Genomic DNA, 107632 nt, shown 5'->3' on the forward strand with positions numbered 1-107632 from the left:
AACATAAGACTGATTGGGCTCAATGAAGAAACAGGAGAGAGTGGAGATGACATAAAAAATCTCTTCACAGAAATAATGGCAGAAAACTTCCCAAGCAGGGGAAAAGAGCTTGACATACAGATAAGTGAGGCATATAGGACTCCAAATAGCCTTGATCAAATAAAATCTACACACAGGCATATAATTGCTAAGATTCCAGAAACACAAAAGAAGAACAAAGTTCTCCAAGCAGTCAGAGAAAAGAAACAAATCACATACAAAGGAAAGCCCATCAGAATCACAGCAGACTTCTCAACACAAACCATCAAGGTAAGAAGAGATTGGAGTGACATATTCCAAGCCCTAAAAGAAAACAGCCTCCAACCCAGACTGATGTACCCTGCAAAACTATCTTTCAAAATGGATGGAGAAATAAGATACTTTCATGACAAAGAGCACCTTAGGAACTTCGTGAATACCAAACCAGCACTCCAAAGAATTTTACACAATATCCTAGGAACAGATATCGAGGATCACAACCCCAGGAAGCAAAGCAGAATGAACCCATCTGGCATGACAAGAAATTAAATGTAAAGGGGGAGAATCCAACAAAAAGAAAAAGTCATGGCAATGACAAGTCAATACGTTTCAGTTATAACCATCAATGTTAATGGTCTCAATTCCCCAATCAAAAGAAATAGACTGGCAGAATGGGTCAAGAAGCAAAATCCAACAATATGCTGCATACAAGAAACACATTTAATTCAAAAGGAAACTCATAGACTGAAAGTTAAAGGGTGGAAAACAATGCTCCATGCGACAGGAACCCATAAAAAAGCAGGAGTAGCTATCCTCTTTGCAGATCAAGTAGATTTCAAACCAACACTGATTAAGAGAGATGAAGAAGGACACTACATCCTTGTAAAGGGAAGAATCCAAGAGGAAGAGATGACAATCATAAATATCTATGCACCAAACACTAGTGCACCCAACTATATCAAACAAATACTAACGGACATGAAAAGTCACATACGCACTAATACAATTGTAGTGGGGGACCTCAAGACCCCATGGTCACAAATAGATAGATCAACTAGACTAAAAATAAGTAATGAAATACTAGAACTCAATTGAACTCTTGAACAAATGAACTTAATAGATGTTTACAGAGTCTTCCACCCCACAAAATCAGAATACACATTCTTCTCAGCTGCACATGGGTCATTCTACAAAATAGACTACATACTCACACACAGAACATGTTTAAGTAAGTGCAAAGGAATTGAAGTTATCCCCTGTACATTATCAGACCATAGTGTGATGAAGTTGGAGATCCATAGCAAAAGAAACTCAAAAAATTTCATAAACACATGGAAATTGAACAACACACTTCTGAATAACCAATGGGTCACAGAGGAAATTAAAGAAGAAATCAGAGAGTTCCTTCAATTAAATGACAATGACAATACAACATATCAGAATCTATGGGACACAATGAAAGCAGTCTTACGAGGAAAATTCATAGCAGTGAATACGCATATTAGGAAAACAGAATGAGCCCAATTAAACAACCTGATGCTGAACCTCAAGCTTCTAGAAAAAGAAGAGCAGGACAACCCCAAAGCTCATACAAGGGAGGAAATTATAAAGATCAGAGGAGAAATCAATGCAATGGAGACTAAGAGAACGATACAAAAACTCAATGAAGCCGAGAGTTGGTTCTTCGAAAGAATCAACAAAATTGACAAACCTTTAGCCAACCTTGTCAGAAAAAGGAAAGAAAAGGCCCAAATCCATGCAATTAGGAATGAAAAGGGTGAAATGACAACAGACCCAGCAGAAATCCAGAGGATCATCAATATCTACTTCCAGAACCTATACGCCAATAAGATGGACAACACAGAAGAAATGGACAGATTCCTAGATACACAGGAATTACCAAAGTTGAATGAAGAAGACCTAAAAATTCTGAACAACCCAATATCAACCAATGAAATTGAAAATGTAATTAAAAACTTATCAACTAAGAAAAGCCTGGGCCCTGATGGCTTCACTGCTGAATTCTACAAGACATTTAGAGAGGAACTGCTGCCACTACTGTTTAAACTCTTCAGTGAAATTAAAAGGGAAGCAATCCTCCCAAATTCATTCCTGGAAGCAAGCATCACCTTGATCCCCAAAGCAGAGAAAGACCCAACTGAAAAAGAGAACTATAGGCCAATCTCACTAATGAACACAGATGCAAAAATCCTTAATCAGATAATGGCAAACAGGATGTAGAAGATCATCAAGAAGATCATACACCCTGATCAAATGGGATTCATCCCAGGGATGCAGGGATGGTTCAATATATGAAAATCAATCAATGTAATACACTATATCAATAGAGCCAAAGATAAAAACCATGTGATTATCTCCATAGACACAGAAAAAGCATTTGACCAAATCCAACATGCATTTATGATAAAAACCCTACAAAAGGTTGGAATAGATGGTCTCTGCTTCAAACTGATAGGAGCCATCTACGAAAAACCAACAGCCAATATCATACTAAATGGTCAAAAACTGAAATCCTTCACACTAAAATCAGGAACAAGACAAGGATGTCCACTATCACCACTCTTGTTCAATATAGTTCTGGAAACATTAGCCATGGCAATTAGACAAGAGAAAGAAATAAAAGGAATAAAGATAGGTAATGAAGAAGTTAAATTGTCGTTATTTGCAGATGACATGATACTCTATATAGAAGACCCCAAGAACTCCACCAAAAGTCTTCTAGACTTAATAACCAAATTCACTCAAGTAGCTGGTTACAAGGTCAACACACAAAAATCGATAGCTTTCCTCTACACCAATGACAGACTCACTGAGAGAGAAATAGGGCAAATAATTCCTTTCACAATAGCATCCAAATACCTGAAATACCTAGGAATCATCCTAAAGAAAGAAATCAAAGACCTCTTCTCTGAAAACTATGACACTCTGAAAAGAGAGATTGAAGATGATATCAGAAAATGGACAGACATCCCCTGCTTCTGGGTAGGAAGGATTAATAGAGTGAAAATGGCCATACTTCCAAAACTGCTATATAGATTTAATGCAATTCCAACTGAGATCCCAGCAGCATACTTCATGGACCTTGAGAAAACAATCCACAAATTCATTTGGAACAAGAAGAGACCCAGAATAGCCAAAGCAATTCTAGGTAACAGAGACATGGCAGGGGGTATCACAATCCCCAACCTGCAACTCTAGTACAAAGCTACTGTGATAAAAACAGCATGGTACTGGCAAAGAAACAGACCTCAGGACCAGTGGAACAGATTAGAAGATGCAGAAACAACGCCAGACACACTCAGCCCTCTCATCTTCAACAAAGGAGCCAAACACCCTCACTGGAGGAAAGATAGCCTCTTTAATAAATGGTGCTGGAAAAATTGTGCTTCAACTTGCCAAAGATTAAAACTAGACCTGTATCTCTCACCATGCACTAAACTAAAACCAAAGTGGATTAAAGATCTAAATGTTAAAGTAGAAACTCTGAACCAGTTGGAACAGAGGTTAAGTAGAACCCTTGAAGACATCGGTGTAGGAAAAGATTTTATGAACAAAACCTCAGTTGCCCATGAAGTAGGACAAACAATCAACAAGTGGGATCTCTTCTTATTAAAAGGCTTCTGCACAGCAAGAGAAACCACCAGCAGTGTGAAGAGACAACCCACAATGTGGGAAAAAACTTCACCTGCTCTTCCTCAGACAAAGGTCTACTATCTCGAATCTATAAAGAACTTAAAAAGATCAGACCTCTCAAATTTAAAGACTCAATCTGAAAATGGGCATCTGAAATGAACAGACATTTCTCAGACAAGGAAGTATAAATAGCAATAAATACATGAAAAAATGTTCAACATCACTGGTCATTCGAGAGATGTAAATGAAAACAATGCTGAGATTCCACCTCAGTCTCAAAAGAATGGCTACTATCATGAAATCAACCAATAACAAATGCTGGCGGGGCTGTGGGGAAAGAGGAACCCTGCTCCACTGCTGGTGGGAGTGTAGACTGGTGCAAGCACTGTGGAAATCAGTGTGGAGATACCTCAAAGAACGAGGACTGGAAGTCTCATTTGTCCCCACTATTCCACTGCTGGGGATCTTCCCCAAAGAATTAAAAGAATCATACCACAGTGATATATGTGCACCCATGTTCATAGCAGCACAGTTTGTAATAGCTAAAACTTGGAAACAGCCCAAATGACCATCAACTGGAGACCAGATAAAGAAAATGTGTTTTTTTTTATAAAATGGAGTACTACTCAGCCATAACAAATGAGAAATTAGAGACATTTATAGCTAAGTGGATGCACATTGAGGCAATACTCTTAAGTGAAATAAATAGGACACACATGTGTAAGTACCGAATAGTTTCTCTGCTGTGAGGAACTGAAAGTATAAATAAGGACTAAATGTATAATAGGTAATGTGAAATAGGAAGAAAAGGGGCAAAGGGAAATGAAGTGGGAGGGCTAGGGGAAAGGATAAAAGGGAATGGGGTTAATACGAGAAAATGGAAAAATAGGAACAAAATCTTTGTAAATAGGGAGGACTGGAGTGGTTGAAGGGAGGGCTGGGCAAGGGTGAAAAATAAGATCCAAGAGAGACTATGTAAAGGTGCAAATTTCCAATGATGAATGTCATTCTATTGTATACCTAAAATGTACCAATGATTAGAATGAATAATCGATAATGTAAAATAGGAAGAAAAGGTCCCAAGTGGTAGGAGTAATGGGAGGGGCAGGGGAAAGGAAAGAAGGGAAAGGAAAAATGATGAGAAATGGAATAAATGGAAATAAAGTCTTTGTAAATAGGGAAGGGTGGAGGGGGTGAAGGGAGGGCTAGGAATGGGGAAAAATTAAGAACCAAGATGCATTATGTAAAGGTACAATTCCCAATGAGAAATGTAATTGTGTTGTATACCTACAATGTACCAATAAAAGAATTTCATACAAAAAAATATATATATATTATTATCTATTAGGCAGTTTTGTTTATAGGAAAAATATTTAAGGTTGATTATTTTAAGTATATTATGAATATAACTAAGAATATTGTTTTTCCATAGGTCTTTGGACTTAACTTGCAAATCTATTTAAATATAGACTGTATTTTAACCATTACCTCAAAGCACTCTCCTGTTCAACACTGCAATAAACCTAAGTATCTTTAAACAATCAGGCCAAGTGACAGATGCTTTAAATCTCCTCCCATGTTTAAACTAATACAATAAGCAAAAAGTACTCAAAGCATTAAGCAACAAGTAAACTTACAAGCAGAATGATTTTCAGGTTGTTTTAAACAGTCAAATACAGTAAGTTTTGTAGCACTTTCTGTAACTTTTCTTAACAGAAAATTCAGTCTAAATTAACTACTCAGGTGTATTTAAATTATAATTATAAGACTAATCTATCCTTAATACTTCAAAAGATTTTTGATTATACAGTACTCAGATACCAAACATTGGCTGATTTTCACCCACAGTATCATTTCTGTGATTTACACTGCTGCCTCTGTAAATAATTCTATAATTTTTCAGAGTGGAAAGGGGCTTGGTGCTACATAAGCACGTAGAATTTGATAACACGGGAAGTTTCATCCTAAACATATAACAGCCTAAGACTTCCATCCAAAGCCCAGGAAGGATAGTTTTTTCTTCATCACAAATGGGCATATTGCACCTTTTATTCTACTTACTATGACAACAGGAAACTATAGGTCCAGGTTTTATAGCTGGGACTAGTGTTTGCATACCTGGCCCTGATCTAGCTTGAGAGCTCTAACTTGTGTACCTGGAGCCACAAACCACTAATCCTTCTCAAATACCCATTCCCCAAAGCACCCTTGTTCCCAGAATAAAGATTACATTTATCAGCATCCCTTTAAGCCAGGTGATTAGGAGTGGCCTGAGAAAGAGAAGTAAGAAGTGCTGTGCTGTGGGAAATCTGTAGGAAACATCCTTAAAGACAAAGAGCACACTCTCTGGTTTTTCTGAACACCTGTCCTGAACCTGATGGCTGGAGCTGTAGCAACCAGCTTGGACTATGAGGTTAGCGTGGGAAGGGATGCAGTTTTATTCTTCACTGTCGTGAAACAGGCGGAGCAAACTTGTGACCCTGACATCGTAGAATGCCACCCCAGCCTTGCTTGCAGGCCTTGTGAAAGAGAGCTGAACTTCTACCGGATGAAGTCCTTATTCTGTATATTCTGCAAGGAAACCTAATTTTAACTCCGGCAGATATCATTACCTGATTCACATAAATAAAATTCTGAACATTTGACTACCACCAGCATCACTTTTCACCGTCAGCCGTTTTACTGCTTGAGAGAAGTTGGCCTTCTCCTCATATCTGGTATACAAATGGCTTTACTAAATGACACCCCAAATTTGTGGCAGGATGTCATGGCCTTCTTTAAGCTGAGGCCACAGCTCCCAAAGCAAGATAGATTTAGTCGCCTCCAGAATCTTCAAATGCAAGAAACTAAAAATTAACGTTCCGTGAGTCTGAAGTTCAAAGCACGTAAGTCAGCAACACTAACGTGTCTGGTAAGTTGATACGTGTAAAAGCAGCAATGCGTAATTTAGTGGCACAAAACTGGATTTAACCTCCGAAGCAGGGCTGAAGGTTCATCCTCTCATCATTTTCATTGTAGAGGCAAGAAAATTGAGGCCAAACATCTTGCCTAAGTTTATCCACCACTTCCACCCCACAAACCACAAAGCAACAGAGCTGTTCCCTCAATGATGGATTTTGTGTATTGATTTAATTATCAAAACAGAGAAAAAAGAGTTCGCAGAGTTAGCCTCAGGGAAAGTTAACCTATTAAGATGCAAGAAAATACAGATAAATCATTTCAGGACCGCTTTTTTATTTTTTCAACAACTTATATGGACATCATTTTTATTTTTTTAAACGCGGAAACCTTACACGCCAAATTTGGATATTTATGTATAGTTTCAACTGGGAAAAGTAACTCTTTTTGGGAAACCAACAAAACAATACAACAAAGCAAGGGTGGGAATGCAAACTCTACCCTCCCACTCCAGGGTTAGGTCATCCCATGGGCACATATGGTCAAAAACAATACCAGAACTTCCTCAGAGAGAGGCAGTCGGCCTGGCAGAGCCCTGATATTTGGCAACTCCTAAACTGTGTAATTTTCCACTCTCATTTATAAAACATTTGCAGATATGTTGACAAGTATAATACGTGTAGAAAAGACACTTAAATTAGTAATGGCCATCATTTACTGAATGCTCGCTAAGTATCTGGCACTGAAGTAGTAAGTGTTTTATATATAAGCTTTCTTCTTGAGACAGCTTGAAGAGGAGAGTACCATGCTGCCCACTTTGCAATGAAACGCGGTAAGACTAGGGGATGCAAAGAGCTGATTTCCTGAATAGAGCAGGGCTGGGGGCCAGCCTTCCCCATCTGACCGCTTGCTCAGTCTCCAAGTAAAATGTGCATGTTTTTAAAAGGTGTTTTTTAAAAATATCCTCAAACCACAACACAAAACATTTTTAATGCTCAGAGTGACAGTGGTAACCTTGGGAACTCAGTCCTATTTTAAACCCAGTAACTGCATTTTGGCTCTTTTGACTTTATTCACAGGTAGATTCATATACTAAAAAGTTTGTGGCTGCAAAACTCTTACAGATCACCCCAGCCAGCAGTTTCAATTCAGGAAGAGTCTGTCCTCAATGCAGCTCAAGAAGAATCTCAAAGCAAATTAAATTGGTGCTGTCTTTCCTCCCTGGGCCCACCGTGTGTGCTACCCTCTGAAGCACCCTTCCACCATGAGCACCTCCAGGCAGCAGTCATGGAGCCCACCTTGAATACCATGTACCCCCATTATTCACTGGGTGCCAGGTATGGAGCAGACATTCAGTGACCATTTGCTAACTCAGTTGCTGCTGATGGGGATACCGTGTGGGGTTCCTCAAGTCCCATAGAACAGGTCTCATTTGAAAATCCTGCTTGAACTTCACCTTCTAATTATACCGCCAAGAAAACCAACATCTCTAAATATGGTCAGTCCAGCTCTGCAGCCAGATAACAACTGGAACTTGTTTTTAAGATAGACTCCAGAGCCCAGTGGGGGTCCACTGACTCAAACTCTTCAGGAGAGGGCCCAGGGGAATAAACCTCCTGGAGTCACTCCCATGCACATTAAAATGTGAGAACCAGGACTCTCAGAGTTCCTTGCCTGATACCAAGAGGTAGTTAGAGGTTCAGAGAGCTGAGCTCTTTCTCCTGCTTGAGCCAGATCAAAGAACCACTGCCCGCAGGTACCTACAGAGAGAGTGTGTGCTCCAGTAAATGGTTCATTCTGTAAGCCTTTGCTGACAATAGCCTTTTCTTTAGGCTCCCTCCGGGGCTCTTTATATCTCCCACAATATCCCCAGACCATTTCACTCACTCCTGCCTGCCACCACCACCTGTTGGCTGTGAATTTACTCTGCTACCCAATCCTGAAAATGCCTGAAAGCCTGTGGCTTTCTTTAAACACCACCACAAACTCTTTGCCACTCCTTCTGTGGATATCCACATATTCAACCAGCTGTGGTTCAGAAATGCTTGAAAAAAATTGCTTCTATTCTGAAGAAGTATGGAGTCTTTTGTCACCAGCCCCTAAACAATGCAGTGCAACAACGATTCACACAGCATTTACATTGCATTAGGTATTACGAGTTATCTAGAGATGATTTAAAGTATATGAGAGGATGTGTGTATAGCGTATGCAAATATTATGCCATTTCATATGAGGGCTTTGAGCTTTGGCAGTTTTTGATATCTCAGGGGGTTTCCTGGTATCAACTGTTGTGGATATGAGGAATAACTCCAGGATGAAGTGATGCTATGGTACTTCTGAAGTTAGCTTTGAAAAGGCATGCAGCTTCTACCTGGCTCTGTTGGGTCTGCCTCTGTCTCTGTCTCTGTCTCTCTCTCTCTCTCTCCCTCAGAATCTAGCTGCCAGGCCGAAAGAGAAGCAGAGGTCACACAGATGTGCTCTGGTGGACAGAACCTACTGTGCCCAGGCTTCGCTTCAGCCCAGCCCAGAGCTTAGAGCCATGAGTGAAGGCCCCTCAGCCATCTCAGTAACCTTCAGCGTCATCTTCTCCCAATAGTGGACCTGAGATAAAGCACCTTGCTGAGTTCTGTCCAAATCCCTGACCCACAGAACCCATGACCATAATAAAATACTTGTCTTATGTGTCTAATTTGGGGGTGGTTGGTATTTGAGACTGGTAACTGGAACTGAGCTCCAATTGAATGTTCCACAAAAAGTTGAAATGTAACACACAGAAATAGTGCTCATCTCTTCGTCTTCTTCCTGGGAGTGCCATATTTTGGAGACTGTCACTGTCCACCTAGCATCAGGATTCTACTTGGGTTGCAGTAACAGAAAGCCTCAATAAGGAAAAGGACTAAGCATTGTTACATTTTTCTCTCACAAGAGATCCCAAGATAAAACGCTGCTGGCATTGATTCCACTGCTCAAAGATGCCCCCGGGGATCAAGATCTCTCTAGCTTTTAACCTTGCCATCAAAGACGCTGCTTCCTCTCTAGATGTCAAATGTGTTTAAAACAAAATGAAACACAACAAAAAAAAGTGATTCTATTGCAGAAAAACACAGGAGATGGACCTTGAAGACGATGTTACTAGCAATGCCTCTATCTGCTCTGCCGGAAAACAGAAGTATCAGCTCGAACCCTTCCCCAGCCCATGGCCAGTCTTGCATGTTCTACCTACCTCACCACTCTGGAAGCATGCCTACCCACTAGGCTTCTCCTAGGCCAGTTCCTTTGGCCATATCCCCGTATCTCCTAGATGACTGCAATCATCTGAAAACGTTTCCACTGCCAAGGCCTACTGTGGAAAACTTTCCAGAGCTTCCATCTGCTGTCAGACAAAGGCCACACTCTTTCCCCTGACTTCATGGGTTCTGGGGATTAGAGGCCACTCAACACTCAGCCTAGTCACACACCCAGTTCACAGGGAGAGCCTGGGGGACCTGACCCTCAGATGATGTCAATATACCCTATCTGCCATATCATAGAACTACCCTAAGATGGGGACACGACTGGCACCCCAACAAACTGGGGACTCTCTGAGGATGGGAGCTATGTTATGTTCACCTCTGTGTCCCTAGCACTTAGCACAGAATCTGGCGCTTAGTAGATGCCATCCAATTTTTATTGGATGGATGAAAGAAGGATTGAAACTCTCCTTCAGGATCTTTCCATACTGATGAGAAATATTACTTCATAAGCAATCAGCTACAAAGGTATAAGGCAGTTGCAGATCTGAAAAGATGGTAGGGTTTTATACATGGGAAAGAGGAGGGCTGCACAGGGATACTGGTAAAGGCTGCTCACAGGAACAAACCTCACGCTCTATCTTGAAAAGAGGGGGTCGCATTGGACAGGAGGGGTTCACATGCTGGACAGCCTTCCAGAGAGCCAATGGTTTATATGCAAAATCCAGTGGTGGGTTTTCTAGAAAGAATGCTCAATATCCTAGTGGTCAATGTGAACAGAACCTAGGTATACAAGGAAGGGCAGGACCCTTGATTTGAATATTAATTAGTAGGCTTTGTCTCCTATATATTTCCACTTCAAGGCTAAAGTCTGGCCCTTGATGTTTGCTTGCCTCAGGATAAACTGCTGCCTGAAGGAAAATCGGGAGTTGCTGAAGGTCTGGGTTCTTGGAAATCAAACTACGTAGAAAAACCGGAAGGGGTGTCCACTTCTGAGAACATGAGGACGAAAGGAAGGATAAGAGGTCCAAAGCTGATGCTTCTCTATGGCTGGTGCCATAGAGAGTGGATAGTGCCACCCCAGGGCAGCAGCTTACAGACAGCTGAGGAGGAAGAGCCAGCTGTCTGTGATATAGGGAGTTTGATAATGTTCCCCTCAAATACTGGATATGAAGGTGCCTCGGGATGTCACTTACTGGGAAAGAGGGTCTTGTGTATGGAATTAGTTAAACAAGCTAAGATGAAGTCATACTGGATTAGGATAGGTCCTGAATTCAATGACAGGTGGTCTTACAAGAGGACACACACACACACACACACACTCGCACATACTCACAAGCCTACACACCTATGGAAGGTAGAGGTAGATATAGGGATGATAGGGCAACAAGCCAAAGAAGTCCAGGGATTGCCAGAAGCTAGGGAAGACTCAAGACTCCAAGAGAAGCTAACCTCACTCACACCTTCATGTCAAACTCCTGGCTGCTTGAACTGAGAGAATAAATCTCTCCTGTCTTTGGCCACTGTCATAGTTACTTTTCTCTCATTGCTGAGACAAAACACTCAACACCCAGAGTTAGAGGGGAAGGGGTTTATTTGGCTCACAGTCCGTAGAGGTTTCCATCTATAGTCGGCTGTCCCCAAGGCACCGTGGCAGAGGGGCAACAGTGCATGGTGGCAGAAGCAGCAAAAAGCAACAAGGGGCCTTAACAGCCTCTTTCTGCCCCTTGTATCTTATTCAGACTGCCTAGGGCAGGTAGCACTTTCGTCCTTAATCCTGGTGGCCTCTGGTCTAATCTCACCAGGAATCAATGCACACTCTAGATTCAGCCACCTCCAAAATAGCCCCACCTCATTTGCCTGGGGCTTTGGGGGGACGGCTGAACACAAGCCATGAAGGCCACCCAGTCTGTGATAAGCTGGGATGGCAACTTAGGAGATTCTCCTACATCCAGGAAGGCTGGAGCAGGTGATAAGAATGCCAAGGAGTCCTGGATGGAGCTAGGGCCCTGCCTCCCAGGACAATGGGAGGCCCTGAAGAGGCAGCGGGATTATTGGACATTCATTCTCCCTCCAGACTGTGCTACAGCTTGTTGGCTGGGAGCCCTGTAACAGTTACGTGTTTTGTCTTCTACAGCCAGCAACATGGAAACCTATGTTGTTTTTAAGAACATAACAACACGTAATTTAACCAGAGCTTCTGGCCGAGTCATGCCTGCTGACACGGGGTTTGTAAAGAGAAGTGTTAGAAGATAACACGTGAGAAGCACACACCAGGCCTTAAACGGGGTGTGGTTGCACGTGCCTGTTGTCCCAGAACTCTGGGAGGCTGAGGCTGGAGCATTGCAAATTCAAGCCCAGCCTCAGCAACTCATTGACTTAGTGAGACTCTGTGTCAAAATAAAAACTAAAAAGGGCTGGAGATGTAGCTCAGCATAAGGCCTTGTGGGTTCAATCCCCGGTACCGAGAAGAAAAAATAAAAGAACCTTTACTGCTAGCCTCAGAAATTTGGACTTATTTTCCTAGGGAGTGGAAAACCATTGAGATGTGTTAAGGATTTTAAGCTGGGGAATGTCCTAGGGAAAGAAGTTGGAGGAAATGAATCTTCTTGTAATTCTCAGGTGCTTGGCTGCAAGCAGTAGACTCATGACCTAAAGTGGCTTAAACAAAGTGTTTCCACTGACTCACTCAACAGAAAGTCTGGAGGTAAGGTTAGGAACAGTGTGACCAGACCGTGGATCTATTTATGTAGTAGTCCGCTTCCCATTACTACAACAAAATGCCTGACACAGACTACCTGTGAGGCAAAGCAAGGTTGGCTTGGCTCCAGGATCCGGCAGCTCTGGTGCTTTAGCCTTTGGTGAGGACAGTGGATGGCGACACTCACGCTGGGATCCTGGGGGGAACACACACGTCCCCACACACAGCAGCAAGAGAACGGCAGGGTCCCACAGTCCCCTTCAAGGGCAGCCCCGGAGCTCAGAACCACTCACAGGGATCACTTTTGAAAGATCCACAGCACCTCCCAGAACTTCCACCCTGGTGGCCACAGCTCTGACAGAGGAAGCCCTGGGGGACATGCATAACCACAAACCCCACTCTCTAGGAACTTGTCTTCCACTCGACTTCCTTCAGGAGACCAAGATGTCTCCTAGAAAGAAAAACATTGAGGGCCCTTTCTTTCCCTTTTTGCAGAGCTAGGGATTGAACCTAGGACATTCCACCTCCTAGGCAAGTGTTCCACAGCTGGGCACATTCCCAGGACCCCCCCCCCCCATTAGTGTCTGTCTCTCTCTCTCTCTCTCTACCGGGTAATGAAACCAGGGCCTTCTCACTGAGCTGTAAACTCAGACTTCATTTATTTTTATTTAGTTTGAGATAGGGCCTGGACACGTTGCTGTGTGGCACAGAGGGGCCTCAAACTTGTGATCCTTCTGCCTCAGCCTCCTCATGTGCTGGGATCATGGGTGTGGACCACCATGTCTGGCTCAGGGCTTACTCTTAAGAACATTTGTTTGCTAGAAAACTTGAGCATATTCATCTCATCTTGGTGGTCCAAACAGGGATTAAATCTCACTCCTGAGCCAATTTCTAGTGAAGAGATTAGGGTGGCCGTGAGTGCCTGCCTGAGACTAATGAGCAAGCTTAGCGTGGATCCTGGGTCTAATATATGCGAGGAATGTACATTGTATGACTTCTGCCAACTAGCTCTGCTAACCAGTGCCTGCCAAGATCCTCGGGGATCAAGAGCAGGGGATACTGGAGGCTCTAAGCACAAGATCTCCCAGGGTCACCCAGGGAGTGGACACAAGCTGCCTGGGGAGCCCAAGCAGGTTGGCTGGGTGACCCATGACCCTGAGGATGAGGCCTGTCAATCAGATTCCTCTCCTCACAAACCTAAAATACAGCATGGATCCACAGGGAAGAGTGGAGTTAAAAGGATTATTTCAACAGCTGCCACAGTGGAGAGGCGCAGAGAATTTCAGGGGCTGTCCCAGGACTCCCTCCGCAGAGAAAGCCTGTGGACAAGGGGAGAACAGGCACACACAGGACCCTCACAGGAACATGGAGAGACAGCCACATGGAGACAGCAGCCTGTCCTTCGGTTTCCCAGGTATAGCTTCAGTCTGCACACCCTCTTCTTCCTAAGGCCACTGGAGTTGTACACAACCCCGAGAACTGATAGCACTGTCCATGTGCCTCCCCCTCTGCACACTTCCCCACCAGCCAGGAAGCCCCACCCTTCGCTGTGCAGTCGCTCAAAGGGGATCAGCAACCATTAGGGTCTTGCCAAGGAAGAGGGGTAGAAGGCAATCAATTTCCGTAACCATCATTACTGAGAGCCCTGCTGGAGCTCTGAACACGTGGGAGGTGGCGGTGAGCACTGCATCAATGTCAGGGCTCGAGATGCTCTGCAGGCACTCCCCACAAGGACCATTATGGCTGTTCTCCTCCAGGGTGTGCTGGGAGGCACACCCAGGGTGACAGAAAGGAAGGCAGGCACACACCTTTGGCACACAGCTCCATGTTTCCAGCTCTCTCCTGGAAATGGCCCCAGGTGTCAGAAATGCTGCTTGCAGGGAATATCACCACAACAAAGAAAATAGAAAGGAAGGATGGAAGAACAAAGGAAGGAAGGAGGGAAGGGAGAGGAGGGAGGGAGGAAGGGAGGGAGGGGAAAGAAAGATGAAAGAGGACTGGGGAGAGAAGCGCTCTCTGCTTCCTGGGAGAAATATGTTCTAGTGGAGAGGAAGTGGGTCAGAGAAAAGGCCTCGCCTGGGTTAACCCACCAGACTGGGAAGAGATGCATCTGACATTCATCCTTGATAGACAAGATATTTGCTGTGTTTCAGCACAGCCTCACTTGACAGGGAACTTTCATCTCACCTTGGAGTCTGCCAGGGGACCTGCCAAGAACCCAGGGATGCAATGAAGTGGGTGCAGACTGCAACAGCTGGATGAGCAGGGGATACTCATTTGCCCAGCGAATACCTCTCTCCACAGAATGCACTAGGATACAGTAGTACAGTCTTAACATTAGTACAGTATTTTTCCACTCTCCTTGCAAGCAACACTTCGTTTGCTAATTCATCCAGTATCTGACTCTTTACTGAGGATCTACCACATACCCAGCCAAGAACTGCGCTCAGCAGGGAGTAATGCACAGCACCTTCCCATGCACAGCAAGCCTGGCCACACAGCTAGGGACACAGTGGTCCCTGTGAGGCCAGGAGGGTAGCCACCCAAGTTGTGATCTGAGTGATGTCTGAGCTGTAGCTCTGTGTGCTAATAAACCCGATGATCCATGCTAGAAGATGCTGCTGGAAGATGCCGGAGAGAGCTGGTGTCCTCGAAGTCTGCTTTCTCTCTCCCCCACAAAGCATGCTGGGGAGTATTAGGGGGCAGCAAAATTTCACCAGAGTTTCAGAAAGAGCAAAGCTCTTTCCAGGAAGGTCCGATCCCCCCCCCCCCCCTTTTAGCATCAAAACCAAAACCGACTGCTCAGGCAAGAGGGCTCTGGGCAGGTCATGAAACACCCAACCTTTTCTCTCAAACTCCTGGGAGCAAGAAAAAGACCCCCAGGGTGGCTGGGAGGAGGTTTGTTGTCTTAGTTACTTTTCTCCTTGCTGAGACAAATTACCAGCCTCCAAAGTTAAAGGAGGAAAGGTTTATTTAGCTCAGTTTGTAGAGGTTTCAGTCCACAGGCAGCTGACTCCAAGACAGAATGGCAACAACAGTTCATGGTGGGCAGAAGGGAGCAAAGCAACAAGGGACCTAACAGTCTTTCAGCCCCTTTTATCCAGGTACTTAGGATGGGCAGCACTCACACCCTTAGTCCTAGTGCCCTTGAGTCTAGCACTGCACCATGAGTCAATCCCAGCATCACACACTCTAGATCGAGCCACCTCTGAAAAGCCCACCTCTGACCACGAGGCTTTAGAGACATTTAAGCACAAGTCGTAAGACTTGCATACCTGTGTACTTTTTGCTTTGTTCTCTCACTTTCTGTCTGTGTGTCTCTAGTCCTCTTTTCCTTCCCTTTCTAATGGTTAATATTCCTTCTCCCCTAAAATCGATTTCTCTGCGTTCAGTATCTTCTCTCCTGGAGCCTTTCCTAGGGCCTCCACCTGACCCTCTAGGGCACGGACCTTCTCTGCAGAATCCCAGTCAATTGGGACTGACCATGCAGCAGATTCAAAGTCCAGTGCCAGTATTCAACTTGCTGCAATCCACTTCATTATTCTAACGCCCTCATCAGGAAAGCAACGTACAAAGACTCAGAACTAGCTCAGGTCCATGCACCACTGGCTGCCTGGCAGCGTCTGCACTGGGCTGCGTCTCTGCCCAACCGCAGCCCTCAGGTGGGTGAGAGGCTGGCAGGGTTGTCCTCTTCCACCGGAGCAGCGGGAGCTGCAGGATGAGCGAAGGCCTGGGCACCCTCTTCCTCTTAACATTCCACGGAAAAGTTGCCAAAGAGGTAGTCCCATAGAGAGGATAAAAGCTGCAAAACCAGGTTTTTTAGAAATGCCTCTAAAATCTTGTTTACAGCACTGAGCCAGCATTCTGCCCTTAGGCAAAATAAATCCCCGCAGCCCTCAGGTTCCTCAAAGACGGGGAGGGCAAACCTAATTTCCAAACCGTGGAGCCAGAGCCCCAGCCGCTCTCCCGCGGACCAGCCTACGCCAGGCTCCCAGGCTTGGTTCTGGCTGCAGCCTCTGACCTAGGGCGAAGCCCCTCGGGGCGGAGAGCCCGGCCTCCCCAGTCCCAGGGCCCCGCCGCGCCTCCCTAAGTCCCACCTCGAGTCCCACTCTCTCAGGGGAAGTCAGTGGCTTTGCCGGTCGCCAGTCCGGGGAGGGTCCCCCTTTGGCCCCGGCACCTTCTTTCGGTGCGCGCCCATCGCCTCCTCCCCTGGGCCGAGCCCACGGGCCCCGGGCCCCCGGCGCTCTTCCCGGGCCTCGCCGGTGGCGGCGGAGCTGTCCCCGAGCTCCTCCTCGGCCGGCGATCCGTCCCCGCACCGCCACCGCGGCCGCCAGGGTCTCCCCGCCGGCCTCAGCCCGGCCCCGCGGCGTCCACGTGGCCCGCAGAGCTACCTTCGGCGGCAGAAAGCCCCGCCGGGCCGGACCAGCCGAGGCCCGAGAGGGCGCGAGGACGCGGCGCGGGGCGGGCCGAGCGGAGGAAGGGGAGGGCCGTGCGCCCGGCGGCCGGGAGGCGGCCCCGCCCGTGGCCCCGCCCCGCTCCCGTTACTCTCGGGAAGGTTTCCGAGGCCGCTCCCATCCTCACCCCACCTCCCGGCCCGGCACTGGCCTCGCCGCCGGAGCCCCACTATGCCAGACGGTTTCGACACTTCGCAAAGACAAAGAGCCCCCGAGCAGAGCGAGGAGAGAGAGCAGGAAGGCGAGGACACAGAGGCGCCGGGGGCGATGTGAGCCGCGGGGTGAGTGTTCCGCGCCCTCCGGGACTCCTCGGAGAGCGTCCCGCCCCCGGGAACTCCTGGAGTCTCCGCAGGCTGAGCACGGGGTCCCTCGCTGCCCGGTGCGCGGGGGCTGTGTCTGCGCGCCTCGGGGCGCTGGCAGTTCCGCTTGTGTTCTCCGAGTGCAGGGTGACTGTCCGGCCCGGACCAGGAGAGAGTGACAGTGGAGGTGGAACTGAGGACCCCGCCCCGGGAGGAAGTGAGACCGCAGGGAGACCCTCCCGGCCGTGGTGACCTCCGGGTCTGCGGGGAGGAATGACGCGCGGTCCTGGGGGCTCACCAGAGGAGCTGCGGGGAACCTAACCGCGGCCGGGGCAGTGGTCCCCGAGCGGCCCCAGCGACACTGCGTCCCGGACCCGGGTGGTCTCACCGGCCTGGGCCGCCGCGGGTCGCGATCCCGGGGAAGCAGGTCCCGGGCCTTTGGAGTGGACAAGGGACTCGGGTGGGACTCCGCCGGGGCGCGTGGAGGCCGCCGGTGGTCGGACCAGAGGCCTGGGATGTATCTGGATGGGGTCCCCCCGGCCGTGAGCGGGCGCAGACCCGGGAGGGAAGAGGCTGTGGGCGCCGGGACGCCTGCAGCCTGCGCCCCTCCGCATCCGGGGAGAAGTTGGCGTCTGGGACGGGGCAGCTGGACGCGGAGTGAGGGAAGAAGGGAAGAGGAGGGCTTGGGTGGGCGAAGGGAGCCCGGCGGGGGTGGTGGGGTGGTGGCAAGTCAAACCCCCAAGCCCGCCCCAGCCGTCAGGCGCCGCAGCTGCCGAGAAATAATGTGACAAAAGTTAGCAACTTGCGCGCGCCTCCCGCGTGCGCAACCCGCGGGCAGGGTCTGCCCTCTTCCGAGCGCACGATCTCCGCGGCGGCGACCCGGGGTGAGGCGCCTAGAAGTGGGTCCAGCCCGCTCAGAACCGGGACGGCGGCGCAGCTTTCCGCTCGGACTTTCTCCAGGCTTGACTATTTGAGCGTGACCTTGCAGGAGGAAGAGCCCTGAACTTGCGCCGGGGGCTCAGCGCGCCTCCTCGGCCGTCCCAACCGCTGCGGCCCGACTCTCTGCTTCCTCCTCGTGAAGGTCCCCGCCGCTCCACGCCCACCCCGCGCGGGGCTCGGGGACGCCCAGTGAGGGGTCACGTGAGGGCCCAGAAGCGCGCGAGTGGGGGGACCGGGCCGGCCACAGCTTCCGCCGGCCCAGCCGGCCCCGCGGGACACAACTTGACCCTGAAGGCAGGGACGAACTCGCGGTGTCGCCTTCGCTGGGATCCCACGCGTGTTTCTGGGGACCCCTCGCCTCTCCCTCGCACGTCCCCTCAGGTCCCCACGCCTAGCCAGTTTGCGCCCAGATGGTTTCCCCGGAGACAGCGAGCGCTCACCCCCGCCCCGCGGTTGTCTGTGTTGGGAAGAAGAGGGGGACGGAAGGAGGCGCGGAGGAGGACAACGGCAGTGCCCTGTCGCCGCCGGCGCCCTGGCAGGTACTAGGTGCTAACGCTGCTGTGTTCAGGGTAAATCCCGCGGCGTGGTGGACGCCGGCGGAGGGCGTGAGGCCCCTAATCCCCTTCCACTTCCTATTTCCACTACTGAATTAAAATTCGTGTACCCGGTCCAGCCTTTGTGGCTTCTGGCTGTGCCTTGAGCACCTACTACGTGCGCGCTCTGTCTGCTCCGGACCTGTTCCTAGAAGCTGCGGTCGGTCCCCTCTGGTTTTCTTTACTCATTGCTGGTGGAGCGAGGCCGAGAAAGAAGCTCGAAAAGGCGAGGTGCACTGCCCCCTGCTGGCTTCTATGGGAACCGCCGCGTGGCTCAGTGGTGGACCTCAGGGACCGAGGCCTCTGACTGTAGTCCTTCACACTGCCTTTCACACGCTCCTCCCCTTCCTGCGGGGCACCAGGCACCGGCCAGTGTCTGGGATCTCCAGATTGATGATGAGGGGGAAGAGATCACCTGTGCCCCTGCTTCTGCCCACATCCAAGTGCTGAGTGAGGAGGTCGTCTGCTAGTCTCCCATCGCGTGCCTGTCTCTGAAGTTGAGCAGGAGACAACCCCTCTGCCTCAGTTTTCCTATCTGTAAACTAGGGTCATTAGCACTCTCTCCAAAAGCTTCCCTATAGAACAGAGATTACATGGAATTGTGAGTGAGTGTGTGTGCAGATGTGTCCTGTGTTCTCATGTGTTCACACTCCGTGCGCGCGTGTGTGCGTGTGTGTGTGTGCGCGCGCGCGCGCGCCTCTCCAGGGGACAGTTCTGTCATGCAGTTTCTGCTGAATAAAGAAAAGAAAGCATGAATGGAAGGCCCCTGTTCCTGACTTTCCCATGTCCCACAAACTGGGAAATGCTTTCCCTCGGTTTGGTGTGTGTGCTGCTGTCTCAGCCAAGGCTGGCAGGGTTGAACAGGGGCTCCCTCCTCCCCCCTCCCATGACCGGAAGCCAGGCGCTGGGGAGACCGGGAAGTGCTGCTGGAGGTGATGTCTGAGGGACTCTTGAGGGTGTGGACCCACTTGTGCCTCTGAGCTGCTGGTTTTTTTGTCTGTTTTTTGTTTTTGCTTTTGGTGGTAACAGGGATTGGGCTGTGGCACTGAACTACATTCCCCGCCGTTTTTAAAAAAACTTTTGGTACAAAGTCTCCCTCTGTTATCTAGCCTGGGCTTGAATTTATGATTCTCCTGCTTCAGCTTCCCAGAGTACAAAGCAGGATGCAGAGTGGCCACCTTGTAAAACTAAAGCCTAAGGCTGTATTTCTGTTTCCTTTTCCTCCTTTCTTCCTCCCTTTCTTGGAATTTTAGGCCTGTGCACCAGACCTGGCTGCATGTTGTCATGCTGATTGCAGCTAGGACAATATTCCCACCCCCAGCTGCCTTCACCAGCATTCCTGAAGTCCTGGAACCCCCACAGTTTCCAGCCACCCATATCAGAAGCCTTTGGTCCCCAAGTAGGGGGAATGGATCCCTGTGTGAGAGCATCCAGTCCCAGATGCTCAGGGCCCTGCTGGGCCCTGGCCCCAATGGGCCTCTGTCTGCCCCTCCCACCAATGTCTCCCCAGGCCAGGGCACTGCACCCCCTCCAGCAGGTGGCCAGCAGGCCCCCAGGAAGGAGCCTCTCGGGAAGTGAGCTTAATGACCCTCCTCAGCTTACCTTGCTGTTAGGACAATGTTGACTCAAAGGATTAACACCCAGACAGGACTTTGCTCTATGGGATCTAAACCTTAACTCTCACCCCACACCACTCCCACGCCACAGAAAGCATCCAAGAAAAAAGAAAAATACAACCCACCAGTCATCTTGTCCTTCTGCAGTAGCCCCTCATCCTCACATAGGTCCCAAGACCCCAGTGAATGTCTGAGATTTTGGATAGGACCAGCCCTAATCCAAAGGTGCCGTGTTTTCTCCTACATGTATGTAGCTATGATAACGTTTAATTATAAACTAGATACAGGAAGAGATTAGCAATAGCTAATAATGAAATACAACAATTATAGCAATAACTGTAATACAGGTTATCTAAAACGTGGGAATTACTTAATTCTGGAATTCTCCATGTAGTCTTTTTGGACTGTGATTGGTTACAAGTAACTGAATGTGCAAGGTGGGGCCAGATAAAGGGCACTGGTGTCGCACTTTCTGGTGAGTCTCGTGTGCGCGCGTACTCTGCAGGCGTGCTCTGGAAGAATTTTAGAAGTCTCCCACATGGCTTTTGGTCAGCTGGGTCACTCGAGTGGGAATGTCACCCTGACCCTCTTCTGTAGACATGAGACTGAGAGCCCCCACCTGCTCTCATTTGGTCAGGAGCTCAGACGTGGGCCTCATGAAAGCCTGCATTCGAGTCTCAGTGCCAATGCTCCACTGCTTTGCAGCCGGGCACCCAAAACTATTTTGGATTCTGGGGCTCAGTTTCACTCTGCCATCCCAGAGGCTGTGTAACTGCCGACGGTCACCCTTGGCCCACTGAAGGCTATTTTGGGCACACAGTCCCTCTTCCTTTACATTTGTTCCAGGTTCCTCAGAACCAGCCTGGCACCCCAGCCCTGCTTGGGAGGACTGGACCACCCTCTACCCCTGCTGGGGCACCTCCCTTCTTACTCACTGGGTAGCTCTGGGCCTCTCAGGTCCCACACTCACTTGGGGAAGTTATTTTCCAGCAGTTCTGGACACTGGGTTTTGCACAATGTCCCAGATATTTCTGACATCATCACAGAGAGAAGTCTGTGCGAACTCCCAGTATTGCAAATAGGAACCAGGGTAACCATGCCAGGGCCTCCCATCTGTGAGTTGAAATTGACCTTAGGAGTCAGTTTGTTAACCCTTTCACTTTAATACAAAACTTAGAGGCCCAGAGGGGATGGGTATCACCAGGACTGTGGATGACAGAGCTGACAGGCTAAGTTTTGTGCTCCCTCTTCTGCAAACCCACCCTTTTCATACATTTAAGTTGTGGTGACCTGATTGGAAATTGGCATATCCTAGGAAAGTCTCAGGTTTTGAAGTTGATTTGTTTTGTTGGTGGTGATGGTTGGATCATTTTGGTTCAGCTGAGCCAACAGTGCAAGAAGCAGGAGATACAAGGTCTGATGATCTTGTTTCCTTGCCTCCACAGAGGTGGCGGTGTTCTGGGAGGTGTGTGGAGGCATAGAGTTACTGCCCCACGTGGTTTGCACTAGAATGAAAACATGCATTGCCGAGACCGGGCAAAGGCTGGAAAGCTCGCTCTGGCTTGGGCCCACAGAAGGATTTTGAGGATACAAACCTTCAGGAACTGGAGGTGTCTTCCAGAGTTGGGTGGCTCTGTAGCAGAGGAAGGCCTTTTCCTTGAATGCATATGACCAGTATCAGACTATCTTGCAGTCTGCGTGTATGCAAGAAAAATGAGTAAGAGATCGGCCATAGTTGTTCTGCGTGGTTCTGAAGAGTTTGGGACCCAGGAGTTTTTAGTCCTCTGCTCTGGCCCTGTTTCTTTCAGTGTGTCTTGATGTCTGGCTTGTTTTCCCTGGGAAGAATGGACACAGCCCAGGCAGCAGCAGGGCCCTAACTTGTATGAGACTCAGAAATACGGCCTGGGAATGAGCTTGTACAAAGCAGGACACAGAGTGGCCACCCTGTGGCATCTTTAAAACTAAAGCTTAAGACTGCGCTGCTGTTTTCTTTTCTTTCCTTCCTTTTCTTTTTTCTTTCTTCTTTCCTTTCTTTCTCTTCCTTCCTTTCATTCTCTCTCTTCCTTCCCTCCTTCCCTTATTTCTTCCTTCCTTTACTTACTGCCTACCTTCCTTTTTCCCTTTCTTTCTCCCTCCCTCCTCTCCTCTTCTTCCTCCTTTCCTTGTACTGAGGATTAATCCCAGGGCCTTTGCACTTAGCTACATACCCAGTGCTTTTTTATTTCTTTGAGACAGTGTCTCTCTAAGTCTCTAAATTGCTCAGGCTGGAACTGGAATTTGTGATCCTCCTGCCTCACCCTCCCTCGGTGCTGGGATTATAGATGTGTGCCATCATGCCTGGCCTAATGCTGTATTTTAGGTACCTGTCTCTACACTGTCTTTGGTTTGAATAGCTGACCTGGGAGGCTGGAGTCTAAGAGCCTGGAAGGTAGAATGAGGGAGCAGGTGCCAGGTGTTAGACATATGCTGCCACAGGCCAGCTGTGTCACCCCTTGTCCCAGGTCTGCAGGGCGTGTGGGGCCTCCCCCGGGGTGTAGGAGCCTGGGAGGGCAAAAGGGTGCTTGAGAGAGTTGTGCATGGGTGTCCCAGAGCCTCCAGATTCCAGCTGAATTAAAGGGTTCATGGAGGCAGGGCATTGGCGTGGAGGAATACACTGAGTCAGAAGCTCTGGAAAGCTCACAGAACAACACTGGAAACAAACTGGTTAAGGTAAGACCTTATGGAGCAAGGTCTAAGGGCTGGTTGGAGCAACTGCACTTCTCATAGGAGTTGTGCACTTGTGAAATTATAAAGTTTATTTCTAGGGCAAGATGTAGCCAGAACAGGGCCTAAGGAGCCTGCCAGAGTGCTGTTACCAGGGCCAGAGTGTGCGTGCGTGCGTGTGTGTGTGTGTGTGTGTGTGTGTGTTGGGGAGGTTGGTGCTGTACCGTAAGAGTTTGGGCCACCAGACTGAGACTCTGTGGCCTGGCTGGTCAGCAGGGATATGACTTGAGTCAAGTGGAAGATGCTTGGAGTGGACTCTGTCTGTCCCAGTAACCGCTGGACTAATGCGAACAGCTGAGGTATCAGGGTGTGTCCCTGGAAGCAAACCCTTGGCCTAGAACTCGGAACTCCTGGGTGCTAGGCCTGTCCTGTCCATCTGCTCCCGGCAGGGGCCCTTGGGCGTGTCTCTTAAATCTGACCCTCCTTGTCCTAACTAGGGGAAGGCAGAGTAAAGTCTCACCCTGCCTCTATCTCAGAGGCTCACAAGGCAAGGCACATGGACACACCGTACTGAGGACAATTTCCATAGCATTTGCTTTTTACTAAGTGTTTAGTGTGTGCCTAGCAGTGTTAAGTGTTTTAAACACCTTAGCAGTCTCGCATCAGTGGAAACGTGTGCAGAGCTGAATGAGGAGCATTTTCTGAGAGCACTTAGGAACCTCACCAAGGGATGTGCAGTACCTGGGCCTGATTCCCACCCCAGAGAAGAGGCAAAGAGACCAAGGGGCTGGGAACTGGGGATGAAGGGAGATGCTCCCAAACCCACAGAGTCCTGCCTGCCCTCCAGTCCCCAGCTCCTAGGAACTGAGCCCAAGCTGAGGCAGGGAGCTCTTCCATGGAGCCTCCTGAGGCCGGGGCCAGTGGAGGCAGATCGGGACCAGGCCTGTGGGTGGAGGGAAGAGGTCATGCACATACCTGCTGTCACACTGATTCTGCAACAGCACTGGGCAGGGATAGGTTATCGGTCATTGGATTCCCAGCAGACATGTGACAAGCCCAGAAACAGGAGGGTAAGTCTCTCACTGAAGGCCTCCCAACTGGTGAAAGACCAGGCTTTAACCCACTGTGCCTGATAGCACCTAGCAAAATAAACGCATGCAATGTAAAGTGTTAGCAACACCTTTATTAGTCAGTTTTCTGTTGCTATGAGTGTAATCACTATGTACTACAAACATGTACTAATACAAATGTTTTAAAAAATATACTTGAGGCTGGGTGATTAGTAGAGAAAAGAGGTTTTTTAGATCAGTTTTGGATCTTGAAAGTCCAAAAGCATGGCACAGTCTCTGGTGAGGCCCACCGGTTGCGTCCCCTCATGGTGGACAGCACCGGGGCTGGGATATGTGCGGCCCAGAGGCCAGGGAGTGGAAGGAACAGGCTTGTGACTTCCTGCTGAGCCCCATGTCTTCAAGACCCCACTACCTCTTAGTTTCATCCACTGAGGACCAGGTGAGCCATGTGAACACATGTACCCCTGGGGGACAAACTACATCCATAGCATGGCAGCCCTGATTGTCAGCAGTTGTGTCTTGACACAAAGAAGAATAGCTTCACTCTTTATGTTTGCCTGGGTTTCATTCCCAGCCTTATCAGGTACTCCTCAGTGATTAAATTACTTACTTCTGTGCCTCAGTTTTCAGAATATACTTTGTACAATTGATGTAAAAAGTAAACAAGTCTATTCGTTAAGGAGTTAAGCATACATAAGATGCATAAGAATTGCACAATGAATGTTGCTTCTTATTCCTGAGATCAAGATTGGGCAGGTTGGGGTGGGGCTGGGCTGTGCTCTATGACACCCTTTTATTATTGGCCTATTCAATAGTCAAATAATATTGGAATATTTGTATGTTAAGAGTTGTTTTGTTCTAATTAGTCTGGGGATTTTTGGAACATTTCTCTCTGTTTCTGTGTAGATATAATTTGCGTATATAATTTCTCCTCCAAGATGCATAAAAGTTATCCAATGAGTAATGAGGCTAAAGAATTTATATTCTTTAAGAGAATATAAATAAGACTAAAAATCAGAATAATTCAGAAAATCAAAAACAAAAGAACATTAGTTCCAAATTATTTGGCAGAAATCAAAAGGGATTTGCAAATGGCTTTTGGAAAGTTCACATGGGTATTCTCAGAATTTCACTAGGTACAATAAAAAAGAAAAAACCAAACTCAAATATAGATTATAATAAATTTTGCTACATTCAAAACAAAACAAAAATCCATTTGAGTCTACAGTGAATAGACCAGGGTGACTAAAAATTTCTTTATGCATATTTACTTATCAGAGAGCTTTTGAGAAAAACACAGCCAAAGCAAACCCAGCTATTTCTCTAACTGCAAAGATGGAAAGATTCCAGAACCTTAATTTCGTGCTCAGCAAGCCGAGAATGACTCCACATGAAAGACGAAAATCCGTCTAATTGGGCATTTACCTTCTCAGAAATAGAAAGTCCAGTGGAAAGAAAGGAAAAATATAAGTAAAAAACCTCTTTCCTTATATCCTTAGGAGACTGGACCAGGGCCCAAAATAAGTCTCCTGAATTTGCTGGACAAGAAATGAAGGGTTTCAAGGTCCTACCCTCTGATTCATTCATTGTGGCCATGGCACGGGACAGAGCCTCACTGGTCTGAGAGCCCAGACAGATCGGGAAGGAGGAGCTCAGAGGCACAGCCACCAGTCTCTGCAGCCAGACCCAGCTAGGCCTCAGCTCAGCTCTTCTGGGCTGGGCTGCACAGAGGTCTTCCCTGTCTTACAGATGAAGCAAGGGTGTCAGAAGGGAAAGGACTTGCTAGAGCCACAGCGCTCCAGTGGCCACCGAGATAGTCTATGGGCCTGCAATTCCCATGGCATTTAGTGGCCGCTTTGGGGGAGGGGTACACCCCAACCTTCAGCAGCCTGCCCGACCCCACCCATTCCCTGACCTCACAGACAAGGAGAAGTACACTTTCTGGGTGATTTGCTCAGCACTGGGCCTGGTGTTTGGAAAAGACAGAGCTGGGCACTAATCCGGAGGCCACTGCTGCACCCCAGGACCTCAGTGCCTTACTGTTTCCACCTCACCCCAGACACCTTTATTGCTCTGCTGGGTCTGAGAATAATGAAAATACATGCACCTAAGTCAACTTGTGGAGTCAAAACATTATCACGATGGCCACATCACAGCAGAGACACATGACAAGGTGACCAGTGTGCTGCCATAAACGGTGCATGTGAAGTAGTTCCAGACGAGCCAGAACCAGCGCTGAAGTAGGCTTTGCCAGGAACGTAGGGAATCCTTGAGCTCTGAACCCAGGGCAGGGTCAGGGCGGGGTGCAGGAGCCCTGCCTGTGAAAGCCAGGTGACCGTCACAGGGTCCCTTTAGAGAAGAGCTCAAGGAGTAACTCAGAGGTCTTGGGTCTGGTTGCTCCCTGCTGTGGGGCTACACTGGGTACTTCTCAAGGACAGGACAAGGCTGTAGGGTGCAGCCAGAGCCACCAAGCCGGGGCCCAGACAGATTCAGGAGGGGATGGGGAGAGGGGAGGGGAGCCTGTAGACAGTCTGGGGGCAGCTTGCTCAGCTTGGGGGTAAACTGATGAGCCAGAGTGGACAGAGAGGTTGCTCTAGGCAAACTCAGAGTGGAGTCTACCCTACAGGTCCTCCAGAGTCTCATCCGCCTGCCTGGGGCCTGCCATTCACACATCGCACCTGGGCCAGGCCAAGAGACATGCACTGCTGTCCTTCATAGAGTTTCTCATCCCTTTGACGTTGTATCCCTGTCTCTACAGCAGCCCTCTACACTCCGTGTTTATACTTTTTTTTTCAAATCTTGTTTTACCATTGTGGAAACTGAGCTCAGAGAAGTTAAGTCAGTAAAGTGAGGTCACAGAGTTAGAAAGGGGCAGAACTAGGATTCATAAGCACTCCATGACTGCCTAAAGCCCAGCACTGCTCAGTACACTGCATAATTCACAGGATCCTCCTAGGTGGACAGATCATGGGGAGGCTGGAGTGCAGGACAGCTTCTCTAAGAGGTGCACTAGGAAACACTGGACTCACGGCCCAAGCCAGTCCTTAAAGTGTGCCACACCCACCCGTGTCCTCTGTAGCTCTGATCACAATTGTTTAACACCTCATTTTGATCTTAGTTTCTCCCCACTTACTGCTCCCAAGGCTTAGAGCAGCAACCTCATCCACCTAAAGGCTGGGGGTTTGTTGTATTTGGATCTGAAATGTCCTCCAAAGCTCATATGTTGAAGCCTAAGTCCCCAGACAGTGGTGCTGTAGGGCGATGGTGGGAACGTAGGGACATGGGGCATGGTGGAAGTAAGTTATATTATTGAGGGTGACCCTGAAGGGTATAGGATATCGGGACCCTGATCCCGTCCCCTGTCTCTTCTTGCTTCCTGACTGCCAGGAGGTGAACAGTCTCCTGCCACCGTGATGTTCTACCTCACCGTGGGCCCCCAAGTGATGGGGCCAACCATGGACTGAAACCTCTGAAACCAAGAGCCAAAGTAAATCTTTCCTCCGTGAAGTTGGTTTATCGTAGGTATTTTGTCGCAGCTACAGAAATGTGACTGACACAAACTTGAAGGAACTCTGCTCTCTGATTCACATTTCAGGCTGGTTCTGTGGGTTCATTTAGACAGTTACTGTCTGGCTTGATTTTGAGATCTCCACTTCCATCCCACTTTGCTGATTGTAAGCACTCCTTATCTGGCTTGTTAGCATACATCCAATTCCAAGAGGAGAGCCCTGTGGTGTTTGGGGATTGAGGCAGGCAGGGGAGCCCCTGTGAGCCTACAGGGGGCTTTGGAGACCCAGTACAGCAGCAAGGCTGGGTACGGAGTTTGTAATCAGGCCTGCAAACTTACCCAGCTGCCTAGATAGGCCCTCTAGGGGGTGAGTTGCTTCCAGTAAACCGGATAGTAAAAGTTGTTGCAACACTGGAAAATTCCCTTTTAATAACACTTCACAATGGCGAGGAAGCTTTGTTGTTCTTGTTCCTGGAGAGCCCTGTTAATCCTACCACCTGGTGGAGGGCCTGATGAATAAAGACCGTTGCTTGGGAAACATATTATCTGCTGCGGACAGGAATGTCTTTGTGGGGCCTATGACTGGTTGTTTCTAAGCATAATCTTAAACTTTGAAAGGCAGTCTTTTGGCAATAACGGGAATTAAGATGAAGGGGGGAGATTAGGTGGGAGAAAGGTAGTTCTCCCTGCCACCCACCTAATGGGAACTTCAAATGAGAAATGCGCCTTTCATAATGGTTGAAGAATTGATTCCAACTTCAAGCTTGCTGCTATTTTTCTGTCTCTACCTGTGACGTGGAACAAACTCAGCTAAGCAGATGCAAGCCGTGAATGATGGGATTTTATAAATGAAACTGAGCTCTCTGTACAATGCCAAATATCCAAAGTAGGAGAAGAACAAGGCCGGCCTGGAGCCAGTTTGATTGTGGGAATGCCTGAGACCCTCAGATGGACTAAGGAACAGGTCATAAATTTACCCATTCACTGGGGCAGGGTAGGGGCACAGTGAATCCATGCAGTGATGGCAAGTTCCAGAGGCTGCGCATTTAGATAGTGTGAAACCAAGAATTATAAAATCTTCATGTTTGTAAAGAGCCTGAGCTGACTTCTTGCTTAACCTTCTACTCCCAGACGTCAGTCACTCATCCACCGAGTCACTCATTGATTCACTGAATACGATAATGACTACTGCTTCCCAGCTTTGTGACTGGGAATGAATTGTTTAACTTCTCCATTTCTCCATTTTCTCATCTATAAAATAAGAATCATAATAGGCGAGCACAAAACGAGTTAATACTGGGACAGTGTTGCTAAGTCTGGGCTCTGAGCACCCTACCATCACGCAATATTCCCACTCCTGTTTGGAACCCTTTGACTTGACCTCCCTGGATCAGTTCCCTGACCAAGACTCTGTGGTTATCCTGCACCCGCTTGAATACTCCCTGTGACGAGGAGCTCACCACCCCACACAGTGGCCCTTGGAGCCCAGGCTTCTCTATGTGTTATAAAGCTCCTGCCCCAGAGCTTTCCACCAAGTGGGCTTCCTGGAGGAGGCAGGAGGAGTGCTCTCTGATGCTCCCCAGTTTCAGGCTGGAAATGTTGGGATGTGCGATGCTGGGGTGTGGCCCTGGGTGTCACAGGTAGGTGAGGAAGGATCCGAGGACCCACCCCTTACTGACAGCTTCTCAGCTGGCAACTGCTGAGCCTTGTCACAGCTCTCTGCCCTGGCTCCATACCCTACTGTGCACAGGGTCTGCCAGGCTCCCGCGAGGAGCCCTGTGCTCTGCCAAGATCCCCACAGTGCTGACACCCAGCGCTTGCCTCATCCCCTTTGACCTCTCTCCCTCTGTGCAGGTCTTGCGATGTTGGCTGCTGCAGTCTTGGCGTCTGTCTGGGATCTTCCTGCTGATGTCCATTCACGGAACGCCACACCCTGGACTTCCTGGGCTCATTGTACCTAAATGAGACTTTGAGGCCACTGTTAGCATAAGTACTGCCGCAGTTGAGATGACTGAAGCTGGACAAGCTTCCCGTTGCCTGCAAGGCACCCCGGATGCCCGTGGGTGTGGGTGGGGAGCTGTTACGTGCTGTGATGTGCCTCCTCCCTCCTGAACTCTATGTCTGTGGTTCCACTGGGCAGCTGGGCCCATGCTCGTCTGAGCAGCCCCTCTGCCTGTCCGCGTCCCTCCATCTCCCTCACCTCATTCCTGGGAATCAGATAAGCGACCAGAAAAACAAGGTGCCCCCCAGACTCACATGCTCAGAGCAGTATTTCGGAGGACTGTTAATAGGATAGTTAATGATAGGTCTTCCACCACTTCAGCAGCTATTATGTATAGTAGCTGCCCTCTTCCTATGGTGCCTTACCCCCTCCCCTGTGTGACGTCATGCCAAGATGGTTGCTCCCACCAAAGAATAAACCCTTCTTCCCAGCATGCCCCTGTTCCCGCCTAGAAAGTAACCTAATACTCGCTCACCTCCTACCACCTAGTGACATCACCGGCTCCTCCATTCCCTAGTCACTGCCTCACTCAACCCCACCTCTGCCCCTACAAACCCCACCCCAGTCTCTATAAAAGACTCTCCCTGCCCCGGCCATATTGCTTTTGTCTCTCCTTGGTTCAGAGACAGCCCGACAGATCTAGTCCCCTAATAAAGGCTTGCTGTGGCCTGGTCTGGTCTTGGTCTTTGGCCCTTTTACCTGACAGTTAGTGATGGTGTTCCAGGTCACCTTCGCTGGGGACAGACTTGATGATGTCAGCTCTGTCTCCTGGCCCAAAGTTTCTATGGTCAGTAGAGGTTTTCTCCACCGCCCCCCCTTTTCTTTTTGCCTTCTTTCCTTCTTTTCCCATGTCTACAACATATGGTCAAAAGCACTTAGCAGTGCCTTATTAATTAGGTCAGTTTATCCAAAAATCAAACACATCCATATCTCACAATTCCTCTGGATCCTACAGGAATGATGCTGGGCACAGAGCAGCACACAAGGCCGAGGAGGAGGGTGCTCAGCCTGCACCTTGTGTCCTGTAAGGGCCCTCAGTGCTCACGACAGCAAAGCCAAGAGGGCTGTGTCCACGGGGAGAGGTCAGCCTCTGAATCCTCTGCCCCACTGCTTTTTGGCTGCAGGATCTGAAGCAGATGACTTGGTGCATCTTGGGGATAATATAAATTAAAAGAGACAGGGAAGGAAAAGCTCCAAGCAGATGAACTTCAGGCTGGCACTCGGAAGAGGGCGGCCACACTTTCACCAGGGTGAACAGGGAGCCCTACGGGAACCCCCAATCAAGCTAGCACCTTCCCACCCACATGCTTGGAGGGAAGAGGGCCTGGAGAGATGCAAATGGATCCTAAATAGCCTGCATTCCTGCAGTAATAGATAAAATCAGGGTTTTCTTGCTTAAGCAGTGTTCTCAGAGCCCATGGGAGGGGGTTCCTTGTCTCATCCCTAGTCTGAGTGGGAGTGACAGTGAGTCATCTCTGGAGTATTTGCTGCAGTGTTGTAAGGATTGGTGACTTCATCTATCTGGAGCCTGAGGATAGGTTGCTCTGAATACCGAGAAACTAGAACTGGACCTGGACTCGGAGACTCCCATCCTGATGGCCAAGAGAACTGGGGAGCCATCAGTGACAGCAGGGAGGTGGCCTCAGAGATGCACAGCAGCCATGCCCCTCCCATCGAAGAGCTGTTGATATGAAGTGGGAAGACAAATTGCTAAGTGCACAGGCTGCGATGGTGATGTGAAAGCCACGGCAGTCGCAAAGCCTGGGCACCCTGGGGAAGAAGCTTGAAGAGACCCTGCAGGAAGCATCCTATCCTTCCAGTCAGCAGACACCACACGAGAAGTCCCTTCCACCCCATTTGTCTTCTCTGCGGGGCCAAGTAGAGAACATTGACTAAATGGCCGGGACCAGCGCTTGAGAGAAGAGCGGGTGTCTGTCCATGTTCTTCAGGTCTGAAGGGAAGCCAGCAGGTAGCGGAAGAGGAGCAGGTCTTCTGTCATCTCAGAAAGGCCCTCTGCTTTGCTCCCTGCCTCCAGCCCCTCCACCTGCCTCTGCCTCTCCCTCTTCCCAGTGTGGAAGCCTGGGATGTCACTGCCCAGGAGGACAGTGGAGCGGACCTAGCCCCCTCCCTGCAGCCTAAACAAGGGTCAGTCCTGTCACACTCTGCAAAGGGCACTGGGCCTAGGAGCCTGAGAGCAGCCTTGTGCATCCAGGCATCTGCAGTCACATGGGGGCTCTGGGAAGGTTACTTTAATCTGAGACCTGGGTCTGTACTTGAACTCACTCGTGGCGTTCATCTAATCAAGTTCTGGAATGGTGCCTGGCGTTTTTGCAGTAATGAGGAACTCAGAGGGGTGAGAGGCCCTTGTCCTTGGAGACATTGGTCCTCCTCCTTGGATGAAAACAGTAGGCCAAGTAAAGTTTTCGTGGAGGGGGTCTCAGAGTGGCTGCAACTCCAAAGGCTCAGCAGGGAGGGCTGGAGGGAGAGGAAGGCTCTGATGCTTCTCTGTGCCCTTATCTTCTGTCTCTGCTCCTGGCCTCCCTACCACCATGCTCACTGGTGCTCCTACACCCTCTTGGTGGGCTGCCTTAGAAGACCCCTGGAAGGCCAACCCCAGAGGTCTGGTGTGCAGTCCTGGGCCAGCCTGAGTTTAACTCTTAAGAGAGGCCACAGGGGAGGCGCAGGATGGTGCTGTGCATTGCCCATGCTTTCCATGCTCCAGGCTTTACTGGGTGCCCTGAACTGATGACAGGAGAATGGGAATAGTTGTTGCCCCTTCTTCATAAGCACACCAACCTGTTTGAATTCCTGTAAGTGATCCAATCACTCTAGAATCCCATAAGGTCAGGGGCTTCTATCATCCCCATCACAAAGGGGGAGACCTCAGCCCCGAGTGCTTAGCTAGTTTACCTGTGACCTGCTGGCACTGCCATTCTCCAGGTCATTACTTTCTTTGTCCCTATGAGCAGCAGGTAAAGTAAAGTACTCCTTTGTCTTCTTCATGAAAGTAACTGCCATCACATCCACTTTACAGATGAGGAAACTGAGGCTTAGAGAGGTACAGAGTCAAGGCTGGTGCAGCAGAAATGGGATCTAGGGAATCAGACTCTGGGCCAGAGGATCCCACCCAGGGACTGAAGGCAGGGTGGAAACTGCTTCTGTCAGTCCTGCAAGTGTGGTCACTGTTCCACTGCCTGGCCACGTGGAGACTTCCCACTGCCCTCAGGCACTGAGTGCCTGTAACAACAGAAGGGGCAGAGCAAGAAATGGTCCTTACACAAGGTTGGGGCCTTGAAATGGGAAGTGTAGGGGACTGGATGGGGTGCATTTCAAGGTCATGTTATGAGGAGCTGTCTGTGCTTTTGAGCTCAGGATGCAGCTCAGTGTGCAGCATCTAAGTGCAGATGTTGGGATATTGTGGCGGGGACCCTCACCTCTGCCAATTTCTGTATAGCCTTCTGTGTAGCCCTGTGAAATAGACCTAAGACTACCACCCTCAGAAGGCTGCTGTGGGGACCGAGTGGAACCATGAGTGTGAAACACTTAGCAGGGTCATCGGCCTCCTTGTCCACACTCCACTTGTCGTGGCCATTGATCAGGATAATACCTCTCCCAGCAAAGCAGCCAGACCTGGACATTTTGACCCTCAGATTGAGAAATCCACTTCACCATGAGGACCCCAGTGTGTGGAGTCCTTTTCAGAGAGAGAAGCTGCAAATTAGAGAACAGCTTTCCCAGCCTAACCGGCAAATGTGTTTCCTCCCTAAGCTCTGTTCATTTGCAGTTGCAGACCAGCTGCTGGCATCCCCTGGGCTCCTCAGTGAGTGTGACCATACCCAGGGAAAGATCACTCGGCTCTGCCCAGCTTCCTGGATCTCAGCATTAGTCCTTGGTTCCCATGCCCAGAATTTCTGCCTTAAACTCAATTCTGACACCGAGCCAGGCCGGCAGACCTGCTGTGGACACTTACACAGATCCTCCTACATGGCCCCGGCATGCCTCAGTCAGCTTCTCTGTCTGCCCTTGCCTGGCTGCTGCGAGCAACTCTGCAAACTGATCTGGCCAAACAGCCTCAGGTTGCTCTCATTCTCCACAAGCATCATGTTCTGGACAGGACTTCCAGTTAGGAAACCACCCACCTGTACACTTACAGTTTTTCATGTGGTACAAAGTGTCGTGGCTCCTTGTGGCTGAGCCTTTGTTCTTCTCCCTAGACAGTGAGCTTCTTAAGTGCAGCGTCTAAGAGTGTATTGTTGTCCCTGCCAAAGCAAAGCATAGGACTTAGCCCAGCCTCAGCTGGGGCTCGGTGAATGCTCAAATGAAGCAAGTTTTACCAGTTCTGCACTTCATAGTTGAGTTTAATTAGGAATTAGTTTATGTTTCTGTCTCAAATATTTGCTAGTCATATGACCTTGAGCAAGTTATGTAATCTCAAGCTTCCATGTAGTCATCTTTAAATGATGAAAATGTATATCCAGGGGTCATGAGGATTAACTGAGCTTTTAAGTAGAGCACAAAGGACTTAGTTTAGCAAAGTGCTAGTAGTACTTAAAAATGTCATCTGCTATTTTTACTACTACTTTTATTTTATTATTATCAAAATGATTTCCTGTTGGTTTTTTGCTCATTTTTTTACAACACAGTCCTGAGTGTCAAAGTGCATCTTAGCAGTGACTAAGTCTCAGAAGAAGCCTGTTTTTGTAAAATCAAACAACTCGACTGGGCCAGCCTTGCCTGTGGACACACACAGAAGCAGGCCACACTGTTTTGGAACATGACATGGCCACAAGCCTCTGAGGAAAGATTTCTGTAATCTACAAATGCAGTGATGCTATTCAGCCAAACTGTGTTAACAGTTATTCAGACAATCATTTCCCGCGTGGAGGGGAAAAGCTATGATATATTAAGCAAGTGAGCTCTGCTCCTCCAGGAGAGATGTTGAATTTTATTTCTAGTCCCCAGCCCTACTCTGAGAGGGAACAAAATTGGAGAACAAATAAGGTAAGATTTATTGTATTATATTGTACAATAGAAAGGAACATCAGATGACAAGAAGGGCTGTGAAAGATGTACCAATAGGGCCAAAGAAGGAATGATTTATGGATCCAGAACAGGAAAAGTAAGAACATAACTGATTTGTCTGACTGAAATTTGTCCTAATCTGTGCTCCATCCGCAGTTGGTAGACATTTTTCTTGCTTCAAGGTTCCATGGTGTAGGGCCAACAGTTCCCTACTGAGGTCCTAGGTTGCCTGTTGGGTGGGTAGAAACGAAGGGGATGGGTGGGGTGTGGCAGGTGGAGAACAGATCAGCTCGGTAGTGGGAAGAACTCAACATGGAGTCTAAAGCCTCCATCCGAAGCCCAACTGCACTGTTCCCCAGCTGGGGACAGGGGGACCTTTTGTGGGACTTGGAGGGGCCATCTCTGTGAGACTTGAGTGTGCTTAATTTTGGCTCTTGGATCACAGGACCTTTCCTGGGCCTCCCAGAAGATGGGGACTGTGTCAGATTTGTCTTCCTTGTATGACTCTTGTGTCTGAACACAGTCCAGAGATGTTTCAGTAGTAAGAATTTAGTTGTTATTCTTAATTGGAAGCAGTCTTGGAAGGGCTCAGGAAGCAGCAGTTAATATAGAAAGAGGCCTGGTGGTAGGGCTCTACAGGAACTGAGCTGCGATGTGGCATTTCAGAAAAGGTTTCCAGGACGTGTTAAAAAATAAAAGGCAAAGGAAGTAGAAGCAGCTAATTAGACTGTTTGTGGGATCAGCAGTGGGAAGACAGCGGGATCATTGCCTTCTCTGTGTGTAACAGCCCAGGGCTGTGCTAGAGAAGATGAGAAACTGAGGCTGTGGGAGATGAACTATGCTCTAGGTGTGCAGATCTGGTGTTTAAAAGCCCCCTAGTTGCTGGCCACTTGGGGATAAGAACCCAGGGCAATTGCCAACTTACTTTCCAAAAAAATCCAACTCAAGACCCGTGAAAGAATTGGCTTAGAATTTTACATGACTCCAAGGAGAGTTCTGGGCTCTAATTGACACTTACATGTGCCAGGTGGAGGAGTGGGAGACCCATGGCTCCAGCAGGAGCAAGCAGGGCTCCACATTAATCTGTTTCTCAGATTTCCTCCTTATGTTTTATGGAATAAGAGAGTTACAGTACATATCCTAAATAGGCATAAATACATGCAAGTTTATCTGATGATGATTATTAATTATTTAAGTAAGATACAACATGCTTAAGGCCCAAGCTCAGGTATTTGCTCCTGCTAAATGATAAACTAGCCACATTCCAACTGGCACTCAGAGATTCATCTCTTGCTCATCCATCCATTCATTCAGTAGTCACTATTGAGTGGCTCTTACCAAGGCAGCAGCCTGCCGGGGGGAGGGGGCCAATGATAGTAAGAAGCAGCCCCTGCCTCACCCTGAGAGTCTAAGTCTAGTGAGCACCACTGACAGAGGGTTGAGGTGATACATGGTGCTGTGTAAAGCTGTAGTGAATGAAAGAAAGTACCAGCCAGCTGTGGTGGTGCAGGCCCAGCCTGCAATCTCAACACTGGGAAGGCCAGGCCAGGTGGATGGCAAGCCCAAATCCACCCTGGGCAACTTAGTGACTGAGTGAGGTCCTGTCTCAAAATGAAAAAGGGGCCGGGGATATAACAGTGCAAAGGCCATGGGTACAATTTCCAGTGCCGAAAAAAATAAAAAGAATAGACAAAAGAACACCTGAATGGAGGAGACAAACCCAGGAAGCCATGGGCATCCTAAGGTCCTGGCTCTAACCCAGCGCAGAGTTTGGAAGGTCGTGAGGCATGGAAAACACCTTGGGAGTGTAATCCCTGACTTGCTTTGTACATTCTGTCACTCAAGAGGCAGTAATTGACTTTCTCCACATGCTGTTGGGCAGCAGGGGGCTGACACCCACCGCCCCACCTCCTGAAGAGAACAGGCCGGGGGTAGGAGGTCCACAGGAGCTCAGGCCATGCAGGAGCTCTGGGGTCCTCTGGGGACCTTAGGAAGTGCTGTTTATACTCAGGACCTAAGGATGCATGGAAAGCAGAGGGAAAGGGGGCACGTGTGCTGGTGAAAGGGAGGTTTGGTCTGGCGGCTGCTTTAACAGGGCTGGTGTGCAGTCGGTGGTGATGGTGTGCTGCTCAGAAGGCACTGATTGCCTCTCCTTCTCCCTTGGAACAGGGAGCGACTAGAAGGCAAGCGAGTTATTCCTGTGGCTTTCCATTCTGAGACATGGAGCCCTCACTTTCTCTCTGGCCACGTCTGTGTGTCATTCATGTAAACATCCTGCCTGTCAGCCAGCTCCAAATAGAATCTGTTTATAGTCAACATCATGCAGTGCATAGTTTCCAGAACCAGCCTTAGATAAATCAGGAGTCTTCGCTCAGTCACTATTCCCGTTGACTACATCTGAAATAGATCTAGAATCTCGCACCCCTCCCCTTGCTCCTAGTCCTGCCCTTGCCGGTCACCAGCACAGGCTGATGTACAGATTCTTGCTTGGTTGTGTTACATGGACATTGCTCGCGGTGCGCAGCTACCTTAGTGGTCCTCTCAGTTAACTTTCTCTGCAGAACCCACAGCCTCAAATCTCAGGGCTGTAAGACAGCAAACATTCATGATCTCTCCCAACGGTGGGTTGATGGGGATTTCTTCTCGTCTGTGCAGCGTGGCTAGGGTTTGATTGCCTGTGATGGCCTCATGCATGAATCTGGGGGTTTGGCTACCCTGGCACGATGCCCCAGGCCTGCCTCCATGCTGTTTCTCATGCTCCATGGGGCTGGGCCAGGCCTGTGAACATGGCAGTAGAATGATTTTCTGCAGCAAGAAAGGGGCACTAAGCACTTTTGGAGGAGTGCTGGAAATCAAACCCAGAGCCTGCAAATGCTAATAAGCACGCGCTCTGCCACTGAGCGACACTCCAACCCCTGCACAAGCACTTTGTAAGCCTTTATTTGTGTCACACTTGCTCTTGTGCCACTGGCCAGAGCACGGCCATGGCCAAATTCATACTTAAGCATGGAGAAAGGACTCTCCTCATGTCAGAGCGGGGACAGAGCCACCCAGCAGAGGGCTCTGCATCCAGGTGGCCTAAGCAAGCTGTGCCCATTATTGCATCACAGCAACTCTGGAACCAGACACAATGGCTGTCAATGCTATGATCTGTTTCCTGTCGCTTACCACCTTTGCCATGGGGCAAGAGTGCTCACAGAAGCTCTTGAGGCCTCAGCTGTCCATCTGTAATATGGGAATCACTGGATGACAACCTCGGTGACAATGGTAGAGCGTGAGATGGGGAAATGCATGGTGTGTGCATCCATGGGCTGGGGACCACAAGAACTCAGCAGTTTCTGCCGCTGCTCTTATCAGCTGAAGTCTTCTGCAACCCCTTCCTTTGTGGCTTTGGTCTGCTCCCCGCCAGGTTCACACTGCACTTTCAAATCTTAACCTGTTTTTCTCGGCCCTTGGAGGTGCTTTCCACAGCCTTTTGTTTCTGCCACCGGCCTCTCACTTGTCCCGCCCTTGAGCCGTGGCTGCAACTCTCCCCTCCTGTCCACATTGCTCTTCCAGGCTGAGTTGGCCAGGTCTTCCTCCATTCTGCCAAACATCTTCTCACCCTGTGTCCCACGACCTGATGCGACTGTGCTTTGTCCCCTTTCATTTCTACACTGGCCCGAGCCCCCTGAGGCCCGGAGGTGTGAGTTCCTTGCCCCACTGTCCTGCTCTGAGCATGGGGCAGAGGCGGTGTTGGGGAGGACCTGGGTAGGGTGTGAGTGTTGGGGTGGCCAAGTGGGTGGGGGGATTATGTTCTTCGCCTTGAGTCATCTTGACAAGGCAGTGGATGAAGTAAAATGTCAGAGCTGACTTGCGCTGTCTTCTTCCTTTCCATTTTCAGATTCCACTTCCTTGGCTGGAAACGCCAGTGGCAGGCAGCCGGTAACTCTGAGGACTGTGCCGAGCAAAGGGACGAGTCTGCCTGGGGACCGGGGATGGACAGCCCCTTGGCCTTCTGAGGTGAGTGCTGTGGGATGTGCCGTCCTCTCCACATTCCCCCATGGACTGTCGCAGGGGGAGGGGAGATGCCGGGCTATTTCTTGGTCTCTGTGGGACCTGGCCTGCTCTGCCAGACTTCCCCTGGCAGAGTTGCCCTTCAGAGAGAAAAGGCAGCCCTGATGAAGTCTCAGGCAGCCACTCTTGGTCCTGGGAGTGCCTGTTAAGTTCTCATGAAAACTGATAACCAGACACTTGGAGCAGGAACATCCTTCTATGACAAGTGCCAGCCAGCTGAAGAAGGGCAGGCACAATGCTTCACTGTGCTCCGGAGCAAGCGGTAAACCACAGTCCATGGGACACACCTGGCCTGGGCTGGTTTTGCAAATAAATCACATGACCTCTAGCCAAGCCCCCCAGACCAGAAGAAATGTGCTGTCAACCAATGTCAGTCATGGCCATGTGCTGTGTTTGGGCACTGAGGTCCAGGCTATTTGTTTTGTGGGGAAAACCGACACAACCACATTTGTGGAGCCATCTGGCAGGTGTCTTCACCTCTTGGTAGCAGGGGAGTCATTGTGACAGAGACCCTGTGGCTGCAGAGCCTGGAGTAGGTGCTCTGTGGTCTAGAGCTGAGCTTTCTATCTGGAGCCACTGCATTAAAATTAAATAGAATGAAAACTTCAGTTTTAAATCACACTTAGACACATTTCAGGTGCTCAATAGCCACATGGGACTGGTGGCTACTATATGGGCAGAGAGTGCTGGGGATGTTTCTACCATCAGGAAACAGTGGATTGGAAAGAAGTCATCACCCTGGAATGTGTCACTTTACCCTGCCTGTCCCTAACCCAGCTCGGAAATGATTGCAACCATTGTGGAAGAAGAAAGAAGGTTGATGTGAGCACATGCACGCGCGTGTGTTTGTTTGTGTGTGTGTGTACAACGGTTCTTTTTACATGATTATTGGTGAAGATCTCTCTTTTTCTCTTTTTTGTGGTGCTGGCTGGTGATTACACATATGAGGCAAGTGCTCTGTCCCTGAGCTATACCCCCAACCCCTATCTCTCTGTCTTTAAAAAGAGAATTACTTTTACAATTTCTTGGGGAGTGTGGTCTCTGCATATGAATTCACATAGAAATGAAGCCACATAGGCCTTGGGGTTTCTTGGCTTTACACAGTAAAATAGATGGAGAAACACAAGCTTGAGCCCTTCTATGGTCATAGGTAGTCTAGGTGCTGGATGTGGCCTTCTGTAATGGGAAACGACCAATCTCCACAGTGTTTCCAGGTGGTGAAGACATGGGCAAGAGGGATAGAAACAAAGAGGAAGAAAATGTGCTCAAGAGAAAGTGTCTGTGAGCCTTGGAACAATGAGGAAGGATAGAGACAAAGGAGAACTGGGGTCCCAGTCACGGTCATGGGTTTACTTTGAAAAAAACCCATTGAACAATGTATCAGTGCTTGGGAACTCATCACATCTCAGAAGGGGGCTGAGCACAGAACAGACAATTTTATGCAGGAGATGGTGAAGCGGCCTGGACCTGGCAGTGGCCCGCCATCTTGGAAGGGACAGGACTGGGGCAAAACCAGAGGTTCCGCTTGGTGCACCACCAGATAAAGAGGGGAGTCACACAAGCCAGTCCCTGAAACAGTTTACGGGTGTCACCCCAGAGGGAAGAGAGGAGAGACTAGATGGCCACCAGCCTCCAGTTTGGGTGTTTAAGGGTGGGCTCTCTTGTGCTTGGGTTACCCAGGAAGGAACAAGAACAAGGCAGAAAGTCAGTTAATGAGAAAAGATGCAGTTGCTTCATATTCTGTTCATTTACATCTGGAAATGACCGAGATTTTCTGTGGAATCAGCATTTTTTCAGAGAGCCTTGGTTCCTTTCAGGGGAGAAAGAAATTTAGAAAGGATATCTTGGCCCCTGGTTGTGTTCATTGCTATTGGGGTCACATTGCTTCTAGGCCCCCTAAGCAGACACAGCCAGGGAGTATGTGTGTGCCTATGGAACAAACACATGTGGATGCACAACCACACACACATACTTATTATGTACATCATATGCACATTTACCTATGCATCCATACACTTCTCTAGATCATTTCTAAGCTGACCTACCTATATGTGAAAACCACCATGCATTCACAGGATGATGCTAGAACCCTCTTGAAATTTGGGTCTGTATTGATGCTGAATAATCACACCACTCCCAGCTCAATACCACCCCAACCACCACTTTATTAAACTGGATCAGGCACTGTCTCGGGCCCATTATTGCTGTTCCTGCTGCCGTCCACCCAGGTGCCCAAGTACAGATGAAGAAACCAAGACCCTGAAAAGCTAATAAACTTGAACCTTGTTACCCAGCTAGGAAAAGTGGCAGTTCACGGGCAGCACCTACCTGTCTGACTGTTGACACTTCACCTCGAGGCCCACGGAGTATGTCACAGTTTCCTGAGAAAAACCAGCACTGTGGGAGTGTCTGTCCCCATGACCAGAGGTTCTGGTCTTTGAAGCAGCAGGCTGGCTGAGGTGCACTGATGGACTCCACATCCTTTGCTCCCCAGGAACCTGTGTGGGCTGAACCACTCCGTGCCCTTCTGTGGGTGTATGTGACACACCTGGAGGTGTGGGCATGCATGAGTCTGGGGGTGCACATGGGAGTGAGTGTTTCTGCGTGGGGGGGGGGGTATGTGCATGCAAAGCCATGGATTAGAGGGAAGGTATGATTGCAGAACAGGACCTCTCCGCCAGGTGAGCCCGCATTTCCTGTGGCTTGCCATTCTCCTGGCAGACCTACACTAATGCCAAGGTCTCAGCTTCAACGTGTCTATACCGCGGGTCCCCACAGACCAGAGGGCCCTGGTCCTGTCTGCAGAATATGTGCAGTGTGTGTGCTGGGTAAATCCCAGCTCCATTCTCATGTCAGCAAGTGTTTCTGAGCACCTTCCCTCTCTTGGGCTGCTCAGGATCACATCCCAGCCAGGGGTGGGGATGGGAGGAGCCAATACACAGGAGTGGGGGACAGAGAGGGCCATGCCAGGGAACAAGCAGTAGGGTGGGGTTGGAGAGGGTGAGCACATTACCTCCTCGGCAGGGTGCTGTGGCCAGGCCTGTGTTTTCCCTGGCGGAGTAACATGGTCAGACATGGACTCCCCTCCCTCTTCTCAGGACTCAGGCATTTCCTTTGGGTGGAGTCAGTGTTATAGGCAGGTCCAGAGACAGACTGCAGGCCAAGGCCTGGGAGGAGATAAATGGACACACTGGCAGTCATCTGATAGAAACCTGGAGGGGAAGAGCTGGTGGAGTTTCCCCTGCTGATAACCTTTAAGAGCCACAGAGGCAGGGACAAGGGGTGTGTCTCAGGAAGTGGAGAGACTTGGGGCAGCCAGTGGCTCTGAGTATCTGAAAGGCTGTTGGATAGGGAGGGATCAACTTGTAAGGAGAATTTGAAGAAGAGATCCAAGCAGAGTGAGGGGAAAGAAGAGAGAGCCTTCAGGTCAGGCTATGATTCCCTTTCCTTCTCATTCATTCACTTATTCAGCTACTCAGTCATCCAACAAGCACTGAATGAGTGCTCCCCACCATCCAGGCACTTTGCTGGCACTGGAGATAAAACAGGAAGAGAAGAGCTCTTCCCAAGCTGCTGATATGTTAGCAAGAGAAACAGACAAACAGATTGGTGGCATGCACAGGTGCAGTTCTGGTTTCCTGGGTCCTGAAACTTTTGCAAAGGGAGGCCCTCTTTGGGGAAACATAATAGAAAGTTATGAATTTAAAATAAAATATCAACCTTGGGTCTGTGGAGTACGGCTGAGAGGCAGGACTTTGCACGTCCTGGGCGTGGGCCCATCTGGGTTTGCATGCTGCAGGAGAGCTGCTTTCTCTCTGGGCTGCCTGGAAAGATGCTGGGACCAGGGCTCCCGGCAGGGTGGGCCTCCCTTCTGGGTTCTCTGGGCCCTGTTCTTGGGCTAATAGCAGAGAAGACCCTTGTTTCTCTTAGTGCTGCTGGGATTCTCATAGGTGCTCTGTGCACAGTGCTTCCGGCTGACCTAGTGGTCCCACTTCCTGGACTCCCATCAGGGGAACTGCAGAGACCTGAGCTGAGTGCTGAGGGTGAGCTGGTGAGTATCCATGTAGGGCCAGCTGTTGGGCTCTCACTTCTGACAGCCTTACACACTTTGACAGATTCAACACCCACGGCCACCCTGGTTGCTTGCTGCTGCCATTTCCCGGTTTTATAGGTGACAGAACTGAGGCACAGAATGGATAAGTAGCTTCCCTACAAGCACATGACTAATACAGGGAGGAGCTGGGCTTTGGAATTATGGGGGCACCTCCAGAGCCGGTTCACCTACTGTGCTGCTGCTTCACCATCCTTGCCACCTAATTCTTTGACTGGTCCAGTATGCAGGAAACCGTGAATTGTCAGGATTAGGGGAATGGCTAGTGAAGTGTTAGCCCTGGAGATTGTAGCTCATATTTGCTCTGTGGAAGATGGAGAGATGCTTTGGGTTTTAGGTGAAAGGGTGGAATGCCCCATTATGTATGCACAGAGTAAGCATGAGGAGTGTGACTGTCACTTGAGCTCCCTCGGGCCCGGGCCCCTTCTGCTGGACAGGTACAACAGGCTCCGTCACCCTCATGTCCACTCATCAGGTATGTTGCTGTGTGCCTGTTGCATCTTCTGTCCTGCTCATGCTGCAGCAAAGAGCAGAGCATGTTCCTGCGCTCATGGAGCTTGAGGTCCAGCCTGTCTGGACCTCTACTTCCTGCCTCCATGTTGCCCTGGATGTTACTCCCAGAGGCTGCCACATCCACTCCTCCCCGAACCTGCTGGCCCATTTGCAGAACAGACCTGGGAACCCAGGCCTTCCAGACTTCACAGTGTAGGCTCCTCCCAGCTGTCATCTGGAGCCTTCACAGGCCTCCTGGTCATTGTCACTTTCCGCTAGAAGGGCTAGGCCCCTGATAGCCAAGGCCAGGGCAGCTGGTGTGGCAGGAAGTGCCTTCCCCACACACTCTAAGGTGACACTCTGGCTGGGTTAGAGGGGAGGAGGCAAAGACCCTGGGTTCCTAAGAACTGGCTTCTTCATGACTCTGCTGCTCGCCAGCTGTGTGAACTTCACTTGCAAGGTGCTGTCTTCCTAATAAAATGGGGGCTCATCCCAGCTGCTAGGGGAGACAGATGCACAAGCTATAGAAGGCTCAAGAGAAGAGGCCTGGGGTTTGACATGCCTGGGGTGCACTCGGTCCACTTCCCTCCTTTGTGAGTTTGGATTGGGTAGCTAGTTTCTCTGAGACTCAGTTTCCTCATCTGTAGGAAAGGAGATGCTAAAGCTCATTGCCAGGGTTTCCTAAGTGACATGATGACCCAAATTGAACACCGAGTACATTACAGGCACATTTATTATGCTTGTTTACACTAAGTGGCACTGCAAGGGAGGCGGGTAAGCTGTAAAACCGAGTGAAGGCTTCCCTCCCTGGCAGCTCAGCGTGCTACCTGCTGCAGCAGAGACAGTCTCCCATGAAAGAATAAGCTTTCCCAGTTGACCCCTATGGCCAGCCCAGACATCACAGGAAGATAGGACCACCAGAAGCATGGAAATTTCCTGTGTGCTTCCAGAAGCCAGCTCCACAGATAGAGTCCTCTGTTGAAGACTGATTTGTATTCTAGGCATGCCCAGCTGATAAGCACTCAGGCATTTACAGATAACCTTTTCTCCAAAAGGGCATCTGTTCATGGCCTCCGCCTTTCAGTGTCTACAGACCTCACAGCCTGGGGACACCATCCAAGATCTATAGCAGGAGGGACAAGTCTTACCATGACCTCACCTCCTCCCTGGTCCCCTGTGTCATTTGTTCCCTTTGCCTCGTTCCTCTTCCTGTTGATAACAGTAATCTCCAGAGCAACATTCAGTGTGGCCCAAGTTCAAATCACACTTGTGCCATTCATCATGCCATCCTGTGTACAGTGCCTTCTGTTGATCTCAACTTCCTTATCTGCAATGTGGCCAGAATAGTTAATGATAGCACCAGCCTCGAGGATTGAGTTAAGGCTTTACCTGTGAAAATGCTCCAAGAAGTACTGGATACAACAATCTCCCACAGCAAGTATTCCATACGGGATAGGCAGTTGCGTGTGGCTGTGGATGTAGATGTGATACAGTGTCTAGTTTCGTGTCCTCATCACCCCAGACAACACTCACTGTAAATGAAGGGCACCTATGACACGTGACACCTATGGCACTGGCACATGGAGTGTGAGATTTGCTTATGCTGTTCTCCCCCTGGAGGGTCCTTCTCTGTCTTCCTGGTAGGTCATTCACTATAAGGAACAGGGAAAGGGGATGTTAGCAGAACCTCTGCAGTGATTCCTGGTCTGCTGTGAGCCATAACAGCACAAGGTGAATTAATGAATAAAGACAAGAAACAAGACTTAGAGAAGAAGCTGAGCTTTGGGCCCAATCGGTGCTGCTCTGGGCAGCAAAGACAAAGGCACCTGAGCTTACCACACCTTTATTCCATACAGACAGATGAAGATCCTAGGTCAACGAGGAACTTATGTTGATTTGGAGTTTGTCCTTCCCCTTCTCTTACTGCTCAGCTCTCAAGGAACTAAGATGTCTTCAGTGGATGTAATCCTGCCCTGGCCTACGCTGGAGCATCGCGGCATCATGGAACCATTGAGCTCTTAGCTGTGACCAGAGGCAAAAATGGAGTTATGTCTCGACATGCCATAGCCAGCCTGTAGGCAGGAAAACTAGGACTAATTGTCATTTAATTGTGAAATGATTTTTCCCCAAAGTTATGTAGAATTGCTTCCAACAACTTATTACCCCTTCTTCAAATCTCATCTCATGTGTGTCCTGTTGTAACTCCTTCCTCCTATTTCTACCACCCCATCCTCAGCCAGGACTTTTCCCTTCTTCTGTCTCAGTTCCCTGCACAAGACTTGCTGTCATCTGCAAGCTCACTGTCCTGTCTGCCATGGGCCTTGGACATCTTTCTTCTTGGGACTTGCCAAGCACTCACCTGGGTGGGAAACATCTTTGCATCTCCAACACCAAGAGCCCATTAGAAGGCAGGGGTAGTTTGTCTCCCTGTCCCAGCCACACAGAGCTGGCCTGGCCACGTGGATGAACGTGCTGTGCAGTAAACTGGGCAGTGGGGGCCCAGGGCCCTGGGGATTGCTTCTCTCATCTACAGCTTTGCAGGCCCCAGCCAGCCCAGTACACATCCTCTGACCTCTGTCTCTGGTTTTGGAGATCTAAAACTGAGAAGATGGAGTAACTATAGGCTCAGAGTCCTCTAACTTTGGAACTGGCCCCTTCTCTGTGTAATTCATAGCTTCATCTGTGAGCTGGCCAGAATCCCTGTGGTTTATACATCTGCATGCTTTCCATTAAATTAAGCAAACACACCAGGCCCAAATTGCTACTGCCCTTTCTGAAGTTAGAGGCCTGGTGACGAGGAGAAAGGAGACGAGGAAACAAAGTCAACCTGCCTGGAATCTGCATGGCAGACACTGTACTGTGTGTGTATTGTTCACATTCAAGAAGTTGCTAGGGGAAGACAGGTCATTATGTTGCCCGATAATCTTCATGTTAACACTTGGTCTCAGACCCTAAAACTATCCCTAGGCGATAAGGAAAAGAGAAGGATGGAAAGCCTTTTGGAGCTAAAAATGGCTTTGCTTTTTTTGTTGGACAAATAGAAAGGAATTGGCTTGGTGCACACAGCAGCGTCTGCAGATGGGCACTCACTCATCCGAAGCCTTCTGACATGTGGATAGGGACCACCTGCCTCCTTACTGAATCTTGGTGCTGGGGCCAAAGAAGGCCACTCAGGGAGTGTCCTGGAATTGCCCTGAGAAGTCCCTCTGTGTGTTTGTGCACTGCACAATCAAGTGACAGCTGCATATCTCCATAACTGTCCCTCCCAGTTGATGAGAATCTGTATGTAGTACACATTGGTGCCAATGTCCACTGCTTTGAGTTGCCTTTAGCATTTCCCTGTATTTGTATTGGAACCATATCCTTGAGATGAGTTCTCAGGGGAGGGATGCTGGAAATGTCTTGAGGGCTCCTGCCACTTGTCCCCAGCTGTGACTTTGTTGTGGATAGAATTGAAGAATGGAAATTCGGGGACAAGAGTTGGAAATTGATCCCCGCAGAGACCAGACAGCAGCAGTGAGATCATGTTACAGGCCGGTGGATCTGCTTTCCACAGACCCTGTGTCCAGGTCAAGGAGAAATAGGAGCTGGGAAAGACGAGGCCTGGTGAAGGAGCTGCAGTTGGCACAGAGGGACTTGTTCCTGATAGGAAGAAGAATCCACTCTTGGGCCTCCCACACCTTGAGTCTTGATTGGGGGTGGGATTAGCCCTAGCTGTGGTTCAGGAGCCATTCTGGAGCCTACAGTTCACTTCAAGTCCATTGGAAAATCAGAGCCCATGCAGACTTCGGCAGAACTCTCAGATTTGAAGAGACCCCAGGTCCCCCTGGAATTTAGCTGCCTTTGGGCTGAGGGGGGCTGGAGTGCCCATGTTCTGTGGGATTCCACAGAGACATGGCTCTGGCTAGTTTCCCTGAAGATGAAATAGCCCAGAAAGGGGCTCCATCAGCTGCCACTCCGCACTGACTCAGCTCCCTGGTATTTTGATGAGAGCCTTCAGGAGATGCAGGGAATGTGGGGTGCAGGAATGGAGCAGCAGAAGGTGTTCTCTGGAGCCAGCCTCTGTCATGAGAGCACCTTGCCACACCCACTGCACGGGGAGGGTGCCCTGGCTGCTGGGGCCTCAGGGCTGGGGCACTTTTCTGTATTTTGTGGGCACTCTACCCCTGACACAGCGATGGTCCTACGCCGGCAGGAAGAGCAGCCTTGGCAGCTTGCCCAGAGAACCTCTTCAAAAGAGCCTGGGCCATTGGTGCCAAGGGCAGTGTGGCGGGGCACCTAGCAGTTCTCCGGCCTGTGGGTCTCAGGGTGGCCCCTTCACACTAGGACTCTCTGTGCTTGCAGCTCTCTTGCTGCCCTGGCTCACATCTACTAACACCTACATGCTAGATGTTCACACTGGAACAGTGAAATATTTATCTCATCAGTGGAAAATCACAGCCCATCAAATGCTAATATAAAAAGTGTTTTAATGAAAAATCACTGCTTAGCTGAAACAAAATAAGATCAGTATCGTCTTAACCATGTTGTCAGTGTCTGGCTCGAAGGACCACATGGGCTTCGTCTCTGCCTCTGCTTCAGTGTGTTGTGAAATCTGATGTCCCTGGCCTGCACCCTAACCCTCAGGAGAGTGGAGAAGAAGAGTATGTCTTGCAGTATTATGAAGACGGCTTTGACATCACAGACTCCCAGAAAGGCCTCGATGGCACCCCAAGGTGCCTGGAACAGAATTTGACCTTTTATTTTTTTGTTGTGTGCTGAGGATTGAAGTTGAAGAATCACAGGTATAGTGGTTAAGAATAAGACTCTTCAGCTGGGCATAGTGAGACTCACCTGCAATCCCAGCACTCTGGGAGGCTGAGGCAGTAACATCACATGTTTGAGTTCAGCCTGCACAACTTAGCAAGACCCTGTCTCAAAATAAAAAGAAAAAAAGGCTGGGAAATAACAGTGTGAAGGCCCTGTGTTCCATCTCCAGCACCACAAGATAATAACAATAATGATAATGATAATAAAAATGCTTTCCAAGCAGGCTTTCTAGGGAGTCTGTGGGGAGGTGTCACATTTGTCCTGATCTACCTCCAGTGAGTTGAGTGACTATCAGCAAGGTATTAACTGCTCTGTGGGTATTAACTCCCCCTTCCATCCTCTAACATGAGATAGTAGCACCTATTCGTACAGTTATTATGAGGGCTAAAGGAATTAACATTACAAAGCTCTTAGAGCCGGGTACATCAGAAATTCTTAAACATACGTACACACACATACAGATGAGTATATGTGCATATACACATTGTATACATACTCTCATATGTACGTATGTCTAGGCACCATATATAATCCATGTGCTGAATATCCATATGCATTTATACTACATATATTACACATACATAGAGCAAAGCCAATCAAAGACTCCAGTTACAACAGCAAGTCATGCATTTCACATATTTCCAAGAATCAACATTTAAGAGCCAGTTTTTAAGGCAACATTCTGTCCCCACCCCCCAGATTGAGGGGCTATGAGGGGACAGCCACCATTGCATTCAGGGGTGCAGCGTGGAGTTTGGTCACAAATGAAGGGGTCCAGGTAAGGGGCCAGCTGTTGGGGCCCTTTTTCTGTCCCCTGCTTCCCAGGAGCCCCAGATCCAGTCATCGTGACAACCCCGGCTACCTCCTCCTTTGTGTGAGCGAAGCAACTGCCCTCATTTAGCTCTGGTGGCAAACGTGTGGCCAATGGCACAAGAATCAAACTGCAAGCGCTGCAGGACTGGCTCCAGGGATTCCCAGAAAGCCTGCTGCTCATCCCACACAGGGGAGCATCTTCCTGAAATGCTTTTGTCTGGAAGCCATGGGTGTGAACTTAACAGAGATACACGCCCTCCTGCAGCCTCTGAAAAGGCACAGGTTCAGAGGAAAGAAGGAAGGCTGGCTTCTGCAACCTCACGCAGCGCTGCACACACTGAGCAGGGAAGTGGAGGCTGCTCCTGTGACTGGCTGGCCATGAGGTTCTTGCGGTGACCCTCTCCTGGAAGACACACAGAGAAGCCCGGTGCTATATCACCATCCCACACTCGCTCTGTTTACTCATGAATTCAATTAACCAAGCCCCTGGAATGCCGAGGAGGCCAGCGAGAAGTGAGCTGGGAATGCTTCAGCAAAGCCACAAAAGAAATCCCCTGTTAAACTCACATTGTAGAGGGGCGGACTTACCTCATTATGAAATTCCACAAATAGGTAGATGAGGAGAGATAGGTGAGAGGATTTGGGAGGTGACTAGGCTTGGCCACACCAAGAAGGGAAAGTGAGCAGACTTGGAAGACCGGGACGTTATCGGCGTGGGCACCAGTGGAGCGCAGAGGAGCAGAGGGGACGCCGTTGCCCTTGGTGGCACGAAGGTGGAGGAAGGTGCCTATCGAATGTGAACAGCAGAGCTGGGGAGTCACTGGCAGGGGTGAGGGGGTGAGTCAGAGAGGAAGAGGACAGGCAGGTGAAAGGGGCCTGGGTGGCCTTTGGTGACACTGCATCTTCAACAGTAACTTGCTGCTCCTCAGTGACTTCCTGGGAAACTGCCCCGGAGCCCCTGGCTGGCCGGAGCCCCTGGCCTCATGTCTGCCCCTGCAGATGGAAGCTCTTCTGGCTGCAGTCCTGTCTCCCCAACTAGCCAGGCCTTTCATGTCCTTTATGCCCTGGGACAGCTGGGACAATGGGACAGTTGGTTGCTCCTGATTTTCCTGACTCGTACCTTTCCCAGGGGCAGAAGCCGCTCACCTCTAAGCTCTGAACAGCATTCTGCAACACAGCCTCTTCATCCTGCCCCAGAGACATCCATCTCCCACCATCAGAATGCCCACTTGCAAGCTGTCACATTCCCCCTGTGGACACCAAATTCTACAGCCCAAGGCTCATGCAGCCCACCTGTGTCATCAGGAGCATGGCACTAAGGCTGAGAGAGCCATTCAGCCTTCCTGTGGCCCCATTGGGGCAGTGTGAGGACCTAGCACCTCAGAGTGTGGCCCTGCCCATCACTTGGTACATCGTGCACCCCACACTGCCCCTGGGGCCACTCTGCCTGCATGCCACCCCTAGCTCACTGGCTGCAGCTGTCCCTGTGCCTTTGCATGAGCCTTTGACCTGTTTCTTCATCTGCCAGGGGACCTGCTAGCCTTCACACAAGGGCCAGCAGTCCCTGTGCCCTGTCTCGGTGGCATCTCTCACTGGGCTGCACTAGACTACAGGGCCTGGCCTGCCTGAGGTGCTGCAGGGCTCTGGATGGAGAGGATGCACATGCCGGAGTTTGGAGCCCTCCCAGCTGAGAGTGAGGGCAGCAGTCTGCTTCAAGGGCCACACAATAAAATAGTCTAGATTTTATGGGCCAGACTGTGGCACAAAAGTAACCATAGCAACATAAAAACAAACAGGTGTGACTATGTTCCAAAAACATCAGCCTTTTCACAAAAACAGGAAGGCCAGCTCCAAGATCTGGCCAGTGGAACTCAGAGCCAGCCGTCTGTTCTGGGAGCCAGCTCACTCAGCCCTGCGTGCTCGCTCTCCGCTCACTGCTACATCCGCCTCCCTGGGCAGAGCTCATCAGGGCGCTGTTGGCATCAGCAGCACCTGCTCTGTGCCCAGCATGGGCCTGACGGTACCAGGAGTGGCCATGCTGTGGGTTCCCAGTCTACTGACCCAGACCTGGCCCTGCTCCTCCCCTTGCAGCATGAAATTCAGGGGAGGGGCTGGGATGGTTTCCAGGAAGTTACCCTAATCTTTTTGTCCAAGTGCCCCATTTCTGGAGTGATTGTATGAGCTCCGGTGGGGACCAGCAGGTCCTCTCGGGGTGGCCGGGTGGCTGTGTTCTGCAGCCTCTGACATGTGGAAATGCCTCCTTCCTGGCAGCAGCCATGGCTTTCTAAGCTGTCAGCTGTGTCCATGGCCCATCTGGATTAGCTTCTCCAAGAAGCCATGATGGGTGCTCGGGGCAGGAGGCACTGAGTTGTGAGAACACCAGGGCCAAGCTGTCCTGGCCTGGGGCCAGCCTGGGCTCCGCATGACCAGCAGTCCTGCCCTAATGGTTTCTGCAGCACTGGGGTGTGTGCTGTTCTGAGGTCACCACATGCATCATCTCATTTAATTGTGGTAGATATTGTCATTTTAAGAAGGTGAAAGTGACTCACAGAAAAGTTACAGGCCTGAGACACAGACCAGCTCAGGGGGAAGCTGGGATTTGAACCTGGCAAGCTGACTCAAAGGTCCTAGCTCATGATCAGGCCGAGATGATGTGGCAGGAAAGGACTCAGAGCTGTGAGTGAAACCAGACTGCTCATCTCATCCTGCCACTTCCACCCTTCTCCACAGAAGGACACTGCTGCACAGAGGGGCAGTAATTTCCCCATGTTCACACACCATAATTGAGGCAGGATTTGAAGCTGGGCCATCTGATCCCTAATTCAGTCCTTTCTCCATAAACCTAGGCCTGTTCTTTGGCTTGGCACTGGAGGCAGATGGAGATGAGGTCTCCTTTTTCTGTCTCTGCTCAACCCCACCTATGATAAATCCACCTGTCACCATAGTTTAAATGCCGCCCTTTCACCAGGAGGTGACAATACAGGTGCGCACCTTAATGAGCACATAGGAGGCCCTGGGCCTGGAATCAAATCTGGGATGAGAGTCAGTTCTCAAGCAGCCTGGGGCAACTCTACTCACCACTCTGACCCTGTTTCCTCCTTGGTGCCTGGGATGCAGGGCCTGCCTGAGCTGTCCTGAGAGCCAAGCCATCACTGTGTGCAGAACCTGGGGCGCAGCCATCGCAGAGCCCCGGAGCCCCCAGCAGATGTGCTTCCTTGTCCCTGCTCCCTGTACTGTCCTCTGGCTCCCTCCACCCACTCTGCACCAGGACACCGCTGTGCAACTTTGTCCACAGCTACCTCTGCCAGGCCCTGCTCTGACAGCATCCTGCATGGCCTCCCAAGTTTGGGAATCTGCTCTTGGGCTGGAGCCCTGGAGCTAACTCTTCCACTCTTCCCTGTAACCACAGGCTTCCCAGTGGTTTCTCTGTTGCTTGAAAGTCCCAGGATCCCCTCTGCTTGTCTCTGACCTGTGCTGGTACCTCAGAACCCACAGCCATCAGCTTCTTCTATGACGACAGATGCCCAGATGGAAGGGAGGCCTGGGCCAGCTGAAGCCCACTACATGGTTACACCAACCACACAAGGAGGCCTGCACATGCACATGGTAGCTGTGGATAGTTAGCAAGCTGTGGGTCCTCAATCTTTCCACCTGCCCTTTTCTTGATCTAGAGAAATTGGCAGGCCCTGGCTGGGGAAAGAGTAGGGACAGAGTGGACACAGTTTGAAGGTCCCTGGCACCTAGAGACTATGTTGCAGAAAGGTGTCCTTGCTGGAGAGTTTGCTAAAGTGCAGGCTTCCCAGAGCCGAGGCCCACCTTCCACTTCAAGGCAGCCCTCATGGCAGTGGGTGTACTGCTGAGATCCATTTACCTGCAGAATGCTGCTGGTGTCCGCTGCTTGTCAAGAGCTCTGTGTGGTAGACTGGATCTGTGCCCTAGCTCCACCATTTATTAGCGAGTTGACATTGAACTAGTTTTTAATCTCTCTGTTTTAGATTTTCATTGGAAAAATTAGGATGATGATAATTTGTTCAACCCTGAAGAGGTAGTGTTTTATTATTGTCTACAGACTCCCTGCTGGAGCTGAGTGGTCGGCCAAAGCAATATAGGGGCATGGTGGAGTGGAGAGGGTGTATCTGTCAGTGTCCGCTGTGTAACAACCACCCACAACATGGCATAAGAGCATCATTTGAGTCCATCAGTCTGTGTGTCACATGGTGGTTCTGATTTTCCCTGTGAATCAAGCTCATTGAGAGTGCACCGTCCCAGGCCACCTGAAGGGTGTTTTTCTTGTGAAGAAAGGCTGGGTGCTTTTAGAGGGACAGGCACACAAGCCTCTTGAGATCACCACTGTGGATGCCACCCTGGCACTTCTTCCCACATTATGTTGGCCAGAGAAAGTCACGTGACCAAGTGCAGCATCGGTGAGGTGAAGAAATACACTCTCGGCTCTGAGTTGGGGCAAGAGTAAATATTTGTGCATCCATCATCAGATCCAGGGCTGCTCAGACAGTGGCCTGTTTAGAATTCCCTGAGGGCTGCAAAGGCCCAGATTGTGCCCCTCTCTCCTGCCCCAGTGTCTGATCCCGAAGGTTTGGGGCTGGCCTAAGGAAGGAGCATTTCCAACAAGCTCCAGGACAGCTCATGCGGTGGCCATGGGCTTGGCTCTGACCAACACTGTGCTAAGACACCAACCCATCATTGGTCAGGTGTGATTCGGTTGGCAAATGAAAGGGGGGAGGGGAGAGTAGGAGTCCACGGTCAACAGCTGGTCACCACAGCTGTAGGCCCTGCATCTGTGCAACCCAGGGAGAGCCTGGTGCCCTGGGCTGCAGCCTGGCTTTGGGATGGCAGAGTGAAGAATGAGTCAGGCTTTGGCTCTCGGATCAAAGAGCAAGAGCCAGGGCTGGATTCAAATCCCAGCTCCAGCACTTGCCATCCTGCCTGCCCTTGGAGCCTTGGTTTCTTCTGGATAGTGCGGGTCAAAGCACAGGTCAGCCAAATTAACAGGATCATTGGAGGGAAACAGGAAGTGATCCCAAAGGAGAGTGGTTGGGGTGAGGAGCTGCACATGTATTTGGTTACCGCTCAGCCCTGAAGAGAAATCAGAAATGTGGAGTCCTCCTCTTGACCTGTGGAATGAATGTGGATGAGCTTGAATGAGCAAGGTGTTTCCTTTGTGTCTGGAAGATGCCTCCTGGGCCCCTGGCAGTGCTTTGGGCTACTGTGGACAGCAGCCAGTTTCTCTGCCAGCATCCAGGGGTGCCCTGAGGACCCTGATGGGATGATCACCCTTTCCCACCCTGTCACTCAGGCTTAGATCCCTGCAGCTCCGGGATGCTGCTTGTCTGGGCTCCTAACCTGGGGCAGAGCACTGTCCAAACCAGCAGGCTGCACACCCAACACTGCAGGAAGCCTTTGCAGTGATGTCACTGAGCCAAGCTCACATCCGTCATCCCCACTCCCACCCAGACACTAGGCCCCACAGCAGGTGGCCGTGTCTTCGGCCTCTTCCCATATCCACTTCCTGCAGCAGAGTTGGAGTTGTTCCCCATCCAGCCATCCTTGCCTGTCTCCCAGGACTGCAGAGCATGCCGTGTGTACTTCCTGAGACACACATGCACCATGCAAACAGCTCAGCAGATGTTCTCTGAGCAGTCATCCATCTGTCCCCTGGGGGCAGTGCTGACTCCTGCAGACCTCAAGGAGACCCAGGGTCAAAGCCATGCCTGTGACCCAGAGTAACTGGCCATGCTTTCCTGGTCTCCATCACCTCCCTCTACCTGCATGAGACCCTTCTGAGTGCTTGGCACGCACTCCTGGCTGGTCCTCAAACACTCCACCCCTTGAGCCAGCTGCTAGTTTTAGCATTGACCAAAGAGTTACGTGACTTAGCTAAGAGTGCCCAGCAAGGATTTGGCAGAGTTTGGCTGTGAAGTCTCTGAGCTTAACCCCTAGGTTTTACTGCCCCTGGGTGTGGAGGGAACATGGCCTTGCACCTGTGTGGTCATTGTGGGTGACCTGAGTCAGACCTGTGAGCACGGATGGGCAGGGCCTGCTGGCAGATGGCAGCTCTGGGGTGCACGAGTCTTTACAGGCCTCCGAGACTGGGGTCCCAGGTAGCTGCAGCTGCATCATGGCATTCCCAGCCTCCAGAGGGACAGGGCAAGCAGAGAGACCTGAAGGGAGCTGAGCCTTGCTGGTCCCTCTGCAGGAGACATAAGCTCCAGATGATGGCTTAGTTTGGATGTCTTTCTAAAAGTCCCTTGAAACCCTGAAATTGTGTGATCAGGAAATTACCAGGGGAAAGTTCTCCTTTCCGGCCTTGCTAAAGTTTCTAAATGGGGCCTTTATTCCCCACAGCAGGTAATTACAGGAAGCTGTGGCGAGGACAGCAGGGAGCTCTGAGGCAGCCTGGTGTCTGCTTGGTGCTTTCTATAGTGATTCTTTCCTTCTTTTCTTTTCTTTTCTCTCTTCTCTTCTCTTCTCTTCTCTTCTCTTCTCTTCTCTTCTTTCTTTCTTGCTTGCTTGCTTGCTTGCTTGCTTGCTTGCTTGCTTGCTTTCTTGCTTTCTTGCTTTCTTGCTTTCTTTCTTTCAGACAAGGTCTCACTATGTAGTACAGACTGGCCTTCAACTCACTTTGTAACCCAGGCTGGCCTCGAACTTGCATCAATCCTCCTGCCTCAGCCTCCAAGTGCTGGGATTATAAGGTGTATGCCACCACATCCAACTCTGTAATGATTCTCTTAACACTGATCAGGCATTGGGATCCTGGCAGTGCCATAGGTCCTAGAGTCCTTGGCCCTCCACTGGCCGGGGGATGGCAGACAACTGTGTCAGAAGATCAGGGAGCAGTGGTGGGGAGAAACATTGCAGGGTTCACATCTGGTAGGAGTGGATGCAAAGGTCTGGGTGAGAAAATAGGGCACTGGTGGGGCAGGGGGCCTGAGGTGAACCCCAGAATGAGCCCATGCCAGCCAAGGGAGTGGCTAGGCTCAGCCCCAGGAATGTGAGCCCAGGGCTGCTGATCGCCCTTCCTTGACCGAAGGAAGCCCATGGCCGAGATTTTTATGTGAAATGTTCTAGTTGTTCTCAATGTTACAGCTAACTCAGAGCTGACTCTGGTGCCTTATAGCACAGTCAAAATGTCCCTGTGAAGTCACAGCTTCCACAGCTCTGATGTAGCCCAGTCATTAACAAGTTGGGAAACTGAGGCTTAGAATTTAGTCTTGCCAGAAGTCTCCAGGGAGTTACTGCATGTGCTGCGCACAAACCACGGCCCAGGGCCTCTCGGTCCAGGAATGCTGTCCACCACCTCGGTGGGCTCCATCCCACCACCTCTTCTCAAGCAGGAACTGAACCCCAGAGAGGGAAAGGCACCTGCTCAGTCATTCAGCTTCTGACGGCACAGTCCAGAGTAGGGCTGGTGCTGCTGAGCTCTCATCCCTGAGATTATCCAGCCACTGCATTGCCAGAAATGATCCTGTAATGGTTGCAATAAAAGCCTGACCAGGAGCTTGGCACAGGTCAAATTCTGACTTGCCATCCACCAGCAGGAAATGGCTCTCGTGCCAGTGAGCAAGAAGCTGCCAGGGCCTGATTCTGCCCAGGAAGAGTGGTGAGTGTTTGCAGCACCGATGCATTTGCTCCTGAGAGTGCCAATGGCAGCTCTGGGCTCTTTCTGGAGGGTCCTCCCACCTAGGTGCTGCAGACTGATCAGAGGCCACTCGCAGGCCCATGGCCAGGTGCTCTTACAGGGCTCTCCTGTCAAATCTCAGCCTGAGAAGGGACAGATGTTGTCTTGGCTCTGGCTCTGGGCTGGGCTATTTGAGTAATTGCAGCCCTGCTGGCATCAGAGCTATTGTGAGCATCTAGTCGAGTGGATGGGCCTGAATCACCAAGGGAAGGATTAGAGAAGTGTAGACTGTTTGCCCTTAGATTCCTTCTCCTGAACAGTGAGCTGGGATGGGAATGGAGCAATAGGAAGGAGCCAGGGAATTCAGCCAATGCAAAGGCCCTGGAGCAGTAAGGACTTAGGGATCCAGTGGGAGCCCGTATGGAGCTGGCATGACTGGGGGAGGGAGGGATTTGTGTGGAGGCCAAACAGAAAGGCTCCTGTCTTAGTCACTTTCTTGCTGCTGGGACAAACACCTGCCACCTACAGCATAAAGGAGAAAAGGCTTATTTTGGCCTATGGTTTTTAGAGGATTTAGTTCACAGTTGTCTGGCTCCCAAGCAGAAACAGCCTGGTAGGAAGAGGCAGAAGAAAGCTGTCCAACCTGTGCTATCCAGGAAGCAGAGAGAAGGGAGGAGCCAGGAGGAGATGCACCCTCCAGGTTACGTCCCCAGGGACCACCTCTCCTTGGGCCCCACTTCCTAACAGCACATCCAGCTCTGAACCAGCCCTGGGTTAATCTAGTGGTGAGTGCAGCGCCCCCAGGAGCCCCTCATCTTCTCAGAGCTCCACCTCTGAACCTGTGATCCTGGGGGGCATTCTCCATTTAGATCAGCCTCACAGAGCCAGTGGGCTGGGGCCTCCCCATGGACCATGGCCTGGACCTCACCCCTGAGATGTTCCTCCCACCGAGGCCAGGACGGTTCGGAGAGCAGAGGGTCCAGGAAAGGAGGAATGGTGTGGAAGAGGAGAGGTCACTCCAGAAGTCTTCCAGGAGGGGCAAGGCCGAACATCTGGGCTGCCATGTAACAGGAACGTGGACCTCTTGGGTGGGACCTGGGCCCTCGGGCATCAACATGGAAATGAGTAGGTTGCTTCCATCTTTCTAGGAAGCTGGGCATTACCACTGGATTGAAGTGAAGGCCCAGACCGCTGGACTAGAGAGCAGACCCGTGGAAGGCCCCACCTGTCCACTCAGTCCTCTGGGAATGCGGGGCCCATTCCCCTAGTCTGGTGCATCTGCTCAGAAGTCAAGTCCGGGGACGATGGGAAAGAACAGGGGCAGTGGGCGGCTTTGTCTCTACTGCAGGAGGACAGCGAGGATGTCAGGGCAGCAGAGCACCTTCCAGAAAGAGGCCAGGAGATTGTCAGAAGGGAGAGTGGATGTGGATCGGCCACGGGCTGTCCTCATCTTCCGGTTCCTGTGTGACCGGTGGGCTCTCCGCAGTGTCGGGGCACTGGCCCCAGGCGCCTGCAGTGAGGTCTGAGGTGGGCGCGTGGCTGTAGCTCCCTGTGCTCCCAGCTCCAGGCCCATGTGCCCGCAGCGTGCTGTGCACCGCAGGGGTGGTTGGTGGCATCAGTCGTAGATGCTTGAGTGTGGAATGAGTGACTCAGCCACCCATGTTGCTTTCAGTATTAGTGAAACCGAGCTGTTCTTTATAGTTTATTGGTCATTGCTGTAACTTCCAGGATGATTTGCCTTCTCATGCCCATTTTTAAAAATCACTGTGTTTGTGATTGTGATTTTTATAAGAGCTCTTGTCAGCCAGGCAGGTGGCTGACATGTGCTGCACATGTGCTTCCTGCTTTACGATTTATTTTGCACCGTCCTTGTGGATATAACCCCTACAGCAGGAATCAGCTTTTCTTCTTTTCTTCCTCCCTTCCTTTCTCGAACTTCTTCCTTCCTTCCTTCCTTCCTCTCTCTCTCTCTCTCTCTCTCTCTCTCAGTGCTGAGGGTTATAAGCTATGTCTCTTGTCCTTTTTAAACTTTTTTTTGGTACTGGGGATCAAACTCAGGACCTTGTGCTTATAAGGCAGGTGCCAGAACCACTGAGCTAAATCCCCGGCCTCTTGTCCTTTTAAAAAAAAAAAATTTTTTTTTTAAATTTTGAGACAGGGTTTCACTAAGCCACTAAGGTGTCCAGGCTGGACTCAAACTCATAGTCTTTCTACCTCAGCTTTGCACACTGCTGGCACTATAAGCATGTGCCACCACATCCAGCTCCTGCAGCCTTTTTCTATGAAGAGCCAGATAGTAAATATTTTGAGGCTTTGAGAGCCAGCATTTCTCTGCTTTGAACCCTCAACTGCACTTTAGTGACATGAAATAGACAGAGACTGTATGAAACTGAATGTGCATGACTGTGTTCCAACAAAACTTTATTAACACAAACAGGCAACCAGCCTACTGGTTCTAGTTTGCCAACCTCAGCCATAGAGCTTCTTTCTACTTATTCAGTGTTTTCTATTTTTGTAATTTTAGGATTATATAAGAGGAGGCCTTCCCAACCCCAAAATTAAATGAAAAAGAAAGGAAAAAAAAAAAAACTAAAGGAGAAAAATGTACTCAGAAGCATTCCAGTGACAAGCCCCTGGTGGTTGGTTCCGAGCAAGGGCTCGTGTCCCTGCTGGCCAAGGCCTGAGTCTGCTGGGTCCCAAGCTCCCAGGAGAGAAGGGAGGGAGGACCAGAGACAGCCAGGACCAAGGTCCCTGGGCCTGGGTCCAAGCTGGGCAGCTGGAGGTGGGGCTGCAAATGCCCCCCATCTCGCGCCTCCCCCTGACTTTGCTGTTAAAGGACCTCGAGGCTGTGTTCACAGAGGACCCCGGGCCCACTGAGGCTTGAGAGACAGTGCGGTCCACACTCTGATCCTTGGCAGCCCAAGTGGGACCCCGAGGGAGCACTCCAGCCTCCCACCCTGGAAGCCACCAGATGCCCCTTCCCTCTCCCCGGCAGTCTAGACCTTCACGGACAGGGCTGTCGGGCCTGATCTTCGAGAATCACATGAATTTTCCACTGGGCAGAAGAGACTCCTCTCCCCTTTCCCCCTATCTGGTTTCAGAGCTGTTCTTACCTAGTGCTTGTAAGATAACTTTCCATCCTGAACTTAATCGTAAACTCAAACACCGGCTGGCTTTGCATGGGTGGGGAGAGGTACTTGCTTCTCTGGACCCCTCTTGTTGCACTGGCCTGGAGAAACAGGTTTGGAGGCTGGCAAGCCCACAAAGGGAGGCCCCTTAGGATCCTGTGTCACTGTCCGCTCCAGAGCCTGCTGACCTGGGTTCAGTACTGCACTGTTGGCTGTGAGCTGTGTGACCTGGGACAAGGGACTCACCTCTCGGAGCCTGCCTAAATACGAGTGACAGAAGGCACCTGAAACTGGGCTTGGAGGATTGGGTGGATTGAAACAGCACACTGAGCAGTTAGTTAGCTCTTGTGTGCACGGGGTCAGGAGCACAGTAGTGCTCAGTAATCGCGTTTGCTCCTCTGCTGTTAGATAGACCTGGCGAGTTCCACTGCACTGGCCTGAGTCCCTTTCACAAGGACTGCAGACTTAGTGCGTTTTTCCTCCCCATAAACACTGCTAGTTAAAGCCCCCAGTCCCTGATAACTGCTTTTCTGTTCTTAGGGAGCTTTGGCTTGATGAGACTTTTCAAAATGTGTTTGTGGATCTTTTAAACCCCCTCAGAATGAGTATTTACTTCCAAAATGTGCAAGTGTTTAAAAAGGATTTAATTCGTCTGCTGGATAATAATGCTGGAGATTTAAAGAGGGAAAATGGCATGGTGTTCGCTTCTTTGCCCTCTTTCTGCTGTGGCTGCAAAGGCTTCTGTTTGTCACCTAAAATCCCATTTGGAAAGTCACTGGCTATTTGCCTGGGGACTTAGGAGAAAGGTGAGGATTGGCCACCTCTCCCTGTACCCCCCCCCATCTCTGTCCTCCCAACGGGTGGGTTTTCCTGAGTCCCCAGCTGTGGCTGGTCGTACGTGCTGACCACCCTGGGCTCAGATCACACCGGTGTGGGAGCCATGCTGTCTGCGCTGTCATGGCCACTGGCAGTTTCACTCTGAGGCCCCGGAGGGTCCTCATGCTGCAGCGTGGTTGCAGTTGCCCAGTGAGTCAGAGCAGACCTACTTTCAGGGAGGAGCGAGTGTCTCAGAAAGCTCGGCTTCCACCCGCTGCCCGCCTTCTGGTCACCGGAGGTGAAGGGTGATGGTACAGCCCTGTTCTTCGCTTCAGCACTTTCGCCTTCAGCCCAGTGGAGCCCTGGGGAGGTGGAGCTGGGCTTGGAGAGACTGTGGCAGGGTTGCTCATGAGGCTTTGTCTTTGGCACTGAAACGTCCATCAGGAAAGATGCCTACAGCCTGGGGGACAGGCACGCCCTCAGGGCAGTGTCGCCAGAGGCAGGGACCGGAGCAGGCAGGCGGAGGAGACTGTCCTTCCGGGATGTGCGGGTGAGCAGCCACTGCCCTCCCAGCTGACCTGACCAAGCCCTGCCCCTCCCACGGCTCTGCTCACCCGCAGTACCAGGCTGGCTGGACCCTGCAGTCCTTCTGCCTCAGGCACTGCCGGGCTCCTCCCTCCCTGGAGCCCTGCTCTCTGCCTGCCCTGGGTCTCATGCAGGACAGAACTCAGGCTTCTTCCAGGCCCCTGCCTGTCTTGTCCTCTCAAACCCCAAGTGCTTGGGCCTTTTGTTCTCACCTAAAAAGTGAGGAAATAGAGCTCAGAGAGGGCAAATCACCACCCATTCAAAACCACATATGCAGCAAGTTCCTGAATAAGAATTATACCTAGGACCAGGCATGGGGGTGCATACCTGTAATACTAGCACTCAAGAGGCTGAGGCAGGGGGACTGCTGTGAGTTTAAGGCCAGCCTGAAATGCATCGTGAGATTTTGTCTGGAAAAAAGAAAGAAAAAAGAATTGCACCTAAGTCATCAGACCCTGAACCCTGTGCTCCGACCTCCCAGGCCCGTGCTTTTAGATGGAACTTCCCAGTAAGCAGAGAGTTTTATATCTGTACTGTCCACTCCAGTAGCCACTAACCTCAAGAGGCTACCAAGCACCTGAAACCCACCTGGTGCCACGGAGGAACTGTGTTTTAAGTTTAAGTTTTAATTGGAAATGGCTGCATGAGGCTAGTAGCTTTAAAGAACTGTGAAAGCTCTTACTTGCAAGCTAACAGATTTCCTGCTGGCAGATGCTGCAGAAGATATGAGCTTCCTGGATCAGAGACAAAAGCACAACTGGCAGCCTGAGCTTCTTGCCTGCATGCTTTCTGCTTGCCTCCCAAATCCTGTGGGAATTTCTGAAAAAGTGTTTACTATTAGCTGCTCTGTTTCGACTCATAAGCTTCCAAAGAGGGGACTTTATTGTGTTCACTGTGGTACTATCAGCCTCCGAAACCCGGATGCCGGCATGTATTGGGCCCCCAGTGATTTTTTACTAAATGACCAAAGGATTCTGGTTCCCTTTTGTGAAACCAAGAGCAGGAGCCAAGTATTTGCTGAAGATCTTGCTGCTGATTAAGTTCTCCACTTATAAGTTTCTCTTTTGCTGATGGTCCTGGCTCAGACCACCCTCAAGCAAGGGCCACAGCTCCTCTCCACAGAGCCTGAGGCAGGGATTCGGTGCCCACAGTCATGTTTCAGGAGAAGCACTGGGGAAGGAGACAGGGAAAGCTCATCTTCCCAGTTGGGGTTGACTTCACCCTGGATCCCTGGAGCGCAGAGTGGATCATGGGCTGACTTCATGTTGAGGTGCAGGGCCTCATGTAGCCCTGTGTCCCTCTGTCTGCTGTCGGTGGGCTGTCGGGTGTGGGTGGGGGGGGAGCGATCCCCTCCTAGGAGAAGCAGCTCCTGGCTGGCCTCCTGGCTGGCCCAAAAGACAAGCGGGAAACTTGAGTGGCGCGGAGAGGCAGGGGTTGGTAATCAAGATGCAGGTGCCTGACTTTCCTCAGGTAGCAAATTACTCCCCGTGACCTCTGGAGTCACTTTGTTGGAAAGGAGGTTACAGGTTTTCATTTCCTTGACTGGGGTCTGGCCAAAATCCCCAGAATCCCATGCAACTCTGTGATACGGGCTACAGGCAGACTCGCACAGCCTTTCCTCTGGAAGGAGAGCTATGGCGCACTGTCAGCAAGCCTGAGCCACCTAAGAGGAAGATGCTGTCTTGTGCACCATTGCTGTGCACATTCTGGAGAGGAGAGTCCAGGGCGAGGCCACCGTCAGCACTTCTGTTCCTAAGACTTTGCTTCTCTGCAGCGGCAGGTGCTCAGGCCAGCACAGCTCCGGAGCCTGCCGTGCCTGTTCTGAGATATCTCCTGTGTGTTACATCACTGACTGTGCCCTGCAGTCTGAGGAGTTAGCTTCAGTTTTCCCATCTTTCTGATGAAAGAAATGGAGGCTCACTTCCTCCCACCCCTCAGACTTTCCAGGCATGGATTCTGCTATCCATTACCAGCTGCCCTTCCCCAAGACAGAAGCAAAAGCCAGTGCCTGGAGGGTTTGTCCTCCTCACTCCCTCGCTGCGCTGCTCCCTTGCCTTGTCGCATGCATCCCATCTTCCCTGGCCCTGCCAACCTCTCCTTCTTCCTCAAGCCCACCCAGCCCAGCCTCTTCTCCACCACAGAGCACCCCGAGCATTCTGTGGCATCCTGGATTTTGAGGGCAGAGCTCAGGGCTTCCTGTGGCCAAAGTCACCTGTCACAGGGCTTGGGGGAAACACAAAGAAGGACCAAAAATACCAGCCAGGGGCTGCCAGTTCCCATTTATTTGTTCCTGAGTTGACTTCCCAGCTTGCCACTCACTCCCTGCTGAGATCCAGCAAACCTGTAAAGAGGTTCAACTCTTCCTAGAAAGGAGGGGAGATGTTATGAGGTGACTCAAAGAAAAGCCTGTTGAACTGTACAAAGATCTGGCAAATCCACCCACAAGGGTGGCGAAATTTGACATTGGCTTCCAAGCCAGCAAAAGGATGAGCCTCATTTCCTGCTCAGTGAGCAGGCAGTAGAGGAATGATGCCCAGACTGGCCTCAAGGGACTGGGATTCTGGCCCAAGGTCTGAGACTGTCCAGCTGTGTGATCTTGGGGGAGGTACCCCCTCTTTCCCAGACCTCAGTTTCCCCTCTAAGAACTGAGGCTGGTGGATGGAGAGAGAAGTATGACCCTCCATGTGCCTTCGCACCTTGCCTTCCATCCTGTGCGTGCATGGACAACTGTGCCTGGGAAGCCCAGCCTCATTGCCTCTCCTTCCTGCTCCTCCCCAGCCTACTTCCTGCTGTCTCTCTGGGTGGGAGCAGCCCTGCCCCTGGCCCACAGCAGTGCAGACCCCGGTGCTGTGTGCCCAAGGGAGCACCTGCTGCGAGGATGTGCCACAGAGCAGCATTTGACTACAGTCCAGCTCTGTCCGTCCTCAGCCCTCACCCATCACACTGCCATCCTAACTGCTACCCATGTGGAGTTCCTCTTGTGCGTCAGGAATTGTGCTGAGAACTTTACATCTCTTGCTGAAGCTTTGCAGCAGTCTTGGGATGCAGGTTCTCTCAGCATTCCAGTTTTGCAGATCAGGAACTGAAGGCTTAGAAAATGAAAGTGGCTTATTCATGGCCACCCAGTTGTTAAATGCAAAGCCTCAGTAGCAGGAAGATATTCTGACGACCTATTCAGTTCTTAGAGATTCAGCATTTGCTAGTAGGAGGTAAAGAGCCCCTCCTGGCAGGAAGAGCCCTGTATTTGTCAGATTTGCTGCATAACAAACAATCCTCAGAGCTCAATGACTTGTAGCAAATCTGGTTCACATTCCAGGTAAACAAGCTGTGGGTCACTGCAGGCTGGCTGTGACTTGTCACTGTAGTGTGAGTTTTCTGAGCTCCAGATCCAGGCTCAAGGCAGCTGCTCCCTGGGGCTCAGGCCAGACCTGAAGGATCATGTAGTCATGGTCACAGCTTCTTGCCCAGTGAGGGCAGTCATCTGACTGCTCGCACTTCCACGGCCAGAGCAAGTGACGTGGCCAGGCCTGGCATCAGTGGGGTGGGGAAGTATTATTGTCTCACGAGAGGGGTTGGATATGGCGAATCAATATCTGACCGGTTCGAGTGGCCACTGACTGCTGGGATCTGACCCAGGCTCTATCGCACAGTAGCTATCTGGACTCAGCAATTGCTTCACCACCCTGAGCCTCAGTTTCTCTGTCTGGCAAGTGGAGCGGGTAAGTACAGCCCTGTGTCTGTTGACTGGGGCTGCCATAGCAGAACACCACCACCTTGGGGGGCGGTGCTTAAACAAGTTTATTTTCCTGCTGTTCTGGAGGCTAATGGAGGTGTTGGGGCGAGAGCTTTCTTTCTGGCATGCAGATCCCCTTCCCTACTTCGTCCTCACAAACCCGCCCTGAGCTTCTCTCACCTTTTTTTTTGTACCGGGGATCGAACTCGGAACCTTGCGCTTGCAAGGCAGGCGCCGGAACCACTGAGCTAAATCCCTGGCCCTCTCTTCATCTTCTTATGAGGACTCCATTCACTGGAGTCAGCCCTGATATTGAGACCTCATTAGTGCCGTGGTCGTAGCATCTCTCACCTTTTACTGATTGGCCAGCTCTGCATGGATACGGTCTCAATGGGCTCATCTTTGTATCCTCTGAAATCCATCCCAATTCCTGGCACACACTAGGTCCTGGGAAAAGAAAGTTTTGAGTCATACAGTGCTGCATGAGGCAGTTCACAGGAGCCAAGCAGCACTGGCGGAGCCCCAGCTGCGCCCCCTGCCATGTTGCTGACCCGCTCCCTGACTCTGGGCACATCATTGTCTTAAGCTAGCTGGGATCCGTCACACTGACACAGAAGTTGCTTTGCCAGCAGAAGCTCTGCAGGCTTCCTGTCCTCTGCCCCTTCCAGAGCAGCTGGGCAGTGTGCAGAGCAGGGGCAGCTCAGAGATAATTTACCTTCATGCTCCTGTGAAGCCCGAGGTGAGAGGTGAGAGACAGTACGCCCAGGGCCCATCCTCAGCCATCGTGGGAGGGCTGGGATGGCTGGGCATCTCTCCGCCTGTGTCTGCAGAAGCGTGGGGGTCCTGGCCGTGAGCCTGCGTGTTTTCTTGAACTTGAGTAGCCACCCATAGACACAGAAGTGCCTGGCTCCGGGGGCTGTGGGATTCCACGGGAGTGCTAGAAACCTGTGCCGATTTTACCATCCCCCTGCACCTTTCTGTGTTTCCGTTCCCCCATCTGGCCCTGCGTAGGAGGGGAGGTGTCTGAGGCTGTTCGCTTGGCAGAGCCTGCATCAGCTGGAGAGGGAGAGATCAGTGTGTGGCCGCAGCTGGCCTTTCTGAGCCCTCCACCTGGTGTGGGCCAGCCCACGAGGGTTGGGTTGAGGATCTTGCAAAGTTCTTAGCCTCTCCCCGGCTCACAACTGATTACCTGCTGGTGTGATGACTGATCCAGAGTGTTTGGATGCCCTCGGCCTCAGCGTCCTCACCTGGGAAATGGGCTCAAAGACACCTCTTGTGAGATGTGAACATCTGGCCCAGAGTAGATGGTGGTGACAGTGTGATGCGGGTGATGGTGACTACAGTGATAACTGGTGGTGACAAGAAAGGTGGTGATGGTGGTGAAGACGGCGGCCATAGTGGTGACAGTGAGTTAGAGCGCATTTACTATGTGGCCAGCCCACTTGAGCACTACAGTTACCTCGAGCTGGAAGCTGGTGCACATCAGGGTGAGATGGCTCACTGAAGGGTTCACAGCCAGAGTGGCAGAGCTGGGACTTGGACCCAGGTGGGCTAGCCACACATGTCACAAGTCCTAGGGCTCTGTCATCCATTGTTGGCCTCAGACTACAGCCAGCTCAGGTTCATGGGCACAGGTCCTGGGGAGAGGGAGCAGCAGAAGTCCAGCGGTCTGACATTCAGAGAGCTCCCTGCATCCCCCTCTCTGGGGAGAAGGCATCGTGCACACCTCACAGGTGACAGGAGCTGTGACCACAGCTGCCGCAAGCCTATAAGCAGTATCGCTGCCTTCTGGTAATGTGCTTAATGAGCTCCCTCCTCCCCTTGGCATTTAGGACAGAAGCCAACATGACAGCTATACCACCTCCCAAATTCTCAGATTCGTATTCCCTCTCTGTTATGGATGTGTCTCGATGTCCCCCAAAGCCTCCTGTGGTCAGAGGTGGGGATTTTTCAGAGGTGGCTGGATCTAGAGCGTGTGATGCTGGAATTGATTCATGGTGCAGTGCTGGGCTCAAGGGATTAAGGTGTGAGCGGTACCCACCCTAAAAGTAGTCTGGATAAGAGAAGAGGGGCAGAAAGACGCTGTTAAGGTCCTTTATTGCTTTGGCTGCCTTCTGCCTGTCTGCCTGCCACCCTGCCTTGGAGCCAGCCCATTACGGACTGAAACCTCTACAAACTGTGAGCTAACTATACATCTTTCCTCCTTTAACTTTGGGTGTCAGATATTTTGTTTCAGCAATGAAAGAAAAGTACCTAAGACATCTCTCTCCACAAGATGTCCAGTTGTTTGTTTCCTGCCAGTTGAAATGATATTCCAGTGTCAGAGTCTGTGCCTGCTTCGCCTAAATGTGATCTGCGACCGGAAGCGGGTGCCTCTCTCTGGAGAGAGTCCGGTCTTTGACCTGGGTCTAGCTCCAGGTCAGCTCTGAACTCCTCCCTCCCATCTACCACACCTGCCAGCTCCTCTCTTCCCGCCTCCTCTGCCTGGCTGGCTCCAGGCAGTTCCAGGGCCAGTGGGAAGTTGGCTTAGTGTGTGGCAGGTCCCAGAAAAGGGTGCCTTTTCCTGTGTTCCTGTGTAGTCATCCTCCCGGGACAGCTTTGACTCATCTCTTCCACAGTCCGGAGTTTTGCAGGTTTTCAGGGCAGGCCATGCACATTCAGCATTTTGGGACAGGAAGTGGTCTTAGAGATCTGTGGGCAGAGTCTTCGTTTTGGAGTTTGGGGCAGGAAGTTTGAATGTGCAGGCACCCTCACCCACGTCCAGTGCCTTTTAGTTAACTGCATTCTCTTCCCACACTCAGTGGCTTGACGAGGTAAAGCACTTAGCCCTGGCAGGTAATACCCTGCAGGTGTAAGCTGAGCCTGCTGCAGAAGCTCTCTTGTTAGATCTTCACACCCTCTCCTGGTAGTACATCTGAGCATTTATTTCTGTCTTTCAGATGAAGAAACTGAGGCTCAGAGAGGTTAAGGAGCTCCACTTAGGTCACATAGCAGGTAAGTGGCAGAACTGCGATTTGCACTCAGTTCTCGCCTTACTCCTTTGCCTGAAACTGTTGACTTGATTGTCCCCTTGCACCATGGGGTGTGAGCTCTCTCGGGGAGGCTTGTGACTTTTATGTTTTGATAATCTGCCAATTCCTGGGTCCACAGGGAAGGCCTGCAGGGGAAGACATTGGGGAAGGGGAGATGGTGTCTGATCAGCACAGACCCCGAGCCCCAGCACCCCGGCTTCAGGAATGAGCCCCCTGGCTGATAGAAGCCCAAGGCCCCTCACACGGTCCAGGCTGTCTAAGAACCAGAGCCCTGGTGACGGCCCCGGCATGCCCTGCCCTCCCTGCCGCTTGCCTCACATCCTGCCCCAGGTGCAGAGCGGCCCGGTGAGCAGTTACACAGTGGCATTTATAGTATTTTGGGTTTAGATGTTTTTGCAGAAACCAGAGGAAGTGTGTAGGCTGAGTTCTGCCTTCCCCTCCCCAGGGACAGCAGATCTGCTCCTCAGGGAGGGCACTGGGACAGGAAACTCCTTAACACAAAGGCCCGAGGTTGGAGCCAGTGCTCTACCCATGCCCTGTGCCTGGCTGATCGGAGGTTGCTTTTGTGTTCAGCAGTTTCCCACCTGAGGACTCCGAGCCCCAGGAATGACCAGGCCTCCCTCCTGCTGGGATGCACAAACCACAGGGAACCTTTGCCCCCTGGCTCTGAAGGCCTCACTGTGCCAACGCTCTCTGTCCCCTCTGCAAATATTTGTTGAGGGCTTTGCCAATCTTCTCAGCATGGGGAGAGCAAGTAGAGCAAACAGATGAACTCCCTGCCCTCTTCAAAGACAGAGGCAGATAACCAAGTAATTCCATATGCAATTGAGTGTCATTTCATGCTTAAAGCTGTGTCTTCGCTCCTTTCCTCGTCGCTGACACCCACGACTCAAAGAAGGAAGGTTTATGTTGGCTCCCAGTTTGTAGAGGTTTTGTTCCATGGTCAGCTAATTCCAAAGCAGGGGAGCCTGGCAGGCCAGGAAGCAGCAAGCAATGAAGGCAGGAGGGAGGGAGAGAGATGCTTCTGGCAGACTCACCCCAACCCACCTATGAGCACGTGAGACTTTGGAGGGACACAGCTGTGAAGGGAACTGTCCTACAGCAAGAGAGAGTGACAGTGATACTGCTTAAGGGTGGGCAGGGCAGGCCTTGCTAGGAAGAGCAGTTGGGCAGAGGCATGAGCACCACGAAGGAGCGAGCCGTGGAGCTCAGTGGTGGGTAAGTCAGTTCTCGAGGAGGAAAGTGTGTGCCAAGGCCTTGAGGGGGGATAGACTGGGAGCCCCGTCCACTGTGCTCTTTGAGTTTGATTCTGTGCGTTTGTCCTTCCCACTCTCCCACCAGCAGAGCCGCTTCTCCTTTGTTTCCTTCCACCTGTTATCTCTGTTGTGCTTGTAGGCAGGGGCTGAGGTTGTATAGAAAAAAAAAATCAGACATCCGAACAGGTTAGAGGAAAGATGTGTTTCTAACAGGAAACGACTGGCTTTCATCTTCTGCACGTGCCTCTCCGGTGAAATTTGAAATAGCTTCTTACCCTTGCCTTGCATTGATCTCCAGATGTCCTGGCCAGTGAATTTTCGGCACACTGTAATCTGCTATTACAAGTTCATTTTTCCAAGCAGAGCAGGAGCCTAGACTCAAAAATGTCAGAAACAGTAAAAAATGATGTCAGAACCCGGACTGTGGAGCTCAGGGAGGGAGGCCCAGAGGGCAGAGTCGGGGCCCAGTGGGGCTGCACAGGCCAGCAGCGCTCTGTCCTGGCCTGGCCTGGCTCGCAAGCTCAGGCTCCCCCCACCCCGCCCCGAACTCACCCCCCTCCATCAGTCACATGGAGATGTGGTTCTATGACACCTGCTGGGCTCTGGCTGAGCAGCCCTGGGCTGGGCCTGCTGGAAGGCCTGTGCTCGGGGCGTGACAGCACACCCTGGCGGATCCCATCCATCCCTTCCTTGTGCCTCAGAAGATGAAGCAGAAAGACAGAGTCCTCCGTGTGCTCCGGGAATGAAACAAGCTCGCCTCCAAGGAAGGCAGCAGCGGGCGTGGGGCCAGCTCCCCTTGACTGGCACAGCTCTGTCTCTTAGCAAAGACAGCCGACAAAAGTGGTGCTACCTTGGCCCTCCTGCCTGGGAACCCCAGGCCAGAACTTCCGCTACTTTCTCTACCCAGACCTGTGGCTGCAGACCCAGAAATTAATTTCCAGAAGCAGCAGAATGGCTCTTTCTCCTGCAGGCCCCAGAAGGACTTATTAAGTCTTCCATTAACTGAATCTCATTCAGCTGGAAAAATAATCATCAGAAAGCAATTCTGCCTGGGTACAGGCCTGGGAGCGCCTGCAGTTGCCCATAAGGAATTCGGCAGAAGTGCAGCCTGGGAGATGCAGAGCCCAGCCCCGCCTCCCTCCCCTGGGGGCAGGCGGCTGGTGATCGCCCCCACAACTCGGCATTAAGTGAGCATTGCTGTGTTGGCCATCTGTCTGTCCAGTATTAGACAGGAGGGGCAGGGCCCAGGGCCCGGTCCTGGGAGTACAGACAGCATTAATAGGCCCAGTGTGTGCCCTTCAGGCCAGCTGGGGCTCCATTGGCCCAACTCCAGCGAGTTCTTGGCTCAGTCCCTGCCTGCCACTCACACCCACAAACATGTAAATGTTCAGAAACTTTCACTTCTCCATCTTGTCTGTTTTCCCCAATTTCTGCCCTCAGTTCGTTAGTTTCACATGTTTACTAACTCAAGCTAATCTCTTCCCTTCCATCAAATCCACTTTCTCCTGGTCCGTTCCATCCACTGGGTCCGCCTCTCCTAGGACTCTTGGAAGAAGGAAGGGGCTGGAAGCCAGCCGGGGCAGCACTCCTGGGCCAGGTGGGCTAAGACACAAAGTTTACAGCCCAGCAGGGCACGAGACAGAAGTGGCTTCATCTGCAGGGGCAGTTGGTCTGATAATAAAATCCTTGGGAAATATGCAGCAGTTTACAGCTCAGGATTTGATTTTATCCCACTTAGAAGCTAATCGTCTGAGGCTGTGGAGGGCAGGAGACTCCTGGATCCTAGCCCAGGGACTTTATTACTCTTAGTGTAAGAAAAAGCCTGAGCAGCTCCCACTGCCCCTGGGTCCTCTGAGGCCAGGCAGAGCTCACAGCGATGCCGGCGTGAGCCACAGGTTGCAGCCTAGAGGAGTAACTGGAGCCTGGGGGATCTGCCACTCTGCAGCACACAGCAAGCAGCCAGGGTTTCTGTTCCAGCAGGAGACATTGCCTCCCGGCTCAGGACTGACTGCTGCAACATCCGGGTGCCCAGGCAGAGTGCTGTCCCAACAACAGGAGGCGCTGAACAACTCTGGACCCAAGTCCCGGGGCTCATGCTTACTCAGTGTGAGGCTGGGCAGTGTGCCACCACCAGGCCTCTCTTAGCCTCGGTTTCCCCCTCTACAAGATACCGATTCCCCCCACACACACACACACATACCTGGATGATAAGGAAAGTGTGTGAGCCTCTTTTAAGAGCACTGAGGGTGGCAAAGGGAATTCCTGGAGCCAATCAAGAAACTGTTAGTTATTTTTTTTCCCTACTAGGGATTGAACCCAAGGCCCTTGCACTGAGCTTCATTCTCAGATCTTGTTTTATTTTTAATTTGGAGACAGGATCTCGCTAAGTTACTAAATTGCCCAGGCTAGGCTTGATTTCGTCCTCTTGCCTCAGCCTCCGAGAGTGCTGGGATTACAGGTGTGCACCACCACCACACCTGGCTTCAAGAAACTTAGATGCACGGCAAATCCTTCATCTCGGTGTACCTGCATGATGTTGGCTGCTCGAAGCATGGTGAGCAAAAGGGTAACGCACTTCATGGTTCTGGGGAGTTTCTCCTGGGAGGACCAGCTGACTAATCATCGAACATTAATGGCCAGAGCAGCCTGAGCAGGACACATTGTATCTAGCTCCTGGGCTTGGTGCACTTGGAGGATGGCGGAGGGGTCAGTTTGGCTTGAGAGAGTGCACAGAGAAAAGGCCTAGCATGTGGGGCCAGGCCGTTGTCAGGGACCAGTTCATAGAGGACCTTGCAGCTAGCCTGTGAGCTTTGTGCGGGGACCCATGGGAGCCTTTGGGCAGGTGGGAACATGGGCAGAGAGCACACATGAGTCTGGGACCTGATTGTGTCCTACGGTTACCAATAATCTGCTGGCGTTTCATGGGTTCTGACACACAACACAAGCATCCTGGGTCAGAAACTAGGGACCGTCATCAAGCGGAAGAGATCTCACTCCTTCTGTGCCTAGAACCTGAGCTCAGAGCACACTCTGAAAGGTGTGGGGCGACTGAAGCTCAGTCAGCACCTTCAGAGGCTGAGCTGAGTGGGCGGAAGGGAGTGATGGCCTTGCAGACAGACTCCGGGTCATAGCTGGTCAGAGGCCCTGACTCTTTCCCGGCCTGCATGTCACTTCTATCAATCACATAGGGAGAACACTAGTGTTCAGGTGTATTGTGCACACCATCATAGATGTAAGTGGAGCCTGAAGACCTTGTGCTTTTTACCTGGTTAATAAGAGAAAGTTAATTCATCCTAGTAATTCGTCCTATCTAAGTGCTTGATTATTCCTTTACTGAGAATAATAATTAGCAGGAGGTCAAGTACACAACACACATGTGCGATCGTGCGCGCGTGCGCGCGCGTGCGCACACACACACACACTTGCAGAATTTGCCTGCCAGAGTCTCCCTTGATAAAGGAGGGTGTTAGTCATTCACTGGGAGAAGGACAAGCAAAAAGGACTGAAAGAGCAGGGCAGAGGGAAACCGAGGACTGGTCAGTGTTGATGTGGGTGCCTGATGCTGGCTGTGCTCACACCTGGGAGAGCTGCATACCCGGGGAGAGCCTACGTGTACTGTGCTTCCCCTCACACGCGCACCTGGCCCCTGCAGCTATGTCAGGCTGCTCAGAGAAAATGGTTCGCGTCGCCCATCATGTGGATGCAGAAACCTCCCAAGGCCTCCAGCTGGTGAAGTCTTAGAGCCCGACTGGGGGCCATGGTTCCTGCCCAGTGTGGTGCGTGTCCCTCCACATCAGAGACATCCCGGAACTCCCACCCACCAGACGCAGTGTTACCTGCGGCCAGCAGGGCAGCAGCCCACCTCTGCCCACCACATTCCTGGGGCAGGGAAGACACCTGTGTTTTAAAGCAAATGGGGCAGAACAAGCTGTTTGTAAAGTGTGGTGCTGGCCACTCAGGAGGACCCGAGGTGGGCAGCCAGGACAAGTTGTCTAGTTCTCCCGCCTCCAGGTCAGAGGCAGCAGCCTGGGGGAGGGATGGGTGGGGATTCCCAGTGCCGAGTAAGTGCCCACGTGTCAGCTAACTGAGCCCGGGCTGGCACTGGATGCTCCCTCCCACTGGGTCACCACGCGTCACATTGCCAGGCCTACAGCAAGCCGCCAGCTCAGGGCACCCTCTCTCCAGCTGGACAGGGGGTGAGTAGCCCTATGCTCACATTGGGAGGAGTAGAGAGAAAGACTCAAGGTGCAGGAGTACCTCACGCAGGCCATGCTCTGCAGGCGCCATGGCTGCCAGTCAGCTCAGCTGGGAAGTAGACGTGCAGCATAAGAAGCCTGGGGTCTGGAGCCACACTGTGTGGGCCACTTCTAGCTTCACGCTTGCAGAAGATGCCACCCTGGGCTGAGTGCTTTGCCTTTCTGGACTTCTGTAAAATGAGTGCATTGCTGTTTTCAGTGAATGAGCAGGATTAAACCTGCTAGACCTGCAGGAGCACTGTGTTCCGCACTGTGTTTGTGTCAGCACACAGGTCAGCTGCTCCTACCAGAGAAGGGTCAGACAGGTGAAGGCCCTGCGTTCTCTCCTGCTCTCGCAGGACCACTGTGGTGTATGCTGTGGTTGTCTCTGTTTTGCATGCAAGGGTGGGATGTGGCTGGATGACCCAGGCAGCTTGTCTGGATCGAATGCTGTTGACCTTTGGGGCTGTCAAGCCCGACTGCTTTGCCCCGCCACGGAAATGGAATCTAGACCTGAGTTCTACCTGAGAACGACCTTAACCCTGCCTGAGCCCCTCTGTCTAGTAAGTGGTAGACCATGAGACATCTTCATGATCCTTCACCTTAAAGGAGGGAGGTGGCCATGAAGGATTGTCAGGTTTCAGGAGGAAGAGCGCCCTTGGGGTGTTCCTTGTCCCCGCCATCATCCTTACATGATCTAAAAGGCAAAACCCTCCAGCATACAGTGCTGGGTGCAGGTACAGCCAGTGCCCCCCAAGCTACCCCCAGGCTCCAGTTCTTCTAGTGGCTGCTCAACTGCCCCTTGCTAAGGGAGCCAGGACTCCCTCCCTTCCTGAGCGCCAGGCTCAGGAGGACCTGAAGCAGATTGGGGCTCCGTGTGCAACAGAGCTGGACAAGTGTTCTTGGTGCCCCTTCTTCAGGGGTAGGGCGGGGCAGCCTTGTCCTCATGAGGTCCCACTGGATATCATAACACACTGGTGTCTTATCGCGGTTCTTGCCAGCCACCTGCTGGAGCATGCTGGGAGCCCCCATTTGAGCAGCTGCATTTACACTGCAGTCTGCACCTGCATTGTGGGCACCATGAAGGTTGTCCCCAGCCCCTTTATGGGGCTCTCAGATGCCTCTGTAAATCAGCAGAGTTGAGATATTTCCATGGGAGTCAGGGGCCTAGGAAGAAAGGAGTTGCTCAGCCATGTTAGCTTATTGCATCTCCGCTCAGGGCTGCGGGACTAAGAGCCTTCAAAGCAGCCCACAAGCCAAGACACAGGAGGGGTGGGGCCTTAATAGCACCCAGTGAGTTCCCTTTGTCGTGATTTCTGCACCCCCTAAAGCAGGGACGTGCTTCCTTTTGGGGGCCAGGTGTGAGCGTGGACATGCCACAGTACGACTCCGTTAGTTCCTGACACGTTTCGCACTCTGATGTTGTCTGGATGCTTTCAGACTCCAAATTTAGCACTCCTCAGTCCACACGCGTAAGAAGATCTGTGGATTTAAATTCCTCTTCTGAAGCTGAGAATATGAAAACTTCCCCGGCTCCTTCTCACATGACCCTAATCCTGGTTAATTCTGCTCCTCTGGGGCGATTGTCTAGCCGCCCCTTCTGAACTGCCATTGGGATTCAGGGGAGCCTTTTGTTTTGTCTCCTGTGTCCCCAGTGAGGGAGCAAGAAGAGGCACCAAGGTCGGAGGAGGAGGGTGTGTGAGTACCACAAAAGGTCCTCCCAGGGTGCTGGGTCCTCTTGCATGTGGGGGACCTGGGCGTGTGATGGTGCAGGAAGGAGCTGGGAAACCGAGGGAGCCTGAACACCAGGCTCAGTCACCTAGATGGAAACAGAGCTGCTCTGCAGGCTTGGCTTCCATGGGGTGCTGTGTGTGCCCCTCTTTGGTCCAGTCTCTGCATGCCACTGCAGGCACTGCCATCTGTGTTCCCAAAACAGCTGTGGCTCCCTATTGCCTTTATCCCTAGCTCCCACTGAAGGCTGCTCCTTTCCCTGACATTACCTACCATCCTGTCACCAGCAGTGCGTGCCTTTCTGGGAGGTGATTCTCTGACTGGCTCACCCCACTTCTCTCCACCTTCCCCATCCATCCAGACCACAGCTCCCCAACTCCAAAAGCCCATCTCGTGGACCACCCGCTCACAGAGCCCTCCTTTCACTTGCACTCACCTGCTCCTTCTGAGTCACTGAGGCCAGGTCGTCAGCGTGACCTCCTTGGAGGCACTGGTCCCTCGGGAACAGATGCATGCATATGAACTGCCACATGGTAGGTCCTGCTTCTGGGCCGGTCCAGGCTTTGCTGTCTAGCAGTGAAGGCAGGCGTGCACCAGATTTGTTCAGTGGAGCACTGCAGGTGTCTTTGTGTACCCAGGTGAGAGGAAAGACTGTGTCACACTGGGCAGCAGTGTGGCTCAGTTGACTTTGAGTAAGATCCCCAAGTCCCAGGACTGCTGCCGCTTCATCATTAAATGGGATGGTTGCACCACGCCTGCCATTGGACCTGATCTTCTTGTTTCATGCCCCATCTGGTCCTTGAGAGCTGTGTCAGATGCTAACAGTGTCTGGGATAAGAAGGCAGGTGGTTGGGGCTACCAGCTAGATCCTCAGTAGGGAGGGAGGAGTGGATATGACCACTGGCTGCCAGATTTGGTTAGGGATATCCCGTGAGCCTTTGCCTGCAGGAAAACCCTGACCATCCTCTGGTAGCCCAATCCGAGTAAGAGTGGACTAGAGAGGGCGGCTGGGCAGATCAAAGTAGAGAGGGCTCAGAAGTAGGAGTGATCAAGCCACAGGAGTAAGGAGTAGTCAGTCAGCCCCCGGAGCATCCAGGGCAAAGTCCCTGTGGCTTCTGCTGGCATTGGCTGCAGTTTCTGTGGAAAACCATGCTGGGGAGGTGGCCGGTGGCCTTCACCAGGGAGCCAAAGGGAGGAGCACTCCCTGGAGGGACGCTGAGTGCCACAGGGGAGCCTCTGGGTCAGCCTGCACCAGTGAGCCTAGGCAGCTGTACCTGCTGATAGATGAGTCTGCAGCAGCCAGAGTGTGGTTTGGGAGCATTCCAGAAAGAGTGGCCATCCAAGGTGGGAGGGAAGGTGGGGCTCAGAGGACAGGCTGGCAGAGGGGCAGCAGCCTGGTTCCCAGAGGGGTGGGAGGTAGGACTGCCTGAGTGGTACCTCCAAGGCACTGAACAAACCACCCAGCAACAACGCCATTGGAGTTATGCAACAAATAGCCCTGTGGGGCGCCTGGACTGGCCAGCCTGCTGGCAGGATGCAGGCAATCGATGGCCCCAAGGTGAGCACCAGAGGAGAATTTAGTGGAAGGGTTATTTGCAGAGTCATGGCGTGCTGCAGTCCCTGGGGATGGAAACATTGGGAATGATTCCAACCCTGGGCTGCAGGGACAAGAGGAAAATACTTGCTGGGACCCTAAGACAAAGCCAGTGTAGGGACAAGGACCATTTGTCAAAAGCAACACACCTCTAGCCCCTCCTGGCTTCCCTCACCTAGTGACTTTATTCCCCAGCCCAAAGCCAATAGGAGTCCAGAACTCAGTTCTTTGGGTAGACTTTGTCACCTCAGGCAGGCGGAAGTCTGTGCCTCTTCCTGCTGCTCATCCAAATCAGGAATGTCGTTTCCAGGCTCCCAGCCCCTGCTTCATAGGAGGTAGAATGGAGAAGGTAGGAGAAAATCCCAACTCCAGTAGATAGTGACCAGCACTGGGTACCGTGTGGCAACATGGAACAAGATGCCTTAAAGGCCTCAGATAGACAGAGTTGGTCACCAGCAGTTATGCCTTTGAATAGATGTTTGGGTCATGAGTACTGCAGGTACCTCCCTAGCCTGACTCCAGTCTTTAATCTTAACAACCAGTTTGCAGAGTTCTCCTTGAAGGTGTCTGCATACCTCTTATCACAAAGATCCCCATCGTGTGATAGCCAGGGAGCTGCCAGGATTAAGAGCACCAGTGGAGGTTTGCCACCCAGACTCAGCCACTGAGATTCGGAGGCTCTTAATTGTAAGGGGATGGACGGGCCATAGGTAGCAGGGGCCTTGGGCAGTGCTGCTTCCATCTGCCCCAGCAAAGCTCCCAGGCAGGAGCCTACAGCTCGGACTCACTGATCCATGGTTCCTCACTAGGCTAATTCTCTGGCTGAGGGATTAAAGCCAAAGTCAGACCCACCCCTGCCTAATAATAGGTAGGCCAGAGGGACTCTGCCCAGAGTACACACTTTCCAGGCCAGGCTGTTCTTCCTAGAAATCCATGCCTAGCCCAGAGCAGATGTGCAGGGTACAGCAAAGGAAGGGAGGAGGGAAAGAAAGAGGGAGGCAACCAGCCATGGAGCCCAGTTCTGGGAAAACATTCTACATGCTACAAAAGACCTGGTCCAAGCCCACTCTGCATTTCCTGGTTATGCGAACTCTGAACCTCAGTTTCCTATCTGTGCTTTGGCGGTGAAGGTAACCTTCATGCAATGAGCATCTGTTAATGGCAGGCACTTCTGCACTTAACCCTTGTGCATCCTTCTGAAGAGATGACATGGTAGCCCTGTCTTGGGGTAAAGACCAGTGATATAATTGGTTTACTCAGAGCTGCTCAACTAGGAAGTAGCAGACTGGGCATTCACACCCGGGACTAGCTAACCCCAAAGCCTGAGTTCTGTTCCCTACCCAGTGCACAGGGCATGCTTAAATGGGTGGCAGCTGTGAACATGAATCCCAAAAGACAGGATGTCCGTCACCATCGCTGGCAGCCTTCCCTGGGGCGGTGTAAAGCTTGGTGGCACCAAAGGCAGTGTGCCTGAGTCCCAGGCAGACATAGCACAGACTCAGCCGCCGGCACAGTGGCAGGGGTGGAGACACTGAGGAAGCTCTCTCAGGGAGAAGGTGACTGCAGAGGCTCACAAGAGACGGCCCAGAGCTCCAGCCCCCAACCCCGGTCCCAGCCACATCCTGATTTGAGGCGTGGATGCTGCTGAGCCCTCGGGTTCTGAGCCCCTGGGAACCCCGACCTCCCTCCTCCTCTTCCCCAAGTGTGTTAGGGCCCCTTCCCTGCAAGTCCTAGAGGTTCTGACCGCTGAAGCAGAGAATAGTGAAGGCTCAGCCGTCCAGTGCCTTGAGGAACTAAGACAACTAGTACAGTCGGTGAGACTCAACTTGCTTATCAGGCCTGGTTTGTGTCCTGTGATGCCTGGCTTCATTTGGCCTAAGCAGCCCTGCCAGGGCTCGGATGAAAAGTCGGAAGCTCGGGGAGGAGGAACAGAAAGCCCTTGTGTGGTACATGTGCTGTGCCGGGACCTGGGCCCTTCTGTGCCGTCAGTCCTTCCTCCTCTGCAGCCCTGTGCGTGACGAGCCTCACTTGCAGATTCTAGAACCGAGGGTCGGAGAGGTGAAACGCTGGCCCCTCACACAGAGGAACGGGAAGAGCTGGGGTTCGAGTCCTGAGCTTTCTGACATTTTTTATTCCAACAACTGTTATCCAAGAAGGAGCCGCGGGTTCTTCAGATGGATTCCAAGCATCTGTTGAGCAGGATGTGGAGAGCAGTTTGGGAAAGGGCTGTTCTCTGTGAGCAGCTCTGTGGCAGTCCTCACGCTGGCCACGTCTTATTCGTGCCACCCTGCACTTCCATGTGAAGCCACTAGGATCGTAAAGGCCAACGGCAAGATCTCCAGAGGGGGTGGCCTAGAAGTCAGGGGCCATGTGCCCAAGGTTCTTCTGACACACGTGGGCAGGGAGAGGATGTCCACCAGGGTCAGTGTGGCCACTCTGCAGCCCGTTTTCCTGCCCCTCCCACCCACACAGGTCCACACCTGAAGGGAGCAGATAGGCTCCAGCCCTTCTGGGCCCCCTGGCCCTCTCCTGTGAATTTGCCAGGCCCCTGACATGCACAGGACACCACTCCAGGTCCCAGAAACACAAAAGGACAAAGGAAGGACACTGTGGCATCCATGTGTGAATATGGCAGATGCTGCACCAAAGAATTCTCCCACCTAGGCCCTTAGAAGCTGGAAATATAGAAATCAAGCTCTGTGCAGGTGAGGAGAGCAGTCCAGGAAGCCAGGACTGGAGGAGCGAAGGTCCCAGAGAGAAGGGAGAGAGATTGGGCTGAGCCCACCCCTCTCTGCTCCCTTCCTCAGGAGACAGTGCTGACTTGCAGGAGGTAGAGGGTGAGAGAAACAGAGTCCAGCAGCTCGGAGTGTGACAGTCTTGCGAGGCTGGGGAAGAGAGCAGAAAGATGGATAGAGAGATGGACTGAGTATTCGAATGAGTTCAGGACAACCAAGCCAGCCAACATCTACAGGACCCAGAAGAAACCAGGGGGAAGAACTAACGTTCTGTACCATTCTTTGGAGGCATTTGCCAGTATTTAGGTTGCACTGGGGGCCAGACTTTCAGAAATCAAACAGGAAGCCGCACCTGAGAAACTGAAACGTGAAACTAAGCTAATGGCCATCTCATAGTGCAAGTGACAGGCACTGGAGATGAGAGCCATGAGACTGGGTTTTGAGAGAATGACTGGGTTCTTTGAGAGACGGCCCAGGGGTGAGGGGCAGCCAGAAATGGGCAGTGTGACCTTGGAGAAGCTACTTGCCTTCTCTGGACCTGTTTCCCACTTCGGGTAGATGAGCGTGGTGGTTATCCACCTTGCCCTGCCGACTGAGGATCGCAGTGGTTAGTTGTGGCCACTGGGAGGGAGAAGCATCAACAGCCTGCTCTGCTCACTGGGCCATTTCACCAGGGAGCATGGCACCCAAGCTATGGAGCTGGACGGCATCCTACTTAGGTTACCTGTACACAGCCAGCATCCACCCCTTATTTTCCAAGTCCTCAAACGAGAGCTGGCCTTGGTCACCATTGTGCTGGGGACTCTGTCCTGTGCATGGGTTCCGAGCTTCTCCCACTCTTCCCAGCGTGTGGCCTGTGATGACAGCCACTCTGCAGAAGAAAACTGGGAACTCTGTCCCTATCTGCCTCCTCTTTGTGTTTGGATGTGCCGCCCCCACCACATACTGGGCACCCATGGGCAGGTGACCTAGGTTCCATTTCTGGGAGCTGGGGCTGGCCACACTGAGGTCTGTAGATTCCTTGGCACTTGAGAGACTTCAGGGAGCTCATGGAGGTCACACTGGGGCCTGGGAAGGGGTGAGGAGAGCTTGCTTTTCCATTGTACTTCTTCCCCCGGGGGTTTTGGAAGCACTGAATGATACCACCTAGAAGTGCTGGTAAGTGGAATCCACATGAGTATCCGGCCTAGGCCTCCAGAGATGCTGCTACCAGGATGCAGGGGGAAGAGGGCAGCACAGACCTCTCAACCTTGCCCTCCACCCCCAATACTCACCCCACCTTCACATCAGCCCAGAGAATCCCTGTCTCCCACCAAGCCAGGGCGCGAAGGACCAGAGTGTGCCTTGTCCCTGCGCTCAGCATCTGTCCTGTGAACTGTGAACGGAGCGAGCTCATCTCTGCGCTGGCCGGGGGCGGTCAGGGCAGCTGGCCCTGCTTGTGGTCAACACAGATGTTGTGAACCTGGTCACCCTGTGCTCGGACCCTCCCGCCAATTTCTTCCTTTGCTTTCTTGAGTTTTAGCACCATTGGAATTTCCCCCCTTTTTATTTTTTTCTGCTCTTTTTTCTTAGTATATGTTTGGGAACCGTGATAAGCACTCTCGTGAATATTGCAATCCTTTTCATGTCCTCTTCCCCTCCAGAGCCTCCTGTCTCCGTCTTCCCCTTTCCCTTCCCATCTTCATGTGGTCTGTCTCCCTGTTTCCCATCATCTGTTTTTTATTTTGCTCCTCACTTATTTGTACTTTGGCTTCTCAGATCAGAGAAGCCCTGTGATATTTAACCTTCTGGGTCTGATTCATTTTAAGAGAAATCTCAGCCTCGACTGTGGCTTCCACAGCCTGACACACTCTCCCCACCCTCAGGTCCGGCTCTGCTCTCCTCCATTCCCCAATAATGTCCCTGCTGCCACTACAGCCTGCCTGCCCCCAAAGCCCTGGGGCCTGTTGATGCTCCGGAAGTTCTCACCTCGACCTTCTCCTGATCCCAGACACCGCCCATCAAGTGCCTGGAGCAGCAGGGGCACCAGCAAATCTGTAGTGAACAGATGGGATGAGTAGGTGACCTTGGTGGGCTGATATCCCGAACTATGACCAGAATCTGTTAGCTCCATTTGAAGGAATGGTTCAGAGAGGCCAGGTCACTTGTTCATAGTCACACAGTGAGGGGAGGGACAGCCTGGTGAGGATGACAATCTTTGGGCCCTTGGTCCTTACTTTCTTGCTCAGATTTGCCTCTGAATGCAGGACTGGTATGTCTTTCCCTTCCTTTCTGCATTCCTGCTGTCCACCAGGAACTTCACTAGCCCCGTGCCAGGGGACAGGCTCATAGCATGGTGAGACAGCTTCTGTCCTCAGGGAGCTCCAGACTGGAGAGGGGAGGTGAGTCAGCAGTGCAGGCAGAAGAGCCAGGGTCAGGTCCTGGGGGGCCAGGGAGGGCCCAGGAGTGGTGCCAGCTGAGCCCTGCAGAATGAGTAAGACCTGCACCAGGCGGCATGGTTTTTCTGGATGGGGCCCAGAGGCAGGAGCAGCTGCCACCTGGGGTCAGTCCTGTTGCCTCAACTTACAAACTGTGTGCAGTGCACAGTAAAGGAGTTGGACTTACGTAGCAGAGGAGTGGAGGTGCAGGGCTGGCGGGATCGGGCCTCCCACTTACCTGGGGCTCCACAGCGCCATCTCCCTGTGGGCTCGCACTGCAGCGGCTGGCTCTTCAAGTCTTTAAACGTTTAGCTACTCTTCTTCTAGATATAACTAACTTCTCCAGACTTCTCCTGCTCCACGCAAGGGCCAAGCCCCGCTCCTGTCCTCAGCCCAGAGCCGAGACAGAATGTGCAGATGCTGGCTCCAGAAGGCTGGAGCCCGGGGTCCTTTCCACAGAGGAAAACAGGCTAAAGGTGGCTGGAAGCTGGAAGCAGTAAGGCCAGTGTGGAGATCTGCGTTGGCGCTGCCCTCTCCTCCCCTCTGTTCCTTACTAAAAAAGACCCTTGCCCACCTGTACACAGGGCGGTGGTGATTTGAGACACAGGTCCCTCAGTCTCCTCAGAAGTGGAGGGTTCTGACTTGTTCTTACTCTTGCCATTGGTGAAATTGAGAATCCAGAAGGGACTGAAGGAGCCAGAGGGGCAGATGACCCCTGGCTCCCAGTCCCCGCCACGCTGGACTCAGAGGGGCTGAGCGGTCACATGCTCGCGTGGGATGCGAACTGTGCCGGATTCTGGCTGTGGAGGCCCGGATGGGGTGTGTGCTGAGCAACCTCGCCAACAGATGCAAGCTCCCCACTGTGTACACCCGCACACCGAGCTCTCTGGGTCCGCTGCAGTGCCACACTGAGGGAGGGAGTGTGGGTGGAGGTGTGGAGAGAGAAACATTTTTATAACCCTTGTTATCTTTCCTTCTTCTTCCTTCTCTATGCGGATGACAGACAGCCTGTGTGCCCTCATCAAGACTGCCACTTAACTGCCACCTCCCTGGTGACAGCACGGAAGAGCCAAGCATCTAATTAAGGATCTGTGTACCACACTTTCCGGAGGAGGGCGTCACCAAGGCCTAGCTTCCCAGTCCTCACCCCTGAGGGTCCCCAGACTGGATGGGACAGGAAATCACTGTTATTATATTTAATTAGAACTTCAGCTAGAGACATCACCATCAGCCCTCTCAGGACTGCAGAACAGGCAACCTTATATCCTAAAAGACAAACCGAGCACACTCAGGTGGCCTTCGTGTGCCACACGGGGACATCCAGAACCCAGGGCTGGCCGCTTCTCCATGGGAAGGAGGTCTGCCCAAGCTGCCCAAGAAACCTTCCTGGGGATCCAACGGCCCCTCCAGCTGAGCCTGCACCTCTGGAACTTTTTTGTGTCTCTGATCGGCGAGGTGGGGTCCCCCTGCCACCCCCCGGCTGGAAGCAAAGATGATGACCATGCAGAAGAAGACCCTCAAAGTGCTCACCTTCCTGGTGCTCTTCATCTTCCTCACCTCTTTTGTCCTGAACTACTCGCACACCACAGTGCCCGCAGCCTGGTTCCCCAAGCAGATGGTCCTCGAGCTGTCGCAGAACCTGCGGAAGCTGATCAAGAACCAGCCCTGCACCTGCGCACACTGCATCAGCCAGCGCAAGGTCTCCACTTGGTTCGACAAGCGTTTCAACCAGACCTTGCAGCCGCTGCTGACGGCCCACAACGCAGTCCTGGAGGAGGACACCTACCAGTGGTGGCTGGTGAGGCTCGCAGCCTGGGTGGGGCTTAGTGGGGTGGGGGAGCCAGAGCCGAATGCCAGGCATTTGGCAGCTCTCAGACTATTGTGAGTCCTTTCACTCAACAACTGTGTATTGAGCATCTATTTTCTATAAGTTAAAGTTGTACCATAATCAATGGCCGGGAACTGGGTGGGTTAAAACAACACAAGTGTATCCCTCACGCCTCTACAGACTAGAAATTCAGAATGAAGGTGAGGACAAGGTTGGTTCCTCGTGGCTGTCTCCTCCTCCACATGCCTTCTCCCCTGGGTCCTCATGTCTCTGATCGCTCCCTCCCCCTATGAGGACACCTGTCATGGGACTAGGGCCCACCCTGAATTGTCACCTGGACACCCTTAGCAGCCTCCTCTGCCGGGGCCCTTTCTCCAAGGAAGGCCACGTTCTCGGCTTTTGGCAATGGCTCCTAGACACCTAGTCCAGGCGTCAAAATGCAAGAAAGATTATTCTTGTGGAATCGTTGTCTGGCCAAGTGATATAGACAAGAAACAAATGAAATGTAAATGACCCTCAGCATTGGGTTCCTGGTCCCTTTGGATAGCAAAACCCATGAGTGCTCAGGTCCCTGGTATAAAATAGTAGAGTATTTGTGCAGAGCCTGCACACATCCTGCCATACACATGAGATCACTTCCAGATAACCTAGAGTACCTAATGCATTGCCAGTGCCGTGCGAATGTTGCTATCCTGTGTTGTTTAGGTGAGCATGGCAAGAAAGCCTGTGCATGTTTGGTACATGTTCCGTGTCCGTGGGAGCAAAGCCCATGAAACACAAGGCTAGGGGTATACAAGGTTGGCACAGTTGGCAGTGGTCTCAGGAAGATGCCAGGCTGCTGTCTATGAAGGGAGTCATTCGGAGGCCGTTGAGCAGGCAGAATCCCAGCCAAGACCCAGATGCAGAGAAGGCAGCAGTACGGACAGATCAGGATGCTAAGCCACAGAAAGACAGCTCAGGCTTGCCACCAACTTCTCCCTGGCTGTGCCACGATGCTGTCATGAGAGAACCTGGGCGAGTCCTTTCCCAGGTCTAGGCCTCAGATCCAGGAGCAGATCTGAGATCCCAGTGTGAGCTGTGTCCTTGAGGCAGGCAAGCTCGAGGCGCCAAAGAATGTTGTGCAGCAGAGCAAGGCACCGATTCCTCTGGTAATTCTCTTATCTTTTCAGCACAGAAACCTTACTCTGGCCCGATGTCGCACTGTGCCCCCCTCTAGCCCTTGCCAGGCTTCATTGGATCTAACAGAAAGGGCAGCTTGTGGACAAGTGGCTGCTGCAGGCCGGCACCGAATATTCTGTTTGCACTGTCCTGCACCGTGCAGTACTTCTCCCCTTCCAGGGATATTCCCGGGAGTGGGCTTGCTGAGTTATAGGGTAGTTCTGGGGTTAATCTTGTGAGAAGTCACCAAACTGTTTTCCCCCATTGTACACTCCCACCAGTGATGCCCAAGGCTTCCGTTTTCTGCATATCCTCACCAACACTGTGCAAACCCTACTGGTGGGTGGGAAGTGTGGTCTGGAGAATGTGCCTTGTGCTTCCCTGTGCCATGTTCTCAGTCCATTTTCCTCTGTCATAATGAAATACCTGAGGTGACTACTTCATAACGAGGTTTATCTCCTAGTTCTGAAGGTGTATGCACAAGGGACTGTGTGTGGTGATGGCCTTCTGGCTGGTAGAGTCCCCAGATATGGGGACTTCTGAGGCACGACACAGGAGCGTGTGTGTGCGTGTGTGTGTGTGTGTGTGTGTTTTGTGTGTGTGTTCTGCTCTCTCTCTCTCTCTCTCTCCTTATAAACCTACCACTGTTCAATGGAGGAGAGGGTGCTCCATCCCAGTGACCTTTTCTAATCCTAATCAGGGAGCCTGCTGTAAACGCCATAATCAAATTAAGTCACCATCTGCTTAATACTCACAGTAGGGATCAAATTTGAACATACGAGGCCTTAGGGTCCCTCAGACCACGTCTGAACCATAGCTCGAGTCTGATGGCCTTGCACTGGAGGAGATGCCAGAAGGTTCTAACTAGAGACCAGAGGGCTCTCCTGGGGAGCCTCCTTCAGGGGAATTCAGATTCCTTCTGTCCAAGGTGAAGATCTCCCCCCACACCCACCTGGTCACTGGTCCTTGTGAACAGCGGCCAAAAGCACCTGTAGCCTTCATCCTCTGGCAGCCACCCCATCCCTGGGGTGGGGGGAGCTGATGGGAATCACCCCACAGCCCACCTCCCATTATTTCCAACCCTCAGAAGCCCAAGAGCTGGGGCAGTGGCTGTGTTCTGGGAGAACCTTAAGGTGGGTTCCCGAAAGTCTGGGTTCAGATCCTGGTCGGCAGCTGGGACAAGTCACTGAACCTAGCTGCTCCACTGAAACGATACAACACCAGGCTCATTGACAGACTCTTTCAGAGTCTGCCAGAGCTCGCTGTGGGCGAGGAAGGATACGCACCCACAGAGCCACTACGCAGTCCGGGCCAGAGCTCTCCCGGGGACACTGGACAGACTGGTATTGCAGGGCAGCAGCCAACAGGGTGACCCAGTGTTAGCCCTGACACTCCTGCGTCCAGGGAACCCCTCGGTCTCAGGCAAGCAGGACAGCTGGGGGCCAGGCAGGGAGTTCTGGGGTCACTGACTTTGGGCTGCATCTTAGAAGATGCAAAGCATCTGCCAGGCAGATATCAGAGTCAGAGGTCTGAGTGCATCCCAAGAACATCTGATTCTTTGGCTGGAGCTTGCAGATCCTGGGGTGCTGAGAAGCAGAAGGTGAGAGCACTGGAGATGGAGGTAGAGACAGGAGTCCTGCCGCTGTCAGTGCGAGGCAGGGTCCAGCTGGAGACGAATGCTGCACCTACCCCTGGTGTTCTGGTCCAGATAGGAGCAGAGGCGAGCAGCCCTACTGTGTCTGGGTTTGCAGGGCCCAGGGAGTGTGGTGGGAGTGCGATGGCACCCCGAGGTTATGGCTGTGATCCTCAGGGTCGAAGGATCTTTCAGAGAGAACCCTGGGGAGGAGCAGGCTGGAGCAGGCCAGGTGTGAGGGGCCTGTGAAGCCACAGGTGGAGCGAAGGTCCCAGCTGGGCCCCCCACCCCTGTCCAACTTGTGAGCCCACGTCCTTCTCTCAAGGGCTTGTGCAGCCTCCTACACATCGCAGGTGCCCAGTGGACTTTGCAGAGCGAACAAGTGAGCCGTTCCTTTCCGTCCTTTCTGTTTCCTGAGCAGCCCTTGGGCTCCTTGCTGGGCAGGTGGGGCAGCTGTGTCAGGGCCTCTGTACCGGGGTCCTACAGAGCTGGGCTCCTGCTAGGCCACAGTAACCACAGTGGGGCGTGTCGGCTGCTGGTGGCCACTCCAGGCCGACCCCTCTTCCTCTGCCCTGTGCTAGAGGCTGCAGCGGGAGAAGAAGCCCAGCAACCTGAGCGACACTGTCAGGGAGCTGTTCAGCGTGGTGCCGGGGAACGTGGACCCCATGCTGCAGAAGAGTTCGGTGGGCTGCCGGCGCTGTGCTGTTGTGGGCAACTCGGGCAACCTGCGGGAGTCCCTGTACGGGGCCGATATAGACAGCCATGACTTTGTGCTCAGGTGAGTCCGTGGCCCTCAGCCCAAGCCCACCTGGCTGCACCCAGGGGCCCCTTGGAGCTGGGGGGAGCATCCGGCTCAGGTCAGAAGGCCCAGGGACCAGATGTGGGGCCTTGGACTTTCACAGGGACCTGGGCTTCTCACTGTGCCCTCTTGGGCTCAGTTTCCCCATCTTTCCATCACTGGGTGGGATGGACTAGCAAGGCCTCTATGGATGCCAGAGGAAGCCATACCTGGGAGGTCCCCAGGCTGGGAGCTTGGCATGGGCAGCCTGGCGTGGGCAAGGTCGGTGGAAGACTCTGATTCTACCTTTTGCATATCCCCTGCCCCAGTCTGCATGCAGTCGAGGCCGCAACAGAGCCGTGAGCTTTTATTGCGAGGTGTATCACTCTGTCTCCAAGTAACACAGACATGGTAGGAAGAAGCCCAATCTACCCTGCGTTTCGGGCCATCCCTGCCATCTTACTCACAAGTGCCCCAGAGAGAGACACGGAACCAGGATGCAGACAGGATGTCCCTGGCTGTCTTTGAGAACAGACTTTCATTTCTCTACCTCTGTGACTTTGCTTAATGTGACAGAAAAATACGGTGGAATGTATTACAGTAAATGACACATTGCCATCAGTACCCCTTCAACATACTTCCTCTCACTTCCAAGGCACTTAACTTATCATTCTTGCCTCTTTCGGAAGCAGTTCTGGAGGTCTTCTCTCATGAGAGTCTAGGTGCACTGTTGTGGCTGTCGCAGTATTCTGAATCGATTCAAAATGTTTTGACCTTTCGTGGTCATTTTAACTTTGAGGAGGAGCCAGAAGTTTCACAGTTCCAGATCTGGCGAATAAGGTAGACGAGGACACACTGTAATGGGTTTCGTTTGACAGAAATTGCCATGAATGTATGATTAGCAAGATGTGATCAGAAACACGATGACTGTTGAAATTTAAAAACTACTTATAGTAAAAGACACCTTGCCATTAATCCCTGTCAGAATACTCCCCCTCGCTTTAAACACACTAATCGCGTCTTTCTGGGTAATGTGACTTTACTATAATAAGTTGCTTTATCTGTAGACATCCACCTTGTCTCTGCATCACTCCTTGTATCACTCAATCATTCCTTGTTTCTCTGACATTACGTCCTAGACGCCGCACCTGGCTTCTCAGTGTGCCTGTCCACGGTCAGGGGCAGAGTCAGGTTTGGCTCAGACAGACTCAAGTTCAAGGCTGGCACTTGGTAGCACCATGGCCTACAACAACCTGTCTGAACTGAGGCTTCCCCAACCATTAAAAAAGACCCTAAAATACCTAACGGTGTGGTCCCATAAGGGAGGTAAGGAAGTAACACTCATGAGGAGCGTTACTCTCCCTTGAGATCATGAAGGAAAGAGAACCCAGAGCCTCTGGCCTGTACCTTAACTGTCCCCACTATGGGGCATCGAGGGCTGGAGACAGGGGACACTCCTGAGGTCACAGCCCCACTGCAGCTCTCAAGCACCAAGCCCATACCCTGGGACACCCAAGCCACGGGGTGTACCTCACCGCCTTCTTTTCCCAGGATGAACAAGGCACCCACAGTGGGGTTTGAAGCCGACGTGGGGAGCAAGACCACGCACCACCTGGTGTATCCCGAGAGCTTCCGGGAGCTGGGGGAGAACGTCAGCATGGTCCTGGTCCCCTTCAAGACCATCGACCTGCAGTGGGTAGTCAGTGCCACCACCACTGGTACCATCTCCCAGTGAGTCCCCTCCTCTGGCTGCCTCTGCCCTCCGGTGCCCCACAGGCTTTGCTGTCCTGGGCCCCGGCCCCCAGCTGGACACCTGTACCCATCTCCTCCCACCACATCTGTGAAGCTGCGGGCTTTACCACCCTCTGCTAAGGACTCCAAATACCCCCTCATTCTCACGTGACTCTGAAATAACTTTGCTCTTCAAACCATAAAGGGGCTTCGGCTGGGGTGAGAGGCCAGCGGTGCAGTAGCTTCCTGGGAGCCCCAGGCCCAGCCAAAGAACTTGCCTAACGTTGAGCTTGAGCCAGAGCTTGTGTAACATCTGGGTCCGATCCCTGTGTCCCGACTATCCCAGGGAGGAGTGGCTGCCATGGCCAGCATTTCACGGGGCGCTGGTGTCAGGCCAGCTCTCCCATGAGCTGGGGCCTGGGACTGCATCGGGTTAGGCCTTTGGGGAGGTAGTGACGGAGCAGCCCAGGTGGAAAGGACCTGGGCCAGGCTCCCTGCACCTCTGGCGAAATGGGCTCAAACCATGGAGCGTTGTAGAGTGAGTCAGCGCTGCCCTCTGGTGTCTGTAGCAGGGCAGTGCAGAAGGGGCCTGGCTGGAAGCGGGGTGGTCCTAAGAGAAAGGGTGGGGGACAGGCTGGAGAGGCCCTGCTGCCCGGCCCTCTCACCCGCCTCGCCCCCGGGGACCCCTCCCTACACTGCCCCGCTGAGCACCTCCTCTTCCCTTGACTGCAGCACCTACATCCCGGTCCCCACGAAGATCAGAGTGAAACAGCATAAGGTGAGTGGGGCTCCGCAGGCAGGGTGTGGCCCCCATCTGGCTTCTCCCCTGAAAAGAGCTCAGCAGTGGGAGAGGCCTTCCCAATAGGGTGCGCACTTGTCATGGGTGGGAATCCCCAGGCCATCCCAGTCCTGAGGCACCCGCCCCTGTGGTGCTGCCCAGCAGCCTGAGCCCTGAGGAGGCTGGTGGGGGCTCAGCTCCTGCTGTGTGACATGACGGGAGGGAAGCCACAAGTGTCCAGGCATCTGGGGAATGGAAACGATTCCCACCAGTGGCCAGTGTCCGGCAGAGCAAGCGGCTGCTCATGTGTGCAAGTGTGAGGCAGGATCCCACTGCCACCTCGAACGGTTCCCCGACTCCTAGTGAGCCAGGTCTCACTCCCTGGCCTCCTTGGACTTCCATTTAGGTGCCGCCTTCCCTGAGCCTTCCTGCCCGTGCTCCATGGCTGCTGCCCCTGTCAGACCTCTCTGTCACCCTTCCCGCAGTCTCTTGGGATTGCAGGCTGTGGTCCACCCTCCTCCAGCACAGAAGCCTCCAGTTCCGGGGTGGTTTTCAGGGCCCCTCTGGCTGTGTCCCTGTGGCCATGTCCTTGGCCAGCTGGGCTCAGCCAGGGCGCACCCTCTCCCCACAGATCCTGATCTACCACCCTGCCTTCATCAAGTATGTCTTCGACAACTGGCTGCAGGGCCATGGGCGGTATCCATCCACCGGCATCCTCTCGGTCATCTTCTCCATGCACGTCTGTGATGAGGTATGTACCCTCCGCACGGCGCTGTTAGGGACCCTGGCTCGCCGCTCTGCAGAAGCTCGGCTGCCGTCTCTGCCCCGGCCTCCTCATGCCCATCTCATGGGACCTTTCAGGAGTCACAGTGTTCTCTGAGAAAGTTCTCAGGTGCAAGAGTCTGGCACGCTCTGGTCACTGCCCAAGGCCATCCAGGGCGAGGGCTGGGGCAGCTCAGAGTCAGCAGCAGCTGAAGGACGGGCTTTAGCAGGGAGAGCCTTTCGGGGCCATGCTTTGCCGTCTAAATGGCTGGATTCTGACCCTGATGTTCGAATCACTTGCGGGCTTATGTTCGGCACTCAGGCCGCAGCATGGCCCAGTCCCAGCAGAGCTTCTGGAGGTGGGAGCCGGAAGGTGGGGATCCTGCTACTTCTTAGTGATCTTGGCAAGTGGCCCCCAGGCTGGGTGCCTGAGCAGAGGTGCAGGGACGTGGGCCCTGCTCCGATTCTTCTCCTTGGGCCTGAGTTCAGGTGGACACTCAGTCCCTGCCCGCACCCCACCTGGCTCCTGGACAGAACCTAGGAGAATATGCCAAGGGGACTGCAGGGCAGACCGCAGCCTCCCACCCAACCTCTCCAGCCCTCTGGTCACTGAGCCCTTGGGGCTCTGTCACAGAAGAGGAGGTCCAGTCCTTTCATCCCGTCCAGCCTGATGTCTGTGCAGGCATTTAATAAAAAGCTGCATTTTCCATGGAGCTGTCCCCTGGCCCTGCTTTGTCCCTGGCCCTCAAATATGTCCTCCAGGCTTCAACCATGGCATGCGCTCTCCTTAGAGCCCCCTCCACATGGCTGCTTCCTGGTCATCATCTACTCACTTGAAGACGCAACTCTGATGACCCTGGTGGAAGAGCCTCCTCTAGCCCTCAGCTCCTCAGCGTTGAATGGAACCCTCAATTCAGCCCGTTCCACCAAGAATGGCTTAATCTTAGCAGTAACTTCCGTTTGTTATAATATGCCACAAGGCTGAGGCCTGCCATGTGTGTTTCTGATTCCCCAGCACTGCCTCAGTGGTGTCTGATGTCTGCACAGTGCCAGGCACACGGTCAGCGCTTAGTCACATTTTTCAGACATGTTAAGGTCCAGCTCCCTTCACTGAAGGCCACTGAGCCAGATGGATGTTTCCCTTGAGGAAGAAAAGAATCGGTCCCTGTCACCTGCGTCTTGTGAATGTCATTCTTGTTGAGACAAGGGCAGTGAGGCTCAGAGAAGCGGTTTGACACAACCAGGGCCAGCCGCATAAGGGGCCATGTGCCTGGCTCCAAAGCCCACCCTCCTCCCCGATGCCCTCCCTGCCTCGGGACTCCAGCCTTGGAGCAGACCTTGCTGTTGCCCCAGGACAGGCCACCCCGCCTCAGGCCCAGACACCTGCAGTCAGCTCCCAAGTGCCTGCGGGCTGCCATTGAACTTCAGTTTTTCTTGACTTTCTATGGCTTCCCTGAGCCCTGGGAATTCTAGGAAGCTGGAGAGGGGCTTGTCTGAAAGCTGGGTGTAGACCCTCATGTAGATTTTTGGGGTGCCCACAGGCTCCCTGTCCTGGGGGCTCCACTGTGTCTCTACACCTAGTGCTCACCTTTGCTTCGCCCCTGCAGGTGGACTTGTACGGCTTTGGGGCAGACAGCAAGGGGAACTGGCACCACTACTGGGAGAACAACCCTTCAGCGGGGGCTTTCCGAAAGACAGGAGTGCATGATGCAGACTTTGAGTCCAATGTGACGGCCACTCTGGCAGCCATCAACAAAATCCGGATCTTCAAGGGGAGATGATGCTCCAGAGGGTCAAGGGTGGACTGACCACATCACGCCTGTTGGTTTCCAGCCCCAGTCTTACCACAGCCGGAGCCTTCTGGGAGCTTCCAGAGCCAGCCCCCAGGGGTGTGCCCAGGTGCTGTTCGTAGCCTCCTGCACCCCCACTTTAGGCAGCATTGACTCAGCAAAGTCACCCCACTGTGCCAGGGCTGCACAGCAAGTCCTAGGACCTCGAAAAGCTCCCCCGTCTGCTGTCCCAGTGCTGAGGGAAGGGGGCGATGCTGGGAAAGGTAATTATTTTGGTGGGGGGGGGTGGCAATATTAAAAACTCCTGCATTCTATGAAGACAGACAAGCTCCTAGGAAAGATGGGCAGAGCCAGTCGCCACTGCAAGGTCCAGCGCTGGCTCTGAAACTCCTGTTCTCACTGGCGTGTATGTTAGTGACAGTAACCTCCAGGACGGAGCCACGCTGGGCCGAGAGGCACAAGGAGAAGATGCTGCCGCCTTGTTTGCATGAAGCCTGGCTGCTCTCTTGGTGTGACAACCCCACTGTCCCTTTCTTCCTGAAGCTCACTGATGATGACCGGGTGAGCCAACGGACCCTAGAGGTCTTCATAGGAACCTGGCCGTGTTTCCAACAGGAGCAGCTGCCTCTGCCCACACGAGTTCTTTCTCATCAGTCTCGTGGTTCCAATTAGTGCCAGGACCAGCTCTGACTACTTCATGTGCCTTTATGCTTGAGGAAGAAGTGCATGCACTGGCTGAATGGGACAAAAGCCCCAGGTCATGGAAGGGGCCTACACCAGGGGGTGCCCTGCCGGATAGCTGGAAGCCTCTTGTTAATTTCCCGAGCCAGTGCCTTGAAGGAGCATAAGGGTACATTGGTGGGGAACACCCAGGCATTCCCTGGACTTTTGGCTTCGGTGCCAGTGACCTTCCCCGGCCACATAGAGCCTCCCAGCTTGCATCTCCCCCAGTGCCTGAGCTCTGGGCCAGCCCCACAGCCACCTTCGTGGGGGTCAGTGTGGGAGGCTTCCCAGGAACAGTGAGCAGCACATACCTCGTCTCCTCAATCTTTCTCCTCCTCCTCCTCCTTCCTAATTATTTATTGATTTTTTAAATTCAACTGACGTGTGTGTGCTCTGGCTGTGCTGCTGCCCCTGGTGTTTTCATTTTCTGTTTCTTCTCCCGCATCTGGGAGCGGGGAGCTTGAAGGCAGGCTTCTAGGAATCCTCGCACTTGGGGTGTGAGCCGTCAAGGCTGGCTGTGGCCGGGGCAGGTTCCAGGGCAATCGCTGGGGGGCTGTGGGGTGGTCCCAGCCACTCCCCCCAGCACAGCCAGCCTTCCTCCCTTCTCCTCTCAGGCCAGGAGCCTCCCACTCACGCCACCTCCCTGGCCAGGGGAATCAGAGGAACACGCACAGGGACAGTGACTGTTGGCTGGACTCACTGACAGTCACTCAGAAAAGCCACTTCCTGTGGAGAACACTTCCCAAAGGCCAATGTTCGGTGAGGAGGTGGGACAGTTTCCGGGTACAGTAGGTTAGGTCCCCCAGATTCAGACCAGGAAGGCAGCGGACAGGGGCTGAGCTCGTGGCTTCAGCTGAGAACCACACAGGGCCTCAGACCATCTGCAAACATCCCTGGGAAGCGCAAGCCTCAAGCCTGTGGATGAGCATTTGTGCTGTAGCTTTCTGTAGATTCTCAGAGGTTCAGAATCCAGAAGGGTTTTTGTTTGTTTGTTTGTTTGTTTCTTGTGTTTTTGTTTAGAATGCCTATGTCAGCTTTAAGAATCTTGGGACTCTTGCCCGACAGCGGCTGGTAAATCGTGAGGTCCTCATTCTGAATGTGCGGCCTGGAGTTAGAAGTCACAGTCATGCATCATGAGAAGAGCTCAGCTCATGCTGATCCATCGCGGGGTCGAACTTGAGATGAGTGCACGTGGGCACAGCAAGGCGTGCTCACCTTGAGTGCCCCCTCGCCTACTGCTGAGTCTGTTTGGGATGACAGCTTCCAGGGAGCGGCTGCTTGCTTGGGTCTGCTGAGTGACCCAAGGTCTCCGAAGTGAAGCTGCCTGCCCAGCGTGTCTGGCCTCCATCTGCCCCCCACTGCCCGGGGATAGGGGGACCCTGCCGCCAGGGTCCCGAACAGCTCTGCATTTTACAGATGGGAAAAGCAAGGCCCAAAGAAGGATGTGACTCGCAAAGGTGACCAGTTGTGACAGAGAGCACGCAGCAAAGACAGTGAGAGCAAACCTGGGATGCTGTTGCCTCCGCATTTAAAATGCAGAGTTGTGGGCTTTCCTGGCAAGAGCCCACCCAGCCTCCTCTGGGGAAGAACCAGATGTAGGTGTCTGACGAGGCTCTGTCTCCCGGCTGCTGGGTCCTAGGCCTCCGGAAGGGCCCTCAGCAGGCTCCTTAGTGCCGTGCAACACCCAGGGTAAGAGACTGCCGGTGATGTTTCTCTTCCTGTATCCCAGCAGACATGTGCTTGGCGAGGTGTACGTAACCAAATGAAAGCTGGAATTAAATGTACGCTGCTCAGTTTAAGCCCGGGTGAGAATGACGGAGAATTGGGGTGTGCTGGAGCCAGGAGAGCGCCCTTGCTGGGAGACCACCTTGGGCTCAGGCAGAGTGGAGGGGCCCCTAATCTTCCGGAAAACTGAACCTGAGTTTCTGCAGCCGGCACCCCACACCCCACCCTCTCTGGTCCTCACCTGCTGTTAGGGGAGAAAGGAAGGTAGACTCTTAGCATTTGTCTCCCAGAGGAATTCAGGGCGGAGATAAAATTCCCAACTGGATGCCTTTTGAATCTCTGGCTTTGTCAAGTGGATCCAACAAACCATGTGGGCCAAGCTTGGCAAAAGAAGTCAGATCCCAGAAAACAGGACGCAGAATAGTGAAGCAGAAGAGAGACCTGGTGACCGTTACAGGCACAGGTCAGACTGAGGAGCCCGGATGGGACCCCAGTCTCTGCGGTGGCCCCCGGGTACACAAAGGGCCAATTCTACCTCCACGCAAACCGTGAATCTGTTCCAGGTCAAAAGTGGAGAGAACATTTAGGACTGCGAGGATTGCTTGCCGCTTCTGAAAACTGGAAAAGTGGAGACGAGAGCTCTTCCCCTACCGGGTGCTGAGGAGAAATGCTCTCTCCTGGGAAGCCCAGTCCCTAGTGGCCATGTCCGGGCAAGGAGGCTGGCCAGCTGGGTGACCCCCTGAAGCCAGCAGCTGACCTCACGCTCCAGAGAACTCGGGACACTACTCTGTCCACGGTGGACACCTGGTTTGCAGCAAATGTGGCCACATAGCTCAGGCTACCCCTCGCCATTGTGGTCCACTGGCAGGTTCTGAGGGCATCACGCTGGCTCAGGGAGGGAACGGCAGGGACAGGACAGGCAGGCTGTGTGGGTCGGCCAGTGGGGAGTTAGAAACCTTCCTCCTTACCATAGGGACACTGAAAATTGCAGCAGTGAGCCCCCCACCAGGACCCTGTCTGGCTGCCACGGCTCACCCGCCTGCCAGGCATCTGGCTCGGGTGGCAGCTTTAGCCCCAGCCCGCTCAGGAGCTGCCTCCCTCCCTTCTGCCCAACCCCTTTAGTCCTTCACCAGATCCCCTTCAAAGCCAAAGTTTCTTGAGCACTTTTTCCTCTCTGCAATCTTTCACTTGGCTGTTGGTGATTTGAAGTTTGCTTTCTCTTCCCCTGCACCTCACTCCGCAGCTGAGCGTTGATTGATCTGGATGGGCTTTAAATGATGCTAGCGAATCCACTTCCTATAGCCCCTGCTTTGTTTTATTTATTGTTGAGTATTTCCAATGATCCAAATCAAAGTGAATAAAAGAAACTTATTTTATCCCTTGGTTGTGTTTTTTTTCTGTATACCAGGCCCTGGGAGGTGCTGCCTGGTATATATTTCCATTCAGCAGATGTTTTCAGTCTTCCAGGAGCCAGATGCTTCATCTCCAGGGCCCTAGGTTAGTGTTCCCCCCCACAAATGCCCAGAAAGGGACTTGGGTGACAGTAGTAGGTCAGCACTGCTCCGCCGCAGCTTTGCCATTCCCTGCTGTGTGACTTTCGAGGAGATGGCCATCAGCGCGTGTGAGATGGATCACAAGCAGAGGGTCTCTGAGGCCTGGCAGACACAGGCCAGCGGCTCTGAGCACTTGATCGGCCAGCGCCTAACATAAGCCCAGGTCGCACCTGTGTGTCATGCGCAGAGATGACACACGGACACCAGTCTGGTTTGAAATCGCACAGACCTCTAGAAACTCAGTCCTGGGACTCTGTAATTTACAATTGCTGTAAATGTTGAAGGTGCCTTCCCGTTTGTGAGGCACGCTGCAGTTTGCACACCACCTCCTGGCATAATCTTGATTGTGCCCACGGCCCTGCAGGGCTGGCAAGCAGTGGAGGGCAGTGCCGGGGTCCAGGCTTCCTGCTCCTGCCGCCTCTGCACTCAGCCGAAAGCAATTCGCTGAGCACACTGGAGGCGCCTGTCTCTGGAGACCTGAAGGCAGCCGAGGTGTGACAATGCAGGTCCAGGCGGCCCAGGTCCAACTTAAAGCTGTGTGAGTCTGAGCAAGCCCCTCATCCCCACTGCTGTGCCCAACCTCCTGTGGATAAGCCCGGGTGATGCAGTGCCTTCCTACAAACACACACTGAGGAGAAAATGAGTTAGCCGGGTGGGGGGATTAGAAGAGGGCCTGGCTCAGTGAGCCACCAGTGGAGGTAGCTGCGATTTCAGAGCAAGTGAACCCAGGAGCTTCAGCAAAGCTTCAGTATGGACAGCAGGGCTCCACCCTGCCTGACTGCCCCCATTTCTGCATATCCCTACCCCCACCCGGGGGCCCCATGCTGCGGCCCTTCACATTGCCTCTGCATCTTCTCCAAGTGGTTTCCTCAGTTCTCCTCCTCCCTCCCTCGCTTCTTTGTGCTCCCTCTACCAAGGCCCTGGTCACATCTACTGTTGACAAGACCCCCCCCCCCCCCCCCCGTTTCCCGCTTCAGTGCTGATTGCCTCACCTGACAGCTGCAGTGTGGACAGGTGGCCACAAGGTGGCACAACTAAGGGCTGCCTGTCCGCCTTGGCCCTGCACATCACACTGGTCTCAGAAGGGGGCCCTTGAGAAGGAAAAGAAAGAGCCAGGAAGGAAGTTGCCGAGGACCTGCCTCAGTCACTTGCCTGTCGGTGCAGCAAAATGCCCAATACTCGCATCTTAGGAGGAGAGGTTTACTTTGGCTCACCTTTTTAGTTTATAGTCAGCGGGCTCCAAGGCAGGAGGGGCATGGTGGAAGGGCCTGGGGGGAGGAAAGCTGCTCAAGCCATGGTGGCCGGAAGCAGAGAGAGAGGAGGGGAGAGGGAGATGCACCCTTCCAGTCAGAGCCCCAGAGACAGACTCACCAGACCCCACCTCCGAACAGCGCGAGCACTGACGCCCCAGGATCCATCCTCCTGCCCACCCGGTTCAGTGCCCCCACCCCCGCCACAGACACAGCTTGCTGTGATTCGGCACTGGGTGCCTGGGGAGGTCCCAGGGAAGCCCTCAGGCTGTCCCAAACATGTGCTCGATGACCCGACAAAGAGCTAAGGGACTGAGACAAGTTCCCTTGTAAGGCGGGTGCTTTCTGCTCCCCTCATTTTAAGGGTTGAGATGTCCACGTGGACAGAAACCCTGACCTAGCCACTGTCGTTGTCTGCACAGCCTCAGTTTCCTCCTTTCCTTGTATTCATGGTGGCTCTTCCACGGCTTCTAGGGATAGGGATCACGCGGGGTGCCATTTCCCCCAGGGCTGTGCTCGGGCACGCGGCACCCTACCTGACCACAGCGTCCCTTGGCCAGGTGAAGGTGTCTGTCCTCTGCTGCCCGGCAGGGAGTGAGGCTCCTCAGGGCTCCTCAGAATGCCTTTCGCCGTTGGCTTACTCGTGTCACACTCTACTAGTGGCCCTCTTGTCCTGGAAATAAATACCCTATCAGCCTTCCCTATCCAGGAGTAGTTTTACAGATTGAAAATATGTGTACCAATCTGGGCCTGCAAAACATGCACACTCTTTTCTTGTTATTATTCCCTAACAGCCATTCCATTGTCTTTGGTATAAGACTCCAGAGATGATGTAAAGTATGCAGGACATGTTTGTAGGCTGTGCACCAATATATAAGGGCCTTGCATAGCCCAGCATTTTGATACCCTGGGGTGGGAGGGTCTTGGGACCAGTCCCCACCGATCCCAAGCCAGCTGTACACTCAGAAGCCTTCACCTTCACTAAGTGGCAGAGGTCATGAAGGCCCAGCTCGCCTGCGCTCCAGGGGCCCTGGTAGGAAATGTGGACAGAGTCCTGGAACAGCCACCCGCCCCTGTCCCACCTGCACTGAGGCAGGGCTGCCTCGGCTTCCACTCCCTTCCCTTCACTCAAGCACCTCTGGGGTTCAAGTCCAAACACCAGCACCTGTGTGACAGTCACCTGGAATGGTGATAACTGTATATGCATTTGCCCGATCCCTCTGCGCCCTCCAATGCCCACCTCCCGGCCTGTGCAAGTCAGCCCCGAGCCCCAGAGAACAAGGTGAAGCCTCTTCCACCAGAGAAGTCATAGCCCTCCTGGGCATCTCCAGCTGAAACTTCAGAGTCCTCATAGAGTCGGCCGATTCCTGGTAAACTGCTTGGCAGAGATGCCGGATGCTGGTGGAACGAGGTCCTTACATCCCCTGGTATTTTGTAAGCACTCAACACCAAACCCAAGGACTGAATCATGCTCTCTCAGTACATAGGCTGGAGCTCTAGTGCCCATCGGCTGGGACAATGGCAGGAGGCAGAGCTGCAGGGTCCGCATTGTCCCCCGGCTCAGGGAACCAAGCCCTCCAAAGGCCTCGTGACATCCTCCTTGGTGCTATCAGACACAGCCTGGCTTTCCTGAAGCTCTGTCCCAATCTGGGAGCGACAGTTGGTCTGGATTCATGGATAATTGGGACATTGCTTCCTCCAACAGAAGTGGGTGGGGTGCAGCTGCACCCTGGGCGCCCCCCCAGGCCCTGGGAGCCGAAGACCTACACCTGAGTCTAACTCAGCCGGGAGCAAACTCAGCCTGCAGCTGCCAAGTTTGGATCTCAGCCAAGAGTGCCAACCAGAGCATCTAGGGGTAATGGCCAGCAGGGGGCGCAATGCAGCCACCTTGATGCAAATTTCCTTCAACACAGGGTTTGGCTGGGACCCAAATCAGTTTGCAAGCCCTGTGAGAAAAACACACACCCATCTGTAACGGCAGAACTCAAAAGGACTTTACCTTTAACACTGACAAATCCAACACCTTCCAGATAAGATCCATACCACAGGTCAAGGCCAAGGCGGGCCCAGCTACAAGGACCTTTGATGTGCTCAGGGCTCAGTGCATCCCGCTCCAGGCGGCCCTGCCCACCCACCCAGACCACAGGACCTTGGCTTCCTTGGCTCCTCTGCCACACCCTCGCCTTGACTGGGACTAGGCTGAAAATGTGACTCTGAAGCTTCGCTCCTTACTCTGTAAAACGGGCATTAAAGGTGCCATAGACATTCATTCAGCAGAGATGGCAGCAGCCTTTTCAGCCCATCTGCCTACCCGGCTCTTAACCTTTCCCCTCGCATTCCCATGACAGCCCGGTGAGCTAGGTGTCAGCGCTGCCCTCCAAGAGGACTGAGGTGCAGAGACAGCCAGTCCCCTGTCTGTGACCGCAGAGCTGCTGACTCCTCATCCGGGACAGAGGCCTGATCTGGCTCTGCGTCGGTCAGGAGCGGGCAGGCTAATGCTGCAGTGAGACTACCAGACCCAGGGGCCACTCACGCACAGAGCTGCAGAGGCTGATTTCTGGCTGGGCCAGGATGAAGGACCCGGCAGTTCTCCCTCCCAGAGCCTCCAGGAGGCGACCTGGCTTGTACATGGCCAACTTCACCTTCACCTGCAGCACACAGCCTCAAGATCACTGCACAGAGGGAGGACGAGGACGAGGACGAGGAGGCGTTGGCTCGCCAGCTCCTGACTCTCCACTTGAGTGGCCCCGTCATAGCCACTTGGGGCAGTGGCCAGCACAGCCAAATGTCCCCACAGAGCAGCACGGGCAGCGGGAGGGTCGGACGGAGCATCGGGAAGCACTGATGCCGCCACCCCACGGCCTGGCCTTGGGCTGGCTGGTGACAGGCCTGCTGACTCCCCGGGGAAGGCCTGAGGGACCCCGCCTCAGTGGACGCAGGCGGGACAGACTCCGGGAGGGTGGGGGCAGAGGGTCAGCCTGGGGAGGGAGTCCTTGGGCTGTTCTGCTGCTGCCGCCGAGTCCCGGCCAATGCCTGCTGCTTTCTGAAGTTCTGTTTTGTGCACAGGAGCTGGTGAGCTCCTGGTGGCTGTGACTGTGACATTTCTGTGGCTTGCTCTGGGGAGGCCGCTGTGCCCAGATCCTGTTCTCCATGGTGGCAGAAGCCACTGAGCCCTGTCATGGAACCGGTACCAGCAAACCCCTGTGGGAGAGGATGGACAGCAATGGGACTGCAGGGATGATCTCCTGAGATGACAGGTGGCTCGCCAGTGAGCCTGGGCCACTCCCGCTCCTGCGGACGCCAGGTGCTGCTCCTGCACAGTGGCTCCACTGCACATCAGAGGCCGTGGACATGACCTGCGTGCCACACGCACTGCACACGTTCACCTACTCCCCTCATCCCCGCATCTCAGACAGAGGCCCCCTGAGGGCAGGGGCGCTGGAGGCTTCCTCCCTTCTGAGCACCAGCACCCGACAGGTGTGCAAGTAAGACTTGTGCTGGCTGCCAGGCCGCTGTTTGGGAGCTGTTCTGTCCAACTGGAAGGAAAGCGAACATCCGGTGAATGCTGAGCGCATTCCAGTCCAGTTGGCCTTGGCACGAGGCCACTCATCTGCTCTCAAGGACCCTGGCCAGGCGGTCTTCCTGTTTGGATGGAAGCCACCTTGCCCAGAGTTGAGGTCGTGGACCCCAAGTGCAAGCCAGGCAGGCAGGCTCTGAGGCTGCACTGCAAACCCTGCCCTGGGTGACCTTGCAATGTCACCGAAATAGCTGTCAGGTGCACCTGATTCGGTGTAGGTCAAGTAGAGGCCAAGCGCCCAGAGAGAAAGTATGCTGGGAGTGGAGTGAGTCCCAGCGAGTGATTCTAGCTGCTCCGTCCCCCGGGGCCATGGGAACAGAGCACGCTCAGCTTTGCCCTGCACAGAGGAACTTGGAGAGAGGCTCCCATGGTCCAGCCAGGTCCAGCGAATACTGGGTGCTGCCAGAAGGTTCACTTTTGCTTTGGCCGAGAGCATGGACTAGACTCAGGAAGGGGAGTGCAATAGTGCTCCTGTAGCGCAGCTCAGAGAAGGGAGGGTGGGCACATGGGGCTGGGTACTGAGGGTACCATAGGAGTTTGCCAAAAACAGAATGAGGAGAAGGCCCTCCTGCCCTCCTGCACAAAGAGCTAGCAGTTCTCCTCTGTCCCTATTTGCCCCTACTTTCTCTGATTATCAGATATTTCCAGCCCCTGCCCACTTCTTCAACTCTGGACTGTCCAGACTCCATGCATGACCCACTTCTTACCAACTGTAGTCGCTCTCCTCCTGGATTACACTTCGCATCTTTTCCCTCCTTTCTCAGGTCCCTGTATCCGTCCATCCTCTGAAAAGCTTCCTTGGCTGTCCTAAGGTCCTATCATTCCCCAAGGATGCAAACCACCGGTCATCTGCACCATCAGCCCTCTCTGGTTCCGTCATAGGCGTCACAGAAGCCAGGTATCATCCGTAGGGCTCCGCACTCCCAGTCCATCCCCACTCTGTGTGCACTGCTCAAGTCCACACTTCCTGGGCCTACTCCACCCCAGCTCAGGTCCTGTTGTCTTCCGCCAGATTCCGAAGACGGCTCCCTGCTTCTTACAAATTCCTCTTTGACTCCTTGTCTTGCCACTCTCCAATCCATTCCCCATCCTGTGCAGAAAAACCTACCTAAGGCCCAGGCTTGGGAGTTATTAGTCGGCTAATCCCACAGTAGTGCTGCCGGCCAAGATGCAAATTGCCAGCTTCCTGGTAAATGCTACTTCCGCTCTTGGCTTCAATTGCAGGGGAGATCTGGAAGTCTCGATCACTTTCTCGTTGCTGAACTCAATACCTGACTCCCACAAATTCGGGGAGGAAAGGTTTATGTTGGCTCACAATTTCAGCCTGTGGTTGTCTGGCTCTGAGGCAGGAGTGCACGGCAGAGGGGGATGGCTGGAGGAGAAGCTGCTCATGTCTGCTCACATCGTGGCACTGGGAAGAGGAAAGGAAAGGCTAGGAAGGGAGATAAACCCCTCCAGGCCACATCCACAGTGATCCCACCTCTCGTCCCAATAGCTACTCGGCTATCAGCACCCATAAGCCAGTCACCTTCCAAAAGCCCTTCCTATGATTGCATGTGGCTTCAAGGGGTCATCGAGATATCGACCCTAAGACCAGGCCTTCTCTGTGCTCACTCGGATTTCTTGGCCCAGCTCACTTGAGAAGGCAGGAGCCCTAGGAGCCCAGACCCACCTGAAAAGCCATTGAGACTTTTGTTTCTGTCATGTGCTCTAAAATTAGCATTACCGAGGAAACCGTCACGGTGAGGAAGATTAAGATGATAAGTCCTTTTATATTTCTCCCATTGAGAGTGTCCCCTCCCCCAGATTCTGGACAAGCCCTGTGACTCTTTAGCAAATACAAAATGGCAACAGAGACTGCCAGTGATGCCAGGACTGAAGAGTCTGGACACTTCCAATCCCTGTCTCCTGGATCACTTGTTCTTGGAAGCCAGCCATAGCATAAGGAAGCTCAAGCGTCCCCATGGAGACTGCTATATGCAAAGGAACAGAGGCCCACATCAACTTGCTAATTCATGAGTGTGCCATGTTGAAAGAGCCTTCTCCAGCCCCTGGGCTGCCCCACCCAGGTCAAGGGGAACAAAGAGGAGCCATCCCCTCAAGACGTCTGCAATTGCAGATCTGGAAGCTGGGTTAATTCGCATTGCTGTCTCAAGTCTCTAAGTTTTGGGCTAGGTTGTTACATACCGATAGAGGACTGGAAAAGATGGCGAACCACAAAGTTAAGCGTGAAGAAGACTGTCCTTCCAGCAGCAAGCCATGGCAAGGCCCCACATGTATAGTACAACAAAGGAACAGGCCCTGGGCCTCCCTCCGTCGTGGTGATCAGATTATCCATGTGCTCAAATTTCTTCTGGCTCCCCTCTTAAGAAAGGGTGGGAATGTAAACAGTACAGTCATCGTGGAAAACAGTATGCATATTCCTCGACAAAGTAAAAATAGCCCTACCGTATGATTTGGCTACGCCCTTTCTGGTTATATAGCCAAGGAAATGAAGTCATTGTGAAGAAGACATCTGCACACCCCCGTTCATTACAGCATTGTTCACAGCCACCCAGGCCTGGAATGAACCTCAGCATCCATCAGTGAGTGGGTGTGTGGATAAAGAAAACTGAGTGATATGCACTGTGGCATTACATTCAGCTTTAAGAAGAAAGGAATCTTGTCCTTGGTGACAACACGGATGAGCCAGGAGGATATTACATGAAATCAGCAAGGCACAGAAAGGCAAGTAGTGAATGAACCCACTTATGTGTGGAATCTAAAAGAGTTGAAATGACAGAAGCATAGGGTTGAAGGTTGGAGCAGAGAGTGGAATGGAATTGAGGCTGGGGAGGAACTGAGAAGATGCTGGTCAAAGGAGGCAACATTCCAGCCGAAGAGGAGGAGTAAATCCGAGAGTTCTGTCACACGACACAGAGACTGCGTTAATAGCAATGTAGTGAACTCTTGAAAACGGCCAAGAGTGAGTTTGAAATGTTCACATCACAAAACAATGATAAGTATTGGAGTAATTGATTAATTAGTTCAACTTAACCATTTCACAATATATACATTTTAAAAACAATATACTGTACATGATAAATATAAACAAATTTATTGGATAAGTATAAAAATATATTTCTAAAGAGATGGAAATGGGCTCCTTTTCAGGGCCTTTTATTCACTCAGCAAACACTTATCTATCGAGTGCATACTAGGTGTCGGGCAGTATTTTAGGATTGGCGATAGTCGTGCACGAAGCATACAAACTTCTGCCCCTGGTAGCTCCCACGGCAGTGGGATTTATCTGCCTTCAGTTCCTCTACTAAAGGGCAGGGCCGGGGTGGCAGTCCTGGTGCATCTGCATGGACCGTGACCCCCACGGGAAGATAGCCCGTCCAGTTCTCCTGCTGGCCACTCTCTGACAGGTGACACATGACCATGGGAATTCAGAGCTCCACAGAAGGCGCAGCCCAGGCTCAGGCAGGGGTCCAGCCCAGCAGGCAGAGGGGCAGGGGTGCAGGCCAGAGAGAAGAGTGCATAAGCTGCAGAGGAGTGGATGGGAGGGGAGGAGGAGAGGAGAGGAGAGGACAGAGGACGGAGTGGAGGGAAAAGAAGGGGAGGGAGGAGAGAGGAGACAGGAGGGAGAGAAGCAGCCTCTTGCCCCCCCCCCTCTCTAACATAGGCCTGTGTGTCTCAACAGAGCAGCAATCCTGAAGGGCATCTATGTGGGACTTTATTGTATTGGCTGTTACAATGTAACCAGTATTTCCCATTTGGAAACATTAGTTCCCAGCTCCCAGGCCAGGAGATTGGCCTTACGGAGTATCCAGTGTGGCGGGTGCCATGAAACACAGACACCCTTTGCCCCAGGGCTGGGCACTGGCAAGGCCAGGGGTCTTAGTGGAGGAGATGTCACAGTTAAATCGCCAAGTCCATGGGAGGGGTCAGAATGCATCAGGTCCCCAGAGGATGCGGCTCTTTACTAGAGGGGTGGAGCTCACCCCACATATGAATAGGTAGAAAGTCAGCTGACCCCTTTTCAAGATCAGTTGGCGAGAGGCAAACAAGATTTATTAGGACGAACATGCAGGCCCTGGAGGGAGCTGCATTGTGGTTCGGGTTGGGGTTTTTATGTGGTCTTGGGGTACCCTCAAGACGGGTGTCCAGGATGTGTATTCCTGTCCCTCGGGCTACCTGTTGGGCAGACAGACAACCTCAGAATGCAAATGGATGTCCTGAGCTTAAAGTTTAAGGATCTGCGGCCTGCTTGATGGTGCTGCTTTCTTGAGGATGAAAGGGTCTTCGGAGGAAAAGCAGAGCTCAAGTTCCTGGTGAGAATCACAGGCCCAATTTATAGGCTTACTGTGTCTTTAAGACCCTTGGGAATTTTTCCCTTTCTTTTTTTTTTTTGAAGTTTCCTGGAAGGGAAAAAATGCACTGTCACCTAAGGTAACTGTATCCTTTAGCTGCAGGTTTTCTCAGCAGTACTATTTTTAAAAGTATGGCCTTCCTTGTCTTCTTTCTACCTATCCTTATTTCTTCTATTCTACCTCTATATGACCTAGCAATTCTCCTAGACACATATCTCAAATAATCAAACACTTCTTCATAGCCGTGTTATCCCCACAGCCAAACTGCAGAAATAGCCCCAAAGTCCATAACAGAGGACAGATATAAGGGAAATGATCAATATATTCACACCCTGGACTGCTATTCCACCATCATGAGGAGTAAAGTACCGATACATGCTGCTGTGTGGATGGATGACCCTCAAAATCACGTGAGGGGTGAAAGAGGCCAGATAAAAAATCCGCACGTTGCACAATTCCACTTATGTGAAATGTCCGTAATTTGTAACCCAGGGACACCCAAGCAGCGCAGCAGTTGCTAGGGATAAGGGTGGGGGTGCAGTAGGTTGAAGGGATGGAAAGAAGCAGTATAACGGGTACTGGATTATATTCTGGGTGAGGGAGATATCTCGGAACTAGATGGACATGGCAGTTACACATGAATGCACTAAATGTCACCAAATAGTGTGATTTAATTGGTTAATTGTGTTATCAGGTTTCTGGATCCGGATTTCTTGACTCAACCAGAAAGTATTTAATAGACTCATAAATTTGTTTTTCATATGTTTTCTCATTTGGTACAATGAGCCCCATGAGCAGGGCAGAGTGTTAGTCCCTTATCTCAATGTGGAAACTGCACCAGGGTGGTTCAGTCTCCCTCGATCTCAGCAGCCGGGGAAAGGTGACACCCAAGTGCCCCTGCTGCCCTGTTGTGGGGAGAATCTAGAGGCAGGGCCTGCACTGCCCGCCCAGGGTCAGGTCAGAGGAAAGGCCACTGCAGTGCTTGAGCCTCCAGGCAGCAGTCAGCCTGTGTTCGGTGAGAGGAGATTTTTCTTTCTTTCTTTCATTAACTTTATTGGTACATTTTAGGTATACAGTATGATGACGTTCATCATTGGGTGCTTGTACCTGTACATGATGCATCTTGATTCTAATTTTTCCCCCATTCCCTGTGCTCCCTTCACCCCCTCCACCCTTCCCTATTTACAAATAATTTGTTTCCATTTTTCCCTTTTCTCATATTTTTTCTTTTCCCTTCTTTCCTTTCCCCTACTTCTCCCACTTCCTCTTCCCCTTTACACCTTTTCTTCCTGTTTCACATTATCTATTATACATTCTGAGCCTTATTTACACTTTCAGTTTCTCACACTAGAGACACTATTCGTTATTTACACACGTGTGTCCTATTTATGTCACTTAAGAGTATGACCTCAATGTGCATCCACTTAGCTATAAATGTCTCTAGTTTCTCATTCTTTATGGCTGAGTAGTACTCCATTTTATAAAAAAAAAAAAAAACACACATCTTTATCCAGTCTCCAGTTGATGGGCATTTGTGCTGTTTCCAAGTTTTAGTTATTACAAATCGTGCTGCTATGAACATGGGTGCACATATATCACTATGGTATGATCCTTTTAATTCTTTGGGGAAGATACCCAGCAGGGGAATAGCTGGGTCAAATGGGACTTCTAATCCTAGTTGTTTTTTTTGTTTTTTTGTGGGTTTTTTTGGTACCAGGGATCGAACTTGGGATCTTGTACTTGCAAGGCAGGCGCTGGAACCACTAAATCCCCAGCCCTAATCCTATTGTTTGAGGTATCTCTATATTGATTTCCACAGTGGTTGCACCAGTCTGCACTCCTACTAACAATATAAAGAACTCAAAAAAATCAGATCCCCCAAATTTAAAGACCCAATTCAAAAATGGGCATCTGAAATGAACAGACATTTCTCAAAGAAGTAGAAATATCAAATAAACATATGAAAAAATGTTCAACATCACTGGTCATTCGAGAAATGCAGATGAAAACAACACTGAGATTCCACCTCACCCCAGAAAGAATGGCTGCTATCATGAAATCAACCAATAACAAATGCTGGCGGGCTGTGGGGAGAAAGGAACCCT

At 52.0% G+C, this 107632-nt stretch overlaps 1 protein-coding gene across 16 annotated transcripts; it reads left to right on the top strand.

Annotated features, from left to right (window-relative positions):
* Window positions 1-17044: 17044 nt before the first annotated feature.
* St3gal1 (ST3 beta-galactoside alpha-2,3-sialyltransferase 1) lies at window positions 17045-96168 on the top strand. 16 transcript variants are annotated; one of them, XR_015441294.1, is made up of 10 exons: window positions 17045-17236; window positions 38591-38709; window positions 67826-67880; window positions 82890-83684; window positions 87087-87283; window positions 88835-89014; window positions 89747-89792; window positions 90424-90543; window positions 92162-94756; window positions 95356-96168. XR_015441294.1 is itself a non-coding variant. In XM_013069595.3 (10 exons), the coding sequence occupies exons 5-10, from the start codon at window positions 83379-83381 to the stop codon at window positions 92333-92335; spliced, it is 1023 nt and encodes a 340-aa protein (XP_012925049.1). In that variant the 5' UTR covers window positions 17045-17236; window positions 38591-38709; window positions 67826-67880; window positions 71609-71728; window positions 82890-83378; the 3' UTR covers window positions 92336-96168. The 16 variants fall into 16 exon arrangements, 15 of the variants coding, with proteins under 15 accessions (XP_012925049.1, XP_004837971.1, XP_004837970.1 ...); XM_013069595.3 differs by adding an exon at window positions 71609-71728 and having other exon boundaries at window positions 92162-96168; XM_004837914.4 differs by adding an exon at window positions 81335-81525 and having other exon boundaries at window positions 92162-96168.
* The last annotated feature ends 11464 nt before the right edge of the window (window positions 96169-107632 follow it).

The sequence above is a fragment of the Heterocephalus glaber genome, unplaced genomic scaffold, assembly GCF_053883595.1.
Source record: "Heterocephalus glaber isolate CG9 unplaced genomic scaffold, H.glaber_assembly_v1.0 deba00000281, whole genome shotgun sequence".
In the NCBI taxonomy this organism is placed as follows: domain Eukaryota; kingdom Metazoa; phylum Chordata; class Mammalia; order Rodentia; family Bathyergidae; genus Heterocephalus; species Heterocephalus glaber.

What these genes read in the sequence shown, in the direction of transcription:
- St3gal1 (XM_013069595.3), top strand. Translation starts at nt 83,379, where the DNA reads ATGATGACCATGCAGAAGAAGACCCTCAAAGTGCTCACCTTCCTGGTG. An exon ending in AGCCATGACTTTGTGCTCAG is followed by an intron (nt 87,284 to 88,834) that starts GTGAGTCCGTGG and finishes TTCTTTTCCCAG; the next exon opens with GATGAACAAGGCACCCACAG. An exon ending in CCATGCACGTCTGTGATGAG is followed by an intron (nt 90,544 to 92,161) that starts GTATGTACCCTC and finishes TCGCCCCTGCAG; the next exon opens with GTGGACTTGTACGGCTTTGG.